Below are 127,998 nucleotides of genomic sequence, written 5' to 3'. Positions count from 1 at the left end.
GTTGCCTCAACTCATACATATAGCTAAAGCAAAAGTGGAGAAAAATCAAAATTGTCTACTTCCACCAAATGGAAGAAAGCAGAGAGACAAAAAAAAAATTGATGAAAGGAGTGTACATGGGAGCAGCGCGAAAAAATCAACCGATGGAAAATTCAAAAAAGAAGAATTAAAATTTTCAGGGGGAGTTTTGTTGGGTTAAATTTTAATGAGATAAAAATAGAAAATAGAAAATAGAAATGTGAAGAGTTTTCTGGTGAAGAGTCATGTCCTTAGGTTTGTGTTAGTGGACATTAATGAGTCAGTTATGTCAGTTAGAATATTAATGAGTCAGTCATGTCAGTTATAAAGTAATGAGGTGTTATGTGTGGAGTTATGTTTGTCAGTTTTATAGCTTATAAATAGCCTTTGATAGTTTGTATGAAATCTAGATCAAGAGATCAAGAGAAAAAGAAAAAGAGCAGGAAAACAAGAATAGAAAAGAAAAGTTTTATTTGTAGATACTTCTGTGTGGTTGTCTCTTGCATCTGTGTGGATATTTAATTGTAACAATGCGAAGGTCGAATATTGTGCAATACCTTCTTAAACTGCTCATCACTGTCAATAATACTATACTCAGCAATCATTGATAAGTCATCCTGTAGTCGTACATTCCCTTTTTTTCTTGTTAAATTCTAAACAAAGGGTTGTTTATGTTATTTTAGAAAAAGTCAGGTCTGTATAATCTCATTAAACGTGGAGAGGAGCATGTAAATTTACTTGACATGTTTCTTTGTTTGGCATTTGACTCCTAATTTGTACCCTGTTTTTCAAATACCATGTTGAGGACGAGGGAACATATTAGTTCTTTGAATTCAAGGAGTGAAGTAAATACTGTGTCTATCATGCTGTTGTACTTATTCCCATATGACTTTCGTGCAGACTGATGGAAGGTTTCAACTTCATTAACTTTTTAGTGTATCAGTTTCTGTTGATTATAAGTTTGCACTTTTCGTTTTTTCTCTTCTAACTTTTGGCTCCAAATGGATTCTATTAAATATTCAATTCTGTATATTAAGGTCCAGTCATGATCTACTAGTTCTGGTTGTCTTCTTCTGTATTATGTTTCTACAAGCTTCTGTACATGCAATCAGTTGTGTTGACAAAAAGAAGATTTTTTGGGTGTCTCAGTTAGTTTTGCTTACATTATTTTGCTAGACTGAAATGAAAAATTCAAGCAACAGTAGTATGGTTTATACCTGGGGTGAATCTAGGATATAATACTTTGTTTTTTTATTTATTTTTGGGGGTGGGGCTGGGGGCAGCCCCCATGCCTCTCGTTAGACTGGTTGAGTTCTTTTTAATTATATTCATTGTTGGTATTTTAAGTTTCTTTTTTTTCCCCTCATGCAGATACCAACCTCCTATTCCAGTTGATCAAGTAAAACCTTTAAATGAATATGAAGAGGAAGGAGGTGAGTTAAAAGTTTTTTCTTTTAATTTTTTTCTGTTTGATGATTTTGCAGGTCGTGGACGTGGAAGGGGTGGAAGAGGCCGGGGACGTGTTCGTTATGAAGGCCGGGGAGCAGCTGCTTGATATATGATGTTGGTTATCATGTGTATGTTCTGTTAGATGGTTGTCCTTCTGCATATCATTTGCGTGATCTGCTAATATTTTGGTATTATTTGCAACGTTCAATGTTGCAGCCATGTTCCTGCAGTTTTGTTTTTGTGTTTTTCTTTGTAACCTCTATAATTTTGCCTAGATCGGTAGGTGGAGTTAGATATATTTCATTTGTTTAAATACTTAAAAGAATTAAATTGTAAATTTTTTTAATAGGAATTATAGCAGTAAGTTATTTTCGAAGTTTTTAGGTGGAAGTTTCATTTCTGTTGAAATTTGGATAGGAATGAGGCGTCATAGATTACTCTTTTTTACTGAGCAGTTGAAGACTCTAATTTTCTGGTTTATCTATTCTCTCATAACTTTTTAAGTCTGAGCAAATGAAAATTTGAATTCTATGTCAGCTACTTTAGTGCATCACCTTCATGTGTGAGCATCATTGATATCCCATTAATTTAAGTCATTACAGAAACCTTGGTTTACTTTACTTCGAAAAGTCACTTGAAAATTCCAGGCATATGTTTTAATTACAACATGGAGCGAGGAAATTAATAATATTATTTTATTTGGATTATTTATTTTATTTTGTATTGAGAGCGAGAAAATTATTTTATCAGTACATCAGCATGGCCGGTGTTTTGCATTCCCTAATGTTGTGGTTTTCTTGGATTAATCATTGTAATATTCTATATATTAAATTATAGTTTTAGATTTTTTTTTTGGGAACATTTTTTTTAAAGTTCATCAAATTTTTTTGTTTGGATTAATGTTTCTCGTGTTATAAAAGATATTTTTATTTTATATATATATATATATAAATATCTAAAATTTATATTTTAATTTTTTTTCCATATAATATCATGGGTTTTAAAATTATCTCTTATAATAAATAATCACATGGTTGACCATTGTCACTTAGCAACTGAACACGTCACAACCGAAAGATAGTTTGTAAAGTTATATATTAATAAAAAAATGCAGGTTATATTTACAAATTTTTTTGTTTACAAACTACACTATATTCTCCCGGGAGAATACAAATTTTTACAAACTACACTATGTTCTTCCGGGAGAATACAGTGTAAATTGTAAAAAAATTCAAAAAAATTTGTAAACGGATCCTGACCCTAATAAAAAAAGGGTGTGAAAGATTTGGCAAGTTAAGTATTCGATTCACTGATCTTAAAAATATTCTTCGGCGTACTCAACCCGTTAAGAGATAATGCTGCTTCACATCACTTGTTTATGGATTAGTCTATACAAGATAAAAATATACAGAAATTTCAAATTTTGTGGGTATCAAATAACTCAGCCAGCCACTTAAACGGGTACTAAAATTACACTCGAAGGAAGTTTGATCGAGAGTGAAGGAAAATGGACTTGTATCGTCAGCATTACTTATAGTTAGTTAACGGTGATGACGGTCTGTACAATATTCTCTTCTATTTTCATTCCTTTCTTAAATTGGAAACAGGGAAACAATAATTCAAACACGTAAACAGGTAATTGGTCTTCAAACAAAGGGATTAATATTTTTTATGTCACATTCTTACACATATATAAAAGTGTATAGAGCTCATATTTTCTTTTTCTCTTTCTTCTCTTCGACTCTACATGAGCTCTATATATTTTTATGTGTGTGTAGAAAATAAAATTATCTCCTACAACATAGAAACATTAATCCTTAAAATAGAAGGTTAAAATAACTACTTTCATAATATCAAAAAATAGAAACAACAGTTCTCGAAAATTCTTAACACAGTTGGTATTATACCTAAACAGAAAATGGTCTGGATATCAGCCACCGTAGGCAGAAATTACAATCAACTTAAATTGGTTACTTAGATTTTTATGTGTTATGTACGTGCGCGGACCTATGAAGCAACAACACTTCAAAAATTCTAACGTGTCGTGTCTGACATTTTTCTAACCCAATATCCTGATATTTCGCGGCAGAACTCAGATTCTGCATTTCGCGAGATATCAATCCAAAAGTTCGACTTTTACCGATTACAGAAGCCTAAACATGCATTTCTAGGTGAGTTTATTTCAGATTTAGAATATTGTTATCCCAGCAATCAATTAAAACAAAACTATGGGAAACGAGACGAGTTCATGTGCTTAATGAAATCTCAACAGGTCAATCAATAAATATCACAATCAAGGGAGTATTCAGTCTTAATGTATAAAAATAATGAGGCATCAAATCAAGCAAATATTCACAATCCACAAGTCATAGAATTGTAACAAGAGTTCTCAAGAAAGAAAGTAGGGAAATTAAACCACTAGGATTTTTGACTCACTCACACTCAAGTGTCTGAGGGTGTGTGTTTTACTCATTCTTCACTAAAGAAACACTACCATGGCTAAAGGAAGAGATTAAATGTATAAAAAAATGGCTATAAGTTTAGAAATCAGATTTAAAAAGAAACAATCATCAATTAATAACACATTCGCAAAACACATTTTCTTTTTCTTTTTCAACTCTCCATCCTTTGTAATTTTCCACACATTTTTATTCATGAAATATAATACTTTTCTAATAAGCAAGCTTCTTTTTCTTTCTTTTTTCAATTTTTTTTATGTATATACATTTTTTTTTCATTTAACCACGCCTTATGTTCTTGACTTTGCCCTTTCTACCTTTATCTCTTATACATTAACTATAACAACCCTCATTAGGAAATATTGAAATTATATAATTAAATTAATATTAATTATTAGTCTATGTTAATTTTGAACTAAGTAAGCATTTGATGCAAAATTTAGTAAGTAAATGAATGAAGTAGCATGAGAATTAATGTGATAATAGAATTCATGCTAAATGAAGTAAGTTAGACACAAATGAAATTTTTAATAATGTTTAAGGGTCAAAGTATAAATATGTGAAAGTTTAGGGACTAAATTGCAAATAAGCAAAGTAATGGCCTAAGCTTAACTTTGACTTTTTAATTCAATTCTACATGGAATTTTAAAGCCTATAAGTGGTCTTAGATTTGTCTAATATGTTGATTTTAATAAAAAAAATTATACCTTTTTGTGCTAAGAATAATCGCGACCTATAACTTGAAAAATCATTTTTTAAATTTTCAAAAGCTCTAAAAAATCTAATGTTTTTGAGATGGATTAGGTTAGACTTTTGTTGGATTGTTATTTCTGTGTTGTTTTGTGATGAAAATCGCTTAAAAATTTATTTTTTTAGCTTTGATGAAGCTCTCCTAGCGAAACCCGGTTTCGAGCGGGTAGACCCGCCAAAAGAAAAAAAAACTTTGCAATTAGAAATCTTAAGAAAACATAGAGGTTAGTATAAGATTGTAAAAAAGACATCATATCTGTATTTCTCACTAAAAAATCTAATAAAATTTACATTAATAGAAAATTAACTAAAATCGTCATATATTTTGATATCACAAGATTTTTTTTCTTTATTTAAAATACTTGTTGAATACCACCGGATTTGACTACACTCTAAAATAATCTTTTAAATTCTTAATCAAATATTAAGTGATTTTTTTCAATCCTTCAAAATCATAATTAAATATTAGTAGATTTTTTTTGCGAATTACGAAATTCTTTAAAATTTCAATCCATAAAAAATCTTTCCAAATTAGCACCCTCCCTCTTTATATATATTAGTAGTATATGTCTATTTTATTTAATTACTCTTCACGGCAAGGCTCAATCCCTCTCCTTCCCTCTGAAACTGCTAATTTTTTTTTTTGAATACTCTTCACTCGGTCTCGTGTCTACTGCTACGGCAGAACCATCCACCACCGAAACCACCTCCGCCAGCGATGCTCATCCGCCGGCGCCGGCTTCCTCGCCTAAGAGCTGGGCCGACAAAGCAGATGAAGAAACCAACGCAACGCCGAGCTCCGAGACAGCAACCTCATCGCTCAACGTCGACGGATTAACGATCTACGAGAACAAGAAGCCTTCTCCCAAGTTCTTGGACGAGCCTGAAGACTCCAACATCCAAGCGGTTGGTTCGATCCCCATTCCCGATTTCTCTTTTCTCTCTTTCTCGGCAAGAAATTAACGGTTTATGGTTTTGAATTTCGGTGCAGGTTTCGTCGTAACCTTGCCTATGATCTTGAATCCTCCTAATAGGGATTTGATCGCACAGGCGCATAACGATTCCGGAAAAACCACGTGTTTCCTTCTTGGTATGCTTAGTCGAATTAATCCAAAGTTGCAGGCTCCTCAAGCTTTCTGCATTTGCCCAACCAGGGAGTTGGCTATTCAGGTAAGGTTCTAAGACATTGCTTTTTTAAATCGACATATAATCTTATTCTATCATGGATTAAATAACCCATAACTAAGAATGCAATAGCTGGATACGATATGTGGTGGCCCCATACTTCCGGAAGAAAAGCTATATCCCTCCAAAGGGATATCTGATCGTGAGCCCTAGAAGTTTTTCTTTTTTCTTCTTTTTTTTTGGAAAAGCTCAGCAATGCCCTGCGTGAAAATTATATTTTAACATAATTTATTGAATTATGTTTTAACATCTTCAACAACTACTGAGATTTATTGAATTATATTTTAGAGTTATTGATACAGATTCAAATCCGAAACCGGATAAAAAGAAAGAAAGAAAAAAAGCAGCTTCTAGCGTGAAAATTAACTTCATCTCACTTATAAGGGAAGTTAAAAGGTGGCAATTGGACTTTTACTAGCCATGATCCAACCTTTTAATATTTAAGATTGGTTGATAATGTATTCACTTGATTTCTTCCTAACTCCAAAGCATGGCCTTCAGCCCTTCATACTTATCTAAAATTTCTTCCTTAGACAAGTTAATTTTTGTTAATCATGAAACGGAGAGAAACATCTCTCTAATACGAAGGGAAGAACAACGACAGCTGACCACAAACATGTTCAACTTCAATTATAACCACAAACTCACAGAGCAAGAAAAAAGAAAGTTGAGCAATGGCGGTTCGAACTCAAAGTCTCCATATACTATTGCCATTGCCTTGAAACTTTAAGCAGAGCTTGAAGATGAATTTAAAATTCATGCAACAAATTTTTCTTTAAAATTTTTGGGTGTTTAAAAAGCTTGTATTTCCCTTTGATATGTGGCTCCTGTGATTTTAAGAGTTATTTTATTTGCAAAAAGTTATGTTTTTTATCACACATGCAGCTGTAATTTTTTTTTCACAAACCACATGGGTATATGTGATAAAAAAAAAATCACAAGACATAGGTAATTCTAAAACAAACCATTTACTGCAAAATCACCTATGCCTTTGATTATTTTTTATCACTCGTGTGGTTTGCAAAAGTATATGTTTTTTTATCTGCTCCCGTGATTTTTTACTTTTACAAACCATCGAACATATGCCATAGGTGATTCTAAAGCAAACCAGCTTCGGTGAACTTTCCTGTTTGTTTTTTTTTTTTTATTCGTTTGTTAATCACTATTATCGAACTTTTCCTCGTGATTTTTTTATTTTTTACAAATCAATGGGACATATGTGATAAAAAACACTGGGCCATAGATGATTCTAAAACAAACCGGCATTGGTGAACTTTCCTTTTTTTTTATTCGTTTGTTAATCACTGTTATCGAACATTGTGATTTGTGACTGTGTTAGTTGTAGCTTGATGATTATTGTGTTGTGTGGCAGAATACTGAAGTTCTCCGAAAGAAGGGAAAGTACACGGGGATTAGCTCAGAATGTGCTATACCAGCAGACAGTAGGGATGCTTTGCCGATAGCGAAACGGGCACCGATTATGGCTCAATTGGTTATTGGGACCCCTGGCACGATTAATAAGTGGATGAATTTTAAGAAACTTGGGGTGACAAGGTTAAAGATTCTTGTTTTTGATGAGGCTGATCAAATGCTTGCTGAGGTAATTCTATCGTGATAATGAAATGTTGTTTATTTAGAATTTGAGGTTTCATTGTCCTTGGACTAGGCAAGCACATAGCCTTATCATTCTCCCTGAGCTTATTATTGTTACAATCTTTTGGGGAGTTGGCAACACCCTTGTTTTTTAATAGAATAAGTTACAATTAAATGGTAAGTTGTGACTCTCCTCCTTTAATGATGGATAAAGAGGAAGAGTGCACTAGTAGACCGCTTGTTTTAACTCTTGATAATATATATCTTTTTCTAGTTAATAATTACTCTCTAGTAAGTATTCTAGAGATCCTATGACCTAGTTTTAGGTTCAGGGAATTGTTATGGTTTACTGAATTAGTATTGTGATTTTCTTTTGTTTTTTAAAGCAGAGGTATTCGCAGTTCAGTTTCTAAATATGTTGTGCCCTAACTTGCTTAATTACTGTAAACTTTGCAGGATGGATTTAAAGATGATTCCCTGAGGATAATGATTCCCTGAGGATTTAAAGTTGTGACTCTCCTGCTGTTTCATGTGCTGACGATACAAGTCCATTTTCCTTCACTCTCGATCAAACTTCCTTAGAGTGTAATTTTAGTACCCGTTTAAGTGGCTGGCTGAGTTATTTGATACCCACAAAATTTGAAATTTCGGTATATTTTTATCTTGTATAGACTAATCCATAAACAAGTGATGTGAAGCAGCATTATCTCTTAACGGGTTGAGTACGCCGAAGAATATTTTTAAGATCAGCGAATCGAATACTTAACTTGCCAAATATTTCACACCCTTTTTTTATTAGGGTCAGGATCCGTTTACAAATTTTTTTGAATTTTTTTACAATTTACACTGTATTCTCCCGGAAGAACATAGTGTAGTTTGTAAAAATTTGTATTCTCCCGGGAGAATATAGTGTAGTTTGTAAACAAAAAAATTTGTAAATATAACCTGCATTTTTTTATTAATATATAACTTTACAAACTATCTTTCGGTTGTGATGTGTTCTGTTGCTAAGTGACAATGGTCAACCATGTGATTATTTATTATAAGAGATAATTTTAAAACCCATGATATTATATGGAAAAAAAAATTAAAATATAAATCTTAGATATTTATATATATATATATATATATATAAAATAAAAATATCTTTTATAACACGAGAAACATTAATCCAAACAAAAAAATTTGATGAACTTTAAAAAAAATGTTCCCAAAAAAAAAATCTAAAACTATAATTTAATATATAGAATATTACAATGATTAATCCAAGAAAACCACAACATTAGGGAATGCAAAACACCGGCCATGCTGATGTACTGATAAAATAATTTTCTCGCTCTCAATACAAAATAAAATAAATAATCCAAATAAAGTAATATTATTAATTTCCTCTCTCCATGTTGTAATTAAAACATATGCCTGGAATTTTCAAGTGACTTTTCGAAGTAAAGTAAACCAAGGTTTCTGTAATGACTTAAATTAATGGGATATCAATGATGCTCACACATGAAGGTGATGCACTAAAGTAGCTGACATAGAATTCAAATTTTCATTTGCTCAGACTTAAAAAGTTATGAGAGAATAGATAAACCAGAAAATTAGAGTCTTCAACTGCTCAGTAAAAAAGAGTAATCTATGACGCCTCATTCCTATCCAAATTTCAACAGAAATGAAACTTCCACCTAAAAACTTCGAAAATAACTTACTGCTATAATTCCTATTAAAAAAATTTACAATTTAATTCTTTTAAGTATTTAAACAAATGAAATATATCTAACTCCACCTACCGATCTAGGCAAAATTATAGAGGTTACAAAGAAAAACTACAAAAACAAAACTGCAGGAACATGGCTGCAACATTGAACGTTGCAAATAATACCAAAATATTAGCAGATCACGCAAATGATATGCAGAAGGACAACCATCTAACAGAACATACACATGATAACCAACATCATATATCAAGCAGCTGCTCCCCGGCCTTCATAACGAACACGTCCCCGGCCTCTTCCCCTTCCACGTCCACGACCTGCAAAATCATCAAACAGAAATTACTATAATGTTCAGTCAAGTAGCATGCAGGAAGAGAACTTTAAAATGCTGAAAAAGAAGGAATAAAAGGCACGGAGGAAAATTAAAAAGACAAGGAAAACAGTTGATGAATTCAAATGAATTTTCTTCTGTATCTTCCGTAGCCTGATTTAATAGGAAGCACCATCTAATGCAAATAGCACATTTAAAAACACAAATCCATTCACTATGCCAGCACACACCTGGCATCAATCAATATTTCATCTGATAATACAACAAATGTAATTTAGGCATCACAACATAAATTTATTTTCTACAAATCTAAATTTCATGAACTTGCATGCTTACCACGTGGGGCAGGTGGCGCATCATATTCACCATAGTCATAGTACCCAACCGGCTGGACACCATAGCCTCGTCCCCGTCCCCGGAAAGCACGACCCCTTGCACGGCCTCGCCCTCTGCCACCATAGCCACGTCCACCATCCCAGCCATCACCATTTTCCATACCCCCATTGTAAAATCCTAAGCATAAAAGATTATATCCTAATAAGCACCTTTTGCATCTTTAAAAATTCCACAATAAGGAGTTCAACAAACCATTTCTGAACATTCTATAATCTATAGAACAGCCAATTACAGTGAAATAAGTGAAACTAAGTACTTGGCAATACCTCTACCCCTGCCCCTTCCACGACCACGCCCACGCCCTCTTCCTCGCATCCTTGGTGAGCCTTCTGTATTAGATCAAACTATAGTAAACATGCCATAATAAACACTTATTTCACTTTTTTTTAAAAATTAAAAGAAAAAACTTTTAACTCACCTCCTTCCTCTTCATATTCATTTAAAGGTTTTACTTGATCAACTGGAATAGGAGGTTGGTATCTGCATGAGGAAAAAAAAAAGGAACTTAAAATACCAACAATGAATATAATTAAAAAGAACTCAACCAGTCTAACGAGAGGCATGGGGGCTGCCCCCCAGCCCCACCCCCAAAAATAAATAAATAAACAAAGTATTATATCCTAGATTCACCCCAGGTATAAACCATACTACTGTTGCTTGAATTTTTCATTTCAGTCTAGCAAAATAATGTAAGCAAAACTAACTGAGACACCCAAAAAATCTTCTTTTTGTCAACACAACTGATTGCATGTACAGAAGCTTGTAGAAACATAATACAGAAGACAACCAGAACTAGTAGATCATGACTGGACCTTAATATACAGAATTGAATATTTAATAGAATCCATTTGGAGCCAAAAGTTAGAAGAGGAAAAAAAAACGAAAAGTGCAAACTTATAATCAACAGAAACTGATACACTATAAAGTTAATGAAGTTGAAACCTTCCATCAGTCTGCACGAAAGTCATATGGGAATAAGTACAACAGCATGATAGACACAGTATTTACTTCACTCCTTGAATTCAAAGAACTAATATGTTCCCTCGTCCTCAACATGGTATTTGAAAAACAGGGTACAAATTAGAAGTCAAATGCCAAACAAAGAAACATGTCAAGTAAATTTACATGCTCCTCTCCACGTTTAATGAGATTATACAGACCTGACTTTTTCTAAAATAACATAAACAACCCTTTGTTTAGAATTTAACAAGAAAAAAAGGGAATGTACGTTAGAGGTGTCAAAACGGGCCAGCCCGACCCATTTAGCCCTAGCCCGTGTGGGTTAGGGCCAAAAAGCCCGCAGGGCCATAAAGCCCACAATGACATAGGCCCACATGGGCCAAAAGCCCTATGGTTTAGGGCCAGCCCGCGGGCCTTTCAAAAAATTAATATGTAATTTTTTTCCATAAAAAAGAGGACTCCAATCTGGTTTGAAGCATGAACAAGAAGTCACCAAGGAATTAAAGTCAAAAAGCATTGAATCAAGGGAATCTGAGCAATTCTAACAATTATTTATCAACTGCACCAATTCCAATTCGGTTGAACAGAAAGAAAATAATCTCCATTCTCCAAGAAGATGTGAAATATCAAGAAAGACTTCCAAGAAAAATAATCTCCAAGCAAAGCTAAATCTCGCATGTCACTATTGATCCTAACCAATATGTATAGGACGCTTAACATTATATTACTTCATGGAGAAACCCAGCTTGAAAACTTAGACAGGTAAAAATGTATCCCCAATCTTATTATCCTCATATTGCAAGAAAAATGCTGGTTGTAAACATATATCACCATTTAACAGTTGCAGCTGCTATGGCTGCACACATGTTGTAAAAAAAGACCATAGTTAGTTCATCCGGGAACTCCCTCAAGATTTCCACCTGCTACATGAATATCAGAATTCAAAATTATTTGAGAACTACCTTATTGAATATATGCATACATAACAACAACAAATATATACCTGGACAATGAACCATACTGTAAGTAGTATATTGCAAGCTGTGAGTAGAAGGCCACCAATGGCCCAATTTGTATCTACTGAAATAAGAATGCCATTTGATTGTGGAAGTTGAAAGGAAGAGGAATTATTAGCAATGATGATCGAATGGCTTTTGTAGAAGGTCACTATAAGTCCACCTGATATTGATATAATGCTCTCCAAAACCTTAGCTAAGTTAGTTCTACTTCTTACAACTATCTTTTCCATCCTTAAATTGTGGTGTAATAGGATAAGAAAAAACAAAATAAGAATGGATAATAGACTAAGATAGTATCAATGGTAAAATTAAAATTGGTTGCTAACAAGTTTTGCTTTTCTTGAATATCACATGAGAGGAGGTATTCTTATAATAATGTGGCGGATGAAAACTAAACACTTTCTAAGATGTCAATGTTTAAACTTGGTGATGAAAAGCAAATTAAAATCTTGATTCTAGGGCCTATAAAAAGGGTTTTATTAGTGTTATGTTACATAATTTAAGTGTTGTTTCCAACACACACAAAAAAAATGGAGAGAGAAAGTGGAATGATGAAAGAGAAAGAAAAACATGTGGATCCCACCTCTTTAATGTGTGTGTAGGAAAGTGATGTTATATCATGTTACATGATAAACATAAAACCCCTATAAAAATGGTGATGAAAAAAACTTGCACAAACTTAACTGGTATAAAAATGGTAACCAGAATGTTGTGGAAATAACATTTTTGAAATTGTTACATCAAGGGTAAAGTCAAAGGGAGAGTGGTGGAGCTCTCAATGGACCAGGTCCCCTTGGAGTTGTACTTCTGCCATATTATATGAATTTTTTTTTCTTTGAAGATATGATGTAGGCTTGATAGAATTTTTAAATATATATTATCCATATCCTATCCTCAAGTAGAAAAGTAAAAGCTGAACAAAGAAAAAATTAAGAATTTGTCAAATATAATATTAAGATAGGCAAGGGAACTTGCAAGGTTGCTGATTGCAGAATAAAGTGTGGGAGAACTGTAGCTGATGCCAACATACCCCAGAATATGAGAAGAACATCTGCAATTCACCCCCATCAAAATCCAAAACAATAGAAGTTATCACAGCAAGTTCAAGATTGATGAGGGTAAGAGAAAACCAAAAACTAAAAGGATCCTCACCACCGTAGTCCTTGTATTTAGGATCAACATATGAATCTGGGAGAACAAACAGAACTACAGCTGTTCAAAGAGAAACAAAAAGAGTAAAGACAAATGCAACAAAAAAAGGACTAACAATAAGCCATACAACACTTCCATTATAGATTTTCAAGCTTATTAGAGGTGTCCTCATCAATCTCACATCCAAATCCAAAGTATCTCTCACAGAAAACATTGTAAATCTTCTTAACTTCCTCTTCACTGAAAATCCAGGAAGAAAAATACTCAGAAAAAAACCAACAACCACCCACACTATCACAAGCTTTTTCCATGTTCACATAAATCACCCATAAAAAATCACCCAATAAGCTAAAATCAATTCAAGAATCCAAGAATTTTTTTTTTCCATTTTCAAAAAAAGAACCTCAATCTTCTATGCTTAAAAAAAAAATAGTCGCCAGAGAACACACCCAATAACCTAAAACTAATTTAAACACCCAAAAAATATAAAAAAAATCCAACTCTTAAAAAATGTAACCCTTAAAAACATGTGAAATTAGCATTCTGGATCAATGTGTCAATGCTTGTAACATGCATGTATAGTAGAACATTCCCTTTTTTTTAGGGTTCTTTCTTTCTGTTATTTTGGTGTCTATTTTTTTCTCTCTATATTTTATTTTTCGAGATATTATAAGAAAAAGAAACTGATTATTACTCAATCAGGTAATAACAGAAAACATATAGGAAAGTTTTGTTTCTGTTTCCTCCATTTTCTCAGCAACCAAACAAAGAGAAAAGGAACCACTAAGTCGTGCAGAAATTTGAAATTGAAAGCTCATTGATAAAATTAAAAAGAAACAAAAAAGAAGAAGCAATGATTCAATAATTAAGCAAAGGAATGAATATCAGAGAAACTGAATTAATACATGAAACAGCAGCGTGAGAAGATGGAATTTGTAAGAAAAGAAGAGAAGAAAAATCACTGACCCACACGTAAATTTTTTCATCAGCCCTTTCCGAATAGAGTGCATACTAATATGCAAACCCCAAATGAAAAAAGAAGAAACAAATACAATCAATTGAGAAACAGAACCAAATAAAGTATGATTAAGCCATTGGGAATAGAAACTCACCATTACTTTACTGATAGTTTATATGTAATCTATAAGCAATTGAATCTGCCAAATCTAAACGACGCTAAGGTTTTGAACTTTTATATTATCGATCGATATTGGTGAATCATCTATAGAATTGAAAGGCTTTGATAGCAGGTTCCCAAATTTTGAAGAATAACAACGAAAGTAGCTGTTGAGAAGGGAATCGAAAATTTTCTCGAGAAAATCGTGACTAATCGTGGAAAACAATATAAGGTCTGAAAAAGAAAAAATGTGAATAGATGAACCGCGGGCTGGCCCCAACCTAGCCCTGTAAATGAGGGGGCTTTCAGGGCTCAGGGTTAAAATGACCTCATTATACAGAGGGCTAAAAATGAATTGGGCTTGGTGTGGGGCATATGGGCTGGCCCTAGGGCTTTAGCCCATATTGACAGCTCTAATGTACATGATAAAATTTAAGACAAGGCTTCCAATTTTTTAGAAACAAGGAAATTATGTGTTTGAAATAAGGGAGGTTAAACTTCATTAGAGTTTTAATAATTTACTTAAAGGTGTTTTAATAAAAACCTCTTTGTCCTCTCCCATTCCCAATTTGACAAACAATATCAAACTTGTGGGACAACAAAGTCATATTCTCCTGATCATCCATAGCAAAATATAATACAGTATTTACTTCTGAAACAAAGTAACACCATGGCATTACTATATATTTAGCACTTATATCTTGACCCATAACTTGTAGAACTACAAGAGCAAGGAAAAAAGAGTTACTAACTTATAGCTGTATTGAATATAAAAATAAATAAACTTTGCACAAGTGATTTACCAGAAGTGGGGAAAACATTTTATTTATGAGCACAATTCATCAAAAATCATAAATGATCATGATTTATCAAAGAGACTAATGAAGCCAATCTTAACTAGTGATCTAGGAGCATGTCCCATAAATAAATAAGCCCATTAAAATACAAAGCATCTAACAACTACACTCAAGAGATAAAGATGTCACACAACATCACACAAGCTCTTACCCAGTGGAGGATGTATCCAGTTCTTTCTTTGACAAGGTAATTGTGATCATTGAAACATGGCGAGTAGTCTCCAAACAGATCAAGTAAAACACAAAATGAGAACAATCAATCCCATACACACAGAAATTAAGGATTTAATGGGGTAGCATAAAAGAAACAAAATCCATACGGAAGAAGGCCTTCTTCTAGCGGTTCCCACATGTCAGTTATATCAGTTGATCCGATTAGAGTGTTCTGATGCAGGCCAACAATCCTTCTCTGAAACAAGTAAACAGGTCAGTCACGAAAGATAAACAAATGCAGACTACCAACATATTACATAAAGATCTCTATCCTCCAACCTTGATCAGTTCAGCAATCATTACAGTCTTATTTATAGCACGTCCCATTGCTTTAAGAACAATTTCCTCAGATCCTTTCTCCTACAGAAAATACATGTAGATCAAGATAAAATGTTAAAAACTAGTAAAATATGATTTAACTCTAGATAAATTGATACTTCCATTAAAACGAACATAAAATCAATGTAAAATTATCAAGTAAACAAAGTAAAAATTGAAATATACCGAGAAAAATAGGCCAAAGCAACAACAAGGAATTACTAAAAGGAAGATGATTATCCCAATGATAAGATAATTTACAGAATATAATTTTTCTTCCACTGAGACAAAAGGAGAAGTTATCAAGCATCACAAACAGTGGAGTTTTGGGGGATAAGTTTGTTGTATCCTTCAAAGCAGAGATGAAAATTTTGGGGAATATATTTATATATAAAAAAAACTGTAAAAAAATTCTTGTTTTAATTTTTCACCCCTAGGGTATGTTTGGCGTGGGGGTAATATAGGGAGAAGTCATAATAGAATCAAGTTTTAGAAGGGGAAAAATGGAAGTTTGGCATATACAGTAACAGAAAGTAGTAATTTTTCTAGGAAGGAAAACTTTCCCCCATTTAGGGAATAACAAGTCAGGGGAAAATTATTGTCCTATCTCAACCCACAAGCTATCACTCTGGCCATCACTCTCTTCATTTGCACATGCTAATGATGCTATTCATTCTATCATCTCTCTCAGGAGTCAGGACTATGTTCGCTCTCTCATCACTGTCTAACTCATGTGGCTCTCTTGTTGCTTTCTCTCTCTCTCTCTCTCTCTCGCATCAGACATGTGGATTTACCAGAATATATTTCTTCATTGATTTTGCAAAGTGTTTGTTTTATTACTGGTTTTCTTTAATGATTGAATGGCCAAAGTTCAATTTTATATTTCAATTAGCAGGTTTCAGGTAAATTTGAGTCAAGAATCAAAAGATCCGTTGGCGCAATCAGTTCTTCCAGCTACTCCATTATGTGACGTTAGAGCATGCTCAAATTTTGGTTTTTTCATGAAAATTTCTATCCTTAATGGCAAGGGTCATCAATAAAGAATAAATAAATATATAAAATCTCTCAGATGTATATTTAACATTAGATAAAAAAAAACATAGATATTGGAGGAAGTTCCTGTAACATCCCGTCTAACTAGAACCTTATTTAAAGTACGATTAGGAAGGTGTAGGACATTTATTTCAAAATGATGCTCTTGTATAGGCTAGGAAGGAATTAAATTAGATTATGGAACCAATTCATGTTGCAATGGAAAATAAATATTTAATTTTAAAAATGAGACATTTTGTAACATCCCACTAAATTAGGAAAATATGTGTATATACATATATTGCCATGAGGAATATGGATACATGTGGAATTTGACTTATGTGTTGATACATGGATGGTTTGCGGATTATATAGCTACTTTCTCCAAGAAAGGAATTAATTCAAGTTAGGGAATTATTTGAATCACCATGGTAAGTGAGTAATTATTTTAGGCCTGTGAAATTTTAGTTAAGAGGTGAAGGAATAAATTAATGATAACATATAGCAAAAATTAAAAAAAAATACTTAAAAAATTTGGGAACTTATAATTTTATGAGCTAATACATAAATTAGTAACACCATTGGGCTTATAATTTTTGGCTTCTTTTTATGTGATTGCCGAATGGCCAAGGGCCTTAAGGAACATTTTAGGTTCAGCCCAATATTTTTATCTATCCTAACCTCATCTTAAGAATCTCACAAGGCAACTCCTAATTGGTTAGTGATCTCCACATGGCCAAAACCCATCCTTATTTCCTCTAAATGTACGCCTAGGATGTGTAGGAAAATTCTGATTGGTTGGCTACCTTATCACAACCAAATCAGCCAATGCATGATTATTGTGTGTCAAACAAAGTCTCTTCCACCCTTTGCATGCACGACACCTTGGCTCAAGGAGGACACTTGGAAGCTCCCTTTTCATGCATAGGCCAAGGCCCCTTTTTGTGACCCACAACTCATCCTCTAAGGCTAGATAACTTATCCACCCTCCATCAGCCTTCAAACTTTCACACTTCCTCTCCTTGGGCGCTGAATGAGTGAGCAGCAAGCAAAATGTTTATCTCATTGAATCAGAAACAAACTTGACTCGTTCCATTTCTTTCCCACCTCTCTTGACCATGAGAAACATTAGAGAGAAACATAAAACTCCATCTCATCCGCACCTCCCACACAAAGACCGTGACATATTAAAGGAGGGGACCAAAGCTTGCATGTTCCTTCTCACATCTCCTCCACAGGACGTGAACTCCATAGGAAAGAAAAATAGCAAGACACTTGAGCATATCTTCTCTCCTCTAATCTTACTTAACCGTGCAACAACAAGCAAGAAGTTTTGGAGCTTAAGCTACATTCCTTCCTCTCCTCCCCAATTCAGTCGAAGGTCCATAAGTAAAGAGGATTGAACTCTAGAACATCCTTCTTTCCCTTGGTGCGCACAGCCATCGTTGAAGAGCTGAGTGTGCTGCTCCTTTGTTCCATTCGATTTCCTAGTGAACTCACAAGAGGTAGGCACCAAAACATTCTATTCTTTCCTCTGATCAAATTGTAAGGCATACTTAGGAAATAACCCTCTTAGTTATTTTATATTCTTTGATTCTGCCATGCTATGCTCTTGGACCATAATTGAAAGCATAAAAAAAAAAAGCTTTGAAATGATCTCTTGATGAACTTTGGGGGCTGTTTGATTATAGGTTAGTGCATCAAATATTCTTGGTAAATCAAAATAATAAAACAGCATGCCTAAAACCCTCTGTTTTAACGCACCTATTAAGGATTAGTGAGCTTTAGAATATATTGTCATTAACATTTTTGGACCGATTCTGTTTGGTAATTTTGGGGGTATGCTAAGTCTGTTTTTAAACTAATTAGACAGCATGATAAATAGGTTTCCCTTCACGCACCCTTGGCTTTGTTTAGCTGAAATTTTGAATTAATGTCTTGAGCTTTAGTATGATTAAACCGATTCTGTTTTAGTGAGCTTGGTTGTGTTTTAAGTTTTTTTTAACTAGATGGACAACCTGTTTATAGGTATCTATAGCACACCCATGGTTTAATAGGGATGATTATGTGACAAAAATATAAATAGATCATGAGCACTTTTTAGCCTAAGAAACCAAATCTGAATTTAATGGGGGTTTAGGAATATATTTCAGTATCAACCTTACATGAATTAAATAAATTTAATAGCATGTTTTATGCCTCTTGAGCACATCCTTGTCCTTGTAGGTAATGGCTGTGTAATTAATTAAATGGCAAATATATAATGTCAACCTAAACCGAACCTATATAGGATGTGGGTGCTAGGATTTTCACTGATTAATGTAGGATGGGGCTGCTGTATTTTATAAAAATTAAAGTTAGGAATTTTCCATAGGAGAAGCATGAAAACCGATTCTGCCATATTGGAAATATTAAAAGAATTTCTCACTGATAAAAATTTATAAAGGTTAAATGAGAGTCAAAAATAATTTTAGAAAAAGAACCCTTATGGCCGAGTGGTATAAGGACATGTAGGCTTGAGGTCTTGTTGCTAATTATTGAAATAAAGTGAAACGTATGCTGATTTGTTATGCCTCTAAATTAGGTGCACAACATTCTTGAAACGTTGGACTTATGCACTGCTGTTTAGATAATTGTGGAATGCTTGATTTAAATAGCTAAAGTGCCAAGGTATGTGTAGGCGGTATTACCTAATGTGACTATTGGCTAGTGTATGGAATTGTGATGTGTTGCTCACATTTGTTCTATGTATGTTATGATGATGATGAGCCATTGGTAAGAATATGAAAGGATGATATGATATATGCATGCATTTTACATCATAATACATTTTTCTGTTGGGTGCGATTGCATAACATGGCATGTATACGTGATTCATGACATCTTGAATATATATATATTTGTATTGAGGACATGTGACTGAGCATGCATCATATAGGCATGCCTGGTACCAGGAGAGGGGACACTTGGCTTCAGTCCGCATAGGTTCCACAGTGGGATTCACCTTTATGGGAGCCATTAGGAATACCCACTGTTAGGGGTGTAAATGGGCCAGGCTGGCCCAGCCCAGCCTACGGCCCGGCCTACATTAAGCCCAGTCCAGGCTCGGCCTTTCAGAAAAGTAGAGTAGGCTTAGGCTTATAAAAAAGCTTTTTTAATAAATAGGCCATAGGCCAATTTTGTCAAGCCCGGCCTACAGCCTTGTAGGCTGGCCTATTTAATTTATGTGGCAAAGACACAAAGTACTAAATACCAATATCTCTTACTTTTTGTGCTATTTTATTTTATGAAAGAAAAACTTGTCTAATGTCTCCAAATTTTACATGCTGTTGCAGCTTAATACCATGGAGCAATGGGTACCTTGCTGGATTATGATGTTACTGATGAAGATCTTTCAATAATACTCTTCTTTCCCTTGTCTTGATGGTGGTTTAAAGATTTTTAAATGAATGACATTCTCTTGTAGACTTTATTTCAGCATCCAGTAATTGTATTTTTCTTATTTTTCTCATTTCTTTGACTTTATTCCTCTATGATATACATTCTAGAGCTGAGGTATTATGTTGACTCTTTCTTGTTTGTCATCTTTTTCTTATGAGAAGTACTAGTGCATGGATGAATGAAACTTTCTTTGCTCTATACAATTTATTTTTTTTGCTTAGTATATATAGTGGGAAGCCTACAAGGCCTGTAGGCCATGTCAGGCTTTCTTATTTTTGAAAATGGGCCGGGCTTGGCCTACAAATAAAGCCTTTAATAGGCCAGTAGGCCAGATAGGCTACATTTTTTTTTACGTAGGCTTGGGCCAGGATGGCCAAAGCCCAGCCCAGCCCATTTACACCCCTACCCACTGTGATGCTATGCGCACGACGGTGCTATGAGCGTAAAGGAAAAAGGGCGTTATATACGCGTTATGATATATGATGAAAAAGATTAAATGTTTGAAGTGACTATTTATGATTTTGTGCCTAGTTAATATTGTTGCATTATGGTTTTGTTGCCACACTACTGGGATTTTCTCTCACCCCTTTGGGGCTGCTATTTTTACAAAATGGCAGGAGGACGTAAAAGCTTTTGAGGACTTGGATATTTGCTGTTGGCTTCTACTGTTTGGGCATGCTGCTATTGATGTGATATTTTATGGATGACTGTATGAAATTGAGAAGCTTTTATTACTATGAACTACGATTTTATTATTGCATTACGATTTTATGACCAGCAAGTATTTTGGAAACAGATGTTGAAACGTTTGCCAAAAGGATTTTGACATGTTATCTAAATGCTGAGTTTTGAAAAGTCTTTGCGAGCACTTTGTAAGTTGTCGTACTGGGGCTACGGACCTCCGATTTTCTTATAATTTGTATGCACGCGTAGCCCCAGGTGTCTAGTTTCATTATATATAAACCTTGCAATGAAATTCTGAAAGATCAATTTATTATGAATTTTACCAGCCAGGACATTTGTGATATTTCCACTATTTTCTCTCTTATTTTGCGAGTTATGTTTCGAGGGGCAAACGAACTCCAAATCACTATTATTTTATATGAACGTGAAGTCCCAGATGTCTAGTTTCCAGATTACAAAGAATATATTTTTGAATCGTTGAACTGGATTTTATACGAATTTTTAAAGACAGCAAGGTCTATCAGGAAATTTATATTTTTAATAAGTTTAAGAAATTTTGTGTACTCTGATTTTTGTAATTAATCAGATCCCCTCTTTAGTTTTAATTGGCAATGTAAAAGCGAAATTTTTCAGTCTCTAAAATACTATTAAAGAACTCTAATTCTGCTTAGCAAACAACTCTCTTGGAGGCCTACAAGAGAGGGTGTTACAGTTCCAAATTACTCTGCAGCCAGCGTGCAGTTAATAAACGTATTACACAATCATTTATCAATAATCAAGCGTTGAAGTTGCCAAAAGAAAGGTTATCCATTGATTAATAACAAGTACAATTCTACAGTGGCGAATCAACTATGGCAAACACAGATAGTTGTTAAAAAGAAAAACTAAGTTGGGCAATCTTCAGTAGGGATTCCCTCTTCAGCTATTAAGACCCCCTCAGTGGCGTCCTCCGCAGAGTGTCTTCAACGTTATTCCTAGATGAAGCTTCCTCACCAATACCTTCCAAAGGAAGTGTTGCCAATAACACCATCGCCAACGATGGGATCCGCACGACGGGATCTCTACGGCGTCAGTAGGTTCGCCATCTACGGGTTGTTCTCCGCTCAGCACATGGTGGTCGCCTAAAGGTGAGTCACCGAACTTGGCTGGTTCTTCCTCTACATCATCCTCTTCCTCATCAGAGTCAGGCCCTTCCTCTATCACAGTTGTCTCGCCATTATAGAGTTTATGAAGCAGGCGTTTCCCTTCCACCACATAATCGGCACTCAAGCCCGAAGCATCTATCTTAGGATATCGAAATTGAACCTGATTCAGGGCGTTGTTAAAAGAATCATAAAAAACTGAAGGCAAGGCAAGCTCCAGCTCCTGTACTCGCCCAGAAGCTTTTTTAAAATCCTCTTGGGCGGCATGCAAGTTACCACATACGCCAGTCAACTCAACAGATAACGCACCCTTCTCCGACTGAAGGGCAGCTTTCTCGGCAGTCAACTGGCTATTCGCCGCCTGGAGCCCCTTTTTCTCGGTTGAAGACTCATCCAATAACTTTGATAAGTCATCCTTCTCCTGCGACAGGCGTTGCACCACGTCACTAGCCCCCTTTAGTTCTTGGTTGCTGTCAGATAAAGTTTTATTGGTTGCCTTCAGGTCACTAATTTCCTTACCCAACCGCCCGATCTCGGCCGTTAAGGACTCAATTTTGCGCCCTTTCTGTACCAAGTCATCATGCTGGGTAGAACAACGGCTGTCAACAGCAAGAGTAGCCTCCCGGGTTCCCTTGTCGACTCCCTTACTTGGGGCGACGGGAGCGACAATAGGGGCGTCCGAGAAACTCTCCATGGCAAACGAGAGACTACCACCTGATTGACCAGACTCAGTCGGCTCCACCCTAACCGTTTTAGCTCCTTTAGGCGAGCTTAAATCCTCGCTAGCAACCCTCTTCCTTCCAGAAGCCGTTGGTTTAGGAGGAATAACTTCAGGTGCAGAAGGGTTGACCGCCAAACTCTGGGCATTCTCCTGCACATCCTTAATAACCGGGCCGCCAGTCCTCCTAGCAAGCTCCTCGGCAGGAATGTCCGCTGCAGACCGGACCTTCCTTTTAACAATGTTCACCACTTTCCTTTTTCCCTTGTCGACTCCCTTACTTGGGGCGACGGGAGCGACAACAGGAGCGACAACAAGTGATTTATGTAACATTTTCACTTCAATCTTAGAGAGTTCATCAGGACAATGAACTTTATATTGCTTTACGACATCTAAAGATAGTTCCTTCACAAAAAGTGTATTATAATCCTGCTTAACTGTCCTCGAAAGTAAATTCTGGACAATGTCATTCAATGCAGCAGAAAACAGAAGAACCTAGACATACACAAGTCAATCAAAATCTTCTTAGATAAGAAAAGAAACTAAAAAAACAACTACATCACATACAAGCACACACAACATTTGAATCACATGCAAAGCAACCAATCTTGGTAAAATGTTCATTTAAGTACAGACGCAATGGTTATGGTGCACAAAAATAACAAGGAACAGTTATAATTCCCTTCTATATAGATTCAAATTAAATTATAGCAAACCATTAGCATCAATCAAATTAACATTCAATCTTCATATCTATGCAATATTATTTGATTGAGCATGATGTACTACGTAAAAAATTCCTCATACTTTTTTCTGTTCTTATAAGATGAATGAATCACTTTACTCTTTTAAATATACTTCACAAGTTGCACAAGGGCTCAGGGAGAGCATGGCCTTCCATGAATTGGCAGGTGTTCTACCCGAACAGGTTGAAGGATGGGTGACGGTAATTTAAACAACATGTATACATGGATGTGTTGTCCCTATGGATTGATAAATTCTTGCATAGATTTGATCTACACAAGTCATATAAATAAAACCAAAACATAAACTAATACATTATCATTTTAAAAGTAGTAGATTGACACATATATCATGTAGTTATTTAATGCAAAATGACGATGTGTCAGTGTGTACTTAACTTAGGCTATGCAACTTGTAGACTAAGTCTATGCCAGAATTTCTTGGATGGATGAAAATTCCATGCACACAAGCACACTACGCAAGAAAGAGTTCAACAAACCTGATAGTTAGAATTGACTTTTTCTATTCCTTTCATTATCCTCAGGGAATCATCTTTAAATCCATCCTGCAAAGTTTACAGTAATTAAGCAAGTTAGGGCACAGCATATTTAGAAACCGAACTGCGAATACCTCTGCTTTAAAAAACAAAAGAAAATCACAATACTAATTCAGTAAACCATAACAATTCCCTGAACCTAAAATTAGGTCCTAGGATCTCTAGAATACTTACTAGAGAGTAATTACTAACTAGAAAAAGATATATATTATCAAGAGTTAAAACAAGCGGTCTACTAGTGCACTCTTCCTCTTTATCCATCATTAAAGGAGGATAGTCACAACTTACCATTTAATTGTAACTTATTCTATTAAAAAACAAGGGTGTTGCCAACTCCCCAAAAGATTGTAACAATAATAAGCTCAGGGAGAATGATAAGGCTATGTGCTTGCCTAGTCCAAGGACAATAAAACCTCAAATTCTAAATAAACAACATTTCATTATCAATATAGAATTACCTCAGCAAGCATTTGATCAGCCTCATCAAAAACAAGAATCTTCAACCTTGTCACCCCAAGTTTCTTAAAAGTCATCCACTTATTAATCGTGCCAGGGGTCCCAATAACCACTTGAGCCATAATCGGTGCCCGTTTCGCTATCGGCAAAGCATCCCTACTGTCTGCTGGTATAGCACATTTTGAGCTAATCCCCGTGTACTTTCCCATCTTTCGGAGAACTTCAGTATTCTGCCACACAACACAATAATCATCAAGCTACAACTAACACAGTCACAAATCACAATGTTCGATAACAGTGATTAACAAACGAATAAAAAAAAAGGAAAGTTCACCAATGCCGGTTTGTTTTAGAATCATCTATGGCCCAGTGTTTTTTATCACATATGTCCCATTGATTTGTAAAAAATAAAAAAATCACGAGGAAAAGTTCGATAACAGTGATTAACAAACGAATAAAAAAAAAAACAGGAAAGTTCACCGAAGCTGGTTTGCTTTAGAATCACCTATGACATATGTTCCATGGTTTGTAAAAGTAAAAAAACACTGGAGCAGATAAAAAAACATATACTTTTGCAAACCACACGAGTGATAAGAAATAATCAAAGGCATAGGTGATTTTGCAGTAAATGGTTTGTAAAAGTAAAAAATCAGCTGCATGTGTGATAAAAAACATAACTTTTTGCAAATAGACATATACTTATAGGTGCAAACCACACGAGTGATAAAAAATAACCAAAGGCAAATGCAGGTGATTTTTGGATCAACTCGACTAAGCATACCAAACACGTGGTTTGTTTTAGATCATTACCTATTCGGAGGATTCAAGATCATAGGCAAGGTTACGGCTTGGATCTTACTAGGTTTCTGGAACTTCATCTCCACGTAGAGTCCTTTCAAAAGCTCCGGTGAGAGATTCAATTCTTCGAAGGTGGTAGCTGACGTGTACGGAGTGTCGCCGGACGAAACCTACACCGAAATTCAAAACCCTAAACCGTCAATTTCTCGCCGAGAAAGAGAGAAAAGAGAAATCGAGAATGGGGATCGAACCAACCGCTTGGATGTTGGAGTCTTCAGGCTCGTCCAAGAACTTGGGAGAAGGCTTCTTGTTCTCGTCGATCGTTAATCCGTCGACGTTGAGCGACGAGGTTGCTGTCTCGGAGCTCGGCGTTGCGTTGGTTTTGTTCATCTGCTTCGTCGGCCCAGCTCTTAGGCGAGGAAGCCGGCGCCGGCGGATGAGCATCGCTGGCTGAGGAGGTTTCGGCGGTGGATGGTTCTGCCATAGCAGTAGACGAGACCGAGTGAAGAGTAAAAAAGGAATATAAAATTCGCAGTTTCAGAGGGAAGGAGAGGGTAATGGATTGAGCCTTGGCGGTGTGTGAAGAGTAATTAAATAAAATAGATACATATACTACTAATATATATAAAGAGAGAGGGTGCTAATTTGGAAAGATTTTCTATGGATTGAAATTTTAAAGGATTTCGTAATTCCAACGCAAAAAAAATCTACTAATATTTAATTATGATTTTGAAGGATTGAAAAAAATCACTTAATATTTGATTAAGAATTTAAAAGATTATTTTAGAGTGTAGTCAAATCCGGTGGTATTCAACAAGTATTTTAAATAAAGAAAAAAAATCTTGTGATATCAAAATATATAACGATTTTAGTTAATTTTCTATTAATGTAAATTTTATTAGATTTTTTAGTGAGAAATACAGATATGATGTCTTTTTTACAATCTTATACTAACCTCTATGTTTTCTTAAGCTCAACCGCCCGAACTCGGCCGTTAAGGACTCAATCATGCGCCCTTTCTGTACCAAGTCATCATGCTGGGTAGAACAACGGCTGTCAACAGCAAGAGTAGCCTCCCGGGTTCCCACAATCTGACCGATCATTACCTGTGCGCAGTCAATGATGTCTTGGCGATTAATTTGTTGTGGTACCAACACGTTTAAATCAGGATTAGGGAAACTAGAGTTCAGATCCCTCTCGGATAGCTTCAGGATCTGCACTAACGAAACAGCCGCAGGCGTTGAAGTTCCTTCGACAGTCGCCATGACAGGTACCCCCGCCCTGTCCGGAGTATCGACCACCACCATGTCATCACCGCCAGGGGCGTCCGAGAAACTCTCCATGGCAAACGAGAGACTACCACCTGATTGACCAGACTCAGTCGGCTCCACCCTAACCGTTTTAGCTCCTTTAGGCGAGCTTAAATCCTCGCTAGCAACCCTCTTCCTTCCAGAAGCCGTTGGTTTAGGAGGAATAACTTCAGGTGCAGAAGGGTTGACCGCCAAACTCTGGGCATTCTCCTGCACATCCTTAATAACCGGGCCGCCAGTCCTCCTAGCAAGCTCCTCGGCAGGAATGTCCGCTGCAGACCGGACCTTCCTTTTAACAATGTTCACCACTTTCCTTTTTCCCTTGTCGACTCCCTTACTTGGGGCGACGGGAGCGACAACAGGAGCGACAACAAGTGATTTATGTAACATTTTTGCACTATTTCTTGTGCGCACAAATATTATAGTTTGCCCCAGATTCTCTCCTATTTCGAGTATGTAATCTTTTTTCATTTCAATCTTAGAGAGTTCATCAGGATAATGAACTTTATATTGCTTTACGGCATCTAAAGATAGTTCCTTCACAAAAAGTGTATTATAATCCTGCTTAACTGTCCTCGAAACAAAATTCTTGACAATGTCATTGAATGTAGCAGAAAACAGAAGAACCTAGACATACACAAGTCAATCAAAATCTTCTTAGATAAGAAAAGAAACTAAAAAAACAACTACATCACATACAAGCACACACAACATTTGAATCACATACAAAGCAACCAATCTTGGTAAAATGTTCATTTAAGTACAGACGAAATGGTTATGGTGCACAAAAATAACAAGGAACAATTATAATTCCCTTCTACATAGATTCAAATTAAATTATAGCAAACCATTAGCATCAATCAAATTAACATTCAATCTTCATATCTATGCAATATTATTTGATTGAGCATGATGTACTACGTAAAAAATTCCTCATACTTTTTTCTGTTCTTATAAGATGAATGAATCACTTTACTCTTTTAAATATACTTCACAAGTTGCACAAGGGCTCAGGGAGAGCATGACCTTCCATGAATTGGCAGGTGTTCTACCCGAACAGGTTGAAGGATGGGTGACGGTAATTTAAACAACATGTATTTGCATACATGGATGTGTTGTCCCTATGGATTGATAAATTCTTGCATAGATTTGATCTACACAGGTCATATAAATAAAACCAAAACATAAACTAATACATTATCATTTTAAAAGTAGTAGATTGACACATATATCATGTAGTTATTTAATGTAAAATGACGATGTGTCAGTGTGTACTTAGCTTAGGCTATGCAACTTGTAGACTAAGTCTATGCCAGAATTTCTTGGATGGATGAAAATGCCATGCACACAAGCACACTACGCAAGAAAGAGTTCAACAAACCTGACAGTTAGAATTGAATTTTTCTATTCCTTTCATTATCCTCAGGGAATCATCTTTAAATCCATCCTGCAAAGTTTACAGTAATTAAGCAAGTTAGGGCACAACATATTTAGAAACCGAACTGCGAATACCTCTGCTTTAAAAAAGAAAAGAAAATCACAATACTAATTCAGTAAACCATAACAATTCCCTGAACCTAAAACTAGGTCCTAGGATCTCTAGAATACTTACTAGAGAGTAATTACTAACTAGAAAAAGATATATATTATCAAGAGTTAAAACAAGCGGTCTACTAGTGCACTCTTCCTCTTTATCCATCATTAAAAAAGGAGGAGAGTCACAACTTACCATTTAATTGTAACTTATTCTATTAAAAAACAAGGGTGTTGCCAACTCCCCAAAAGATTGTAACAATAATAAGCTCAGGGAGAATGATAAGGCTATGTGCTTGCCTAGTCCAAGGACAATGAAACCTCAAATTCTAAATAAACAACATTTCATTATCACGATAGAATTACCTCAGCAAGCATTTGATCAGCCTCATCAAAAACAAGAATCTTCAACCTTGTCACCCCAAGTTTCTTAAAAGTCATCCACTTATTAATCGTGCCAGGGGTCCCAATAACCACTTGAGCCATAATCGGTGCCCGTTTCGCTATCGGCAAAGCATCCCTACTGTCTGCTGGTATAGCACATTCTGAGCTAATCCCCGTGTACTTTCCCATCTTTCGGAGAACTTCAGTATTCTGCCACACAACACAATAATCATCAAGCTACAACTAACACAGTCACAAATCACAATGTTCGATAACAGTGATTAACAAACGAATAAAAAAAAAGGAAAGTTCACCAATGCCGGTTTGTTTTAGAATCATCTATGGCCCAGTGTTTTTTATCACATATGTCCCATTGATTTGTAAAAAATAAAAAAATCACGAGGAAAAGTTCGATAACAGTGATTAACAAACGAATAAAAAAAAACAAACAGGAAAGTTCACCGAAGCTGGTTTGCTTTAGAATCACCTATGACATATGTTCCATGGTTTGTAAAAGTAAAAAATCACGGGAGCAGATAAAAAAACATATACTTTTGCAAACCACACGAGTGATAAAAAATAACCAAAGGCATAGGTGATTTTGCAGTAAATGGTTTGTTTTAGAATTACCTATGCCTTGTGATTTTTTTTATCACATATACCCATGTGGTTTGTGAAAAAATATTACAGCTGCATGTGTGATAAAAAACATAACTTTTTGCAAATAAAATAACTCTTAAAATCATAGGAGCCACATATTAAAGGGAAATACAAGCTTTTTAAACACCCAAAAATTTTAAAGAAAATTTTTTTGCATGAATTTTAAATTCATCTTCAAGCTGTGCTTAAAGTTTCAAGGCAATGGCAATAGTATATGGAGACTTTGAGTTCGAAATTGCTCAACTTTCTTTTTTCTTGCTCTGTGAGTTTGTGGTTATAATTGAAGTTGAACATGTTTGTGGTCAGCTGTCGTTGTTCTTCCCTTCGTATTAGAGAGATGTTTCTCTCCGTTTCATGATTAACAAAAATTAACTTGTCTAAGGAAGAAATTTTAGATAAGTATGAAGGGCTGAAGGCCATGCTTTGGAGTTAGGAAGAAATCAAGTGAATACATTATCAACCAATCTTAAATATTAAAAGGTTGGATCATGGCTAGTAAAAGTCCAATTGCCACCTTAACTTCCCTTATAAGTGAGATGAAGTTAATTTTCACGCTAGAAGCTGCTTTTTTTCTTTCTTTCTTTTTATCCGGTTTCGGATTTGAATCTGTATCAATAACTCTAAAATATAATTCAATAAATCTCAGTAGTTGTTGAAGATGTTAAAACATAATTCAATAAATTATGTTAAAATATAATTTTCACGCAGGGCATTGCTGAGCTTTTCCAAAAAAAAAAAGAAGAAAAAAGAAAAACTTCTAGGGCTCACGATCAGATATCCCTTTGGAGGGATATAGCTTTTCTTCCGGAAGTATGGGGCCACCACATATCGTATCCAGCTATTGCATTCTTAGTTATGGGTTATTTAATCCATGATAGAATAAGATTATATGTCGATTTAAAAAAGCAATGTCTTAGAACCTTACCTGAATAGCCAACTCCCTGGTTGGGCAAATGCAGAAAGCTTGAGGAGCCTGCAACTTTGGATCAACTCGACTAAGCATACCAAGAAGGAAACACGTGGTTTTTCCGGAAGCGTTATGCGCCTGTGCGATCAAATCCCTATTCGGAGGATTCAAGATCATAGGCAAGGTTACGGCTTGGATCTTACAAGGTTTCTGGAACTTCATCTCCACGTAGAGTCCCTTCAAAAGCTCCGGTGAGAGATTCAATTCTTCGAAGGACGAAACCTGCACCGAAATTCAAAACCATAAACCGTCAATTTCTTGCCGAGAAAGAGAGAAAAGAGAAATCGGGAATGGGGATCGAACCAACCGCTTGGATGTTGGAGTCTTCAGGCTCGTCCAAGAACTTGGGAGAAGGCTTCTTGTTCTCGTCGATCGTTAATCCGTCGACGTTGAGCGACGAGGTTGCTGTCTCGGAGCTCGGCGTTGCGTTGGTTTCTTCATCTGCTTCGTCGGCCCAGCTCTTAGGCGAGGAAGCCGGCGCCGGCGGATGAGCATCGCTGGCGGAGGTGGTTTCGGTGGTGGATGGTTCTGCCATAGCAGTAGACACGAGACCGAGTGAAGAGTATTCAAAAAAAAAATTAGCAGTTTCAGAGGGAAGGAGAGGGATTGAGCCTTGCCGTGAAGAGTAATTAAATAAAATAGACATATACTACTAATATATATAAAGAGGGAGGGTGCTAATTTGGAAAGATTTTTTATGGATTGAAATTTTAAAGAATTTCGTAATTCGCAAAAAAAATCTACTAATATTTAATTATGATTTTGAAGGATTGAAAAAAATCACTTAATATTTGATTAAGAATTTAAAAGATTATTTTAGAGTGTAGTCAAATCCGGTGGTATTCAACAAGTATTTTAAATAAAGAAAAAAAATCTTGTGATATCAAAATATATGACGATTTTAGTTAATTTTCTATTAATGTAAATTTTATTAGATTTTTTAGTGAGAAATACAGATATGATGTCTTTTTTACAATCTTATACTAACCTCTATGTTTTCTTAAGATTTCTAATTGCAAAGTTTTTTTCTTCTTTTGGCGGGTCTACCCGCTCGAAACCGGGTTTCGCTAGGAGAGCTTCATCAAAGCTAAAAAAATAAATTTTTAAGCGATTTTCATCACAAAACAACACAGAAATAACAATCCAACAAAAGTCTAACCTAATCCATCTCAAAAACATTAGATTTTTTAGAGCTTTTGAAAATTTAAAAAATGATTTTTCAAGTTATAGGTCGCGATTTTTCTTAGCACAAAAAGGTATAATTTTTTTATTAAAATCAACATATTAGACAAATCTAAGACCACTTATAGGCTTTAAAATTCCATGTAGAATTGAATTAAGAAGTCAAAGTTAAGCTTAGGCCATTACTTTGCTTATTTGCAATTTAGTCCCTAAACTTTCACATATTTATACTTTGACCCCTAAACATTATTAAAAATTTCATTTGTGTCTAACTTACTTCATTTAGCATGAATTCTATTATCACATTAATTCTCATGCTACTTCATTCATTTACTTACTAAATTTTGCATCAAATGCTTACTTAGTTCAAAATTAACATAGACTAATAATTAATATTAATTTAATTATATAATTTCAATATTTCCTAATGAGGGTTGTTATAGTTAATGTATAAGAGATAAAGGTAGAAAGGGCAAAGTCAAGAACATAAGGCGTGGTTAAATGAAAAAAAATGTATATACTTAAAAAAAATGAAAAAAGAAAGAAAAAGAAGCTTGCTTATTAGAAAAGTATTATATTTCATGAATAAAAATGTGTGGAAAATTACAAAGGATGGAGAGTTGAAAAAGAAAAAGAAAATGTGTTTTGCGAATGTGTTATTAATTGATGATTGTTTCTTTTTAAATCTGATTTCTAAACTTATAGCCACTTTTTCTGCATTTAATCTCTTCCTTTAGCCATGGTAGTGTTTCTTTAGTGAAGAATGAGTAAAACACACACCCTCAGACACTTGAGTGTGAGTGAGTCAAAAATCCTAGTGGTTTAATTTCCCTACTTTCTTTCTTGAGAACTCTTGTTACAATTCTATGACTTGTGGATTGTGAATATTTGCTTGATTTGATGCCTCATTATTTTTATACATTAAGACTGAATACTCCCTTGATTGTGATATTTATTGATTGACCTGTTGAGATTTCATTAAGCACATGAACTCGTCTCGTTTCCCATAGTTTTGTTTTAATTGATTGCTGGGATAACAATATTCTAAATCTGAAATAAACTCACCTAGAAATGCATGTTTAGGCTTCTGTAATCGGTAAAAGTCGAACTTTTGGATTGATATCTCGCGAAATGCAGAATCTGAGTTCTGCCGCGAAATATCAGGATATTGGGTTAGAAAAATGTCAGACACGACACGTTAGAATTTTTGAAGTGTTGTTGCTTCATAGGTCCGCGCACGTACATAACACATAAAAATCTAAGTAACCAATTTAAGTTCATTGTAATTGCTGCCTACGGTGGCTGATATCCAGACCATTTTCTGTTTAGGTATAATACCAACTGTGTTAAGAATTTTCGAGAACTGTTGTTTCTATTTTTTGATATTATGAAAGTAGTTATTTTAACCTTCTATTTTAAGGATTAATGTTTCTATGTTGTAGGAGATAATTTTATTTTCTACACACACATAAAAATATATAGAGCTCATGTAGAGTCGAAGAGAAGAAAGAGAAAAAGAAAATATGAGCTCTATACACTTTTATATATGTGTAAGAATGTGACATAAAAAATATTAATCCCTTTGTTTGAAGACCAATTACCTGTTTACGTGTTTGAATTATTGTTTCCCTGTTTCCAATTTAAGAAAGGAATGAAAATAGAAGAGAATATTGTACAGACCGTCATCACCGTTAACTAACTATAAGTAATGCTGACGATACAAGTCCATTTTCCTTCACTCTCGATCAAACTTCCTTCGAGTGTAATTTTAGTACCCGTTTAAGTGGCTGGCTGAGTTATTTGATACCCACAAAATTTGAAATTTCTGTATATTTTTATCTTGTATAGACTAATCCATAAACAAGTGATGTGAAGCAGCATTATCTCTTAACGGGTTGAGTACGCCGAAGAATATTTTTAAGATCAGCGAATCGAATACTTAACTTGCCAAATCTTTCACACCCTTTTTTTATTAGGGTCAGGATCCGTTTACAAATTTTTTTGAATTTTTTTACAATTTACACTGTATTCTCCCGGAAGAACATAGTGTAGTTTGTAAAAATTTGTATTCTCCCGAGAGAATATAGTGTAGTTTGTAAACAAAAAAATTTGTAAATATAACCTGCCTTTTTTTATTAATATATAACTTTACAAACTATCTTTCGGTTGTGACGTGTTCAGTTGCTAAGTGACAATGGTCAACCATGTGATTATTTATTATAAGAGATAATTTTAAAACCCATGATATTATATGGAAAAAAAATTAAAATATAAATCTTAGATATTTATATATATATATATATATAAAATAAAAATATCTTTTATAACACGAGAAACATTAATCCAAACAAAAAAATTTGATGAACTTTAAAAAAAATGTTCCCAAAAAAAAAATCTAAAACTATAATTTAATATATAGAATATTACAATGATTAATCCAAGAAAACCACAACATTAGGGAATGCAAAACACCGGCCATGCTGATGTACTGATAAAATAATTTTCTCGCTCTCAATACAAAATAAAATAAATAATCCAAATAAAATAATATTATTAATTTCCTCGCTCCATGTTGTAATTAAAACATAAGCCTGGAATTTTCAAGTGACTTTTCGAAGTAAAGTAAACCAAGGTTTCTGTAATGACTTAAATTAATGGGATATCAATTATGCTCACAAATGAAGGTGATGCACTAAAGTAGCTGACATAGAATTCAAATTTTCATTTGCTCAGACTTAAAAAGTTATGAGAGAATAGATAAACCAGAAAATTAGAGTCTTCAACTGCTCAGTAAAAAAGAGTAATCTATGACGCCTCATTCCTATCCAAAATTTCAACAGAAATGAAACTTCCACCTAAAAACTTCGAAAATAACTTACTGCTATAATTCCTATTAAAAAAATTTACAATTTAATTCTTTTAAGTATTTAAACAAATGAAATATATCTAACTCCACCTACCGATCTAGGCAAAATTATAGAGGTTACAAAGAAAAACTACAAAAACAAAACTGCAGGAACATGGCTGCAACATTGAACGTTGCAAATAATACCAAAATATTAACAGATCACGCAAATGATATGCAGAAGGACAACCATCTAACAGAACATACACATGATAACCAACATCATATATCAAGCAGCTGCTCCCCGGCCTTCATAACGAACACGTCCCCGGCCTCTTCCCCTTCCACGTCCACGACCTGCAAAATCATCAAACAGAAATTACTATAATGTTCAGTCAAGTAGCATGCAGGAAGAGAACTTTAAAATGCTGAAAAAGAAGGAATAAAAGGCACGGAGGAAAATTAAAAAGACAAGGAAAACAGTTGATGAATTCAAATGAATTTTCTTCTGTATCTTCCGTAGCCTGATTTAATAGGAAGCACCATCTAATGCAAATAGCACATTTAAAAACACAAATCCATTCACTATGCCAGCACACACCTGGCATCAATCAATATTTCATCCGATAATATAACAAATGTAATTTAGGCATCACAACATAAATTTATTTTCTACAAATCTAAATTTCATGAACTTGCATGCTTACCACGTGGGGCAGGTGGAAAGCACGACCCCTTGCACGACCTCGCCCTCTGCCACCATAGCCACGTCCACCATCCCAGCCATCACCATTTTCCATACCCCCATTGTAAAATCCTAAGCATAAAAGATTATATCCTAATAAGCACCTTTTGCATCTTTAAAAATTCCACAATAAGGAGTTCAACAAACCATTTCTGAACATTCTATAATCTATAGAACAGCCAATTACAGTGAAATAAGTGAAACTAAGTACTTGGCAATACCTCTACCCCTGCCCCTTCCACGACCACGCCCACGCCCTCTTCCTCGCATCCTTGGTGAGCCTTCTGTATTAGATCAAACTATAGTAAACATGCCATAATAAACACTTATTTCACTTTTTTTTAAAAATTAAAAGAAAAAACTTTTAACTCACCTCCTTCCTCTTCATATTCATTTAAAGGTTTTACTTGATCAACTGGAATAGGAGGTTGGTATCTGCACGAGGGAAAAAAAAAGAAACTTAAAATACCAACAATGAATATAATTAAAAAGAACTCAACCAGTCTAACGAGAGGCATGGGGGCTGCCCCCCAGCCCCACCCCCAAAAATAAATAAAAAAACAAAGTATTATATCCTAGATTCACCCCAGGTATAAACCATACTACTGTTGCTTGAATTTTTCATTTCAGTCTAGCAAAATAATGTAAGCAAAACTAACTGAGACACCCAAAAAATCTTTTTTTTGTCAACACAACTGATTGCATGTACAGAAGCTTGTAGAAACATAATACAGAAGACAACCAGAACTAGTAGATCATGACTGGACCTTAATATACAGAATTGAATATTTAATAGAATCCATTTGGAGCCAAAAGTTAGAAGAGGAAAAAAAAACGAAAAGTGCAAACTTATAATCAACAGAAACTGATACACTATAAAGTTAATGAAGTTGAAACCTTCCATCAGTCTGCACGAAAGTCATATGGGAATAAGTACAACAGCATGATAGACACGGTATTTACTTCACTCCTTGAATTCAAAGAACTAATATGTTCCCTCGTCCTCAACATGGTATTTGAAAAACAGGGTACAAATTAGAAGTCAAATGCCAAACAAAGAAACATGTCAAGTAAATTTACATGCTCCTCTCCACGTTTAATGAGATTATACAGACCTGACTTTTTCTAAAATAACATAAACAACCCTTTGTTTAGAATTTAACAAGAAAAAAAGGGAATGTACGACTAGTCCTTATCCCATATTGTCTCCAATTTAATTGCCCCGAAAATTATCATTGTTTCCATATTAGGAAAAGAAACCTGCATACACACAATAATATAGTACAACGTTAATGAACGAACATATCTAGCAGATTATATTCCACAGCTTTCAGAGAATTATTTGTCATTTGATACAAATATCTTTTTTGTTTTGGAATTAGCTATTCTAAGATCAAGGATCTGTCTTTTGAAGCAAGGAAGGAAAAAAAACACTACAAATGGATATTAGTCATCTTTAATGCTTTAATTCTTTAAGGGGATTTGAAATATGTGAATACCTTCTCATTGAAAAGTGGAGGACTAGCACTGTAAGAAGACTCTCCTTTTTGAAAACAGAAACTGATTAATGCTGGGAGTCCTCGTAAGGTCAGAGAGCGTAATTTAGGAAACTCTATATGAGAATTCTCTGCAACCACAATTGCCTCCATGAGTTTGCACTCTGAAACTTCTAAATCAAAAAGATTAGGAAGGATTTTGATCATTGAATAAGAGAAGAGACATATCATCCCATCACACTTGTGTACTTTGATGACTCTTATTTTGAAGAAGAGTAAACACCCTTTTTAGTCCCTGACAATATCTACGAAGTCCTTTTCAGTCCCTGGCAATAAAAAAGGACCAAATTGGTCCTTGAAAGTACAAGAAAAGGGTCATTCTACATATTTGAGAGTTGACATAAGGACTAACATGATCCTTTTTTTGTAATTTCAGGGACCAATTTGGTCCTTTTTTATTGCCAGGGACTAAAAAAGACTACGTAGATATTGACAGGGACTAAAAAGGGTGTTTACTCTTCGAAGAAAGATTTCTCAGTTAGAGGACCATGGCAAATATGCTCCAAATTGCTTAGATTGTTGAGAGACAATGACTCCAAGTTGGGGAAAGCATCAAGAGGATGACTTGAATTCATGGCTATGTATTTGATTTCATCATTGTGTTGTATAAAGAGAGACTGCAGATGGGGAAACCCGTCACTTTCCAAATCACTTAGAACATTATGGACACCATTCAATTCATCTAAGTACAACACATCAACATTTTTCAGCATCTTTTTTATTCCATTCTCTGATTGGAACCTTCTATCAAGCTTGAGTTTTAGTGTCTTTAATCCATGATCACCATCATGGGTCTGGCCCCACTTATCCCCAATAAAAATCGTGTATGATTTTAGTTTTTCAAAGAACAACTCCACTGGCCATGCCCTAACATCAGGAACATACAAGTCTTCTATATATGTCAAGCGAGGCAAGTCTGTTAGCTCTTTCAAGCTCGCAATGTTGGATCTTTCCACCTCCCAATTATGAAAGGAGTTTCTCAAATATAATTCTTTTAAGCTAGTCAAGTTTGACAGAACATTGGGTGGAATCACTTGCAGATATGTATCTCTCAAATCCAAGAATAGCAACTTTCGGAGCTGTCCGATTTGTCTTGGCAATTGTTGGATTCTACATTCAAGGAGGCCAAGCATTCGGAGATTCGAGAGCTCACCAACTTTAGTTATATCTCCCAATTTGCATTTGTACATGGATAATGCTTGAAGTTTCTTTAACAAACCAAAACTATCTGGCAACTTTGAACAATCGAAGTCAACAACATCTAAAACTTTCAGATGTTTAGTCTCCTCAAAAAAGGAATCTGGAATTTGCATTGAGGAATTGTCTGTACTTAGTAACATCTCTTGCAACTCTGGACACTGCAACTTTTCAGGAATATGCAAACCACTCGCAACAATCATGCTGCAAAAGCGTGAATTTTTCAGCCAATCTTCCGGTGGTAATTCTTTAGAAATCATTGTAACTTGTAATTCCCTTTGAGCTATTAAATAAGCATTTTCCCATATCAAGTCATCTACTTCAACCCATTCCATCTTATCTTGAACCACAAGACCGCGGGAGTTAAGTTCACTAATCAAAGAATCACGCCTATTTCTTGCAGTCTCTGATGAATCAAGGTTTTTGAATAACCCTGACCACATGTCTATATATATGCTAGACTTGTGAATAAGCTTTCTTCCTCGAATAGTAAGAAGCAAGAACATAGATTTGAGTTCTTCACTTTCTAAACTATTGTAACATAGTTTTATTGGCGGAACATTATCCTTCAGTTGCTTTGAGGCATCCATCCAAACACCCAGGTCTTTATTTCTTAATGCCTTAGCTACAGCAAAAATTGAAGGAGCTGAACCTGCACAACTATTTCGGTTACTAAGGAACTAGCCTCAAAGTCTTGATCAACACCTCCAACCGACGTCTTCACAAACAAGCTTAGAGCCTCATCTTCTAGTAACTCTTCTATTTGGAACACCTTAAGAGCACCCCTCGTGTTTTTTATAAAATCCAAATTCCCTGATGCTAGTAATAATTTGCGTCCCTCATGTTCATCACCCAAAGGAACTCCATATTCCTCCAAATCAAATTCTTGAGGATTCTCCTCCGCAATATGTTTCTCCTTTCCACATTCATTTCCCCTTGAAATTGCAAACCCAATGCATTTGCAATATCTTCTTGAATTTTTTGTATGTTTGGCTTCTCAGTTACAGTCATCATAACCACTGAATCAAACAAGTCATGTTCTTTTGCGTGATCTCCAACATGTTTGACTAATGAGGTTGTACCTTCACCACCCAACCCCCATACTCCAACTGTTTGGATAAGAGGGTCCTTCAGGGCTTCCATAATATCAATTATAGTATCTGTTCTTGATCTTGATCTTGGATATTTCACAATTTGTTCAAAATTTCCCTGTTCATGTAGTTGTGAAATTTTCAATATAATCCTTCTTGCTTCTTTACCAACCCGATAACGCCATAGCAAATTTGTGCAAGCACCTTTACCCTCACAGTCGTTCCAGAATGCAACCGCTTCTCCAACAATCTCGTCAACTCTTTTCAACCAGCTAGTTTGAGTCTGGAATTCTTCAGAATCCCAAGTAAGATTTTGTTGCACCGTCTTTCCTTTGTCTCGCAGAATCTTGACTTCGTTCTTGAGATTCTCCAATATATTCTTGTAGCAAATCAAGTAACCAACTTGACGTGCAATTGTGGCTACTTTCATGTTTTGAACAACGTGCAAATTTGTCTTCTTTTCCTTTTGTTAAACTATATTTTGTTGTTATCAAAAAAAAAAAAAAACTATATTTTGTTTTGGCTCGCTGCAAAGGGGTTGATTCAAGTTTAGCCTAGGATAACAGATAGAGGCAATAACTTGAAAATGGATTTGGATCCACGTGAAAAAATGATAACGTGGTAATGTTATTTGATCACAATCACTCGTTGATTATGAGATAAGAAAAAGAAAAATATATGATTTTTAAATGAGTAGTTGTGATTAAATAACATGATCTTTTTTTCACATGAAAAGATCCAAATTCCAAAAAAATAAAGTAAGAGGAAGTTTGAAATAAATGGCTCACCCTCTTCTCATAATGGCAAGAATACAAAATGTCAACTTCTGCAGTACACCCTGTCATGCACAGAACAAATTGTAAAGAACTTGAAGAAAGACTAAAATAATTCATCATCAGAGTTTTGTTGCCACTCGCCAGTTATATGTCTGGATGGATATCTATAACTTGCAACGTAAGAGTAATTAAATATTAGAGTAAATATCATTTTTGGTCCCTAACAAAAAATATGGTATGCACTTTAGTCACTTATAAAAAAAAAATTAGTCTCGAGGTCTCTAACAAATTCAAAGTGGACCCATTTAGTTGAAATCGTGATTCCTCACAAATTCAAAAAAAACCCGTATTAGTCCCTCAAAAGGACTAAAATGGATCCACTTTGAATTTCATAGGAATCAACTGACTAATTTTTTTTTGTGAAGGACTAAAGAAATGACAGTGTTTTTTGTTAGAAACCCAAAAGGGTATTTACTCTAAATATTAGGATACATACTAATGTAGAATAGTACATCCCATAAGAATCTAAATACTTCGCTTGAAATAATTGCATTGCATTCCTTAGAAAAATTTACTTAAGGGCCAAAATTGTGAAGTTTTTATGTTTAAGGGGGTGTTTGGTTGATGAGAAATTTTTTAAATACTAGGAAAATGTAATTGATAGGGAAATGGTTGGAAAGTGAGTTTGGTAGGAAAATGTAAAAAAAATTGTTTGGTTGGAAAAAAATTTACCGGACAAATTAGGTAAGATAAGGGTATTACGGTCAGCTTTTTGGTTGTCTTTTACTCATTTAGACGTCCAAGTCACAATACCACGTTCAAAGTGGAGAAATTGAACAGTAACTTTCTTTCCATTTTCCACACAAATATTAAAGTCTAGGGAAATGTGTTTCCTATCAAAATTTTGTAATATTGTGAACCAAACATGGAAAACAAAGAAACCCTATCTATGATGCCTAAGTATCTCCTAAAAAAACATTAACCAAACACCACCTAAGAGTTTGCTCAATACACAGTTTAGCAATACGTTAAAAATATTGGCTATCATGGCCTCATTTCTCACAAATGACCTTTTTAATTAAAAAAAAAAAATCAGTTCTTGGAATTAAGGTTACCATTACTAGTACTTCTTAGAAACAAATAGGTTTAAAATAAATTTCACTTTCATGCGGTTTTTATTAAGTTTAAGTTATGAAAATATTTTTGTATATGTTTTAGTCTTTAAATTTTTATTTATTTAGATTTAAGTTCTTATCTTTGTATATTACTCTCTATATTTTTTAGTTATTCGAATTCTAATCCTTATCATTTCTGTTTATAATAAATAAATTATCTTTATTTTTATAAAGAAATTTTTCTGTTTTTAGTTATTAAGGTAACAGTTCTAAGTAACCAAAACCTTAATTATATAAATTTATATAAAAAATATATTGTAGAGACTAAAGTTTACTTAAAATACAATCACAAGAACCAAAATATACCTTAAATCAAATCAAAAAAAAATTTCAACAGAGAATGACAGAAAAACAAATGTTTGATTTAAATAGGGACATAAATGAGGCAGGTGACTTATTAAGAGCCTACAACTTGACTTGATTTTGGTCTAATTTGGTCAACCCGTTTTAAAAACAATACAATCCGATTTTAAAATGTATGGCCTCTTAGCCTGAAGGTCAGATTTGTATTTTTTAATAAAATAATATTTTATTATTTTTTAATTTTTCTTACCCTCCACCTAGACTTTTACACTCCCTTTAAACTATTTTTTTTACTCATTTCAATCGTAATCTTCCCTCTTCTCACTTGGAAAACGCATCTCTTTTTAAAACTAAGTTCCTAAGTTGTAGTTAAAATTCCGATTTAAATCTATTCTTTTATGATTTTACAACTTTTTTTTAATCAAAACGATTTTATCAAGATTCCAAATGCTTTTACGTTTTTACGATTTTTTTTACGTTAGAATTTTACGTTTTACGATTTTTTATCCTTCTTCCGATTTTAGGTAAAATTCTGATTTTAACTACCTACTCTTGTTCTTCGCTCCCCCGTCAAATTTTGCTACTCTCTTGCCCCCTTCTCAACTCTCCATCTCTTCCAAATCTTCTATTGCCTTTTTTTGGATGAGATTCTAGTTATGTGCAATCTAAACTTTGATGAAATGTTTTTTTTTTTTTACAATTTATCCTTCTGAGTTATGGAAAAAGCAAAAAAGTCAGCAATTTGAATCTCTTAATGAAGTTTGATTGGTGTTTGTGAACATTTTTTTGTCTTTATCTTTTGGCTTTTGTGATTATCATGGTTTTCCTTTTTCTTGGATGGAATGATGTAATACATTAATGAATAAATATTTATTTTTTAAAATATAATTGAGCGTTATGCATCCTTGCAATTATTTTGTTTTTGATTTCAAAAAACAAGGTTAAATTGTCAATATTTTGGGTTGTGGCTTCAACTAGTGGATTGCTTCAACTTTGCATCAACTTACACCCACAAAAGAAACATAATAATTAATGGGTAAAGGATTTTTTCAGTCAATGGAGATAAGTTATCTTCGATGAGTTCAAAACGACGTCGTTTTGAGACGGAAATCAATGTGTTTTTGTAATTATAATATATGGCATGGTTATATTAGTCTTTATTATTATACTTTTTTAATCTTATAATCCAAAATAACGTCGTTTTGAGCTCACTAGAGATAATTTTATCTCCGATAACTGGATAAATACTTTTCCCATAATTATAACCCAATTTATAGAGCATATTATGTCATTTTTTAAGGTTTGATAAGCTTGATAGATCAAGCCTTGCATTTTTTAAAAACGAAAAGCGTCAAACCTAAAATTTAACTTGTACTGGGTTAATCAGTAAAACCATGTTGAAATTTTTTACATAAATCTAGTCTATTTAGGATAAAACTTGAATTGACTTTACTCATTTGCATCCTAACTTTAAAGCACTCTAGGTATAGTTTTTTTTTTTTTTTTTTGGTAAAAACACTCTAGGTACAGTTATCATGGTGACTTTTGACTTCCGTAGATAATTTTGTTCAACGAGAAAGAAATATTCCAAGACAAAACAAAGAGAAAAGCCAAGGAAAAAAATGTACATTTAAAAATAAATGAATAAAGTTACCTCTTCAAAACAGAATCCGATGTAAACAACCAGAATATTGGAGGCAACTGAATGTTGGGTACAAGGAAAAATGATTTTGGAACGAATCCTGAAGTATTTCAAAAGCATCCGTGTTCTCCTTTACTTTCTCATAAAAATAATTTAAAAAACAAAAGAAATAAAAGTATCACCAACTATATCCAAAAGCAAAAAATACAATCACAAGAATTATAATTTGTACATCCATAAAATGTATTTCACTTATATATAAAAAAAGGCATAGTAAGTTAGTAACATAATAATTCAAATTCATGATACTTAAAGAAATTAGCTCAAACTCAGGGGTTGGCTTAACAGGTAAGGAGATATTATGCTTATTTTGATTATTTGAATAATTTAAATTTTGGGCTTTTAAGTTTTAAGGCTAAAATATATAGTTTAGGAACAATTGCAAGTTGAGTAAAAGAAAATTGGGGCTTAGCCCCTCTTTATTTACAAAAAAAAAAAAAAAAAAAAAAAAATTTAAAATTGAACTAAATAAAAAAAAATTCGTAAGAAAATTTGTGTGGATTAGGATAAATTGAATTTTTTTTAATCTGAATCGATCCAATCAAATCAAAGGTTGGGTTGAGATTTTTTTTCGAAAAAATTAAACTAAAATAATATTTTGTAATAAAACTACAAAAAATCAAAATAATAGTCTTATGTTAAAATATTTTACAAAATAAATACTTTTGATAATTAAATTAGTTCAAGTTTAATTAGATAAGAAACATGCAGAAGCTCTATTAAAATCTCTCAGCGATTGATTCTCACTTGAAGAAATTAAGATTTACTATCATTTGAGTCTAAATTAACCCTACAATAATCTTCGTTCAATTTTATTTTATTTTTTAGAAAAAGGAATTATCATACGAAAAAATATGTAATATAGAGATTTTCTTTAAGGAGCAGGATATTGAAACAACCAATTAGGATTACTATCAATATTACTACCAATCAATTTCACCGTTAGATCGATTATGTTGATCCAACGGTTATATTTATTTCCATCTTTGTCTGGTTATTATTCCTCATATTTAATGTAAAAGCATTAAATATGAGAAATTATAACCATATAAAGGTAAAAATAAATATAAAGTATTAAATATAGGGAATCATAACCATATAAAGACATAAATAAATATAATCATTGGATCAACGTAATCGATCTAACGGTGAAATTAATTGGTAATAACTCTGATTGGTTGTTACAATTCCTTCCCCTTTTTTTAATGTATAAAAAAATCGACGATGGAGTTCAGAAAACTTTTCGAATTCTTATATTATATACAATATAATAATTTAATGTAAATTTTAACTCAAGTGTCGATCAGATTACTTGTAATTTTCAAAATAAATATCTTTAATACATGTTCGGAATATTAATTTATTTTTCTTAAAATTATAATCAAGATGTTCAGATGTTTCTTACAAGTCTTCTTAATTAACTTGTTCAAGAGATCAGAATGTTCAGAATTTATATGTATATATTCTTCTGAAGATTTTTTTTTATCAGATTAATAATTTAAAAATATAAAATACTGCATATTCATTCTTATGAAAAATGAAAATAAAAATAGAAAAGGACAAATTTATTAATCATTTTTTTTACATATTTGAAGACTAATTTATTAATCATTTTAACTTTTACATATTTGAAGACTAAATTAATGATTAAAATCTTTAAAAAACTAATATGATGAGATACTAATATCGAGGGTAACAATGTAAAGGTCAACTCATAAAACAATGGTTTGTTTTTTTTGCAGCAAACCCAATACAATGTTATTTTGGTGCGAAAATCATGGTATTTTTGTAATTTTAATTTATTTCAGGGTTTTATAGTTTTTACAATTATAATTTTTTAATCTTTGAATCCCAAAACGACGTCGTTTTAGAAATAAATGCAGATAACTTATCTGCATTAACTGCAGAAATATTTTTCTGGAAAACAATAGAGTAATTAAGAAGGAGAACTATATTTAAAACGTAAGGATAAAAAAAAAACATAATCAAATGGTAGTAACATGTACACACGCAAATTACCTAGAGAAGCTTGGGAAAAAATACCTTGAAAATTAATTAAAAATATATATTACGTTTGATAAATAATAAAAATTTAAAAACTTTTTTTTTCAAAAAACAAATTAACATAACCGATAGATTGAAAAAAAAATTGTTAGTAGCAAGCGTTGTGAAGAGTAAAAAGAAATTCAAGTAGTAGTAATATAATACATATAAAAAAATTAAAAAAAATTATTAGTTGTTAAAGGTAGAGAAAGTTTAATAATATAAATATAAAATAATCCACATGATTTTATATAATATAATCTTATCAATACAATTAATGTCATTACTAAATTATGAAATATAATTTTGTCTTGAACTGTAATTAGTCAAGATATTAATTATTACCTTTCAATTTCACATAATAAAATTATTATTTCCCAACAAGAATATGACTCATTATTAAAAAAAACTAAATAACAAAAGAAACAAAAAATTATATAATTTTGATATATAAAATTATTATAATATTTATGTCAAAATTGAATTAATTTTTTTCTGTATATTTGAATAAATATTGAAAAGAAAATCCATTGAATAATTATTGAATTTCTTCATTGTAATTAATTAGATTAAAAGTATTTTTAATAAAAATCGTATTTGAAAAAGTTCAATGAAACATTTATTTAAAATATTTTGATTATAAGGTTTTTATAAATGAAATAAATTAATTTTAACAAGTTCTCTATATTCATATATCAAACTAAATGTTGATAGTTATGGTTGTGTATGGAATTTAAAGTGCAAATCACACAGATAAACGAAGTAAGAATTACATTATAAGGGAATTAAGATGCTACCTGGTTTATGCCATTTTCTTGGTATTTGAAGTGTTGAAGAAAGATGATTCCATACGCCTCAAATCCAAATATTTGTAACTCAAGGACTCAACGTTTAGCTCTAGCCTGCAGATGAAATTTGTTAGCTCTAAAATCTCTATTTATTAACTCAAACTACTCAACATTCGAATGAGTGCTTTTCCCCCCCTCCAAAACTACTTTAAAGATTATTTGCCTACCTAGCTAGCTTATTCTTTAATTTTTGAAAAGAAAAGTTAGATTCTACCAGTTTCTCTAAATACTTTCCCCAACAAGAAGTTTTAATTATTCTTTGCTTTAAACTTAATTATGTCATATATTGCAAATATCCAAAATTTATGAATCAAAGAGAAAATGATGCTTTCTTTTTCAATAGCAATTCGTTTTCCCCCTCCAAAACTGCTTAAAGGTTATTTGCCTTCCTCTTTAATTTTTTAAAAAGAAAAGTTAGATTCATCCAATTTCCCTAAATACTTTCCTCACACATGAAGCTTTAATTATTCTTTCCTTAAACCTTATGTCAGATTACAAATACCCAATGTTTATGAATCAAAGAGAAAATTATTCTTTCTTTTTCAATAGCAATTGTTTTTTAATGATGAAAATGTTTTTAGTGCCATTTTGTATACTTACAAAGAAGCCGGTGAAAATTTGATAAAACGATAATTCTGAATGTTTTGACTATGAATTTAGACTAAGGATATTCTTAATATCAAGTTTTATTACTACTAACTTACTACCACGCTAATATAATTATGTACTCTGGGGCATATACTAAAAGTTATTTTTCTTTTCTCTCTTTTCAGAAACTTTTCAGAGATTAGCTAAAAGTGGGATCCAATAATGACTAGAATGACAACAAATTAATAAAAAAAAGGAAATGATAGTCTCATGCTACATAAGATATATATCTCATGTCATACACCTATAGAATTTTGTGCCAATTTTTTCTTTCCTTTTTTTTTTAATTGTGGACCCCACATATTTATATCATCCACATGAGAGTATTATCTCTCATGTAACATGAGATTAGTAAACCGCATAAAAAAATAGGATAATAAGAATATCATACCTCATGAATTTAATGCTTCATATAGGTGATCTACAAATTAAAAAATACTCAATATATGTACCCCATTGAAGTTAGCCCAATGAAATTACTTTTGGAAGTGTAGTGACCAACGTTGGAAAGCATCGATAACTCATTAACTGATTCCAATACTATTTAAAGTTCACTGAATTTTGGGGAAATAAATGAAAATTAACATTAAATTGTTGTAAATAATATAAAGAGAAGGATTAAGACAATGATAAAATTTTCAATTCCAAAAGTCTAACTCTTAAAGAACTACTTATAATTTTTCTTTCTCGTTATTTTTTTTTATGGATAAAACATGTCTTTGTATGAAATCTAATCATAAATAAAAAATAGAGTAAACACCTTTTTTGGTCCCTGATAATATCTACGAAATCCTTTTTAGTCCCTGGCAATAAAAAAGGATCAAATTGGTCCCTAACAGTATGTAAAATGGGTCACGTTCGTGACGAAGGAGTTGACATAAGGACTAACGTGGCCCTTTTTTCATAATTTTAGGGACCAATTTGGTTCTTTTTTATTGCCAGGGACTAAAAAAGATTTCGTAGATATTGCCAGGGACCAAAAAAGGTGTTTACTCTAAAAAATAAAATAAAAAACTCTAGGAAATGAAGGTTACATTTTTCTCTATCACATCATTAATAAGAATGCTAAATGTTATTAATCACACATCATATTAATTGCACTCTTAGAACTTAATTAATGTAGTCACTCACCATTTGTAAAATATGCATGTTTTACCACAGTTCTTTTTGGATTATTAATATGTGATCTTAGAACCTTGAAAAAAAAAACTCACTAGGAACTTAATGAAGGGCAAATAGTACATTTTTTATGGGCAGTGGCGAACCCAGGAATCTTTATGTTGGAAAAAAAAAAATATATATATATATATATATATTATAAATAAAAATACATACAATAAAATATGAGCCTAAAATAAAATGTTTGAAATAATTTTGTTGGGCAAGTGGTTTCTTACACAGGATACTTACGGAACATCTAGAGGGGATGAATAGGTGCTCTAAATTTTTTCAAAAACTTTTTGAATTCAGTAAACAATTACACAATTTTTCTTCAGTCCCTATATGCCCAAAATAATTTTTCACAATGCTAAGAACAATGTAGTAACAGAATGAGTACCTTATCAATTTATAGAGTATAAACGCAGCAATGTAATTTTATTAAACAAAACAGAAAAATATTAATTCTGCTACAGCACTTTTAAACCAGAAATCAGTGTTACTTTAAGTCTCTAAACATAATATTCAGAAATTAACTCAGAGAGACAAGAGATACACGATATATCCTGGTTCATACCCATTAAGCCTAAGTAGGGTGCTACGTCCAGACTGAAGTCGCTGCAGATATTTTATTTATCACAAGTGTACCTTTTTACAAACACGCGTCACACAAGCAATCAAACAAAATATCAAAAACTTTCCTAGTGCCTACACTGCTCCAAGCTCTGAGAATACTCTCAAGCCGAACCTACGGAGTTCACCAACTCCTCTTATACAAGACCTCCACTTTCCCTAGTGGATTCTTGAGGCTCCAAGCCTTGAGACACACTCTCAAGCCAAGCACAAGGTTGCCAACCCACTTGGTTGCACCCACACACCTAGGACAGATTTACAACACGTAACAACTCCACTTTAACAATCAATACAATATCTCAGATTTATAACAACAAATTTATCAATCTATTACAATGTCCTATCACACTTGATATATCAAATAAGACACAATAACAAGCTCCAAAATGATATGATATATGCAGAAAATTTAGAGCACAAGTACATGTATCACAAACTACAAATTTTCAGCAATAAGTAACTTGTATTTATTTATATCCAGTATCTAAACGATGGACACTAAAAATTCTGATTTAAAAGAAAATTATCACACTATCCAGAAAAATCAGATTTGTAATTCTCTCAAAATTTCACAAAAAATTCAGAATTAGTTCTAGATAAATTTTTTAGTAATAAACCACAAGAAATCTGAATTTTAAGCACAATATATCTCAATTAAAACAGAAAATTCAGATTTAATATTTCAACAATAAAATTTCTAGAACAATTCAAGATTAGGTTTCTAAATAATAAATTCCAAAAAAAAAATATGAATTAACACAATGAAAAAAAAAATTCAGATTTAATATATATATTTTTTATTCAATCTTTCACAAAAAAATTAGAAACACAAATCTTACACAAAGAGCATCAAGATTTCTACTATATTCACTTAATATCAAAACAAAGAAATTTGAATACTCACAATATACAAAAAAATAACATAAAATTAATTCAACAATATCAAGTTTCAAGAATATACCAAAGGATGCTCAAAACAAGAATTAAAATATTACCTCAAGAAATCTCAAATTTTCAGCAAAGTAAAACAGAAAATGTGATTAGGGTTCTACAACCTTAGTTCCAAGAATCTTGAATTAAATCCTTCAAACTTGTAGAATCATGAACAACACTCCAAATCACCCAATCTTGACTCAGAAATCGATCAAGAGACTCATCAACAGTGGTGCACTTTGTTTAGGGTTCAAGAAGAGAAAAAAATTGTTGATGAAAATTTTGGAGATTTTTGGAAGGAAGATGAATATAAGGTGTAGTATCAAATACTCACACGCATTATTTTGTGCAGATCAAAGATGAAAGAATGAACGGCAAGTTTTCAGATGAAAAGTGGCTCTGTTTTCATGCGCAAAGAACAGATAGAAAGAGCGCTTTTTTTCGCAAGTCTGTGAAAAATTTTCTGATGATTCTACTATACTTCTATTATTGAGAAAAGTGTTTATCATTTTTAAATGACATAACTTATATCCTTTCACTCTCACAAAGAAGTGAGATTCACACTTTTATTTTTTTTTGTCAACTCTCTTCCTTTATCTATCTCTTTCTCTCTCTTAAAATGACACAACTTTATTTACAAAAAAAAAAAAATGACACAACTTTATATCCTTTAGAATGACACACACTTTAGTCTTTACCCTATATTATTATATAGTATATGACTTTTTTTTTTTTGATAACATAGTATATGACTTTTTAAAAGAAAGCTGAACCACATTAACTGTGCGTTGGAAAAATCAATTGTAAAACAATATTTTATTTTATTAAAACCAAAAGTTTATATGTGTATATATATATATATATATATATATATATATAGGGGTAGGATATTCTTACACCAGTGTAAGAGTTAGAAGTCTTACACTCAATCTTGACCATTGAGCCACTTGTATCCAATGGCTCACGTTACTAAAAAAATTTGAGCCCTTAGATATAAGTGGGATCAACGAACAAGATTGAAAGTGTAACTTACACAGGTGTAAAATGATCCTGACCCATATATTCTTTTCATGTTGATCTTCGTTTTACAACGATGTACATTTAGTTTTGTTTCGTTATATATATATATATATATATATATATATATATATATATATATATTATATTACTTTTATTTTATTTTTATTTTGGTTTTTATTAAAACAAATTTTAATTTACTTTTTCTCCTTTTTCTTTTTTATTAAAACAGATTTTTAATTGATTTGGATTTTATTTTTAAAGACCTGTTTCTTTAATTTTTTTATTAAGTCACTCAACATAGCTAAATACATGTTATGCAATGATATGCAATGGAGCTTGGAATAATGTTTCGTGATATATCTAATGTGTTACAAAAAATTTAAAAATTATCTAACCCGAAATTTTAGTATCTTCAAAATGAGTTCTTCATGCTTTGACATTATCAAAACCATTTAGGCATAATCTACTTGAATTTAGGAGGTCCTTCAAATTTTATTACAAAAATCAAAGTCAATTCTTAACTCTTCCTTCAAATTATTAATGATTAAACGTGTGATGAAAAGAGATAATAAAGATAGAATAATATAAAATTGGTATGATTTGATATGTTAGGATCTATTACAGTGAGATACAAACTATAATGAACTTATCCTTATTCATACTAATATTTGACTTCAAAACCTAATTAAATAGAAAATAAATCGTGAAATAAAAAAAATTATTTCGAAGAGATCATATGTATTCTAAAATATTTTTGTAACATTTACAAAAAAAAAAATATTTTTGTAACATCTCTTGTTGACCAATTCAATTACACTATTATGTTCTAAGCATAAGCTTACCCAAAGGCTATATAGCGCCAAGTTCAAACCTCAAATATTATTTATACTCTTTGCTTGAAGGATTAAATCATGGCACTTTCCTAAACTTTTTGGTTTAATTTGTACAATAACACATCTAAAATGACGTTCAATTCTGTACCGTTGGGATCTATAAGCCCACTATGTTCCCTTTGGGGATAGAGTCACGGTATGGGTTATACCTCTAGCACAGGTAAAGACCAAGCTACAAGATACAGTCCCAAGTATGAAACTAACAGAGGATAATGGGGGTAGGGTATGTGTGTATGTGACTCAAGATAAATGAGCAAAATAACGATACATAAAATACCTCTCCTTGTGTGTGGAGAACAGTATTTATAGGGGATGAGATGCTGATCTTGTGTAGGTTGGTGAGGAGGGGTCAACCCTCCTGAGGATCAGCTAAGGGTGGCTGACACTGCTATGATAGCAGTGATGCACCCACTGTTCCTGGGGGTGTCAGCATATGACGATGTGGTAGTTACCACTTATAGTGTCTGGGGCGGTCTCCTAGGGAGTTGGAATCCCAAGATTAGGCATTTTGGTGTCTCACCTAGAGATTGCAGTCGTCTTGGGGGCAGAGAAACTGAGGGTTGGTAGGGCTGACGTGGACAAAGACAAAGGTTTGGGCTTAGGCTATTGGGCCATATGGCGTTGGGCCATCCGAAACAAATTCTAATGAAGGGAAAATGGACTCCTACTGAGTGTACCACTTATTGAACAAGTGAGCAATCCTCGCAAATTAATGGAAGGAGATAGCAAATTCCAAGCCATCCAGTCCCTACTTACTAAAGTATTTTATTTTTTTTATTTTTGGTGATACGAATAAGTAACAAGTGTTGCTGACTTACTCCAGTAAGTCGTGGGTTGCAACAATAGAACAAGTCACCTCTTCCAATTTCAAGGGCAATTATAAAATGATTCAAATTGGAGAGACACAAAATCACCAAATTTGCAATATAAACATACTATTGAAATCAAATTTTTGTAGTGACTCATTCAATTAACTAAATTAATACAACATTTTTGCATCAAGTCTTCACACTTCATTTCAATCACGAGTCCACTAATTACAAAATGAGATTGTACACATAATCACAAAAATTTCCCAAATAAACGGCAACTTCATATCTTGATCAAATCTAATTTTCTGTTTCAACATATACAAGTTTCCAACAACCTTTACTCATATCAGCATATGCTATGCCAAAAGTCATTAACAATAACTGTATGCATCAATAACCAAATATTCCCCAGTTGTGTCATCAAGTGAAATATACATACAACTTCTTCAAAATTTCCACGGCCAATGATTCAAACTTCAATCTATACGTACAAAATGATATTAAAGAACATGAGGTATGATCACTGAACCTCCAATTGGCAGCCCATGATCAGGTGAGATATTGATCTCAACAAATTATGAGAAGTCTAGATAATTTCCCATAATTGGCAACCCATCATTATAACGAAACATGTAATACTCTTAGTGGAATTACTTAAAAAAATGCTAATATATATATATATATATATATATATATATGAGAAAAATATTTATCCTTTTAAATGACACAACTTATATCCTTTCACTCTCACAAAGAGGTGAGACCCACACTTTTATTTTTTTTGTCAATTGTCTCTCCTCCTTTATCTATTTCTTTCTCTCTTTTAAAATGACACAACTTTACATCTTTTAAAATGACACACATATTTCCCTATATATATATATATATATATATATATATATATATATATATGATAGGATATTGCAGTAGCAAACCCAGAAAAATTTTATTTATGTCTGCACACTTAGTGGCTACGGTTCGAGGGCAGCAACTCTGAAAAAAAAAATTTAAATGCATTAAAAAATAAAAGAATATAAACAAGAAGAGAAAAGAAAAATATTCACATATATCAAGCTTTGCTATTCCATGCATATCTCATTTTTTGTAAATGCTATTTCAAGCTAGAGTAACGTATCTTTTGGGTTCTCAACAAATATCACAGGGCCAAATTTAATCCCTTAAAAAAAAAGAATTCAACTCATGATCCCTCCGTAATTCAAAATAGATCCATGTTAGTCTTTTGGAGGGACTAACGTGGATCTTCTTTGAATTTCAAAGGGACCACGATTTTGACTAATTGTGTCTAGAGTGAAATCTTTTTTGGGTCCCTAACAAAAAACACGGTCCACACTTTCGTCCCTTACAAAAAAAAAGGTCAACTTTTGGTCCCTCTACAATTTCAGTTCTTTGAAAGTGTGGTCTCTCAGAAATTCAATGAAGATCCAATTTAGTCTCTGAAAAAGTACTAATACGGGTGTTTTTTTTTTTAAGGGACGAAAATGAGGACCATGTTTTTTGTTAGGGACCCGAAAGGAACTTTACTCTCGTGTCTATTTTGAATTCCAAAGGGACTAGAAGTCCACTTTTTTTTCTAATATATTAAAATGGGTCTCTCAATTTTTATTAAGGATCCAAAAGGTACTTTACTTTTCAAACTATTTCAAATAATTTTTTTTTTGTGTCTGCACTTGGACACATAGGCCACCATGTAGGTATGGGATATTGCACCTATATTTTTTATTATATCTATTCTACCAACTTATTTCTAATATTGTTAGATCAGAATTTCAATATGAGAAAGAAAGAGTGAACATTGAGATTCTAATCTAACAGTATTATAGATAAGTATATATATAAAAAATAGGCACAATATTATATGGGGTAAGTTATATTTACAAATTTTTTTATTTACAAACTACACTATCTTCTTCCAGAAGAACACTAGGTTTTTACTATGTTCTCCCGAGAGAAGATAGTGTAATTTGTAAAAATTTGTCAAAAATTTTTATAAACGGATACTTCCCCATATTATATATATATATATATATATATATATATATATATATATATATACTTTTTTAATTTTTAATACATCAAATTTTAATTAAGAAAATCGTTAATATAATTAACTGGCTTAATTCACAGCAGCTTTATCTAGCTAATTGAACATAAATATACGATTAGTTTCTGCTTATAGCCTTAGGGTGAGGGAAATGGTTTGGTTGGTTGGGTTGATGGAGAAATTGAGAAGAATAGTGAAAGAGATAGCTTACACTGATAATGTGAATGTGAATGTGTCAAAGCTCTCTCCATTTCACCGCTCTCTGATTCCTTTTCTTTCATTTGCCTCTTCTCTCTACAAACTCACTCGCTCACTTCGCCATTCCCTTTACCAATACCGCTTCTTTCATATCCACCGGTAACTAACTAACTCATTTTCCTTTCTTCTCTCTTTCAAATCCAACGGTAATGTGAATGTTGTTGTCGTCGTTGTTGTTGTTGTTGTTTTGTGTGTAGTTTGCCAATTCCAGTTATCAGTGTTGGGAATTTGACTTGGGGAGGTAATGGGAAAACACCAATGGTTGAGTTCATTGCTCTCTTCTTTGCTCGTTCCGGAATTTCACCCCTCCTTCTTTCCAGGGTATTTTATTTATTTCTTTTTTCTTAATTCAGTTTAAAAGTGATTAATTACCTCAGTTTGACAAATAGTTTGTTCTATTGCATAAATTGTTAATTTAGTTTATGATTAATTATTAATGATTATATCAGTTTGATAATTGGTTAATGAGTAAATGTTACAACGGCTAATGTGTGTTCCATGATACCTTTAGGAATTTCTTGATTTTCCATACCCTAAGACCTAAGTTGTTGAAGATATTGTACCGTTGCTGTTAAATTATAATTGAAGTAGTCAATGTCTGTTGATCTTTTATTTCATATTTTAGTCAGTAAGTTGCCTTGCTTGATTCGTATGTATCTTCTTTTGGCAGGGTTATGGCGGTGGCGATGAAGTCAACATGCTTCGGAGGCATTTACTTGGGACACCGACTAAGTTTGGTGTTGGAGCTAATCGAGCTGCTGTTGCAAATCATTTCATCCAGAAATATGGCTACATTGATACTGGTAATAGTTCATGGTATGAGAAACAATATCTTGATGGGAAGGTCCAATCTCTTGATTCAGAAAAAATTGGGGTTGTAGTTCTTGATGATGCAATGCAGGTAATGCAACACTTCCCCACCCCCCCATCTCTTTCTTTGTTGATATAATATTTCGTGATTTTCTTCGTAATGATGATCATAAAAACACCTCAATCATATCATTTACATGTAAGGTAGCATTGGAGCTTGTGGCGTGATTTGGATATTGTAATGGTTAATGGATTAACTCTTTGGGGTAACCTTCAACTAATGCCACTTGGACCTTTAAGGGAACCTTTGACTGCACTTAAGCGAGCAGATGTAGTTGTAATCCATCATGCAGACTTGGTATGTTAAAAGTTCCTTTTTCAACAAAATATTTTGCAAATTCTTTTTGCTAGTTTTGTCTTTCATCTGTTTGCGTTTGCTCATTTAGGTTGCATGTAGGCTTGCAGATTTATAAAAACATGACACAATACTGAAATTTGTACTTTGGGAGGTTCACAGGTTTCTGAGCATGTTCTCAAGGATATTTACTCAATGGTCCAAGGAATTAAAGACTCTGTTCCTATATTCTTAACAAAAATGGATCCAACTTACTTATTTGAGGTGGGAATTGTCAATGCCAAAATACCATTGACAGCTCTTCATGAAGCTACTATATTATGTGTTTCTGCTATTGGTTCTGCAGAACCTTTTGTGAAGCAGATTCAGAAGGTATTCCTCATCATTTATCTTTCCTTATCTAAATACGATGTATTTTTAAGATAACCGTTGGAGATTAATCTAAATACGAATATGTCAATTGACTATTTCATCCTAACATGTTAAAATTCAAAATCATTAGTCATGACATTCTTAAACTTGAAAGCATTCTACAATAAGTAAAATAGCTATACAGTAGATGAATTAAATAATTAAGTAAGTGGGTGAGCTGCTTGTCATTACTGTCTGATGTATATTATAGTAATATATGCTAGAAAAGGATCAACGTCTTTGGAATTGAAAGACAGGAAAGGGTAATGGGTGTCCCAGAGTGACACACACCAACCCTTTGTCTGCCACGCTATTTAGCTATAGCTTTTTAAGTGGATTTTCCCTTTATTATTCCGCTTATTTCTTTCTGCGTTTATTATCTCTAAGTGCAGATAACTTGATGCAGATGGGAGCACTTTATGTTGACCAATTAGATTTCAATGATCATCACATATTCCATTCCAGGGTACATTTATCTCTCCTGAATTTGAACGAAACAATTTTTTAACTGATTACATTTTATGTTATTTCCAGTCACCATTTAAACCAGTCCTACATTCTTTTTGCCACTGTGCTGTTAAACAAATAATGGTATGTGAGAAAGCTGAATGAGAGTCTGATACAAACTCAACCCAAAAAAGAAGGGAAAAGGCTGAAAATTATGTGGATATATTATAGTTGCAGTTCTCATTACGCCAGTGTCAAAAGCAGAAATGAAAATTGCAGGAAAATGCAAATGTAAATGAACAGAAAATGAAGGAAGAAACAGAAACAAAGCCAGAGCAAATTGGAGGGTTCTCTTATTCTCTGCCAAGTCCCAATTCTAAATTCCCTGATACCCTTATGTGATGTCATTCACTCATATGCTTTCATGATACAGCCCCGACGAAGTTCCAACCACACTCTAAGAAAATTACGTAACTTAATTAAAAATGTGAATTGGAAACTAAAAGTCTAAAACTGGTTTTTATTAATATGGAAGAATTACAATATACAGAGACACCTCAACTCAAAATTACAAGGAATTTGATGACTATTACAAGTAAACTCCAATAGACACTAATGGAAAATATTACAGAACTGGAATTCAAGAATGAAGAGTGTAGAGCAATTGGAGATGCTCCATTCTCTCCTAGATCCAAATCCCAGCCAAGGTTCCAGATGATCCCACTTCCTTACTCCCCTGCTCTTTTAAACCACCTCCCACTGTGTTAAAGTCAGTTATGATGGTTGCAACAACCTAGCTGAGTTAGCAGCTGCTGGGGACCCACCTTTTCCTCCCTTTATCCCTCTTGTATTCTTTTAGGGGCTGAATCGCATCAATACTCCCACCCCCCATTTTTAGCACTTTGTCCTCGAGATGAAAATCTGGAAATTGCCTATTAATCCCGAAATAGTCCTCCGTTATGTTTTCGAATTTTGGTAAGATGCGCCACTTGATCAATACCTCCAAAGCACCTTTGTTTGGATGCTGCCACTGTACCAAGTCTTCAAGCTCCACTTGTAATTCTCATTCATCAATCAAAACGGATGGCAATGGTTGAACATTAAGTTGGGATGTATTAACTCTATTGAGAAGTGAAACACCAAACACCGGATGAACTTGATAATTTTCTGGTAATTGAAGCTTATAAGTTGCCTCCCTAATACATTCCAACACCAAAAAAGGCTCATAATACCTTGGCCTAAGCTTTTCATTCACCCTTCTAGCAACAGTTTTGAACCTATATCGCTTTAACCTCAAATACACCAGATCATCAAGTTTGAAATGTACCTCTCTTTTGTTCTAATTTGCATGGATAGTCCTCCTATTCTTATCGCTTTAACCTCAAATACACCAGATCATCAAGTTTGAAATGTACCTCTCTTTTGTTCTAATTTGCATGGATAGTCCTCCTATTCTGGCTTGCAACAAATTCGAATGAAGATCTTGCAAAATGGATTCTCTTTCTGGCTAGGATTCAGAAAAAAAAAAAAAGTTACAAGGCAGAAACATAAATGCCATGCCTTAAAAGAATATGAGGGTCTCTTCCATATAATGCCTTAAATGATGTCTTACTAGAGGCATCCTTATAAGTTGTATTATGCCAGAATTCGGCCCAATGGATCCACCTAGGCCATTGTTTGGGTTTAGGCCACAAAAACACCTCAAATACACCTCCAAACACTTAATTACTACTTTGGTCTTGCAATTGCTTTGTGGATGATAGGCAAAGTACCAGCATTGAATGCTTAGTGGCCATTCCCAACCTCAACTTGATATTGTCACGGCTCTGAATGCTTAGTGGCAAGAGTTGACAATAATGGGGGTATTGGGAACAATGGAAAGATATGGAAAATTGGTGAAAGGAATTGTATTATTGATGAATTTACAAAGAAAGAATACAAGAGCAAAGCTCTTCACACGAAAGAGTTTCTTTCACACTGGGAATGAACTCAGTCACTTAGCCAAAAAGTGCCTAATAGTGGAAGTATGCCCCTTTTGTACACATCTGTGATTCTTACTCTCTAACTTCCTAACAATCTATGTATGTCACTAATTACCTAACTAACCCTATATACACAATTACTAACAATTTTGGCCTTATAACTGTTTCCTAGGTATATTCCCACCTCCACACTCCTATGTTAAATACAAGTCATAACGATACCATCCCCCAATAAAACAACCTTGTCCTAAAATTTGAAGTTTGAAAGCTACTGCCGCATGGTAGTGGTATGCCCCCCAACAACACTTTCTTGAAGGTTGATGCTGCCAATATGCTCCCCAGTATAAGCCAGTATACCAAACTTAAAAAATTTTCCCTTGCTTTCTGTATCTACCAATGCAGTAAGCCTTTCCATTTCAAGGAAATCATTCATGAAATTGGTCTTAGTTGAAGAGACCATATAATTTTTTTGGAAGCTATTTCATTCTTAACTTGATCAAACTCCATAACCAAAGTGGATAACGATGAGTCAAAACAGCAAGGCTCACATTCATTCATCTTCCTGCCACCTAATTTACTCATCACCATCAACTACTAGTAACCTCGCACCACTTCCTAACATGTTATTTGTGAAAGACTCAATAGAAACCAAAGATGCAGTCAAAGATATGTGATCATTAGCAGAAAATATATTATGGAGCATGGTTTCTAGTATATGACACTTAATGTCAAGCTTAACAACAATCTTGAAGCTCTCCAAATGTTTCTTACTTGCTATTTTAGTAGCCTGGGTACTCAAATCTCTTTCATTGACCCTGAATTTGAGTTCCTCTAGACGAGATTGCAACCCAAGTTTAAGACTAGAATTCTCTTTCTCCACAGCCTTAAGCCTTTGGCAAGCAGAAAGATCTTTGCAATCATTTTTCTCTTATGATTCCTTAATTGTCATTTCTACCTTCATAAGCAAGCCAACATCAGCAAAAATAAATGCTAAGTTGCTATATGTTGTCAAATCCCCTATCACTTGACCATCGCTTTTAATCTCAGTAACTTTAGAACTTGAAGGAAGACTAAGGTCCTTTATCTTTTTCAGTAGATTTTCTGTTTTGTCATTCCCCAATTCCTTGTAGTAACGATAAAGAAGGGCACCATAACATGGATTCGTTTAGATTCAGGGAGATTAACATAATAACTTCTAGCATTAACGATACGTTTTGCAAGCAGATCTAGATGTATAGCAAGGTCACCAAAGGTCTTGTGCTTGTTCCTCTTAGCCATGATTTCTGTTAGCTTGAGAGCAGGGCGATAGAGCTTGAGGTGGCGAAGCTTCTTCAGACCCTTGTTCATATTTATCTTTTCTCTCTTAATGAAACTGTTAATCTATTGATAAACTTTGAACGGGGGACCACTATCTTTGAAAAACTTGAGGTATGAGGCTTCGATCGCTTCAACACATTCTTGCTACACCCGTATTGTTACATCTCTAACATTTCTGTGAGATTTCCATCGGACTACCCACCCAAATCAACAAACTCGTCTAGCATGTCACAAATGTCTTTTGTATTTTCAGCTAGTGGCATCGTGACCTTGCCGACGAAAAATGACAGAAACACTCCCACAAAGGTGGTGTGGTGGGAGATGTGACCCACCTTGTTCATTCCAGATCCTAGCCATTGTCGATGCACCCCTATAGATTTTGCACTTATCCATGTCTCATATTTCCTTGGACTCAATTCAGTTCAAGATTAGTCTATAAGGCAAAAACAAAAATTTATGCTTTACAAAAGTTCAATTTTGACCTCCTTGATTTCATCTTCTCAAAATCTCCAAAATTTCCTCTGCGCTACATATTGCACCCCCACAACCGTTCAGTTAGAAATGTCCTACCATCTGCTGCATGCAAACTTGTCTCCAACAACTTTGGTGGTGGTGGAGTTGCCGATGGATAGTGTATCACTCATTTTTTGGGTAGTTGCTATCAAGACGTACCTTTTGTCTTGCTAATAGAGATGCCATGGTGGGTGTTGTCATTGGAGACGTCCATATTGTGCTTCTCCATCCAACCTTTTACGAAGAAACAAAATTCTTCAATGCATTCCAACTTCTTATCCAAAGCTTTCACTTTGCGATTGGGTCCCTCTTAAAAAGATCGAAAGATTGTTCTAGAGCATCTAGCCTTGCTTCCGTGGAACCCATCCCTTCACGAATCCGATAGTTCAGACCACTTGTTTTGGCTCTGGATTCTTACTAGCAAGATTTGACAATGATGAGGGTAATAGGAATGATGGAAAGATATGGAAAATGGGTGAAAGGATATGTATTATTGATGAATTTACAAAGAAGAATACAAGAGCAAAGCTCTCCACAAGGTAAAGTTCTCTTCACACTGAGAATGAACTCAGTTACTTTCTAATTCAGCCAAAAAGTGCCTCATAGTGGGAACTATGCCCATTTTGTACACATGTGTGATTCTAATTCTCTAACTTCCTGACAACCTATTATTAACTACCTAACTAATCTTATACAAACAATTACTAATAGTTCTGGCCTTCTAGTTGTTTCTTGGGTATATTCCCACCTCTAAATCCCTATGTCAAATAGAAACGCGGGGTATCTATGACTTGCATCCCCAGTTCTTCAACACAATCCCTTTCCTTACGAAGTTGTTTGAGGCTCCATAATCCACCATTACCACCACCCTATTTCTTTGAATCTTGCCCTTTGAGAGTTTGACTTGAAGAGAGCCTTAGAAAAGACTATGCATTGAGAGTTGGAAAGCCCTCTTTGTGACTTCTTGTTTGGTGGCTACAATTGTTTCTTCTGAACACTGCTTAGCTTCTTCCTCTCCTTCCTCCACCAACAATAAGTTTAGCTGATGAATGTGACACTTGTGGCCTAGGTTCCATCACTCATCACACTTAAAACAGAGACCTCACTGCTAACGGTCTCAAAACTCTGCTTCAATTAATGACTACTACTCGCTTGGCTCTCTTGTGCACAACTGCCAACGGAGGTGGAAGGGTTGGTAATCCCCTTTGCTATCATACTCCAAGGGTTTTCAGCAAGTGTATTTCGTGAATGAGCCAAACCTGAATTTTAGGTATTTAGGGAATTGGGTTGCGGGTTAAGTTAACTAATTGAAATAGATTTAAATGATCCAATTGAATTAGGGCTCCAGCCTTTGTTCTCACTTGGACCTAAAGTCGTTCGCAAGCACACTTGCCCACGACCATTCCCTTGCTCAAAGCTCTTCCCAATGGCCCAATACCCTCCTACATCCCACCAATGATACCAATGGAGAGCTTCCCCATCCAATACCAGCAGAATTGCTGTAAGTTTCTCTATTTCTACCATGCCATTAACCGCAAAGTATCTCTCAACTTTGCTTAACCAACCGAAAGCGTCTTCCCCTAAGAATAGTGAAATCTTCAATCTCTTTGGACGATGAGCCTTATGATTATACCTCTGTCCATTTCCCCCTTCATAGGACCTGTGTTCCAGTTCACCAGAGACTTTTTCTATGCTTCGAGAACGACTTCAAGCTCCACGTCCTACTCTGTTTTGCCATAATTCATCCAATCACCATATTATTTTAGTTAGCCCCAATTTGTAGGCTTCCAATAATTAAGCACTTCTTCTTGACGCGAATTGCTTCTACGTAGACCTTCTTCTAGAGTGTTCATTCGATTCTCCATGTTCCTTGTGGTCACCGTTCCACAGGGCTCCTAGATCAAAGCTTTGATATCAATTGATGAAGTTCCAACCACACTTCAAGAAAATTACAGAATTTAATAAGAAATGCGAATAAGAAATTGAAACTTGTTTTTATTAATATGGAAGAATTACAATGTACAAAGATACTATTACAGACATGGTTGGAAGGGTAATTCAAGTAAGCCTAAAGCATAGAAAGCGTATCAAAGGAGACAAAAGATTTACGAAAAAGTCAAAGTGTAATTAGTAATAGTCCTTGTGTATAAATACAGAGGAAGTTATCTTTTGTGGGCATTCAATTGTAAATTTCTAATTGACCACTGAGAGTGCGCAGTAGGTGTGAAGGCTAGTTCCCCTTGAAAGTGTCTTGTGACCTTGTAAACTCTTTGACCCATATTAATAGAAATCCTAATGTTTTCTTGGTAATCTTCTTGCCTTTTGTTGTTCGATTTGGTCTGGAATCTTTTTTGGTTGGTAACAAGCGGTCTGACCTACCGGATCCTTTTCCTTCCGACATCATGAGCTTGTTGGAATCAAGGGTTGAAGCGTTAGAAAGATCCATTGATGGGATACAGAAGGAAACCAGCGACACCCTTGAAGCCATTGATAAGAAACTTGACGGGTTGGATGATTTGTGCGCTTTGGTCAAGAATTTAATGGAAAAGCAAAATCGAAGAGCTCTGATGACAGTGGCCGCAATGAAGGAGAGGGAACTTATACAAGCTTTTCTGTCGATCAACCATGGGCTACCATGGTCGAATTACCAGCGTTTCAAGGGGCATATTTGTTAGGGTGGGTAGCGCGAGCAAAATTTTTTTACAACAAAAGGATCCAGTTAGCGTTCATCGCTATGGAGGGAGGTTATGTGCATTGGTTTCACTTCCAACGGAGTAAAACGCCAAATTTAGGATGGAGAATGTTTATGAAGGAACTGATTCAACGGTACAGTGAATGGGTCCACGAGGGTATTTATAAACGCTTGGCGACCTCGAGGCAAGACGGAGCTGTGGAGGAGTATATATAGGCATTTGAAGCATTGGTAGAACAAGTGCCGGAGATGAACGACGAGCAAATCATGGGTAATTTCCTAGGAATCATGTGCGTCCTCGTGTCCCTTAAGATATCCTTCGCGCAATGGACCTGGCCAGAGACATGGAGAAGGAGACTAAACCCACGGGTCATAACCGGGTATTCGACTCGACAATTGGGCCTTCCTCTTTGCAGTCTTTCCAAAACAAGACAAATGGGCCCAGCCCCAATCTCCCAATTAACCCTACTCAATCTAACTAGCCACAAGGGTCACAAAACTTCTCTGCTGCTAGCAACTTTGTAATTCAGGGGACTAGAAGAAAGACGGTAGCTAGCGTTTTTGCATCGATTACCAAGCCTTGAACAAGGCAACTATAGCTGACAAATTCCCCCTACCTGATATTGAAGAGCTTTTAGATGATCTCTATGGAGCTATTTTTTTTTTTCAAAGGTAGATTTACGATCAAGGTATCATCAAGTGCGTATGCACAAAGCAGATATCCCTAAAACAACTTTTCGCATGCACCTGGGGCAGCATTTGGAGTACTTGTTCATGCCTTTCAGGCTGACTAATGCTCCTGCCACGTTTCAAAGTGGAATGAATTCTTGCCTGCAACCTTTTTTGCGACATTTTGTTCTGGTTTTTCTGAATGATATTCTTATTTACAGTAAAATATAGGAGGAGCACTTGCATAATCTTTCCCATATGCTCTTCCTGCTCGTCCAGCAACAATTTTATGCCAATAAAAAAAAATGCACTTTCGGGCAAACTAAGATAGAGTACTTGGGGCATTTAATCTCTTCAGCAGGGGTGTCAATGGATCCCAAAAAGATAATGTGTGGTTTAGTGGCCAAGACCCAAAACCCTTAAAGGATTTATAGGCTTCTTGGGGCTTATGGGCTACTAAAGGCGATTTGTACAGGATTATGGGAAAATTGCAAGACCCTTGACTGATTTACTGAAAAAGGGGAATTTATAGTGGACCACAGAGGACAAAGAAACTTTCGAAAATTTGAAAACAACCTTGACGATAGCCTCTGTTTTGCGTCTACCAGATTTTTCTAAAGATTTTACAATTGAATGCGATGCTTCTGGAAGAGGGATTGGGGGAGTCCTTTCATAGGAGAAACACCCAATATCTTTCTTTAGCAAAGCTTTGTGTCCTTCCTCTTTGTCCAAGTCCATCTATAAAAAGGAGTTAATGGCTTTATTTCTGGGAATTCAATATTGGCGTCCATACCTGTTAGGGAGGAAATTCACAATATATACAATTAAAACAAGGTTAAAATACTTATTGGAGCAACGCATTACCATACAAGATCAACATAACTGGTTGTCTAAGCTTCTTGGTTATGAATTTGAGATAGTTTACAAGCAAGGGGCGAGTAACCGGGTGGTTGATGCTCTTTCTCGAAGGGAGGAGGATATGAGATTCCAATTCTTTCCAAACCTATTTGGTAGGACCTTTCTTCTATTGATGAAGAAATTCTGAGGGATCCAGAATTAAAGAAAATCATTTCTAACTTGGAAAAGAATACCAACTCTCATTCTGCTTATACTCTGGAAAATAAGAGGCTCTATTATAAGGGGAGGTTGGTTTTATGTGCCACGTTGAAGTGAATCCCCAAGCTTTTACAGGAGTATCATGCCTCTCCTACAGATGGACATGCAGGTATTTTCAAAACATTTAAACGCTTGGCACAGTCTGTATTCTGGCCTGGTATGAAAAGGGCGGTGACAGTGACTACTTTTGGAGCTGGTTGCCAAGTTTGCCAGAGGAGTAAGTATCAGGCTACGTCACCTGCGGGTTTACTACAACCATGACCTATTTCCAATGCTGTTTGGGAGGAGCTAAGCATGGACTTTTGATACAATTCCCATCAAGAAATATAAAAGAGATAGCAATAGAAGAGTGTGGACTCAGGCCCAAACAGCCCAATTGAATACAGCACCGAAGGAGGACACGCAAGGATTGCCACGTCAGATAAAGGATTCCCAAAATACCCCTTAACAGAATGGTGCACAAAGAAGGGTGGCTTGGAAGCCGTTATAAGCAGAGGATGGAAGCATGGATGGGTATCGGATAAGAATTGATTGGGCCCTTTGGGGATTGGGAAAGAGTGAAGCCTCTCATATCTGCTTCACACTATCTTTATTTTCTTGCTTGTTAATTCTCAGTTATTGTAATCCTTTAATTTCCTGCCATGATCACTGTAGATTGCTTGTTTCAAAGCTTCTGTAATTTGTCTTGATCAATATATAAGGAAACTGAAGTTATTCAGATCAAATTGTTGTTCCTGTTCGTATTATTAGCATTTTTGAGTAGAAGTCTTTAACAATTGGTATCAGAGCTCCGATCTAGGAGCTCTGTGGAATGGTATTAACGCGTCACATGGAGCACCGTCTGAATTTTGTGGAGGAAGGGCTGCGCAGAGGGAGTGCTCAACATGAGGAGGTTCTCTTGAGACTGGACGCGAACGAAGCGAGACAAGAGGAATTGCTTCAGAGGTTGGGTGATAATGAAAGAGGGATGACTGAGATAATCAGGAGATTAGACGAGATGGCTAGAAGGGGACGGAGCCGTTCCCGTCATGGAGGAAATGATCAGGAGGATAACGCTTCGGGTTCACATGAGGGAAGGAATGTGAGAAGGTTTCCCCCATTTCCCCATGGCCACCGACGTCTGGAGATTCCAATCTTCTCCGGAGACGACGCGTTCGAATGGCTGAGTAAGGTAGAGCGGTACTTCGTGGTGAACGGAGTGGTGGAAGCAGAGAAACTTACGGCAGTGCTGGTCGTCCTCGAGGGAGAAGCCCTTCATTGGCTTCAATGGTGGGAAACGAGCAACCCAAATGCCACGTGGGGAATGTTTAGACGTGAGTTGCTCAGCCGTTTCCAACCTGAGATGTTGGACAATCCATATCGTGCGTTGTACACGATCAAACAGGTTGGAAGCGTCTCGAATTTTAGAGCAGAATTTGAAAAGATGGTGAGCGTGCTACGCTTTGACGATGAAGAATTACTGAAGGGGGCATGGCTAAACGGCGTTCGCGATAGTATCCGGGCGGAGCTGATGATGTATCCGGAGTTGTCGTTGACGGAGATGATGAGGCTGGCAATCAAAATTGAAAAGAGAAATGACGCTTGGAGAGATGAGGGTCTAGGGCCAATTGGGAGAGGGTGGTCACAAGGGGGCAGCCGTGGATCTACGAGCCTTAGAACCGGGTCAAACTCAAATGAAACCAAGAATTGGGCCGCTTCAAATGCGGGCCCAAATAACCAAACCACCCCAAGTCTGCTACCAGATCCAACACATCAAACATTACCCATAATGCCACACGACCATACTCAGCTGAAAACCCTAAGGACGGAACGGGGATAAGGTCGTCAACGTCAGCCATGGGAAATCAGTCGCCTGAGGTTCATGCGAATCAAGGAAGGAGACTCTAACAAGCCGAGTTGCGGGAGAGGCAAGATCGGGGACTTTGTTTCAAATGCGCAGAGCGTTGGAACCCAACCCATAAATGCCAGGTCAAGCAACTACATCTGTTGTTGGTTGAAGACGATGATGAAGAGAAAGAGGCGCTGGACGAAGAAGACCCAGAGAAGACCACGAGTTTGGAAGGTAGTGAAAAAGAAACCGGATTGCAGCTCTCGTTACAGAGCTTACTGGGGCTCACTTCAAGCCAAACCCTGATGGTCCATGGAGAGATACATGGCCAGAAGGTGATGGTGATGGTGGATTGTGGGGCCTCTACTAATTTCATCAAGAGTACAGTGGTCGAGCAATTGGGATTGAAAGTGTATGATACCCCTACGTACAGCGTGGAGATAGGAGATGGCACTAAAGTCAGGTGCACAGGGGTCTGCAAGGAAGTGGAGATAAGTATCCAAGGCACTCAAATAAGGCAGGACTTTTACCTATTCGAGCTTGGAAGCGCAGATGTGGTGTTGGGGCTTGAGTGGTTGACGCAATTAGGGGAAATCAAGGCCAACTTTAAGGAGCTTACCCTCAGGTATGGAGAGAAGGGCCGGGAAACAATGATTAAAGGAGATCCTTCACTGTTCAGGTCGGAGGCTTCTCTGAAATCCATTACCAAGGCTCTCCAAGACCACAGTCAAGGGTTCTATGTGAAGGTAGCAACAACCGGTGCAGAGGAAGGTGACCAACAGTGGGCAGAATTGAATGAGCTACTTAGAGAGTTCGAGGAAGTGTTTAATGAACCCAAGGAGCTGCCACCAGCAAGGGCTATAGATCATGCAATCCACCTGAAGCCAGGGAGTCAAGTACCAAACATCCGTCCATTCAGGTATCCTCACTACCAAAAATCTGAGATTGAAGCATTGGTGGCTGAATTAATTAGGAATGGTATGATCAGGAATAGTACTAGCCCGTACTCAAGTCCAGTGATTTTAGTAAGAAAAAAAGATGGTAGTTGGCGCGTTTGCGTTGACTATAGGGCTCTTAATAAAATTACTATCCCAGATAAATTTCCTATGCCCCTGGTAGATGAATTATTAGATGAGCTTGGTGGCTCCCAAATATATTCCAAGCTAGATTTGAAATCTGGCTACCACCAAATCAGGATGCGGGAAGAAGATATCCCAAAAACAGGTTTCAGAACTCATGAGGGGCATTACGAATACTTAGTGATGCCCTTCGGGCTTACCAATGCCCCATCTACCTTTCAGGCACTGATGAACGAGATACTGAGACCTTTTTTAAGGAAATTTGCACTGGTTTTTGTTGATGATATCCTAATCTACAGCAACAGCTGTAGGGAACATCTCACTCATTTAAGGGCCATTTTTACAGTATTACGAGATAACAGGTTGGTAGCTAATAAAAAAAAATGCAGCTTTGGAAGAAGACAGATAGAGTATCTGGGTCACTGTGTGTCAGCTGAGGGGGTTAAGGCAGACCCAGAAAAAATCCAAGCCATGATATCATGGCCTAGTCCAACCAACATCAAGGGCTTGAGGGGATTCCTTGGGCTGACTGGGTATTATCGAAAGTTTGTAAAAGACTATGGCAAGATCGCCAAACCTCTTACAAAGTTGCTTAAAAAAGATGGTTTCCGGTGGAGTGAGGAAGCGGAAAGCACCTTTCAGTTGCTTAAGGCTAGGATGAGCTCGGTGCCTGTCCTAGCATTGCCAAATTTCCAAAAAATTTTACTGTAACTACTGATGCATCAGGGAAGGGTATTGGTGCTGTACTTACACAAGATAATAGACCCATCGCTTATATTAGTCAAGGTTTTTCCACCAGAGCCCAAGCCAAGTCCATTTATGAAAAAGAATTGATGGCTATAGTCTTTGCAGTGCAAAAATGGAGACATTACTTGCTGGGAAGACATTTTATCATCAAGACAGACCAACGTAGCCTCCGATTTCTTACTGAGCAGCAGGTGTTAAGTGAAGAACAGCAGAAATGGGTCTCCAAATTACTCGGGTTTGACTTTGAAATCCAATACCAGCCCGGAAAGGAAAATCAAGTAGCGGATGCTCTCTCCAGGAAAATGTTTTATATGGCTGTATCCCGGATTCAATGGTCTCATTTTGATGAATTGGAGACTGAAATCCAGCAAGATGATAGGCTTAAAGGCATTGTGCAGGACTTGTTGATAGCCCCTAATGCTCATCCGGGATTTAAAGTGTGTGAAGGGAAGTTATTCTACAACAACAGGTTGGTCATACCCAAGACTTCGAAATTTATTTCCTCTTTGTTGGATGAGTATCACAACACAGGCATTGGGGGACATTCTGGGTACTTCCGCACCTATAAGCGGCTAGCTGGTGTTGTATATTGGGATGGCATGAAGAAGGACATAAAAAAATATGTGGCGGGCTGCAGTGTATGTCAACAGTGTAAGACCCAAAATTTAAGCCCAGCTGGGCTTCTCCAGCCCTTACCAATCCCTTCTACTGTTTGGGAGGATATCTCGTTAGATTTTGTTGGTGGTTTGCCCAAAACATTGGGAGTTGATACGGTATTGGTGGTAGTGGACCGTTTCACGAAATATGCCCATTTTCTGACTTTGAAGCACCCATACATAGCAAAACAGGTTGCTGATTTATTTGTTAAAGAAGTAGTACGACTCCATGGGTTCCCTGCTACTATTGTGTCTGACCGAGATTTACTTTTTTTGAGTAATTTCTGGGCAGAAATATTTAAGAGTGCAAGCACCAAATTACACTACAGCACCGCATATCACCCACAAACCAACGGTCAGACGGAGGTCGTGAACCGATGTTTAGAAGCCTATTTATGTTGTTTCAGTTGTACACGGCCCAACCAATGGCCTAAGTGGATGCCCTGGGCTGAATTCTGGTACAACACAACGTTTAAAGATGCTACTAGCATGACTCCTTTTAAGGGGTTGTACGGAAGGGATCCTCCCACTCTGTTTAAGTGTGGCACATTTATTCCAGCAGTGGATGCTGTGTCACAATCGTTAATGGAAAGGGATAATATTTTACAAGACTTGCAACAACACTTGCTCAAAGCCCAGAACCGTATGAAACAGTATGCAGACCAACAGCGTAGGGATCTTCATTTTGATGTGGGTGATTGGGTTTATCTCAAAATCCAACCTTATCGTCTTAAAACACTTGCCCAGAAAATCAATGAAAAGTTGAGTCCCCGCTTATATCAGGTTTTGGAATGCATAGGGGCAGCAGCTTACAGATTACATTTACCTAGGGATTGGAAGGTTCATCCAGTATTCCATGTGAGCTTATTAAAAAAGGCTCTGAAGCCTGGGACTACTGTTCAGCCCCTGCCCCCTATGTTGACGGAAGATTGGGAATTAGTGGTGGAGCCTGTGGCACTGGTGGACATTAGGCGGTCAATACAGGGGTCCCTTCAAGTGTTAATTAAATGGAAGCAGTTACCAGATTTTGAAAATACATGGGAGGAGTTTCATGTTATTAATCAGCAATTTCCACATTTTAACCTTGAGGACAAGGTTCTCCAAATGGGGGGGAGTATTGATACAATTCCCATCAAGAAATATAAAAGAGATAGCAATAGAAGAGTGTGGACTCAGGCCCAAACAGCCCAATTGAATACAGCACCGAAGGAGGACACGCAAGGATTGCCACGTCAGATAAGGGATTCCCAAAATACCCCTTAACAGAATGGTGCACAAAGAAGGGTGGCTTGGAAGCCGTTATAAGCAGAGGATGGAAGCATGGATGGGTATCGGATAAGAATTGATTGGGCCCTTTGGGGATTGGGAGAGAGTGAAGCCTCTCATATCTGCTTCACACTATCTTTATTTTCTTGCTTGTTAATTCTCAGTTATTGTAATCCTTTAATTTCCTGCCATGATCACTGTAGATTGCTTGTTTCAAAACTTCTGTAATTTGTCTTGATCAATATATAAGGAAATTGAAGTTATTCAGATCAAATTGTTGTTCCTGTTCGTATTATTAGCATTTTTGAGTAGAAGTCTTTAACAATATAGTGGGTTTGCCAAAGTACAAGGGGTACAACACAATTTTGGTGGTTGTGGACAGATTAAGTATGGGCATTTCTTAACGGTGAAGCACCCATATTCGGCAAGGAGCATTGTTGAGATATTTTTAGGGAAACCGATTGTCAATGATCTGGACCCAACATTCCTTAGCAGTTTTTGGAAGGAAATTTTCAGGTTGCAAGGAACAGTGTTAAAGTTCAGCACGACGTATCACCCAGATATGTATGGACAGACAAAGGTACTCAACAGTACTTTTGAAACTTACCTTCGTTGTTTCTGTTCAAAACAGCCTATAAGTGTGGGGGAAATTCTTGCCTTGGGCAGAGTACTGGTACAATACCAGTTTTCACAATTCTGCCGAAGTGGTGTATGGGAGAGCCCCTCCTAGCCTCAGTAGATTTATTGCAGGGAATACAATAATCAAAGTGGTGGCAAGGGATTTAATGGACATGGATGAAGCCTTAAAACAGCTCAAGTTCCACCTTTTCTCGGGCTCTAGATCACATGACCAAAAAGGCTATCTTACATAGGAGTCCTTCACTGATTAAGGTCGGAGATTAGGTCTATCTAAAAGTCAGACCACATACACAGCAGTTTATGCCTACCAAACTGTATCCCAAACTTACTGCACGTTATTGTAGGCCTTTTTTGATGAACAAACAAGTGGGAGCAGTGGCCTTACAACTTCAGTTGCCTGACCAATCCCGAGTACATCCGGTATTCCATGTCTCTCAGCTTAAAAGAGCCATTGGAGACCATCGTGTTGAGGATCAACCTCCCCCTGATTTACAAGTGGCGGCTGATCTATATTATCGTGCTAGAGTGGTGGCTTCTAGGAAAATTCTGCAATAGGGTCAAGAGGTGGATCAAATTCTGATTCAGTGGGAAAGCAGACCACATGAAGAAGCTTCTTAGGAGAATAGGGATGCCATACAGCATCAATTTCCATCATTCAACCTTGGGGACAAGGTTGTTCAACCCCAGGGAGATATTGTTATGGACGTGGCTAGGGAATTCAAGTAAGCCTAAAGCATGGAAAGTGTACCCAGGGACACAAGAGTTAATTAGGAAAAAGTCAAGTGTAATTAGTAATAGTCCTTGTGTATAAAAACAGAGGAAGTTGTCTTTTGTGGGTATTCAGTTGTAAACTTTTAATTGACCACTGAGAGTGCTCAATATGTGTAAAGGTTTGTTCCCCTTGAAAATGTCTTCTAACCTTGTAAATTCTTTGACCTATATTAGTAGAAATCCTAGTGTTTTCTTGGTAATCTTCTTGCTCCTGTTCTGTGATTTGGTCTGGAATTTTTCTTGGTTGGTAACAGACACCTCAACTTAGAATTACAAGGAGTCTAATGACTATTACAAGAAAACTCCTATAAACAGTGCAAAACCAAAATCACTCCCCGTTAAATCCGACTAGCGAGTGTGGGGTGGAGGAAATCCTTGTACGCAGTCTTACCCTTGCATAATTGCAAAGAGGCTATTTCCTAGATTCGAACCTATGACTTTTCAGTCATGAAGGAACAATTTTATCACTGCTCCAGTTCGCTCCCTTTAAACTCCTATAAACAGTAACGGAAAATATTACAGAACCAGAATTCAATATTTAACAATGTAGAGCAATTTGAGAGGCTCTACTCTCTCCCAGATCCAAATCCCAGTCAAGGTTCCAAGTTACCCCACTTCCCTACTCCCCTGATCTTTTAAACCACCTTCCATTCTGTTAGAGATGATGGTTGCAACAACTTAGCTGAGTCATCATTGGGGACCCACCTTTTCCTTCCTTTATGCCTCTTGTATACTTTTAGGGGCTGAATCGCATCAGCCTAACAGAATCCCACTCATCAGATTCCACCACCTCTTTCTTCTAACTGATTGGTTATGCCAATTTCAATTCCCTGTGGCCACTCCTAGGGTACACCTTCATTGCCACATTTCTGTCAGGATCGTACAAAGTGCGGCCTACTTTTATTTATTTGTATATTATTTTATTTTAAATTTTCTCATATGTTTTTTTTTTACATTGACTAGGATGTTAATCTCATATTTTCAATTAATCCAGGATATTGATATGATCAGAGCCAGACTTAGAGAACTAGAGGGAAAGTTTTGTTCCAAACCAATTGTTGTGATAACTGAAAAGGCAAGTAGAGATAGTCTTCATTTTTTTTTTTTTGTTGATTTATTTAGTTACATATATATGTTTGTATCTTGATTCACTTGTAACCCCTTAATTAAATTTTCGTCTTGGCAGGATTATGATAGGGATCCAGAGATTCTTAAGCAATTATATCCATTTAGAGTTTTTGTTCTCTGTTCTACATTGAAGGTTCTGCCCTATAGAGGAAACACTGAGGATAGCTTTAAGAAATTTCTCAAGGTGCACTTGAAACTAGAATTGCCTGCAGCAAATTAATCTTAGCTGCTTGTAATCTCTACCTTGCTAGCATGTAGTTAACGTACCAAATATTGTTTCCTAGGCCCTCTGTTTTGCAATTATGTTATTGGTCATAATTATTATTATATTGTTGATGGTGTTTTTTTCTCCCATTTACTAGAGGCCATACAAAGTTGAGAGGGTGAACCTCAAGCAATACTAAAACTGCTCCTTTGTCAATGCCCTTGAGGTTATGGATTCAAATTCGGAAAAGATTCTCTTTGCAAAATTATATAGGTAAGGTTGCGTACAAATATTTCTCTCACCTCTAGGGACTCGCGCAGGTCGAGTTTTATGGTGAATGGGTTTTTGTTTTTTGTTTTTGTAAGAGGCCTAACAAAGTTGAGAAAAGGGAATGTGAATCAAACCCATCACGTCATGTACATCAGAGTAAGACTAGCGTATTGTTTTGATAGAACTTGTTCTTTGGATAGAACTTTCTTCATAAGTTGTATCTGCCCAAATTTATCAGAGATTGTTGAAGCTACGTACTTTTTAGCAGATAAAAGCAGTAGCAATAATTTAGTTATCAATCTTCGCATGGAAGGCTGGAGATATTGAAGGATCGTGCTATACACCCAAATGCACTTACCCTAAGTATTTTTAGACTGAAATAGTAGCCGTTGTGAGAAGAGATCAAACTCCCCCACTCCACAAACCTTCAAAAGAGCAACACCAAATTCCGTTCATTCTCGTGCTGCTCATGAAAGCACCCCTTCTCCGTCGAATATTCTCCCCCACTCCCGAGAATATCGAATATAACCAAATAAAAATTAAAAATCAATAAATACACAAATATTTTCTTAAGAACGACGTAGCTTTGAATTCCTCACTGTATCGGAGGATTCGTGGAGCGGAACTCTTTCCGTCGAGCTAAAATAAAATTTACTTATTTTTCATAATAAAGGATTAGCTGAGTTGAGACAGTTTGTTAATCCTACGATTATCATTTCAGATTATTTTAGTTGTGACAGCTTGGTAATCTAAAACTTATAAGTTTAAATCAAAATAATCAGTACGCAAACATAAAGAATGACGTAGCTTTGAATTCCTCCCTGTACCGGAGGATACGTCGGAGCGGAACTCTTTCCGTCAAGTTAAAATAAAATTTTAATATTTTAGTCTTCATTCTTCTTAAATAATCATATTTATTTTAAGGGATAAAACAAATATTTTTAAAAAGCTATTAATAATTCACACAATTAACTTAAAGTAACCGTTTTAAAATGGATGTGTCATGGGTGCAGCGGGATTAAGTTTCTACCCTTTCTTGCGCATAATTAGACGTCCGAACCTTTGATCTATAATTTTAAAAACCAGTTTGCAATAAAAGGTTTTTCAATTTTTTCAAAGTAAATAAAATTGAAGGCGACTTCATTGTTTTAATTTTTAAAATTTCGGGTGGAGGAAAGAGGAAATGATTAGAAGTGGAAGGAAAAAGTGGTACCATGGAGACCACAATGGAAGGAAAACGTGAGAAGCTGAAGAAAGAAGCGGAGATATATATATATATATATATATATATAAAGAAAAGAAAAGGAAGAGACGCTAAAAAGAAGGATCGCCTCATTCACTCTTCATCCTCCACCATCATTCTGACATTTTTACAAGCTGCATTTCTACATTTTCTGGAACATTTATGCAGTTCATTTTATTTTCATTTCTTTCGTTCAAGAACTGTAACAGGAGCAGCTTATAGTAATGTTTATGTTGTGTTTCTTTTATTCCTTTGTTTGGAACTTAGCCATGTTACACAGTAAGAGCCAAGTCTTTCGTGGTTGGAATGTACAAGTGTCTTTCCCAGATTTCAATGTTTAATTCAAATTTCTCTATTAATGGATTATGGGATCTAATTCTGAATTTATGACTGAACACATTCAGCCAGTTTACGGGTTGACTCATAGAAATGAGCAATTTATGGAACTCAGTCTTAGGTCATGTGTTGTGATACAAATTATTTAACTTTTACTCATAAGTGGCTCTAAGAGGACAACGCATACTCGTTAATTTGTTTCTGATTTTAATATCGTTTCAGCAATTTCGTTTTACGAGAGGAATATGTGAGATGGAAATTCAGGGAGCAAGGTTAGTAGGAGAGGGAAAATTCACGTATATCTTCACGAAGGGTTTTGGGAAATTTAGAAAAAAAAAAACTCTAGTAAGGGAGAGAGGGAAAAATAAAGAAATTGAAAGTGGAGAAGCTTAATAATAAGAAAAGATAAGAGTGAATACTAAGAGTGAGGACAACTTCTTTCTTTTTTTCTAAAATATAAATCACATGGAAGGATTACTTTATTATCTTATTTTACTTTACATGCTCTTCCTCTACCTTGTCTCCATGAATACTGCTTTTCAATTTCTGTTACGTTATTTATAGAGTAAATATCATTTTCGGTCCTTAGCAAAGTCCCTAGCAAATAAAAAGGCTATTTGTGGTTCTTAAGAAATTTAAAGTGGACCCATTTTAGTCCTTTTGAGAGATTAATGTGGGTCTTTTTTGAATTTGTGAGGGACCACGATTTCAACTAAATGGATCTATTTTTAATTTCTTAGGGATCACGAATAGCCTTTTTATTTGCTAGGTGTAAGAACCTGCACCGTTAATTAAGGGATTTAATTAATTAATTATGTGAAATTAGAAAATAATTCCATAATTGACCCTAATAATTATTATGAGGCTTTAATAATTATAATTAGTGAGTAAGAATGCTGAAAGTCGCCTTTCGGAAGAAAAGTGCAGATATCGGTTCTGCTAGTCAGTATAAATGCGTACCGAAAAAGTATCCCGGAAAATTATAATAGGTGCATGATAATTACTAGAATAATATGTAGGACTTGTAAAACGAGTTTCAAGTCCAAATAATGAGAACTGGTGCTAGAAACCGGTACTGGCTTTGAAAAGCGCGTACCGGAAAGGTGCTCAGAAAATTATAAGAAAAATATGATAATTCTTGTAAAAATGTGTAGTTTCAGATTCCAAAGTTTGGGATTAAAATGCTAAGCGTAGCAATTAAAGTTAATACTGTGTGTTAATTGGGTAAGTGACTATAAATACCCTTATTAAGGGCACAAAACCCTAGGCAGTCAGTTTCTCTACGAGAGTTTGGTGGCTGGTCTGTTCTTGCTACTGTTCTATTGAGTTTTCTTCACCATTTTGGAGATCAAGTGTCACTTTTGCTTGGTTTCTTCATCTCCAAACACTTGAGCCTTGTGTGAGTGGTCTTTGTGAGTGTGTAGAGAGCTTTGGTTCTGAGTTGAGGGGCTGTTTGAAGACAGTTTGTGGGCTGAGTGGCCTTGTGTGAGGGTGAGAGCTTCCTACTTGGTTGTGGGAGCGCCAAGGAGCCAACTTTGTGAAGAAAGACCCTTGCTTGGGGAGTATTTTCGTGCACCCTTGAAGTCAGAACCTTGGAGTTGTTGTGTGAGCTCCAAGAGCACCCTTTTTCTGAGTCTTCGAGCTTAAAAATGGAACCTAGAAATGTTGGGGTTGGTCAAACACACCTAGAAATGCATGTTTAGGTGTTTAAAATCGGTAAAAACCCAACCTTGGAAAGATATCTTCACGAAATGCAGTTTCTGCATTCTGTCGTGAGCAAACTCCTATGTTGAAAGAAAAGCCTCCAATCCAGTCGGCTTCCTTGGAGCAAGCCAAACCTCCACAAGCTCCCATATGGGAAGGCAGATGGACAGCCCCATCTACAAAGATCCTGACTCCATCCTGTGCACAGGTCTGAGCAGAGAAGCTAGAAAAATCAAAAGGAGAGGCAACATGAGTCATAGAAGAAAAAGGGTCAGCAGGATTGCTGCTTTTCAGTTCAGCTAGATAGCACAGGATTCTGTGAATTGGGTCTTATGGCCTGACAAAGGATGCTTCATGTATTGTCGAATTCCTCCAGAACCAAAGGAACCAGCAATTTACAAAGAAAATTTCAAGCCAAGATTGCCAGAGTTTTGAAGAAAAAGGCTTGATCAAATTGATCCTGAACCAATCTAAGCCTTCAGCTGATAAAAAACTACTAGGGATTGCACCTGCAAACCATTTTCCCCAAATATCTCTAGCAGCTTTGCAATCTCTCAAAGTGTGGAGTAAAGTTTCCTGGTCATTGAGGCAGGTGGGGCAAAGAGCCTCCCCACCACTCCAACGACATGTTGTGCTTCTCACAGGAAGTTTATTAAGGCAAGCCAGCCAGAGGAAAATGGCAAGTCTATAAGGCCCTTTCCATTTCCATATTACTGACCAAATACGATCCTTTGTCCCTTTGGGTTTCAGCAAATTGCAGTAAGCTCCACTAACAATGGACTTCCCTGGCCTTCCCACCTTCCAATTGAGCCAGTCATCAGGCCTATTAGGACTAGGGGGAGCCATGACTCTCAACTTGCTGCAAACACATATATCCAGAAATTTAACCAAGTAATTCCAGTTCCAGTTACCATTGTCTTGGTCCACTACCTCACAAACTTTAAGGCTAAGGTCAGCCATGGGAGGTTTATTAAAAGCAACCTCAAAGAGATTCTCCTTCCAACCCCCCCATAAGTCAGTCCAGAATGACACTGTTTTCCCATTCCCTATCACCCACTCCAACTGATTAGACATCTTGTGTCTAGCCAAGCTGATATTTTTCCAAAGGGTTGAGTCCTGCAATTTAGCTGTCCAGATCTGATTAGAGTTCTGTTTCCTGCCATATTTTGCTAATAGAACTCTAGCCCAAAGGCTGTCTTGGTCTCTAATGATCTGCCATGCAAGCTTTTGCATAAAAGCCTCATTTTGCACTCTCAGATTCATGATGCCAAGCCCCCCACACTCCTTAGGTTGACACATAGTCTCCCAGGCAACATAGTGGGCTTTCTTTTTCGATTCTAGGTCCCCCCAAATAAAATTTCTCTGAAGTTTCTCAATATCCTGGCAAACATGCACTGGGAGGGAGGAATTCTGCATGTGGTAACAAGGGATAGCCGAAATGACACTCTTTGCTAGAGTGATTCTTCCAGCCAAAGAGAGGCATTTAGATTTCCAGCCATGAAGTCTATCCTGAACTCTAGCTAACACAGCAGCATAATGGTTCCTATTCAACTTCCCATGTCTCATCATAGTTCCCAAATAGCATCCTAGACTGTCCACTCTCTTAAAACCACTGACATCCGAGATGGAGTTCACAACCTCTTGGGGAGCATTTTTAGAGAAATAGATACAAGATTTCTCTATGCTCACACTCTGTCCTGACATCAATGAGAATTTTCCAAGGCAGTTGACAATGCAGTTAAGCTGACTAAGGGAAGCTTCTGCAAAAACAATGATGTCATCTGCGAACATAAGGTGGGAAATGGGAGGTCCAGATCTGCCAGCCCTTATAGGATGCCAGTTTCCCTCTTCCACTTCATCCATGATCAAGTGGGTTAGCTTCTCCATACATAGGACAAATAGGTAGGGGGATAATGGGTCCCCTTGCCTTATACCCCTCTGAGATTGGAAATTAGCAGTCCTAGCACCATTCCAAAGGATCTCCAGTACAGGACTAGTCACACATCCCATGATGGCTTCAACCATAACCTTCGGTAGCTTGAGCTCCTCCAAAACAGACTTGATAAACTTCCAGCTGAGCTTGTCATAAGCCTTTTCCATATCAATCTTAATTGAAAAGAAACTTTTTTTCCCTTTCATCCTATGCATTGAGTGAATGAGCTCTTGCACAATTATGATATTATCCTGAATATGTCTTTTGGGAACAAAGCTAACCTGGTTAGGAGATATAATCTTGTCAAGAAAGGGTTTAATCCTGTTGGCAATAATCTTGCTGAACCCCTTATACACTGAATTACAGAGGGCAATAGGCCTGAATTGCTTCATCAAGCAAGGTCTTTCCACTTTAGGAATAAGGACAATCAGAGTATGATTCACCTCTTTGATCTTTTCTGGTTGTCTCAAATAACCCTTCATACTATTCAAAATTTGTAACTTAAGGATCTCCCAATTCTTATGGTAGAAGATAGCTGAAAAACCATCAGGTCCCGGGGCTTTCAAAGGTGGCATTTGAAAGAAAGCCCTCTTTACTTCCTCCATAGAGATTTCCAAACCCAGGCTGCCCAATTGTTGCTCACTGATTGAAGGCCAAGAGTTCTGAGATTGGAACCAGACTTGCTCATCCGAGGCTTCCATAAATAGCTTTTGATAGAAACCCCTAGCTAGATCAATAAGTTCCCCCTCATCAGTTATCCAATGCCCCTTATCATCCTGAAGCTTGATAACTTTATTAATTTTCCTCCTGATAACCATACTGGTGTGGTAGAATTTAGTATTTCTATCACCTCCTCTTATCCATTCACCCCTATGTTTCTGGAACCAAATTTGCTCCTCTTGGTCAAGGATCTCAGATAGCTCCTTCTTCAACTTAGCCTCCAAATCTTCAAGATAAGAACTATCAGTTGAGTTGATTGCTCTTTGGATGCCTTCCATTCTAGCTATAACTCTATTTTTCCTTTGCTCAGTAAAACCAAAGACATCCTTATTCCACTCCTTAAGAAGAGGGACCAAGTTATTTAGGCTAACCAGGAAGTCAGCATTCGGGTCCCACTTTTCTCTCAGGAAAGAGCAAAATCTAGGGTCCTTCAACCAGGTAGCTAGAAACCTGAAAGGCCTCTCCCTCCACACATTATCCTCCTTATCCATTCTAATCAAAATTGGGCAATGATCCGAAAATAGCCTAGGAAGAGTAATCACATCAGAGTCTTCAAATAGATCTCTCCAACTCCCATTAGCCACAGCTCTGTCCAATCTTTTAAAAACTCTTTCGAGGTGTAAAATTTTTGGACCCTTCCAAGTAAATCTGTTTCCTCCCCCTCCTAGATCCAACACCCCACAGGCACTTAGCACATTTGCAAAGTTGTTGCATCTGTTTACATCAACTGGTCCTCCCCCTCTTTTTTCTGAAGCTTGAGTAATCTCATTAAAGTCTCCAGACAACAGCCAAGGATCATTCATGTTTCTACCCAAATGCTTCAGCTCCTCCCAAAGCACCTGACGTTTATCCTCTTGAGGATTAGCATATACTGCTGTCCAAAAGAAGCCCTGCTTACCAGAGTATTCCACCCAGCAGTGAATGAACTGGTCATGTTTGACCGTAAGAGAAATATTAACCTCACTATTGTTCCAAACAATCCATATTCCACCCGCAAATCCATGAGCATCCACTATTAAATGGTCAGTGAATCCCAAGCTACGAATTATTCTCAAGGCCTTATTGCCACTAACTCTTGGTTCCAGAATAGCAGCTATACCCACCTTATACTTCCTACGAAATCTATTAAAGGTACCCTTAAATTGTTTTTTAGCTGCACCTCTACAATTCCACGTGAGAATATTCATAATCAATTTGAAGGTGATTGCAAGATTACTAAGCTCTTGCTACTTAGATCAACGGAGCCAAACGAAGGTTCACTCACCTCCGTCATCACTTTATCACAACTAACACCATTATCTACAGACATGGAATTATTTAAAGCACTGCAAGGAGTTAATTCAACATCCATACCTGAATGTCCTCCTTCCCTGATGGGTCCTTCCTCCCTCCTAGAGTCAGGAGGCTCAGGTTCTGCCAAAGAATCCATACAACCCCCCTCAATCACTGGAATGTCTTTGCTCGGTAGAATCACATTTCCCTCAGACCAAAAACTCTCTTCCTCCATCACCAAGTCACTCCACAATTTCCCTTTAAGTTGAACAGCAGTTTGAGTTACTTTCAGACTGGCCTTTCGCCCATTAACACCACTTCTACTACCAGAGTTGGGATTAAGAACAGATCCCTTCCCTTTTGCAGATGGGACCTTAGGGGCTGCCTTCTTTGTGCCTGATGCACTTGCCTTGTGTCCTGAGGACTTCTTGTCCTGAGAGGACGCTGCTGTATTAAATTCCATCCCCAAACCAGAGGCTTGAGGCTTTTTCAGGGACACCACATTTTCCTTGAGTTCCTTCGATACAGAATTAACAGCAACTTGAGGCATAGCTAGAGGAACCTCCTGACCAGTTTGACCACTACTGGATTTTGGCCCATTCCCTATATTGTCCTTTTTATTAGAGATGTCCTCACCAAACTTCCTACCTGTGAGAGAGTTTTTCTTCTGAGAATTTTGACTGAAATTTTTCCTGCGCTGGACTACCATCCATTCACCTACTCCTTGAGGGCAAGGAGTCTCCATAGATTAGTCAGGGACATTTTCATCCTTAGCTAAAGTAGTAGGTTTAGCAAAATTTGGACAAGAGCTTGAGTTGTGGCCATACCTTCCACATTTCAAGCAAATCAGAAACAAGCCTTCATACTCTACCTTCTTCGTGCTGCCATCAAGAATATATTCACCTCTCAAGGGCTTTGAGAGGTCCACCTCAATACACACTCGTGCGAACCTAGCTCTAGCTCCTGTCGAAGTGGTTTTGTCCACCTTGATCACCTTCCCTATCACTGCTCCCAGTTGGTTGAGGAAGGGGAATTCACAGTATTCCTGGGGAACACCCGGAAGCCTGACCCAAACTGCCACCTTGTGGATGTTGGCTTGGTCCGGGTCAAACCGAGGTTCCCACTTACGTGTGGCCAAGTAATGCCCGAAGATGACCCAAGGTCCACCAGATATGGCCAGGTTAAGATCCTCCAGACTACTAAACCTGACTGAAAAGAAATCATTACCTAGGTCTGCCACCGTGATGCTACCTGCCTTCGCCCAGAGAAATTCAAGCTTCCTTTTCATGACTCCCACCCCGATCTTCTTACCCAGAAGCTTGACAATGAGCGCATTCTTCCAACGCTTGCACATCCTAGCTCTTGCCTCTCTATTGCTACGGATCTCAACCGATCCATCCTCTCTGTATATAGTCTGAAAACCCCACTCAGAGATTGCGCCCAAGCTTGGGTCTAGTGGTTCCAGCTCCAGAGCTTCTTCCTCAGCTAACCATGGAAGGGATTCACCGGCCACCCCATTTTCCTCCCCTGTAACCTCCGCAAAAGACCTCTGTTTCACCACGCCATCAGATCCAGCTTGGAATTCTTGCACCGCCTTCCGTAAACAAGTCTCTGTGGGAATCTCCTCCCCACATTTAGTTCTCTTGGTACTTTTTCTCTCTATGGACAAAGATGCACTGATGTTATCTTCCGTGATCTCCATTGAAGGCTGTAAAAAGAAAAACACGAAAAAAACCCTAGCAGAGGGAAAACAATCGCGCGCGTAGCTCTACGCGCCAACTAACCCATCTTGAAGATACAAATTATTTAACCTTTTACTCATAAGTGGCTCTAGGACAAGAGGACAACACATACTCGTTAATTTGTTTCTGATTTTAATATCGTTTCAGCAATTTCGTTTTACGAGAGGAATATGTGAGATGGAAATTCAGGGAACAAGGTTAGTAGGAGAGGGAAAATTCACGTATATCTTGACGAAGGGTTTTGGGAAATTTAGAAAAAAAAAACTCTAGTAAGGGAGAGAGGGAAAAATAAAGAAATTGAAAGTGGAGAAGCTTAATAATAAGAAAAGATAAGAGTGAATACTAAGAGTGAGGACAACTTCTTTCTTTTTTTCTAAAATATAAATCACATGGAAGGATTACTTTATTATCTTATTTTACTTTACATGCTCTTCCCCTACCTTGTCTCCATGAATACTGCTTTTCAATTTCTGTTACGTTATTTATAGAGTAAATATCATTTTCGGTCCTTAGCAAAGTCCCTAGCAAATAAAAAGGCTATTTGTGGTTCTTAAGAAATTTAAAGTGGACCCATTTTAGTCCTTTTGAGAGATTAATGTGGGTCTTTTTTGAATTTGTGAGGGACCACGATTTCAAATAAATGGATCTATTTTTAATTTCTTAGGGATCATGAATAGCCTTTTTATTTGCTAGGTGTAAGAACCCGCACCGTTAATTAAGGGATTTAATTAATTAATTATGTGAAATTAGAAAATAATTCCATAATTGATCCTAATAATTATTATGAGGCTTTAATAATTATAATTAGTGAGTAAGAATGCTGAAAGTCGCCTTTCGGAAGAAAAGTGCAGATACCGGTTCTGCTAGTCAGTATAAATGCGTACCGAAAAAGTATCCCGGAAAATTATAATAGGTGCATGATAATTACTAGAATAATATGTAGGACTTGTAAAACGAGTTTCAAGTCCAAATAATGAGAACTGGTGCTAGAAACCGGTACTGGCTTTGAAAAGCGCGTACCGGAAAGGTGCTCAGAAAATTATAAGAAAAATATGATAATTCTTGTAAAAATGTGTAGTTTCAGATTCCAAAGTTTGGGATTAAAATGCTAAGCGTAGAAATTAAAGTTAATATTGTGTGTTAATTGGGTAAGTGACTATAAATACCATTATTAAGGGCACAAAACCCTAGGCAGTCAGTTTCTCTACGAGATTTTGGTGGCTGGTCTGTTCTTGCTACTGTTCCATTGAGTTTTCTTCACCATTTTGGAGATCAAGTGTCACTTTTGCTTGGTTTCTTCATCTCCAAACACTTGAGCCTTGTGTGAGTGGCCTTTGTGAGTGTGTAGAGAGCTTTGGTTCTGAGTTGAGGGGCTGTTTGAAGACAGTTTGTGGGCTGAGTGGCCTTGTGTGAGGGTGAGAGCTTCCTACTTGGTTGTTGGAGCGCCAAGGAGCCAACTTTGTGAAGAAAGACCCTTGCTTGGGGAGTATTTTCGTGCACCCTTGAAGTCAGAACCTTGGAGTTGTTGTGTGAGCTCCAAGAGCACCCTTTTTCTGAGTCTTTGAGCTTAAAAATGGAACCTAGAAATGTTGGGGTTGGTCAAACACACCTAGAAATGCATGTTTAGGTGTTTAAAATCGGTAAAAACCCAACCTTAGAAAGATATCTTCACGAAATGCAGTTTCTGCATTCTGTCGTGAAATATCCGGATATCTGCCCGTGGAATATCCGGATATTGGATATCCGGATATGGGATTCTGAATATCCGGATATTGATATCCGGTTATGCACAGTGGGATATCCTGATATTGCATATCCGGATATGGTCCCGAGGAATATCCGGATATTCTAGGTTTGCGAGGAACAGTAGCGTACTGTTCATCCAGAACTGATCTATAAGTTTGTGGACCCTAATTTGAGGAAGTTGAACTTCTGTAATTAATTAATGTAAGTCAGAATCGTATGATTAAGGGCTTATGGCTTGGTGAGAAGCCTTAAGACGTAAAACGTAATGGAAAGGCGTTGTCTTAATATTGTATGCCTGTGGTGCATCTTGTTGATGTATTGTTGGTTCATAACAGATTGTGAATCTGCTGTGTTGGACTTTGAGTTGTGGATTCTTGGCTTTGGGTGTTATCTTGCAAGGTAAGCTTTCGTGTCCTCGGTTTAGCCATGTTGTGGTTCCACCATGTCCCATGGGGCTATGGTTATAGGCATGTTGTGTTACATGCTTTGGATATTTGAAATGCTGTTGAGCTTTATGTGTAATGGCTTTTAATATGCATGTGTTGTTCCATCTTGACGGTAAGCCTGAGTATGTGGCGTCATACAAGACGGTGATCCGGGGTGGATGCAAGTGGCGTCTTGCACTATGTGTGGGTATTTGGCGTATATAAATCCTGCATTTCTCTGGCCAGTAGAATAGAATTGACACACATGACATGATTATCTGCTGCATTGCACTATTTTAGAACTGATGATGATAAACTGCTTTTGAACTTATGTTGCACATGTAAGTGAGCTTGGGGTGGAAGATCCTTGAGGACCCCTTGTCTTACTGAGATTTCTTGTTTAGAGATCTCACCCCACGTTTGGGGAATGCTTATTTCAAGTTCAGGTAGTATGGTGACTGATGCCTCTGGCGGCAGGAGGCCAGAGCTTAGCTGATATTGATACTATGTTGTATTGCTGCCATGACTGGATTTGGATGTTGTTTATGTTTTTCGCTATTTATGATTATGTTGTTGTTGAGACTTCCGTTGGGCGTGTTGCCTTATTTGAGTGAGCATGGAGATTGTCCATGACACTTTATGTTAGTACTTTTAGATTGGAATTGAATAAACTGTTAGATGGTCCGGTCTACGTTGTTGTAGTTCCGTAACTAGAGCCACACTTTTATTATCTATGTTATGAGGTTTTCCGGTTAGCTGTTTTATTGCAATTACATACAAGCGATGTTTTATTAATTGATTAAATAGCAAGTTGGTAATGATAATGACATCATAATTGAAAAGAAAAAGATATTCCGCATTTTTAATTAAGCGCTGCTTAATACGATAGTATGATAACATTACCGGATATATACGGGGTGTTACACTAGGGACTAAAGCGGGCATCGTTAAATTTGCTGAGGACCAAAAAGGATATTTACTCTTATTTATATTTCCCAAATTATATTTCAGCAATTTATATTACAATAATTTATACTTCAACTGTTTATATTTTTGCAACTTACTTTCCTGTAATTTATGTTGTTACATATTATAATTATATATTAATGTACATACATTCTAATTTGTATTTAAACAAATTTAGAATTTTGTAATTTATAATTGTCGTATATGTGTATAGTAATATATATGTGAATAATGTCATATATGTGATAAATAACGTTCAAGTATATATTTAATTATTTTTTACATCTTTGCATGTTCATTATATTGAATGTCCACGTCTTTAATTTTTATGTAAATTACCACGAAAAATGTTACTTGATAAATTTGGTATGATACATTTCGTGCGGTAAAAATTCCAATAATTTATATTTTTCAAGATTTGTTGTAGTCATATGATTGTTCATACTTTTATTGTGATGTCAAATTTAAGTAGTGGTATGTTACAATTTCTTTGTATGTGATCTTTTTAGAGGTATCCTTATGTTTGTCTACCTAAAGAGTGTGTGGGATTCCTCGTAGAAGTTAATATAAATATGTGCATGGTCAAGAAACTGAGTTTCTTAAGTTAATGAACAAATCCTTAATTAGAGAAGATAAGGCAAGGGACGCCCTTGCAAAGTATATATAGAGCTCTGATATATAAAAAGATTTATGCTTATAAAAATGTCTTGGCAGATAATATTATATATACCAATCTTTCTGGACATCACATATAGTACATTCTTCTATTCAAATGTACCAATCGTTACCTGGGTATGGAGTTACTGAATAAAACAGAAAGATGAACGAGAGATTAGACAAAAAGAATGATCATGTAATAGTTTCGTTACTGAAAGTAAATTCTCTTTAAAATCAAATACATATAACATGTTTGAAAAGCTAAGTGTATGAGAGATAGGAACTGTTCTTGAGTGTGTGGCAATGACAGATGTACCATTTGGAAGTTTGATTGACATTGGTTTAATTCTTTGAAAAAGGAAAAAGGAAAAATGAAATTTAAAACAAGTAACAAGGTCAGTTGCACCTGTGTCCAGAATCCATTGAACTTCTTGGATACCTAGAGGTGACATATGCTTAGTTTGAACATTGGAGACCTGAGTGAAATTGGTTAAGTGGACAGCTAGAACAGTAATACATCTTTTTCTCTCAAGAAGATCTAAAATTCATTGCTATTGATCATTAGTAAATGAAAATGGTGATGAGTGTTTTGGCATCTCAACTGCACGATCAGCATTTGCCTCTCGAGTTGCATTGTGAACACTTTTTTTCATAACATTTTTAGGTTTGTATCCTAGAGGAAATTCATGGACATGGAAACAAGTTTCGCTCGTGTGATTATTTATGCCACAGTGTATGCAAATTATGCTGCTCCCTTGGTTTCTATAATAACCCTCACATATAGTGTGGATTTAAATATGAATTAATGATTTTAATCATGATATTGAAGAATAATTATAAGAAAAGTAGAAGAAAAAGAAATAAAGTCACATTTGGTGAAAAAGGAGTTAAAATGACAGTTAAGAAGTAAAAATGCGGGTAAATAAAATTACTCAAAAAGTGAAAGTCAATATGGAAATATTACCAAAAAAATATTGTAAACCAATGTATAAAGTTAGAATGAGATTTAAGTGAGCGGGATAGATAAACTTATACCCCCTTGGATTATTAAACTCATTTAAAAGGAAAGTAACACGTTCTCTCTCCTATTTCACTTTCATTCTCGTCAACTTCCTGTTTCTCTCAACCGAAGGTGTCTATTTCAATTCTCTTCATCTTGTGCTTCCAAAAATCCTTATGAAACAAGAGGATCCACACATTAATCTTCATCTTCTTCATATCCCTATCATCCTTCTCCATTAATGAGTTGTTGTGAGAGAAAATGGAACCCATTTGGTGAAGTCATTTTCAGATTTGTGCTTATGGGAGGTACATTTCTTGGATTGAAAGCTTGGTTATCTTCTATTTAGTGATTTGTGGCTCCCAAGGTAATTACCCCAACTCCTTGTGATTTTGGACAAAATGCATGAGTTTAGGGTTGTATAAATGGGGTTTTGATAGTATGAGTAGTTGGAGGGTGATTTGTAGGTGAGTCCCTTTGTTAAATATGCTTGGCCGGGATTGGTTCCCGTAAAAGGAAAAATTATGAAATGGTCGTTTATGACACTTTGATAAATTGGACTACAAATCAAGTGTAGGTTTCTGGTATGTATAGTCTTGAAAATTAAACGTGGTAGACTGGTATATAGGAATACTGATTGTCTTCACATCTTGGAACTAGGTTGTGACTTTGTGAGAGATCGTGACTCTGTGGACACGAGAGTTATTGGAGGACACTGCTTGCCAGGTAAGCTTTCGGTCATTGGGGTTAATCCCCCGTTTGTTCTACCAGACTCCGAGGGAGGATGGTAGTTTTATATGGTGTGTGGATATGAATTATTATATGTTGCATGCATATGTATGTATGTTTGTGTGCCACACAAGACGGTGTTTTCTTGTGTGAGGCATAAGACAATGTTTCCTTATGCATAGTATGAGACAATGTTTCCTCAAACAGTATGTTGCAAGACAGTGTTTCCTTGCGTAATGCATACTTGTTATATTCTCTGGCTAGTAGGATTATATTATTGCACACTGCATTCTCATACATATTCTGATGCATGCATAGATTTTTATATTGTGTTTATACCAGAAGTGAGCTTAGGGGTGGAGGAGCCCTCCCAGGGTCCCTAGCTTACTGAGGTAATTATATTATCTCACCCCACGTTATGGGGATCACCATTTCAGGTACAAGAGCTGATGGTGCTGAGACATTGCGTGGCAAGAGGCAAGATGAGGGATACTATTTGACATGATTGTCAGGGTCCTGTGGATATTTAGATTTGTACGTGACGTATTTTATTTGGAGTTATATATGCCATGTATATTTTTTGAGAGCATATGAGATGTCTATGTCATGTTGATAGTATGTATATGTTGTTAGTTATGCATGCTCAGGTCTATGTTACTTATTTAATTGCATCTCTTTTGTTTATTTGATGTAATTATATAAGTAACATCATGGACATTATTTTGAGACAGTATGATTATGAGATAGCCTATGCCATGGATGGCTGGGTAATGTGGTTTATGCTTGAATTATATTAAACTGTTAATCAGGTCAAAATTATCATAGTGGAAATTATCCCCAGTAGTCCAAAATACAGAGAAAATGTTGTCCGTTTTATTTTGGCCATGGAAGTAAAAAAAGGGTTGCAATACATAAGAAAAAAGAGAAAATTTATTCAGTTAGCTTCCGCATTAATTAAGTTGAGCATGCTGCGCTTACTATCATATGAATGTTAATTAACCGACTGCAGACGTGGTGTTACAGTTTCTTCCACCTACAAAGCCTCTTCCTCGTCCTCTGAAACCTCTACCACCATAATTTATTCAAGAAGAATTCTGATCGGTCATAGTAGCAAAGGTTTGAGGAGTTGAAGTGATGGAACACGCTTCTCCTTGGAATTTCCTTTCTTGCTGAACTACCATTGAGAATGCTTTGGCAGTATCAGGTAGTGGACTCATAAGCATGATTTGGAACCTCACCTGTGAATACTGCTCATTAAGGCCCTTCAAGAATTGGATAATGTGGTCACTTTGACGTTGCTCCTTCATCTTCACGTATCCTCCACAAGAACATTGAATGGTGTAATTACATATTGGAAGCGGCTTGAGATTTTTTAAGCTTGTCCCATAGTGTTTTCAATTATGTGAAATAGTCTGTGAATGATTTATCTCCTTGCTACAACTGGTCTTTCCTCTTGTAGATCTGACATACGAAACACGTTAGATCTTGAGAATCTTTCATGGAGATCCAACCATATGTCTCTTGCATTTTCAATCCATATAATGGACTACACTATACATTCGAAAATTGACCTATGGATCCATGCACTCACTATATTATTTCATCTTTGCCAAGCAAAGTAATTCAGATTAGTTTCAGGTGAAGGAACTATGGTGCCATTAACAAACCTGAGTTTGTTCTTCAAGACCATGTATGGTAGTTATTTGCATTTAACAATGGAGGAACTAATGCGTGCAATGGTGATTTGTTGGGATGTAAGAAATATGGATTGGAAGGATTTGTATGAAAGTCTGGAAAATTCGCAGTTGTTGTTGTAGCTGCTGCTTTTAGTTTTGCCATGGCTATTCAAAGAGTTTGAAAAATAATACTCACTATAAAGAAAAACTCAACCTCTCTTGTGATACCAGAGCTCTGATGTAGAGCTCTGATACCATCTAAAATTTGTTGATGTGTTTCATTAATGAAAAATATGAAGATGATACAACAGGTTCATGCATTTATACATAAGGTTAAGACTCTAAATCATAAATGACCAACTAACAACTTTCACAACTAATAAACTAATATGAAACGACATTCTGTTAATCAACATGCTAACGCTGGCTGGTCAATCTCAGAGATCTTATCGGCCGGCAAACCGGAGACGGACGACCACGGTCCTGACCTTATCAGCACCGGAGGTGTACTAATGAATGAACCCACCCGCGAAACCTACTTTCTTTTCTGACAAAATCAACCAAGCCTAACCGGTCACGACATGTTGTTGATATTGATTGAGTTTGAGGGACTTTCGCTGACTAAATCCATCCATAAACCTAGACCCCGGCAACTTTCGTAACCAAAGCGTCAAGACAACAGTGGCTTAAACTTATCAGTGCGTTCTTTTTCACAAAATTTTGCATCTAATTTTTCTTCATCATGCTGATATGGCTTCTCCTCCAATAGGTTTCATAATTAGGAAGAGAATTATATTATGAGCCTGTTTGGATCCTCTCTTTTTTAAGCTAGAAGCTACTTATAAGCTAAAATTAAAAAAAAGAGCTTAAAAAAAGCTAAAAGTTGTTTGGTAATTGCATACAATTTTTAGCTTAAAAGCACATATTTCAAGAAAATTATCTCTCTCTATCTTTATAGCTCTTTATTTAAAACAACATATTATTCAAGAAAAGCAAATAAGAGCTTAAAAAAAAGCTTCTCCTAGGAGCGTTTAGCTCTTAGCTCTTTTCTTCTTTATAAAAAAGAGTTTTTCATTATAAGAGTTTTTTTCAAAACCTGTTTAGCCTAACTTATACTTATAAGTAGCTTCTAGCTTAAAAAAGAGAGGATCCAAACAGGTATTTGTTGGAGTATTCAAACATGATGAATCCCATATTAGGTGACAAGAAGCTAAGTGAATTCAATATATGTGGGAGGACCCATAAACCTAATGTCTTAAGATTTTGGATTGAGATATGGTGTCGGACTCACTTATTATGGTTGAAGTAGTTTAGTTCATTAGTGGTGATTCATACCATTGTCTAGTGGGCCACTTGAATACTCCAACAATCCCTCCTCCAGTGTGAAATTCCACATTGATATACTCTCCCTCTCTCCCCGAATATCTCTTTTCACATCGAGATAGACATAATGATCTTATATATGGTCTCATAAATTTTAAAAAAGTCCTATCACCATTTTCTTTTTAAATTCCCACTTATTTAGCGTTTTATGTTTATCTCCTTACGTGATTATATCATATAAAAAATTCCATGAAAAAATATATTTTCCGTCGGTGCTGAGATCATGAGTTTGATAATCATAGTGTTCATTCTTTGCATTTATGATGGTTAGGTGATGTAGAAGTCTTGTAATAAATGATTTCCATAAATATGGTTTCACATCAATACTTTCACATTCGTCGCTCCTCAATCATTCTAGCTATGATTCGAACAAATATAGTTTTGCTTATCAATTCTTTCGATCGATTTGCTAGCTGCTCGGTCATTCTCGGTAATCATTTGTATAAAGTCAAATATTTAATAAATTCAAAAGAAAAATTATTAATTTTGACAAATTGTTAGTAGTGATTTATTAAAGGAAAATGCATAAAGTAAATGTGATAAAAAGTGATCCATAAATATTAGTCTCTATATTTAATGTATGCAATTAGTTTTTCTTCACCATCGACGTCGCAAATCATTATATATATATATATATATATATATATATATATATATATATATGGCATAATAATTTGACATTCGTGTCAAACTAAAAAATTTAACACTAAATTTTAACCATAAATTTCTTGAATTTAATGGTTGTAATTTATTGAATTACGTTTATTACTCAATTATTAATTCTTAAGAAATTATAATTGTTAGATTGATGAAAATTAACAGTTAAGATTTAATGTTAAACTTTCTAGTTTGACACCAATGTCAAAAGATCATGTCCCATATATAAAATATTTCCAACCATAGCTTGAAATTAAATGCTAGTGTAGAAGCTAGGTGATGCGTAAAATCGGCAAGTGCACCGATCGTACCAAGTAATAAAGAGTGAGTAGAGTATCGTCTCCACGAGGATTGATGCACCTAAGTTGTTGTAACTATTCCTCTCTTGTTGGATTAATCAAAATAGGTTGAGAATGATTGTAGTTCATGAAACAAACTAAAATAATTAAAGTAAAAATGTAAATGATTCCAAAAGTGTTTTCAGAATGCAAGAACAAAAGATTAAGGATTGAGAAAATATTTGAGAAAATATTGCGGTAAGAGAAACAAACACCTTTCCGATCCCCACCTTGCAACTTGGATTACATTTACATTTACCTATTCAATTGATCGAACAATTCATCATCTTTTATATGATTAGTTAAACCCTAATCCCTTAGTGATCTTAACCTTGTCAACTCTATTAGAATCCTAATCCCTTAGAAATCCCTTTTTGAGTTAACCCTTAAAATCAATGAATCTTTAACGTTCACGGTTCATATAGCCTATCCCTAGTGCGTACATAAACAATTATCTTATTCTTAGTCAGGAATTAGAATTCCAACATCCCTATTGTAAACCCTAACCCTCGCAATCCTACTGATTGATCAGTTCCAATAGAATTATAGAATGAAGAACAAGAAAAGATAAATGCAATTAAAATAGATAAACATAAAATTCAACCAAGGTACAAGGGGTTCACATCAAGGGTTGTGACCCTTACCACAATGATAAAACTAGCCAGACATGTTCATGTCTGACAAAATAACAATAAAATAAAGTAGCATTTAAAACCTAGAAGAAAAAGGGAAGATGAAGATCTTCCGTCTTGATCGATCGAATCCTTGAATCTCCGAGAAGCTCCAAGGAATCTCTGCTCTCTTTGTTGTTTTTCTCCTCTTGATTCTCCCAAAAATCCCTTCTTCTTATGTTTCTGATCCTTTTATTAGGTTTTGGGAAAACCTATTTCACTTTGCACTCCAATTGGACCTTATTTTAGCTGATTCGCACTTAAAAATATATCGCACGCGCACGGGGCGCCAAGCCTGGCGCCCCAAACTTGGGAGAAACAGAAGCTGAATCTGTAAACGGCACCCCGGGCGCCAACTCTGGAGTGCCGTGCGCCAGTCCCGCGCTCCGTGCGCCAACTCCCGGGCTCCGGGCGCCAGGTTGGAGCGTCGTGCTCCACCTCCCGCGCTCCGTGCGCGACCAAAACAGAAGCAAATCGTCGATAAAGCGCCCCGTGCGCCAGTTTGGCGCGTCGTGCGCCAGCGGGAAATTTGGTTTCTCCGTTTTTGCTCCTTTTTGCGGCGTTTCGTGCTATTTAACATATAACTTGAGTGAGAGCATGATTGAGAAGGAATAATCAATATTTCTTGCATTTAATGACTATTTTCACACATTTATGATTAATTCCTTGCTTCTTTTAAGTTAGAAAACATCATCTGCTAGACTCACATCACTAGGACCAATCAACTCTTCACTTTTCGTAAAAGTGTCATTAATATTTATCATAAACATTTCTCCTACATTTTAAAGCATGCATCTCTCATAAGCATGTCAAGTGTTAACAACCAAGTAGGTGAATTAATTTGCAGAGGATTGTTCTAACTTAATATAAGTGCTCTTTGAGTTTGAGTTGTTTGCACACAGCTGTATTAATATGGATCTGGATCCTCCCATATTGAAAAAAATTATATAATCATGTGAAAAATCATAATCTTAGAAAGGTAGATTGATAAAGAAAGATAGAGAAAAAATATTGAAATAAGTTATAAAATCATAACCGTTGATTCATCTTTATATGATTGTGATCTTTTCATATTACCATGTCATGTTTTTTTTCTTCATTAAGAAGATAATAAAGAAAGCTTTATTATCTTTGTGATCTTGCTCGGCTGACCTCAGTAATCAAGTTATCAATAAAGTATGGAGAAATCCAAAAACAAACCCCACCCCACCCCACACACACACACACACACACATATATATATATATATAAATTAATTATTGATTAATAATGTGTATAAATTAGTTATCGAAATAAGAATGGATTCCCAACTTATAACCAGATGATTTTCTTATCTTAATAACTAATTGATGTATATATGTTATTAGGTAATAATTATGATTTACATATCATTAATAGCTATGAGAGCCATAAAATTTTAGGTATAACAATTATAGATCTGTTTTAATTAATTAATTAAGGGATTAACATCTCTCCTTCAAGTAGAGATAAAATTATCTCCTATAAGCTTACCCAAAAAAAAAAAAATCTTCCAATTCGGGGTTTTGGGAATATAAATATAGGGTGTCTTAGTAAAATTCATGATATAATAAGAAGGTAAAATTTCTAATTTTTCTATTGTTACATGAGAAACATTTTTTCCATTAATTAAATGGGTCGTATATGTGTTGAGAAAGAGTGATTTTGAATTTTCAAATAAACTCTCTTAATTATTTTTTGAATGTTAAATGAAGAAGATATTAAATATTTTTATATATCCAAGATATTTAATACATCTTTTTTGTTATTAAGTATTAAGAAAATATGTACCGAAAAAAAGTATTATGAGAAATAAAATTGTTGAAAACTTCATCAATGAGTTTTAAAGAATAATCCTAATCCTTTTTCTATAAAATGGTCACATTGACATTCGAATTCAATTATGACTTTATACAAATTCTGAACATTTATATTATGTCCAGTTTTATTATAATCCAAAGATTAAATTAGGTTAATCTTTCAATACATAAGCTACGTGCATAAATGAGATGTATAGCTAATTAATATGAACATGTAGGATCTTCAATTATTTTCATCTATTAAAGTGTCTGGCTCCGCCACAATAGAATTAAAACCAGTAATGAAACTTAGGGATAGAATAACAAAAGTCAAAGATACTGGTCCATTGAACTTTATTGGCTTCACAAGATTAGTTCGTACTACAATTATAAACCCACATGAAAAGTATTCCCTGTACATCTTCTCTTTCTATATGCTTTTCTCTGAAGACAGAGTGTAACTTTGAGCTAAGAACCACTTACGAGTTTCACATTATAAGAGTTGTCAATATGCTAAATATATAATGATAAAGACGGATGATAGTGAAATGAATTTTATTAAATTAGGAGGCCGTTTCCCCCCTAATATTTGAATGAACCTTTTCGTTTGAGTCATTGATTCATAAATTAAATATTTCCAAGATGTAATCATTTTTATAGAATTCATGGATTTTTTTTCTCTCTTTCATTGACATAATTTAGATGTCGTGAGTTCTTCCTTAATTTAATTAGAAGTAATGGATGCATGTAGCTAGAGAAGAGTTTAGAGAAACAAAATAACATTAAACAAGGGTTAATAATAAAGATAATATTCAATTTAATTAAGAATTATTTCCGTTTGACAAGTAATTTGGACCCATCATAAGAAAAGAACATTAAGCAGAAGAATGCTTGAAGAAGCAAGCAAGTGAACAACATAGTAAGCACATTAAAGTTGCATGTTATTAACATGAAGCATATAAGAATAGCTGGCTTTAGTTTTCTTCTTTATATGGAAAATGCAATGTTCAAGGAAATCCACCTCCAGCTCCAGCTCCAGCTCCACCACCGAATCCTCCGCCGGCACCGGCTCCGGCTCCACCACCAAGTCCACCACCACCTCCAAATCCTCCTCCACCACCTCCTCCAGCTCCCCCACCAAGTCCACTACCAGCACCACCTCCAAATCCCGCTCCAGCTCCTCCTCCAAATCCACTACCCACTCCACCACCGCCACCGCCACCAAACCCTCCACCACCACCAGCACCACCACCAAGCCCACCACCAGCTCCACCACCAGCACCCCCACCAAACCCACTTCCAGCACCACCACCTAAACCACCTCCTCCACCACCACCAAAACCACCACCACCTCCTCCCCCTAAACCACCACCAAACCCTGGATGGTGAAAGAAGTTCTTCTCATCCCTAAACAAACCCTTCTCAAGCCTCCTTGCATCAAGGGTGCAAAAAAGTGCACCAAGCAGCACAAGAAGAAGAACCCTAGAACCCATGACCTTGTGCTATAAAACAAACTTGCCAAGATGGTTATTTGGTGAGGAATGAGAGAAAGGACTAGGGTTTATATAGGCAATGCCAAAGGGTTAACTAAGAACTATTATAAGAGGGTTACATTATTATATGGATGAGCATGCTTTAAATTTAGGTCATCTTCTTAACCATGCAACGCGGTGTTTACATAAATGTTTCCAACTGCCACTATTTGAAAAAGAGAAAAACCCCAACCGTTTATGCGCTAAGGGACCCCACACTTAACTTATCTGGCTTGACAGTGAAGGATATTCACGTTTGTAAGAGTCTTCTTTTTATCTGTTTCTGCATGGGCCTGCCCCTATAGGCTATAGCTTTAGAGTTTCAATTATTTATATTCAATATATAACTCTCTTTCACCCTCTCATTCTTTTATATAATCATGGGTTTCTGATTAGTTTGTATATATTTATTTATATGTGTATGTATATTCATGGGTTTCTAGTGATCACCTCATGTGAATTGGTGTTTAGGGAAGTCTGACTTTAATTTTTGTGATTCACATAACTGTTGTGCAACTTGATTTATTTGGTTTCAACTATAAAACGTTGACGAATTATTATATACAAGAGTCATAGGGCTGGTCGAGAAATTTTTTTATTTTTTTTATTTTTTTACCGCGAAAAAGGGTGCTTTTAATTTTAGAGAAACCTTAAATAATGCATTTTGAGAAGAAATTTTTTTTGAAGATAACAATTTGTGTGTGTGTGTGGGGGGGGGGGGGGGGGGGGGGGGGGGGATCTCTTTAGTTTTCAACTTGACTTTTTGTAGAAAAAAAAAGATGATTGAAGTTCACTACTAAAAAAAGCTATATTATCAAAAATAGTAACGAAATTTTTGACGAAAATTCAGTTTCGTTGAAAATAGAGACAGAAAAAATTTCTGTTGAATTTTGAGACGGAAATTTTCAACGGAAAATAAATTCCGTCAAAAATGTTAATGGAAATTAAATTCCGTTGAAATTTTTTGTCAAAAATTTATCACATAATTATTTTTAATCGAAAAATATCGACGGACAACAAATTCTGTTGATAATTACAATGGAATAATATTCCGTTTAAAATTTCAACGGAAATTTTCCGTTGAAAATTGCAACGACATAGTTTTCCGTCGAAAAATGCAACGGAATTTTGGTCCGTTGAAACTTTCAACGGAATTTTGATCTTTTTCCGTTGAAAATTTCAACAGAGTTTTTTTCCGTTGATAATTTTCAAGTCATCACAACCATTATCAAAAACCCTAAATTTCTTTTATGCAAATATGTTGTCATTTATAATTGTTTATGGTGTTGTGCATATATATTGAAACATTTACATGAGAATGCAAGTAGTGACTATCCACATCTAGAAGTGTTGAAGAAGTGGGTGAAGGTATAAGTATACTAAAATGATGCTCAGATGTACTCACATGATAATGGATGTGAAAATACGTAAACATGTTGCTAACAAATCTCTGTAATATTTATTATACTCAGATCAATATCATATATGTTGATAACTGCATATCACTCATGTTGTGTTTGTTTTCGTTGATTGCTTTTTTTATATTGTTTAAGTTTACTATTGATGGCTTCTAGCAGGTCTGCGCTTCGGAGGTTTTGTCCCTCATCGAGCTTTGGCGTGTGTGCCATTTATACGATTAATTTTGTCAAGGCCTAAGACCTTGTCTTTTGTTTGAAGCTTATTTCAATAAAGATTAAAGAGATTTGTTAGCAACATATTTACTTATTTTCATATCCATTATCATATGAGTACATCTTAGCATCATTTTTGTATACTCATAACTTCACCCACTACTTCAACAGTTGTAGTTGTGGATAATCACGACTACTTGCATTCTCATGTGAATGTTTCAATATGTATGCACAATACCATAAACAATTATAAATGATAGCATTCTTGCTTAAAAGAAATTTATGGTTTTTCATAATGTTTGTGATTACTTGAAGAGAAAAATGAAGGAGTAAAATTCAGTCAAAATTATAAACGGAAAAAAAGTCCGTTGAAATTTTCAACGAAAAGTAATTCTGTTGAAATTTTCGACGGAAAAAGCCCCAAATTTTGTTGGAATTTTCAACGGAAAATTATTCCGTTGCAATTTTCGACGAAAAAAGTCCAAAATTCTATTGGAATTTTAAAGGGAAAATTATTCTGTTGCAATTTTCAACGGAAATAATTCCGTTGCAATTTTTGACACTAATAAGTCATTGTCTCTCACGAGTCATTTAGGAATATACTTTGCATTCTTGCATAAAAGAGATTTATGGTTTTTCATAATGTTTGTGATTACTTGAAGAGCAAAATGAAGGAGTAAAATTCAGTCAAAATTATAAACGGAAAAAAAGTCCGTTGAAATTTTCAACGGAAAGTAATTCCGTTGAAATTTTCGACAGAAAAAGTCCCAAATTCCGTTGGAATTTTAAACGGAAAATTATTTCGTTGCAATTTTCAACGGAAATAATTTCGTTGCAATTTTTGACACTAATAAGTCATTGTCTCTCACGAGTCATTTAGGAATATACTTTGCATTCTTGCATAAAAGAGATTTATGGTTTTTCATAATGCTTGTGATTACTTGAAGAGCAAATTGAAGGAGTAAAATTCAGTCAAAATTATAAACGGAAAAAAAAAATCCTTTGAAATTTTCAACGGAAAATCATTCCGTTGCAATTTTCAACGGAAAAAGTCCAAAATTCCGTTGGAATTTTCAACGGAAAATTATTCCGTTGCAATTTTCAACGGAAATAATTCTGTTGCAATTGTGATAAACTTTTGTATTTTTTCTTCACGATGGAAAAAAGAAGAAGAAAAAAGATACTTTCAAGTTTTTGTGAAAATTCAAAAAATAATCTCTTAAAAAATTTGCTTTTTTTAAGTTTGCAAATTTTTGAGATTTTGAGATTTTGCAATAATTAAATTTCAATAATTAAAATACGTAAGTTTGCAAAAATTCCCTTACACTATAAGTTTGCTTTTTCACTTTTGAGATTTTGCAATAATTAATTTTTTTTTCTTGATATAATGTATTTTAAATAAAAAATTATGAATTTATGGTTGTTTTAGAAATAATTACACATTTATTGCACAATATCACGTCCAATTTGGGCGTCACCAATCACGCGTTATTTGAATTTAATACAATTTGAATTTGAATTTGCACGCGATCACACCAATCACCAATCACGCACATTTATTACACATTTATCTCTCACAAACACAATTTGAATTTGCAACAATGAGACTTTATCTTAGAAGTCGTGGTTTATACATTTGCAACAAACACATTTACAACAGAATAATTTTCCGATGAAAATTCCAACGGAATTTTGGTCCGTTGATACTTCCAACGGAATTGTGGTCTTTTTCCGTAAAAAATTCCAACAGAATTTTTGTCCGTTGATACTTTCAACGGAATTTTGGTATTTATCCGTCGAAAATTTCCACGGAATTTTTATCCGTTGGTAATTTTAACTGAATTTTTATCCTACATTTTGTTCTTCAAGTAATCAAATCATAAATTTCTTTTATGCAAGAATGCTATCATTTATAATTGTTTATGATGTTGTGCATACATATTGAAACATTCGTGTGAGAATGCAAGTAGTCATGACTATCTATAACTAAAAGTGTTGAAGTAATGGGTGATATTAAGAGTATACAAAAATGATGCTAAATTTAAACTAAATTTATAAAAAATAATGATTATATAGACCATGATTTATAAAATATCATGAATTTATAATTAGCACACAATATTGTTATTGATAAATTTATATATGATAAAATATATCACTTTACTTATAATTAGTTAACATTCTTAGCAAAATACTTATAGAGTATTATTCTTTTACAAATTAGCAATTAATTATCATTTTCGTTATAATTATATAACTTAATAATCCCAATATTTATTCCGTTTTAAAATTTGGTAGTCTTTCGCTCTTTTTGCATTCCCTCTTTGTGCAAATTCTTTCCCTCCCTTCTAATTTTTCACAATCGAAAGATCCCGCTTTTTTTTATGTTTCTTATTCCTGAACCAACTCTCTTTCAAATATTTTAAGAAACAATAAACCTTATCAAATCGTCCATTCCCGAAAACTTTCAAACACTGAGCCTTGAATTCCGGTAAGAAATCCCTCTCCACGATCGCCAACACCATCAGTGCCATCGCCAACACTGGAGCGTACAGGGACACGCTGCGGAGGGTGGACCTGTCGAGGTCCAAGTCATTCACCGGGAATGGGCTTTTGGGCTTGGGCCTGAGCTACTGCAACCTGGTGGAGCTGGATTTGTCGAACGCGACAGAGCTGAGGGACGCGGCGGCGACTGCGATGGCGAAAGCGAGTAATCTCGAGAAGCTGTCGCTTGCAAGGTGTAAGTATATTATGGATATGGGGATTGGGTGCATCGCGGTTGGGTGCAGGAAGTTGAAGTTGATTTCATTGAAGTGGTGTTTGGGTGTTGGAGATTTAGGTGTTGATTTGCTTGCTATCAAGTGTAAAGAGCTTCGTTCTTTGGATCTCTCTTATTTGCCTGTGAGTTTTCTTCTTCTTCTTCTTCTTTATTTTTGTTTTTTGATGATGCATTTCATTTGTTTCTCCCCTTGTCTTTTGTGGATTTAGATTTTTTTTACTAATGCCTGCTTTTATTGTGGATTTGGGAAAACTATTCAGATTGTCCTCTTAGATACCAGATACCATAGAGACCCAGTAGGAAGTGATGGAACCATTTTGGGGAATTCACAATGGTTATGGTTGGAGAGAGAGCTAAAGGGTCCACCAACAGCCATTATGATTTATCAATGTGGTTGGTTCTCTTAGCAGCTGCTGTGGCTGGATCCACAGGTTTCGCCACAGAGCACTTCCTCACTCCCAGAAACACTGTTCAGAATGACACTCTCCACCACCCAAATGCCTAAGCTTTTTATGAATCTGGGTTAGGAAGCACTTCCCAGAAACGTGACGAGGATGTTGTCTTCACGTTTTCCAGTTCCCAATCTCTGAAACAAATCGGGGCTAAATCTCGGTCTAAGAAACCCCGAGGCTCCAAGAATGGAGTTAGGGTTCAAAAGGTTGAGCAGAGATTACCCTTTTGCTTGAAGAAGAGGAAAACTACCAAGAATGTAGCTGCAAAGGATCCATTTTGTTCTTCCAAAGGTTAGATTAGTGTTTTCCTAGTTTTGTTCTGCTCTGTAAAAATGATATTTTCTATCTTGTTATGTACATTGCAATTGAAATTTCGAATCTTTTCCCTTTAGAAACCAGCTATCGAGGCAGGTGTTGATATATAGATGTCATGCTTTTTCTGTCTAATGCTTTAAAATTAAAAACCGAATAAGCATGTGTTTGTTTCTAAAGTACTGAATAAGAGTGTAGCTACGGTTTATTTAATTTAAAGTACATTGTGATTTTAACCCTCGAAAAACTATTAAATACAGAGTAAGCATGTGTTTGTTTCTAAACTCTTTTGACCCTGTGTTATTGGATCTGCACCATCTACTAATGTGCCTTTTTACATAACTGCTAAATTAGTACTTGGTTTCAAAACTAATTTGCCTTATATTTTGTAAGATTATTGGACCTTGCAATAAGGTCTTTTCTTTTTAAATATGGAATTCCCTTGTTCTTAATCTGCGAAAAGTGAGTTGAGCTTCATGTACTCGGGCCTTCAGATAACTCCTTATTTGGTTGGGGACTTAGCTTTGGCATCATGTATATGATGTCAGCTGGATTTTTGGTTCTTATGTGGTATTTCTATGTGGACCTTATGCACGCATGCTTATTATGATTTATCACGTCTCAATTTTATTTATTTATTTATTTATTTATTTTTCTATTTTATTGTCATAAATCATGAGCCATTCGTAATATCTGGGGGGAATTAGACTGATAAAATCTGGGCCTTACAAGACTTGAGAACAAATTGAAAGGCTCCATTTTATTTTTTGATTTGTTTGTGCACAAATTATCTCCTTGAGATTGGGCTGAGAAATATACTAACTTTTCCATGTGTCACTTTCTCTCTTATTTTGGCAACTGGATTATGTAGCTGTTGTGCGTGAACGAATGTCAAATGGCTACTTGCTTATTGCAACTAGCGGAGGACTGAACCAACAAAGAACTGGGGTAAGTAGGACATAAACTTCATGATATGCTAAATCATAATCATAAGAGGTTTTTCTCTTATCTAAGTGGCTCTGATTCAGTTGTTATCTGTGATGCTATATTTATGTTTGGTGTGTACAGAGTTCGTGTTGTTACTTTGTGGTACCGCCCTCCGGAGCTTTTGATGGGTTCTACTGATTATGGTCCAGCTGTGGATATCTGGAGTGTTGGCTGCGTGTTTGCGGAGCTACTTGTTGGGAAGCCTATACTTCAGGGGAGAACTGAGGTAGGAACCTTTCCGAATTCATTCCCTTATCATGATGAATATTAGTGTAGCGAAGTTTATTAGTTGTTATTAGAGAAAAATGGCAAACCTTATGATCATCACCACACTACACTCAAAATGATCATCCTGATTGTAGAGTGGCATGGACATTTGAGTTTCTTTGTTAAGCTCTTCAATTATACTATTATGATTTAATTAGATTATTTTTTTATGATTTTTTTCAATTCCATGTGCTCCAACCTCCGTTGGTATTGTGTTAAAAATAAAGATTTGAATACAAATCTTGTTATCATGCTCTATTTGTTTCATAGAATCGTATGTCTTATATAATTTCCGAAAAAAAGGAGATATGCCTTATATAAACATGATTACAGTAGTAGATTAAAGATAAAAAAAATTTTGAATTAGCTAAAAATTAGGTTATAATTTTAATTAATTTAATATCAACTGTTATGATTTACTAATCAAATCATATTCAAAGCCAATTAATGCCATTGTTATAGTTTGCTAATCATGATCCTATTGGATGTTAATTAATGTCAACCGTTACAATTAATGTCTAAACAAATCCTATTTCAACAGTTAATATCATGATCCTATTGTATTTAAATTATCTCTTCTTTGTACATCTCTTTTATTTTGTATTTAAATTATCTTGTGACAGGTTCCTGTGTTTCCCTTGATCACTTGATTAGGTTTATCTTCTCCACATGCATTTCTTAGAATTTTTACCTCTGTTGTTTGTTTGATGTGTATATTGAATTGGTCTTGAAATAGAGTGAAGTGTAAAATTATTTTACCTATAATTTTTTTTTCTATTGCAGATCCTTCATGACAAACAAATAGTGCATATTTTGGTGGCTAGCACAAGTGTTAAGACATCATACTTTAGTTAGCATTTTTCTTCTGTTTCATGTATTTTTTTTAGACTTCATTTGAATTTAAGTTATCTTGTTAATACATATTAAGTTTACACTTTGAATATTATTATAATAATTTTCAGATAATATTTAATTGTTAGAAGCATTTTTCATATTTAGGAAAATTTTCTTTTAATTAATATTTAGAATTTTTTTCATTTTGATTATATGTAATTGTAGTATATTTAAATGATTTTTAAAAAATAAAAGTTGTTTTGCTGCTTATTTTTGTAATTATTAAGCAAAAGCTCAGCGGTGATCTTTAATGGCTGTCAAATATTTGTCCAAAGAAAAAGTTTAATGGCTACTTATTCCGATGGTTGAGAAAATCGACTCCAAATCACGCAGATGGATTCAGTGGCTCCATATTCGTAGGCAATTTTCAAAATGACGTCAATATTTATGCTGGCAGTTTAAAATGCCATCAATATTTGTTGAATTAAAATCAATATGAATTTAATATTTTTAAAAAAATTGAAAATATTATTTTTGACGGAATTCTATGTACATTCCGTTGTAAACGGTTAAGAATTTTCAACGGAATTTAATTCCGTTGAAATTTTTGACGGAGTTATAGATAAATTCCGTTGCAAACTGTTATGGAACTTTTGGGTGGAATTGTTTTCCGTTGAAATTTTCAACGGAATTATACATAAAAACCGTTGGAAACTGAAATGGAACTTTCCGACAGAATTATTTTTCGTTGAAAGTATAGATGGAATTGTAGATAAATTCCGTTGAATTTTACAACGGAATTTTTTCATGGAGATTTTTTCTGTTGCAATTATCGATGGAATTATAGTTAAATTCCATCGAAAATTGTGACGGAATTTTTCAACGGAAATTAATTTCGTAAAAAATTTCAACGGAATTTTTGTTAATTTCTGTTGCAAATTAAGACAGAATTTTTTGACGGATATATATTCCGTTGAAATTTTTGACGAAATTTATTTAATATTATTTAATGACTTTATTTATTGACGGAAAAGTAAGGCTTCCAACGGAATACATTTCGTTGAAGTTTTCAACGGAAAAAAATTCCGTTGTAAATTTCAACGGAAAAAAAAATTCCGTTGCCTTGCGACGAAGGATTATCCAACAGCAGAATTCCGTCGAAAATTCCGTCAAAAAATGATTTTTCAACGGAATTTTCATAATTTCCAACGAAAAAATTCCGTTGAAAATTGAGCTTTTTTAAGTAGTGAATGATGGTTTTAGTTTGAATTTATTATTATGCATATAACATTTGAATTGATCGTTTGAATCTCTACCATTTTTTCTGTAATTATTACATGATTTATGGTTGGCACAAGTCTTGAAACCGTCATGAATATTGAAAATGTTGTTTTATTTTCCAATTATTATGGTACTTTAAGACATTATATTAATTAGGTTTTGAATGCCTTTAATACTCGACTTATATTATGAAGGAGCTCTGTTTCAAATTATTATGAATAGTCATTCAATAAAAGGAGCAAGCACAATCTTCCTAGGGTCTTAATCTCATAGGACTCCTATGGTTGTTTGAGACTTAGAAATATGTGCAGACCACTCTAGGTAGCAAAATTTGGTGATAGAGAAATCTGTATTCAAGGCAATGAAAGGCACCTAAAGCTAATCCCATTATGGGAGCAGTGCTGAGTCTTGAAGGACAACCTAGTAAGGCGAAAATACTACCCTAAGCCTACATTTTTACCATCATGTGCTTAATGCTTTTGTTCTATTTTTATTATATTCTCTTTTGCAATCACTCTGAATTTCTCCAAATAATCAATTCTCTTATTCTTTGTTTATGTTTCTGCTTCTGTGTTTCTGATTCCAAGAATTGCTCCTCGTTTATTCATCGCTTGCATTTAACCAAGGCGTTACGAGTAAATATCAGTGATAAACCCAGTGCATGATCATTACAAAATCATCAACTCTATTTGATTGAGCGGTTGGCAGTACTTAAAGGCTAAACTGAGCTTAGCACAATTTGGCTCCTTGATCCTTTTTAGCTCTTTACTTTTATTCTACTTTATTTTTATGTTTATGCACTTCTCTGAGGCACTACTTTACAACTTTTCTCTGAGGACAATAATTTGTGGTTCATAAGTCCCTGTATTGCTAGATGTCTTGCACATTGTTGGTAGATTTGCTCTCCAAACAATCATTGGCTCCTCAAACATAATAATAGCTCCTCACATTTTGCTCCCGTACTTTCTTGAGAAGATTTCGGCCAACCAAATAGGTACGCACATTCAAAATCCTCTCTCTCTTAGCTGTCACCATTCACATACCCCACGCCTTCGCTAGAGCTGTCAAAATGGGCCAGCCCGGCTCGTTAGGCCCTAACTCGCACGGGCTAGGGGCCAAAAAGCTCGCATATAACAACCCGTTACATACCGGTATTGTTAACATTGATTATGATATTAAGCGCAGTTACAATCACATCAATTCATTTATAAAAATGCGAGTAAGTTTTTTCCTTTTTATTACTCGAGCATCTAAAACAATAATAAAGCGTAATAAATAAAAGTTGTGACCGTAACTGAAAAATCATTGCGGAATAATAATATAAAATACCTAGATATCATATAACACTTCTCTCAAGTCACTAAGGGGTTCTCATAAACCCACTTAGCTTAAATCTCACTTTTATGTTTTTTTCTTATCCGAACATGGTTCCCTATACTGAACATTGCAGAAGATCTGCATGCCGCGAACCTCTCTTATTTTAGTATGTTATTTTAGACTTAATTATCTTTCGAATGTGCTTTCACACGAGTAATAAAGTTCTCGTTTGCTCCGGTTATCACCGTTTAAAGTTGGACAAGAATATCTGTCAACCAACCTCAAACAGGGCTCCAAACATCCCTCACACTCTCAATGATTCTAGAAAATAAAATCCACCAATTTCTCTCAAAGTTTTATACAGTAAACTAGACACCTCAAGCTTCAATTTGATATATCAAGCACCTAATTTGACCAAGAAACGAAGCGGGGATAAATTTCCCAAAAACGCACAGTGACAACCCCAGGTGCAGGGGCATTTTGAGCAGTCTGTGCTCTCTGGCTTCTACAGGGCTGCGTGATACTCTTATGGATCTCAAATTTTTACACAAGGTAGTTGACATCTCAAGCTTTAAAATGGTGTATGGAACATCCCTATCAGACCTTTGTGGAGGGAGATATGCTCTCCCAAAGTTCACTCAAAATCTGCCAATTTATAGAAATTTCGCCAGAGTCTCCTTTGTTTTTTCAACATATCTCACTTTTAAAAGTGTGTTATCTAGCCTCAATGGTACCTAATAAACATGGGTGGCACTCAAGGACCAGCAATGCCTTGGTGCTCTTACAACCCTTCACAATTTATATCAATTAGCTTACTTTACAACTCAATAATTGCATTATCAAATCTTAAACCATTTCAATCACATTAATTCCTTTGCATGCATTCCTTTGACATAAAACATAATTCAAATCCTAGAATAGGACTATTGCCCTTTCATCATATACATGCTTCAATATTACACAAAGTCTCAAGATTACAAATTACATCTTCTCCAATGAAACATAATACAAATAAATCTCCAATTGAAAACATGATAAAACATAAGCTAAACTTAGACAAAATATGACATGAACATCAATGATAAATGCATAATCCTAACTCCACATACAGTGTTCATGCCTTAAGTCTAGCCTAGGCCTAATGGCCACAAAATGCAAAATAAACTCCATGTACAAGCTCAACCTACGGGCCTCTTGCCCGCCGCTCCGGTACCACTGCCACTACCTGAAATAAAGTCTCCAAAACGGGGTGAGATATACGAATATATCTCAGTAACCCAGAGGTTCTGGAGAATACTCCCTCAATGGCTCACTTCGATGCATATCAATAATACAATACAACATTCCAAAACGGGATAAAGCAAGGGAGTTAGTGAAGTAGGAAAGCATAGGAAATAAAATACGATGAAACTAGAATGGTCAATGCAAAAGCCACGCAACATCCGGCCTATTGGCCTCAGCATATAGCCTAAGGAAGTGTTCCCAGAACATCAACCAAGGCACCCTCATCCATATACAGAGACTTCCTAGTGTGATCCTCTACGGATGACACACCACGACCCCAGGTCAACTAGAACTCCCTCATGGAGACCTATCCAGTGGAAGTCTGGAACGCCCGAAGGCAACTGTCTACTGTCCAGAGACACGGTACATCCTATGTACCACTATACATACAAATATGCATGATCATGTTATACTACATTACCTACATACACCTCCAACCACTACCCTCAACGGGCATGGTGGAGCACACACGGGGATTAAACCTCAGTACCAAGGGATTACCTGATTTATCTCCTTCTTAACAGCTCCAATTCAATACGTCCCCGAGCTTGGCACCACTAGAAATGCCTACATATAGGACATTCCCATTTCAGTTTAAATGAACCAACAACATATACATGCTCATTAAATATTCATGCATATAACTATGAAAACTTACCAAAATCTCTTTGGTCAAGGACCAAAGGCAACCCACCAAGCTCAAAGCTCCAAGTTCACTTCTGTGGGAGGCAACCTACAGTGATCACTGATGTACCTCTGGCAGATATAGTTTTCTAAGCTGAAAATGATAAGGATTAAGTCATAAAAGAGCAGTTTATATATATATTTGCTTACTATATTGACTTTTCCATTTCAACGATATTTCTCACCTATTTGTTATGTTTATGTAGGTAGAAGAAATGGAAAATACGAAAGTGTAAAAAGCTTGGTGGCACGAATCCCCAATAGTGGAAGTTCCATGCTGCATCAAGCTTGTTGGGCCAAATTCCAAAAAAATGGCGCAACTTAGCGCCACACTGGTGCAAGTCAGCACCACCGTGCACAGGCCAATGACCAGGAATCTGGCGCGGACTAGCGCCACAATGGCGTGGTCCCGCGCCAGTTTGCGAACTTAAAGCACCGTGTTTTTAAGAAAGGATAGTTTTGGGAGAAGAAAAGATGGTTATTTAAGTGGTGCTCTTCACAGAATTAAGGGGGATTTTCTAGAGAAACAGTCATCGTGCTCAGCCATGAACATGGTTGGCTAGGTACTTTTTATTGTAGTTAGGGTCACAAACCCTATGGGAACCCTTGTTACAACGGATTGATTTATTTTTACTCGTTTATATGTTTATCTTTATCTCTACTCTGTGCGTAATTTCTATCTTCTTTGTTAAAACTGATCAATGTAATAGTTTATGGTATTTTGAGAGTTGGAACCCGAGATATGAATATTGAGGTTTTGATCTTGAAAGGGAGTAGGATAACAATTTGTATGCGTGCTAGGAATAGACGTATATTTGGTTGCAGATGTTTTATTTATCGTGTTCATTGCTTAATTTCATGAGGGATTGCTAAGGGATTAGGGTTCCAATTGGGGTTAAAGGGTTAGATTGCCAAGAGATTGGAATTTAACTAATTATTTTTAGATGATAAATTATCTGAGTATTTATGTAAATGAGTATTGTAAATCAATCCAGCGTAAGAAGTGGGGATCATTTGGTGAGTGTACTTTAGCTACAATGTTATCTCATATTTTTACAAATCAATCTCTATTTTTATTTTTCATCACAAAACCCTAAAAATATGTTTTTACTTTTAGTTCTTATCTTTAATCAATTCAACAATATTTCTCATACCTATTTGAATTCCTTCCATCTTAAAAAGAACGCTTATTTGATATTCGATCACAATCCCTGTGGAGACGATAACTTTCTTATCATTATACTACTTATGCGATTGCTACACTTGCCGGAGAGCATCAAGTTTTTGGCGCCGTTGCCGGGGATTGAATTTTGTGAATATTTTTCTTATTATTTTATTTATTTTTATTTTTATTTGAAAAGTGCTACTAATCTCCTTTCTGAGTTGTATGCTAGGCAAAACTGCAGAATTTCCATTTGATTCGGAGATTACGAGGACTGAAAAGAGAAACAGAAAACTCGCTCGGAAGAAGCTTGCATTCAACGAGTTAGAGACTCTGCCTGAAGAACCACAAATCATGGCAGGAAACAATGATGCAGACAATCCATTCATGGATACTATTCTGACTCCATCTTTTAGCAGGCCCAACTCGAGCATTGTTCAGCCTGATGTTGCCAACAACAATTGCGAGCTCAAATCTTCCAATATTCAATTGGTGGAGAGAGCTCAGTTTGGTGGAGAGGAGAATGAAGATCCTCACAGATTCATAGACAGATTCCTGATGATCTGTGACTCAACCAAGCATCCTCAAGTGTCCAATGATGCAATCCGGTTGAGGTTGTTCCCTTTTGCTGTTAAGGGAAAGGCTCTTAATTGGTTGGAAAGACAGCCTGCAAAAAGCATTCCTACATGGTATGATTTGTCTCAAAAGTTCTTTGCTGAGTTCTTCTCAATGGAAAGATACAATCAGATGGTGAATGATATCACCAATTTCACTCAATCAGAAGGTCAAACTATGTGTGCAGCATGGAACTGATTCAAGGATTTATTGAGGCGGTGTCCTCATTATAACTTGACTGCTGGTAATTAGGTGAGAATCTTTTTCAACAGTTGTAAATCTGACATTCGGATGGTATTGAATGGTGCAGCAGGTGGTACTATTAAATCCTTGAGAGCAAATGAGACTCTTGAGCTGATTGAGAGAATGGCAGCTAATGAAAATGAAGGGTTGTCATCTAAGCCTAAGAGAGGTATTCTTCAATTGGAAGGCAATGAAGTGGTGCTGGCTGAAAATAAGCTATTATCTCAGCAAATAACAATTCTAACTTCGAGGTTTGATAAGATGCAACTTTCTGGTGTTCAGGCTAAAGCTGCTGCGGTTGTGTGTGAATATTGCCAGGACAATCATGAGTCTAATGAATGTCCTTCTTTGTTGTCTTCTGATCCTCCTCAACAAATGCATGTGAATGGCATTTGGTGTGATCAAAGACCTCCGCCACAAAATATTCCAAGAAATCAGAATTTTCCTTCTGGAGGTAATAATTTTCAGAAGAGGGTGCAGGGAACTGGTCTTGATTTCAAGTCAAACAACTACTTGCAGCCTCTACCAATCTAGTCCAAGGAACCTTCTGATTTGGAGAAGTTAGTAGGACAAATGGCTCAACACTCAAATGCTTTCATGGAGGAGACTAGAGCCAATACCAAGAACACAAATGCATCTATCAGGAATTTAGAGAATCAAATTGGTCAATTGGCTAAGCAAATTGCTGATAGAACTCCAGGTACTTTTCCTAGTGACACCGTTACTAATTTGAAGGAGGATTGTTTGGCCATTACAACTAGAAGTGGCAAAATACTTCAATCTCCTGAAGTAGAGAAGAGATTTGATGAGGCGGGTGAGCTTGAAAAAGAAAGTGAAAAACCTGCTGAAGTAGTAAAGCCCGCTGAAAAAAAAATTGACAAAGGAAAGAATGTGATTGCTGAAAAGAAGCATGAATTGAGTCCTGAGTATATGAGAGCTATGGCACCCTATCCTGAAAGAATCAAGCAGGATGCCCAGAAGCAGCACATTAATATTCCATTTGCTGAAGCCTTGGCTAATATGCGCAATTATGCCAAGTTTATGAAGGACCTCTTATCAAGAAAACATAAGTTGCAGGAATGTCAGACAGTAACACTCATCGAGGAATGTAGTGCCATAATACAGAAGAAGTTTCCTCCCAAGCTTCGTGATACAGGGAGCTTCAACATTCCAATTGCTATTGGTAACACTAATGTCGGCAAAGCCTTGTGTGATCTTGGGGCAAGTATAAATCTGATGCCATTATCTGTTTGTGAATCTCTGGGAATTACTGAATTGAAGCCCACTATGGTCTTTCTTCAACTCGCTGATAGATCTTTGAGGAGGCCGAGTGGTATTGTTGAAGATGTTCTTGTTTTAGACTTGATGTTTTAGAGAAAGTGGTGAAAGAAGAAAAACTTCTAGTCAAGAGCTTGATGAAGAACTTTAGGCGCGTGAGATTGTCCCTTTTAAGGAAGAAAAGAATGTAGCGTTCGAGGTTCTTGAGAAAAAAGATGATGACAAAGAAGAGGGTGCCCCAAAAGTGGAGTTGAAGGAGCTTCCTGAAAGTCTTAAATATACCTTCTTGGGTGATGAGCTAACTTACCCTGTTATCATTAATAAGGGATTGTCTTCTGAGCAAGAAAGAAGGCTGATTGAAGTGCTGAAGGAACATAAGACTGCCATAGGGTGGTTTATTTCTGATTTGAAGGGTATAAATCTCTCATTTTGTACTCACAAAATCCTCATGGAGGATGATGTCAGACCAGTAAGGCAGCCTCAAAGGAGGCTTAATCTTACAATGAAGGAGGTGGTGAGAAAAGAAGTGGCGAAACTTCTTGATGCGGGCATGATCTACCCGATTTCAGATACTGCTTGAGTGAGCCCAGTGCAAACTGTTCCTAAAAAGGGAGGTATCACTGTAATCCACAATGAGAAAAATGAACTTATTCCTACTAGAACTATTACTGGTTGGAGAATGTGTGTGGATTACTGGAGGTTGAAACTGCCACAAGGAAGGATCATTTTCCACTTCCTTTTGTTGACCAGATGTTAGAAAGATTGGCAGGTCATACTTATTACTGTTTCCTGGATGGATATTCTGGGTACAATCAAATCCCAGTGGCACCAGAAGACCAGGAGAAAACAACTTTCACTTGCCCGTTTGGAGTATTTGCTTATAGACGAATGCCATTTGGTCTATGCAATGCACCTGCTACATTTCAGAGGTGCATGCTCTCCATTTTTTCTGACATGGTGGAGAAAAATCTTGAGGTATTTATGGATGACTTTTTCGTTTTTGGCTCTTGTTTTGATTTATGTTTGCATAATTTAACTCATATTTTAAAAAGATGCCAAGAAACTAATCTTGTACTTAACTGGGAGAAGTGTCATTTTATGGTACAAGAGGGAATTGTGTTAGGCCATAAGATATCTGGGAATGGGATTGAGGTTGATGAAACAAAATTGATGTTGATTGAAAAACTTCCTCATCCTACTAATGTGACTAGTGTTAGAATTCTTCTAGGACATGCTGGGTTTTACATAAGGTTTATCAAAGACTTTTCTAAGATAGCTAAACCATTGAGCCAACTTTTAGAAAGGATTTTGAATTTCATTTTGATGATGCATGTCTAAAAGCTTTTAATTTGTTGAAAGAAAAGCTCCACAGCTCCTATCCTTGTAGCTCGTGATTGGAGTTTACCTTTTGAGCTTATGTGTGATGCTAGTGCTTATGCCATTGGTGTAGTCTTTGGCCAACGTAAGAATAAATTGTTACATGTCATATACTATGCTAGCAAGATTTTAAACGAGGCACAAGTAAATTATACCACAACCAAAAAAGAAATGCTAACAGTAGTGTATGCACTGGAAAAATTTAGGTCTTACTTGTTAGGTTCCAAGGTAATTGTTTTTACTGACCATTCTGTTATCAAGTATTTGATGACTAGGTAGGATGCCAAACCTCGTTTGCTAAGGTGGATGCTCTTATTTCAAGAGTTTGACTTGGAGATCAGAGATAAGGCTGGTGTAGAAAACAAGGTGGCAGATCATTTGTCACGAATTCAAGAGAAGGAATTACAAGATGGTCCTGAGAAAGAAACAAATGACACCTTCCCTGATGAAAGAGTAATGGCTATCTTTGTACCTCCTTGGTTTGCAGATATTGCCAATTACAAGGTGATAAGAGAGTTGTCTCCTAACCTTACTAGGCAACAACAAAAGAAGTTCTTACGAGATGCAAGGAGATTTCATTGGGATGATCCTTACTTGTATTTCCAATGTGCTGATGGAATCATAAGGAGGCGTGTGCCAGAATTTGAAGTACATGAGATCCTGTGGCACTGCCATGCATCAGATTATGGAGGACACTTTGAAGGTAATAGAAATGCTCAAAAAGTTTTACAGAGTGGTTATTATTGGCCTACCTTATTCAAAGATGCTAGAGCCTATGAAGAAAGAAGTGACAAGTGCCAAAGATCTGGCAACATTTCCCGCAAGGATGAAATGCCTCTGAATAGCATATTGGAGGTAGAACTTTTTGATGTGTGGGGGATAGATTTCATGGGACCATTTCCCTCATCTTATTCCAACCAGTACATCCTTGTTGCTGTTGATTATGTTTCCAAGTGGGTGGAGGCTGTGGCTCTTCCTACCAATGATGCCAAGGTGGTTGTGAATTTCTTGAGGAAGAATATTTTCACAAGGTTTGGTGTACCTAGAGCCATAATCAAAGATGGGGGAACACGTTTTTGTAATAAGCAATTTGACAGTTTGCTTGCGAAATATGGAGTGAATCATAGCGTGGCTACACCTTACCATCCTTAGACTAGTGGGCAAGTTGAAGTGTCAAATAGGGAGTTGAAGAGAATCCTTGAGAAAACTATGGGAAACTCCTTGAAGGATTGGGGAAGAAAGCTTGATGATGCGCTTTGGGCATACATGACTGCATTCAAGACTCCAATTGGTATGTCTCCATATCAATTAGTGTATGGGAAATCTTGTCATTTGCTGGTTGAGTTGGAACATAAAGATTTATGGGCTACAAAAGCTCTTCAGAAAAGATTGCTACAGTTGAATGAGCTGGATGAGTTCAGATTATTTGCTTATGAGAGTGCCCGAGTTTACAAAGAAAAGACCAAGAAATGGCATGATAAAAAGATCAGTCCAAAGGAATTTGAGCCGGGACAACAAGTATTGCTATACAATTCTCGCCTGAGATTGTTTCCGGGCAAGCTTAAATCTAGGTGGGCTGGTCCATTCGTGGTTAAGAAAGTATTTCCTTATGGATCAGTTGAGATATCTACTTTAGATGATGACAGACCTTTCAAAGTCAATGGAGCTAGACTCAAGTTTTATCATGGAGGACCCGTGAGGAGAGACACTAAGGCTTTGTCGCTCAAAGAAAGTGACACTTAAAAGAGGTAACCGTCAGGCTTGTGACGTTAAACACGCGCTTATTGGGAGGCAACCCAATGTAGAGTTGTTTATCTTTATCTGTAAAAAAAAGAAAAAAAATATAAAAATAAATAAAAAAATGCACAGTACAACCACCAGAGATATGGGGCGGCTCAGCGCTATACTGGCACGAGTCTGCGCTGATGCCCAGTAAAGTAGCCAGAGAACTGGCGCGGTTCAGCGCCACACTGGCGCGATCTCGCGCCGGTTGGTTTAATTCCAACGCTGCCGTTTTGGCAGGCGTTAACCCTAACTCCCCTCCCTTTTTTCAATTTCATCTAACGCCGCCTCCCCCTCTTTCATTTCATTTCTTTTCTTTTCTTCTTCCTTTCTTCTCCTTCTTTCTTCTCCCTTTCTTTTCTTTTTTCTTCAACTTCTTCATTCCATTGTCTTCTTTTTTTCTCCCCTCTTCCTTCTTTCTTTTTCTTCGTTCCTTCTTCTCACACCCCCTTCCCATTTTAATTTTAATTTTTTTTGCAAACACTATAAGTTACTCACACACCAAGCACATCTTCCACATATTTTTCATCATTGTTCATGGCACCCAAGGTAATTTCTTCATCTTTTTGAATTCTTTATTTTGGTTTTATGAACTATGAGCATGATTATATCTGAGTATGTGTGGTTTGATTTAAACTTTCATATCTATGATTTATTGGGTGTGGGAGTTTCATGTTTGTTTTTGGGTTTTTATTATCATGGAATATTTTGCTTAATATTTGTATATCTGTACGGTTCGAAAATTTTGTATACATGCTGTGATGAATAAATTGCTCTGTGATATAATTTGAGATTAAATCTGGGAATGGTTCCTGCACATGTGGTCTGTGATTACAAGAACTTGCCTGACTTTCACCATATGTATAGCCCTTTGCTAACTGATTTGATCTGAGATAAATCTGGGAATTATTTCTGTGATATGACCTGATTGGTTTTATTTTCTATACCTTGTGTATTGGATTACTTTTCTGAATTTCAGGTTTCCAAGGGTAAGAAACCAGCAGGCGGTGAGAAAAAGAAGAGAAAGATTTTTCATAATCTGGATGAGAGCAAATTTGTAAACATGGATGCTCAAAATAGATATTATGATCTTATTGAAAACAAAGGATTTATCCCAGAGAGGAACATTGATCTAGATATGCCTGAAGATAATCCAATCATGAGAACAATCCATAGAAGGCAATGGGGGGTTCTGGTTAATTATGCTGAACCAGCCTCAGGCTCAATTGTCAAGGAGTTCTGTGCACATGCAGAACTAGAAGATTTACAATCGACCAAGACATCCTGGGTTCGAGGAGTTGATGTTCATTTTGATGCAACAACAATTGAGTTCTACATTCTGACGAATTTCACTCAAACTACTTCTTGTGAGTATGTTTCTTTGTATAACAAAATGCTACCCTCAAGACACAGGCTGTACAGAGATGACTTTCCTCAATTAACAGAGATGGTGAGGACAAGAATTACCAGTCCATACTCAAAGTGGGAAAATAAAGCTGGTGGAATCCCTGAAAAGTTGAATATGAAAGAGCTGACTGGTGAATGCCGCTTTTGGCATAATTTTGTGAATGCCAACATCCTACCATCTTCTAATTTGTCAGATGTGAATATCGAGCGGGCCTCTCTGTTGTATATCATTACTGGGGAGGAAAGACTGAATATTGCTGCAGTATTATCTGACAAGATTTGTCATATGGTGCGAGGGAGTAGAAAGAAAGAGCTTCTGGGATTTGCTTCCCTGATTAATCATCTGTGTATTAGGGCAGGGGTGTATATCTCTGAAGATGAGGAGTTGGATGTTAAGCCTGCCTCAGATCTGACTCTGGATACGTACATAGATTACTGCTCTAAATCTGAGGTTGAGTTCAGAAAAAGAGCCAACAAGGCTGGAATTGATAGGTCGGCTTCTCCACGAATACCACATATGCCTATTCCACCTCTTGTACCTGAGCCGGATGCTCCTGAAGCTCAAGATGCTCATGTTGATCCTGCTGCTACACAAGGCATCCCTCCTGGATTTGATTTTTATGGACTGCAACAACAGCTTTCTCGTATATCCATCTAGAATGATGTGCTTATCATGCAAGGGGAGTATACACATAGATTTATGGAGTAGGCTTATCCTAGTGTACCCTTCAGTACATTTCAGCCTGTGTATCCTGAGATTCCTCCTCCTTATGTCTATCAACAGCAGTATCCTGCTCCAGCCCCAGCTGATGTTCCCATGCCATCACAGCCATTCATGGATCCAAAGCTGTATCGTCCTGCCACTGAATCATCCCGTGCTGCTAGAAGGATGGTCATGGATGATAGTGACGATGAGGACGAGTGATGTCTCCTTGCTGACAGAAATTTCTTGTATATTATTTTAGTTTATGTTTTTGGTACTTTTGCTGTTTTATTATGACCATAGGTTGATGTTAGGGTCATTTAGCTGATTTGAGTTGGTATATTTCCCAAACACTCTGATGTTTTATTGTGCGCATTATAGTTTCTCCTTTATGCTGTTGTTTGTTCCATGGTGCAGGTTTTTCATCCATCTTTTGGTTTGCCTATAGCTGGGGACAACAATTCTTTAAATCTGAGAATGGTAGGCTTTAGTAAAGCACCTTGGAACTGCACTTCTTCTATCAAAGGAGATATTCTAAACTCTTTATTTTTTTTTTAATTTTAGTTAGTTATTTTGTGTTGCTCTTATTTCTAAAAAAAAAAATATCGATATGTTTTTCAAGCAATTCTCAGGTTTAAATGTGCTTATCCAGTTAATGTGCTTGATTGAATCTTAGGAAGTATGTTGTATGACATTTTGGCATGACATTGCATAAGTATAATTGGATTACATGATTGCTCGTTTGTCTGAACTGATGTTGTGAAAGTCTGACAATGTCTGAGGTTAATGTTCTTGAGTCTATATTGATATCATAGCTGTGAGGTTTGAGCTTAAACACTAATATTTTCTTGTTGAGAGATCTCACTTTTGTAACACTCTAGAGCTTGATCTGTTTCTCTGTAATGCATGCATTGGTTGAAATGATAAATGCATTTTGTTCTTATTAGCCTATGGCCAAAATAGCCCACCTGTATGAAATCTTTCCATTGCTAGCCCTTGTGCCTGAACTTATTTTGTTGATAAATGACCTTTGCCCTGAGTGATGGCTTAACATATGTCCATATGACTTACCTTGATTGAGATTGAATTACTGATGTGTTGAAAAATAAAACAAAGAAATTGAGGTAAGCTCCACAAAAGTTAAGTGATTAAGGGATGTAGATTTCATCTGTGCCCTTATAAAAAAAGGGAAAAAATGAAAGAGAAAGAAAAAGGATAAATGTGGCTAAAAGGAATTAATTCCCGAAATTCTGTGGGAATGTTAGTGGAGAAAAACCATTGAGTTGAATGTGTTAAAGTGAAAGAGTATCAGTTTTTCAATCTCATTGTTATTGAGCTACTATTCATATATTCCTACCCTTTAACCGGCCAAGTTGCAACCTGTGAAGTCCTTTTGATCAACTGGTGCAAGTGTTTGATTCTTCATTTTTAAGAATTTTTGAGAATATGATCAAGCCTATGGTAGTGTTATAGCTGTGATTGATTGAGTGCTCATGATACCCTTAAATACTGAGTGTTGAGTGAACATTATTTATCTGTGTGAGGGGTAATCAATGTAGACTTGTAACTTTAGAAAGTTGATGACATTGTTGGAAATTTATGAAATAGGGTCAGTCATGCATAACATATTGTGTCTGAGAGTGCCTATGGTTTGTTATACTGGATTAATTGATTGTTTCTGGAATGAGTCTTGTACATTGCTGCGGACAACAATGTTTAAATCTGGGAATGATTTGATGTACCTCTGACAGATGTAGTTTTCTAAGGTGAAAATGATAAGGATTAAGTCATAAAAGAGCAGTTTATATACATATTTGCTTACTATATTGACTTTTCCATTTCAATGATATTTCTCACCTATTTGTTATGTTTATATAGGTAGAAGAAGTGGACAATACGAAAGTGTAAAAAGCTTGGTGGTGCGAATCCACAACAGTGGAAGTTCCATGCTGCATCAAGCTTGCTGGGCCAAATTCCAGAAAAATAGCGCAACTTAGCGCCACACTGGCGCAAGTCAACGCCACCGTGCACAGGCCAATGACCAGGGATCTGGCGCAGACCAGCGCCACAGTGGCGCGGTCCCGCGCCAGTTTGCGAACTTAAAGCACCGTGTTTTTAAGAAAGGATAGTTTTGGGAGAAGAAAAGATGGCTATTTAAGTGGTGCTCTTCACAGAATTAAGGGGGATTTTCTGGAGAAACAACCGTCGTGCTCAGAGAGAGAGTCCTGTGGAGATTTTGTTCATCTTGTTCTTCCATTTTCCATTTTCCAGTCTATGTTGAATATTGATATTTCAGCCATGACCATGGTTGGCTAGGTACTTTTTATTGTAGTTAGGGTCACAAACCCTATGTGAACCCTAGTTACAACGGATTGATTTATTTTTACTCGTTTATATGTTTATCTATATCTCTACTCTGTGCATAATTTCTATCTTTTTTGTTAGAACTGATCAATCTAATAGTTGATGGTAGTTTGAGGGTTGGAACCCTAGATAGGAATATTGGGGCTTTGATCTTGAAAGAGAGTAGGATAACAATTTGTATGCGTGCTAGGAATAGACGTATATTTGGTTGCAAATGTTTTATTTATAGTGTTCATTGCTTAATTTCATGAGGGATTGCTAAGGGATTAGGGTTCCAATTGGGGTTAAAGGATTAGATTTCCAAGGGATTGGAATTTAACTAATTATTTTTAAATGATAAATTATCTGAGTATTTATGTAAATGAGTATTGTAAATCAATCCAGCGTAAGAAGTGAGGATCATTTGGTGAGTGTACTTTAGCTACAATGTTTTCTCATATTTTTACAAATCAATCTCTATTTTTATTTTTCATCACAAAACCCTAAAAATACGTTTTTATTTTTTGTTCTTATCTTTAATCAATTCAACAATATTTCTCATACCTATTTAAATTCCTTCCATCTTAAAAAGAACGATTATATTATATTCGACCACAATCCCTGTGGAGACGATAACTTTCTTATCATTATACTATTTGTGCGATCGGTACACTTGCCGGTGAGCATCAATCACACGAGGATCATCAACACACGGTGCGATTAACCAACATTACAAAGCACCAAATTCCCACCTCCCCACATGCATAGGTTCGGCCATTTAGGCCTAATTTATCAAACAATTTCCTTAATTATTTTTCATAGTTCCCATGGTTTCTTAGGCTTACCCTAACACTAATTCAAGTCCTCAAATTAATTAAAATCATTCAAGCCTCAATTTTCCTAATTTTCCCTAATTGGTTCAAATGCACACTCTCACAAACTCCAAGTATTTTTCCTTCAATTTCCAATACATCAACTCAACACACAACTCATTTAAACACCATTTTTAATCACACAACATCCATTAAACAATTTTTGCATCATCAAGCCGAGTATACCCTATCATGGCCGAATTCTAGGGGCAAGCCTACTAAGGGTTTCCAATCCAATTCAACACTTTCACACACCTTACAATTCTATAATAACTCATACAAACTCTCCACAACTCAATTACACAATCATAACACAAAGTCATTTCACAAAGTGTTGAATTCCCACATCAAATTTTCCTAAGTTATACAGTTATTTCCTCAATAATTTTTAAGGTTTCTATCACTCTAAAACATCATTCTAAGCCACTTTTATCTAATACACAATTTCAATTTGAGCTCTCTAACTACATCAATCACACAATTTAGCTCTAGGTCACCCTATTTATAGATTCATGATTCAACCAATAAAAAGTGTTAAAACTTACCCATAAGCTCGACCTAGGACTCCTCCAAGTGATATCCAAGCAATGGTTTGAACACACAACTCAAAAATCCTTCAGTGGTCGCTGTTGAAAATGGGGATTTTCTCCAAATCTAGTGAGTTTCAAGGCTTGTGTCACAGTTATCTAGTGTCTTGATGGTCGTTTACATGAAGTTTGATGACCAACTTTCATGGATTCGGTGGCTAAATCATCAAGAATCAACCAAAGTTCCCCCCTTTCTTTGAGCAATGTCACGATTTTGGAGAGAGAGAGAGAGAGAAGAGAATGGAAGTGATGATGAATAGTGTCAGCACATGTGTTTAAAGGCCACTTAAGTGGGGTGGGTCCCACCGCCACCTCACGCGATTTCAAATTAATTCAAATCTCCCACCTATTCCACTAAACGTCCATAATTTCCTAAATTATTTAGAAACTCTAATTTTTAACATTTACCATTGTCCTTTAATTGTCCTTGATTAGATGGATCCGGAGTTTTTTGGTCGTTCGGAGAAATCACAGTTTTAAGCTGTTATGTGCGCTGCGGGCACGCTTCCCCAAATATTCTAATTTAAATCAATTTTCACTAAAAATCATATTTCCTAGTCCTACGTATCATTTAAAAATTAAATCCAAACCTAGAGCTCAAAATTCATTCGGCACGTTTTACGGTGCAACTGTACCGTAGTATTTTTACCCGGTAAAAATACTATTCACCAAATTTTTCGAAACTTGCCTATCCACTTAATTTTTCGTTCTAAATCCATTTCCAGGGTTATCTTTTTCATTTGAAACCTCCTACTCAATTTTACCTTCTTAGAGTTACGTGTTTGACTAATTACCGTTATACCCTTCCTTTGTATTTTGACCTTAATTTCAGAATTTTCACTAATCCTATCCTTTAATCCACATTTAATATATTAATACATGTTTAAGAAATGTGAGGTGTTATACCACATATCAACCAGCACGTACGGGCCAAAAAATTATATAACCCCACGGGTTAGGGCCGACCCGCAGGCCAAAAGTTAATTTAAAAAAAAAAAAATCAATTATAAAATTCAGAATCCCAAAAATTAGTTTAACATTTCTTGATAAGTGATAAATTTAACCCGAAAAATACAGCTAACGAAACCGACTCTGTAGTCTAATATTTCTCATTTTTTATGCATCTTATAAACATGCTTATAAACCTTATCCCATGCTAATAAATGGTCTATCTTTCGCCGGACTTGAGAAGTTAATTACAGCAACGCGGTTCGTTGCCTTCAATAAGATTCCAGGATTTTAACATAAAGGAGCCATCAAGAAGAAAAGGTTTTCATTGATGGTTGCGGTTGAATGTATAGTATGCTTTCACTCAACTAAACTGAACAACTGACAAGGTGGATGGTACAATACTTAAATACGAATTACAAATCAGTAATTGAATTAGACATTGACAAATAATTTCCATTGTCGTTGAGCTAATAGTTAACTATTTATTTTCACTACCCTCCATTGGTCACTAGTACATATATGCGATTCACAAACAAAATAAATTCAATTAGGAATACTCCTAATCACTCTGTCAGCTAGCAAAAACACAAACTTTACAAATAAGAAACATATATTGCATTATGTACAGAACATTTTATTACACAACAAGTCCCACATGCCCTATTGCACCTTGATTTGCACAACTCACCACAATCTAAGAAGTGAAGAAGACAGTAGTACCAAACATAGAATCAAAATTCTCATTTCATTATTCCAATGTAATGAACAATGAGTAAAAAATGAATTATGGTACAATTAAATGTCCCAACTAGCTAGTTACTAGTAGAATAATAATAATTTATTATTATTCTAACTAAAAAGTTGAATAGAACCCACCAATCAATATTTTTGTTTAGTGATTACGTATTAATTACCTATGTCTTGCATTAGCCTTCTGTTCCTGCCTCTCACAATAAGCTGGAGAGAGTTCCAACAAGAGCATTATAATAAGCACTTCACCAAGTAATAAAAAGTACAAAACATATACGATACTATGATTTTAATGAAGCTTTGGGATTCTAATCTATCATGGATATTGATTAAACGAGATGCTAACATGCCATTTTTTACAAATTTTGGAAGTGTAAACTAAGGATCAGATTAGAATCAAGTTGTTAGTTGTTTAGTTGTTAGCTGTTGATGACTGTTATGAGCAACTTATCGAGAACTATTACAAACAGCCTACTAGTCTGATATCCTTGCTAACATGATTTTATTTCCACAAAGGAGCAATAGCTAGCAATAAGGAAGGCTTACCAAACTTAAGAAATTTCGATTGAAATATTGTGTTTATTAGATTCCATGCCCCCTCACAGAAACATTCAATTCCACAACACCAACCATATTCACTACGTGGGAAAAATCAAAACAAAACAGCTTCAGAAAAAGAAAACTCCAACATGGGAACTTATTCATAACCAATTCTCGAAGTAATTTACAGAAAAAATACAAAGACTAATCCCGAGAATGATGATAACCATTACTTGATTAATTTACAGAAAAAGTACAAAGTACAAACAATACAAAAATTAAGTAATCTGAGAAGTGAAAAACCCTAATAGTGAAGATTGTGCGAAGGGTAGTGTTAGCTATCAATTATGACTATTTTTAATGGCTTAGTTTTTATAATATTTGAGGTGAAGGCTGGATATTAGTGCATGGTAATGGGCCAAATGAGTACCAATCAGCCCAAAGGTAAAAAAAAAAGAGATAGAGGTAATTTGATGATTTACTATTCTCTTTTGTTATTTTTACTGCAGTTTGAAAGCAAGATCAACTTTTTGAAAGCAAGATCAAATCTGAACCATTGGATGGACAAAGAGATGGATGGACAGCAATGCATTTTGAGGCAGCTTTTTAGTTTTTAGTTAAATAGAAGTCTGAGTCATTTTAGGGTCATAGACCGTACTTGTTAGTTTCAGTTTTACGTTTAGAATTTTGTATTTTCTCTCTTCGAATCTGAGTGTTTGTCTTGAAAGCTGGTGCATGTTCTTCAATTCTTGATCTCGAAGTGCATTGACAATGCAACTTCAAGGAAAGGAACCACAGATCTGCATACGAGCTACTGTTTTCACATTTCTGATCTTTTTCTTCCTAGCTCTAGTTTAGTAACTTTGACTCTTTAAGAACCGGTTTGTAACTTTACCTTGAGTTTTCTTTCATGAATGTTTGTGATGCATGTTTCTTTACTTTTAGATTTGTAATATTTTTGAATATGAGTTTCTGATTTTTTCCTTTCTGGGATTCACGATGATTGGGTGATTCTTTATTTTTCTGAATACTGTGATGGTTTGCTTTAGTTTCATTTGATTAGCAAGATTTTGATTTTAAGTTCAAGAACACCATGGGAATGGATCTTGGAGTAATTTTTGCATAACTGTGATTGGGAAATCAGGTTATGTCCCTTGTTAATTGAACCCTTGAGGTTAGGGATAACCCAAGGAGGTCTTTGATATAATTTTTAAAGATTTAGAAGACTTTGGGAAAAGATCCTTATAAAGATTAAAATCTGGAACTGGGAAGTTTCAGATAAAACAGCCATAGTAATTCGAATTCTGATATTAAAGTGCCGTAGCAGTTATAAAACGCAGGAATGCGAAATTTTTCCTTCATCCATGATTCAAAGAATTCCAGAACCTTATAATTGTTACATTTGTGAATAGATATCCCTCTGTAAAATTTTGTTTAATGCAAGTCTGATAAACACCTCGTTTCATTTAGAATTTTCTTAGTTTTAAAAGATTGATTACTTAATTTCAAGAAATTAGAAATTGGAATTAAAAAGGAAAACTAAACAACCTGTTCCCTGAGAACGATAACTCTTTCTTTTGAGAAAAATACTACCCAACAAAATGGCGCCGTTGCCGGGGAACGGTGTTTGATTTAGTTTCTTTTCAAAATTCTGTCTTTTAGTTCTTGAATTTGTTTTCTTTCATTTTTTCTTGAACTTACATTTCTTTGAAGATTTTGCAGATCAATAATGTTTTACTGTGAAAACATATTGATACACTTAGCATTCTGCCAAATCTAAAAAAAAAAAAAAAAGGTTTGGTTATTAAACACTCTACAGGGGAATCACAATGGCATTGGCAGCTCAACTCGTAGCTTTGCATAACACAGTGAAAGATTTGGCCAAGGTTATGGAAGAATCCAAGCAACCAACACCTACTCCAATAGTTGCTATAGCACCTATATGCTCACTTTGCTATGGTACTCATGCCTTTGAAGAATGCCCCAGCAACCCAACATTTGTTCTTTATGTGGGAGGCTTCAATTACAATTACAACAACCACAACCAATTTGATCAGCAAGGATGGCATAACCAAGGATGTAATTTTGCTCAAAATCAAGGCCAAAATTACCAATACCAGCAGCCTTATCATGGATGGCAGGAGTCATTTGAACTGGATGAACCTTATTTTGTGCAGCCTCCTTTTGCTGAACAGCTAGAACAACCTGCTGCAGAAGCTCAACCTCCAAATGAGCAGTGGATGAATCAAATGCTACAAAACCATGAAGCTATGCTTAAAAGTCATGGAGCTATCTTGAAGAGCCTTGAGATACAAATGGGGAAAATTGCCTCTACCCTTATTAGTAGACCTTTGGGAACACTACTAAGTGACACAAAAATACCTAAGAGGGATGGAAAAGAAGTGTGCAAAGCCCTCCACTTGAGGAATGGGAGAGAGGTGGATCAGTCGGATCCAGTTGTAAGCCCATCTACCTTGAAGAAATTGATTGAGAAAGTAGGGCAGCAAGTGGATAACACTATTACAGCCCAACCATCAACCACTCAATCCTCACCTAAAGACAAAGATGATGAGGAGGAAACTACTGCTGAACCATTAAGGGCGGCATTGAAATCAAATGGATTTCATCAACCTATATCAAAGGCAAGACAAATCCATTTTCCTCAAAGACTCCAAGAGCAGCAACAAGAGCACTGTCTCTCCAACAATTTACACCCAAACTGGAAAATCCAGGTTCTTCTTTAATTTCAAGTGCATTAGTAGATAGGTCACTTGCACACCATGATGGAAAATTAGAGAACAAATTAGTGAAAATTTATAGGTTTATTTTTCCTACAAATTTCATAATAGTTGATTTTGAAGCTGACAAGGATGTGCCTATTATGTTGGATAGGCCATTCTTAGTTAAAGAGGATGCTATAATTGAATTTAAAACAGGAGAATTAACCATGGGAGTTAATAAGGAAAAGATGACTTTTAATGTCTTGAAAGTCATGGATGAGGAATCTAATAATTGTTCTGCTATTTCTGTTTGGGATCATCTTGTTAATGATCATGTGTTTTTAAATAGAGAAAATACCAACTTAGGAGAAGGCAGCTTCAATCATATAAAGACTAAACTAGTCAATCCACTCATAAAAGATTTGATTCAAAAGAAAATAATCAATTGGTTGGATACAGGGCAGATTGTTCTAATTTTCAAGATAAGAATCAAGTTATTTCCAAACAAGATTCGATGGTTAAAACATCACTGGAGCAACTATGTAGATAAAGAGAAGACTTTCATTTCTTTATTGGATGCTGGATGAAAAAAAAAAAAGAGTTTAGTTAAGTAGTTTGTTAATGTACTTGTAGCTATTGTAGCTTAGGTTAGTTTAGTGTGTGTAATTGCTGATATGTTTAGTTTTAAATTTCTAAGTAGCTTTCAACTTGTTGAAGTGAGCTTGAATCCTATTAATTTTTTTTTTTTGGGTCATGTGTTAGTGCTGTCTTCTTAAAATCAATGAAAAATATGTTCTGTGAAGTAAGAAGAAAAAGTTGGGGTAATAATTAAGTTTGGGGTAAGTGTGAACTATCTTAAATTTCTTTGATGTCCAATTGCCAAGCACAAAGTAATTGCACGTCACTTGTTGGAAACAAGTGAGTGCATTGAGAATTAAGTTGAAAATATATATATATAAAAAAAAGGACGAAGAGGGGAGTGTCTTTTGTCCAAGTATTTCACGGTTTTAATCAAACTTTGTTTAATCCATTTTACTTCATCTAGCCAACGTTAGTCCATGGTAGGAAATTATGTCATTGGACTATTGTGAATTAGACTAAGCCCAAATAAAAAACGAGATACAAAAATATATTTGTTTAAAAGTAAATGGGCCATGTGTGTGTTAATATTTGAGCCCATTTAGATTTAACCCAAATGTTTTCCTACCTATCTGATGTTTAAATCTGACAACATTCAGAATTCATTTTTCGTCATCTCTTTACCTTTCTTCCCACCCAATCAGCTCTGCACAATTCAACCTCAATTTGTTGGTTTAGTTAAAAAAAAATAGTAGCTGATTAGAGTGAAGGTCTTCAGACGGTGGTCTGCACCCAATAAATGCTTTTAAGCTGCTCTCTAGTACACTACTAGTAGGGAAAGCACCGTTTGATGTGACCACTCTCTGCTCTAATCTCATTTCAACTGCACCTAAGTCAAGTGACATTTCTTTTCTTCTCTCTCCACAATCACCAGAATTTTTTTTTTTTTCTACTTTACCAAACCCTCATCACCACCCATATCTCTCTTTCTTCAAGTTCAGTCGAGAATACCCATTTTTAGTAGCTCTTCACTGCCCTGCTTGTTGTCAATTTAGCTGCATAGGGTTTGAATTTTGAGCTGGATTCCATTATTCATTCAAGCTCAAGTGAGATTTTTTTTCTCATATCTTCCTCACCGTTGTGTGAACTCAGGTATGTTCTAAATAAATAAATAAAATTATTATTTGATTTTGCTTTTGATTTTATTCTTTTGACCCTGTGTACCATTATTCCCTTTGATAGACAAACCATTAGTTTGATCGTTTGGGTTCTAATTTTTATTTTATTTTTATTATATTTAAGACGTTTTTATTTTTTTTTATTTTCTGAATTGTAATAATTATTTATTTATTGTTTGGGTTTGATTTCATATGAGGAATTATAATTATAATTTTTATAATTATATTTTTATTATTTTCTTTTCTTTTCCTTTCACTTAAATGACTTTTGCATTTTTGCTTTGAGTTATAGCCTATTTTTCTTGTCCTTGTTCTGTATACTCTCAACTCTATCTTAGCTTTACCTGACATGTTGTGAGAGATAAAAACAACAATATTGCCAAGAAATGTAGGTACTCCTTGATTTTGCAATTTTGCATGTGCCTGTGAAATGTTTCATCTTAAACTAAATATTTTTTTTAGCTTACATGAGTGGCATGTCTAATTTTCTGAATATGATTTTTTTATTAAATTACTGTCATTTATAGGTGTTTGTTCCTCAATTGATAATAATTTATTTGCTTTATTTTATTTATTTATTTTATTGCTGATTCCTTTTGATATTTCTGAGTTGCCTTTATTTATTAACAGACCACTTTTCTTTCGAATTGCTCACTGAATCATATTGCAGTACAATGGCACCAAAAGGAGGACTCCTTCTCTGATGATTGAGTCTTCCCTTCTTTATGCTGACCTTCTCACGGTCACACATGTTCTTTTTATCAAATTTTTTTATAACTTACCATTATTTTAGTTAATTTTATCTAAGATTATGCATGACCTGTTTTATTTGCTGTGAGGACCCAGCTTAATTTTAAGTTTGGGGTGATTAATTGCTGTTACCAATTTTTTGCTGATTGGTGCTAAAAAAAATAATGATAAAAATTCACTCTGTTTTGAATGCTTGATTAGCTGAGTGGTAACTTGGAAATGATTTATAACCTGATATTTTAACATTATCATTGCTTAAGTATATCCAGATTTGATTGGATGAATTCCTAATCAATTAGGGATCTAACTTAGTTGATCAGTATTTATATAAGCTGAAAATCAAATTACATGCCATACAATTTTTTTTGTGATCCTTGATTTGCTGATTCACTGATAAACCACTGGATTAACAACCCATGTGAGATATTTGAACCTAAACACTCTATTCATTTGTGAGTGGTCATTGTGCATTGGTGCTTTGAATACTGCACTCTGTTTGGATGACTAATATGTTATTTCTGTGTGATTGGGGCATTGTTTCTGAATGTATAGCTTAGAGCCTAAAGCCTTACCCTTTGATTATATCCCTTGGTCTATATTTGAGCCTGAGGCCTTTCTTTTCTGATCATGTACCCTGATATTATGAGCCAATTTCCTTGTCCACCCTGTATAGCTGTTTTAGTATTTAGCTACTTCTCATTAGCTCAGAAATACAATAAGCTAAATGAGGCAAAGGGGAATTGGTTGTAAAAAAAAGAAAGATTAGAAAAAGAGAAGAAAAAGAGGGGATCAGGAGGTAAAAGAAAATCGAAAAACAAGGGGGACACAGTGATTTTATAAAAAGAGTTCTCTGTTCTGTTTTCAAAAAAAAAGAAAAAAGAAAAAGAAAAAAGAAAAAAAAAGAAAGGAGATCTCTGAGCTTGAATCTTTGTAAAAAAGGGAAAGAGGCAGAAAAAAAAGGTTGAACAAAAAGGGAAAGAGAGTTACTAATTTCCCTTTGTCTTGTTTAGGCAAAAATCAGAAAGAGCTAATGAGGACTAGTTAGACACTA

At 35.5% G+C, this 127,998-nt stretch overlaps 7 protein-coding genes, 1 long non-coding RNA gene and 1 other non-coding gene across 14 annotated transcripts; 3 read left to right on the top strand and 6 right to left on the bottom strand.

The window, feature by feature from the left end:
* Positions 1-1,389: 1,389 nt before the first annotated feature.
* LOC133294276 (DEAD-box ATP-dependent RNA helicase 38-like) lies at positions 1,390-7,952 on the top strand (the record flags this gene model as incomplete). Its single annotated transcript, XM_061492925.1, has 6 exons — positions 1,390-1,451; positions 1,503-1,553; positions 5,362-5,586; positions 5,668-5,846; positions 7,234-7,461; positions 7,911-7,952. Coding segments are annotated over 6 exons (787 nt in total), but the record flags the coding sequence as incomplete, so codon positions are not given.
* Positions 7,953-9,172: 1,220 nt separating this feature from the next.
* LOC133294275 (putative glycine-rich cell wall structural protein 1) lies at positions 9,173-16,341 on the bottom strand. The gene is made up of 8 exons (XM_061492924.1): positions 16,324-16,341; positions 15,491-15,571; positions 15,319-15,407; positions 15,150-15,224; positions 10,312-10,373; positions 10,160-10,222; positions 9,834-10,010; positions 9,173-9,483 (listed from the first exon to the last, which is right to left on the bottom strand). The coding sequence occupies exons 1-8, from the start codon at positions 16,339-16,341 to the stop codon at positions 9,416-9,418; spliced, it is 633 nt and encodes a 210-aa protein (XP_061348908.1). The 3' UTR covers positions 9,173-9,415.
* LOC133294272 (WAT1-related protein At5g40230-like) lies at positions 10,470-14,533 on the bottom strand. Its single transcript, XM_061492922.1, has 5 exons — positions 14,137-14,533; positions 13,025-13,060; positions 12,848-12,923; positions 11,857-11,933; positions 10,470-11,773 (listed from the first exon to the last, which is right to left on the bottom strand). The coding sequence occupies exons 1-5, from the start codon at positions 14,137-14,139 to the stop codon at positions 11,681-11,683; spliced, it is 285 nt and encodes a 94-aa protein (XP_061348906.1). The 5' UTR covers positions 14,140-14,533; the 3' UTR covers positions 10,470-11,680.
* Positions 16,342-26,050: 9,709 nt separating the features above from the next.
* On the bottom strand, positions 26,051-30,489 carry LOC133294274 (DEAD-box ATP-dependent RNA helicase 38-like). Its single transcript, XM_061492923.1, has 5 exons — positions 30,262-30,489; positions 29,913-30,176; positions 28,310-28,537; positions 27,792-27,857; positions 26,051-27,037 (listed from the first exon to the last, which is right to left on the bottom strand). The coding sequence occupies exons 1-5, from the start codon at positions 30,487-30,489 to the stop codon at positions 26,051-26,053; spliced, it is 1,773 nt and encodes a 590-aa protein (XP_061348907.1).
* A 3,538-nt stretch (positions 30,490-34,027) lies between these two features.
* On the bottom strand, positions 34,028-49,247 carry LOC133294277 (uncharacterized). Of its 6 annotated transcripts, XM_061492929.1 has the most exons (10): positions 48,912-49,247; positions 45,367-45,471; positions 42,479-42,566; positions 39,359-39,408; positions 36,226-36,353; positions 35,624-35,986; positions 35,100-35,161; positions 34,948-35,010; positions 34,689-34,798; positions 34,028-34,338 (listed from the first exon to the last, which is right to left on the bottom strand). In XM_061492929.1, exons 6-10 carry the CDS (start codon positions 35,647-35,649, stop codon positions 34,264-34,266), a joined length of 336 nt encoding a protein of 111 aa, XP_061348913.1. In that variant the 5' UTR covers positions 35,650-35,986; positions 36,226-36,353; positions 39,359-39,408; positions 42,479-42,566; positions 45,367-45,471; positions 48,912-49,247; the 3' UTR covers positions 34,028-34,263. The 6 variants fall into 6 exon arrangements, 5 of the variants coding, with proteins under 5 accessions (XP_061348913.1, XP_061348915.1, XP_061348911.1 ...); XM_061492931.1 differs by lacking the exon at positions 35,624-35,986; XM_061492927.1 differs by lacking the exons at positions 35,624-35,986; positions 36,226-36,353 and having other exon boundaries at positions 42,479-42,601.
* A 4,501-nt stretch (positions 49,248-53,748) lies between these two features.
* On the top strand, positions 53,749-72,540 carry LOC133294278 (probable tetraacyldisaccharide 4'-kinase, mitochondrial). Its single transcript, XM_061492932.1, has 8 exons — positions 53,749-53,933; positions 54,032-54,155; positions 54,505-54,735; positions 54,853-55,002; positions 55,162-55,371; positions 55,817-55,876; positions 72,127-72,207; positions 72,319-72,540. Exons 1-8 carry the CDS (start codon positions 53,749-53,751, stop codon positions 72,478-72,480), a joined length of 1,203 nt encoding a protein of 400 aa, XP_061348916.1. The 3' UTR covers positions 72,481-72,540.
* Positions 72,541-94,757: 22,217 nt separating this feature from the next.
* Positions 94,758-95,243, bottom strand: LOC133294270 (glycine-rich cell wall structural protein). Its single transcript, XM_061492921.1, has one exon. It carries the CDS (start codon positions 95,241-95,243, stop codon positions 94,758-94,760), a length of 486 nt encoding a protein of 161 aa, XP_061348905.1.
* Positions 95,244-101,270: 6,027 nt separating this feature from the next.
* On the top strand, positions 101,271-102,625 carry LOC133294271 (uncharacterized). Its single transcript, XR_009749177.1, has 3 exons — positions 101,271-101,404; positions 101,525-101,669; positions 102,494-102,625. It is a non-coding gene; the product is annotated as an uncharacterized LOC133294271 (long non-coding RNA).
* Positions 102,626-109,017: 6,392 nt separating this feature from the next.
* On the bottom strand, positions 109,018-109,123 carry LOC133294279 (small nucleolar RNA R71). Its single transcript, XR_009749179.1, has one exon. It is a non-coding gene; the product is annotated as a small nucleolar RNA R71 (small nucleolar RNA).
* Between the last annotated feature and the right edge of the window lie 18,875 nt (positions 109,124-127,998).

This window comes from Gastrolobium bilobum, unplaced genomic scaffold, assembly GCF_033153095.1.
Source record: "Gastrolobium bilobum isolate Gb01-03AN ecotype WA unplaced genomic scaffold, APGP_CSIRO_Gbil_v1 utg849, whole genome shotgun sequence".
Lineage (NCBI taxonomy): Eukaryota > Viridiplantae > Streptophyta > Magnoliopsida > Fabales > Fabaceae > Gastrolobium > Gastrolobium bilobum.
Note: the sequence above shows the minus strand (reverse complement) of the source record. Positions and strands in the feature narration are given on the sequence as shown.

Bases quoted from the DNA above. Each gene is read 5' to 3' on its own strand.
- LOC133294272 (XM_061492922.1), bottom strand. The intron at 12,924-13,024 runs GTGAGGATCCTT...GGTGAATTGCAG, and splicing joins TAAATACAAGGACTACGGTG to ATGTTCTTCTCATATTCTGG. The intron at 11,774-11,856 runs GTATATATTTGT...TTCATGTAGCAG, and splicing joins CAGTATGGTTCATTGTCCAG to GTGGAAATCTTGAGGGAGTT.
- LOC133294275 (XM_061492924.1), bottom strand. The intron at 10,374-15,149 runs GTAAGAGCTTGT...TTCCTCATGCAG, and splicing joins CTGGATACATCCTCCACTGG to ATACCAACCTCCTATTCCAG. The intron at 9,484-9,833 runs GTAAGCATGCAA...ATGATTTTGCAG, and splicing joins TGCGCCACCTGCCCCACGTG to GTCGTGGACGTGGAAGGGGA.
- LOC133294274 (XM_061492923.1), bottom strand. From the start codon at position 30,489: ATGGCAGAACCATCCACCACCGAAACCACCTCCGCCAGCGATGCTCAT. The intron at 30,177-30,261 runs GTTGGTTCGATC...ATTTCGGTGCAG, and splicing joins AAGACTCCAACATCCAAGCG to GTTTCGTCCTTCGAAGAATT. The intron at 27,858-28,309 runs GTAATTCTATCG...TAAACTTTGCAG, and splicing joins CTGATCAAATGCTTGCTGAG to GATGGATTTAAAGATGATTC.
- LOC133294277 (XM_061492927.1), bottom strand. From the start codon at position 42,586: ATGCTTTTGAAATACTTCAGGATTCGTTCCAAAATCATTTTTCCTTGT. The intron at 35,011-35,099 runs GTGAGTTAAAAG...GATCTAATACAG, and splicing joins TGAATATGAAGAGGAAGGAG to AAGGCTCACCAAGGATGCGA. The intron at 34,799-34,947 runs GTATTGCCAAGT...TTTTATGCTTAG, and splicing joins TGGAAGGGGCAGGGGTAGAG to GATTTTACAATGGGGGTATG.
- LOC133294278 (XM_061492932.1), top strand. From the start codon at position 53,749: ATGGAGAAATTGAGAAGAATAGTGAAAGAGATAGCTTACACTGATAAT. The intron at 54,156-54,504 runs GTATTTTATTTA...TTCTTTTGGCAG, and splicing joins CACCCCTCCTTCTTTCCAGG to GGTTATGGCGGTGGCGATGA. The intron at 55,372-55,816 runs GTATTCCTCATC...AACTTGATGCAG, and splicing joins TTGTGAAGCAGATTCAGAAG to ATGGGAGCACTTTATGTTGA.
- LOC133294270 (XM_061492921.1), bottom strand. From the start codon at position 95,243: ATGGGTTCTAGGGTTCTTCTTCTTGTGCTGCTTGGTGCACTTTTTTGC.